At 40.3% G+C, this 137,904-nt stretch overlaps 2 protein-coding genes, 1 long non-coding RNA gene and 2 other non-coding genes across 8 annotated transcripts; 3 read left to right on the top strand and 2 right to left on the bottom strand.

The window, feature by feature from the left end:
- Positions 1-827: 827 nt before the first annotated feature.
- Positions 828-34,829, bottom strand: LOC135942704 (uncharacterized). Of its 2 annotated transcripts, none has more exons than XR_010575121.1 (3): positions 34,642-34,829; positions 20,273-20,404; positions 828-1,502 (listed from the first exon to the last, which is right to left on the bottom strand). It is a non-coding gene; the product is annotated as an uncharacterized LOC135942704 (long non-coding RNA). The 2 variants fall into 2 exon arrangements; XR_010575120.1 differs by lacking the exon at positions 34,642-34,829 and adding an exon at positions 20,594-27,275.
- Positions 34,830-36,814: 1,985 nt separating this feature from the next.
- LOC135941650 (uncharacterized) lies at positions 36,815-82,316 on the top strand. 3 transcript variants are annotated; one of them, XM_065487242.1, is made up of 7 exons: positions 36,815-36,982; positions 39,410-40,770; positions 40,826-41,172; positions 63,990-64,145; positions 66,411-66,712; positions 81,317-81,585; positions 81,648-82,316. In XM_065487242.1, exons 2-6 carry the CDS (start codon positions 40,562-40,564, stop codon positions 81,323-81,325), a joined length of 1,023 nt encoding a protein of 340 aa, XP_065343314.1. In that variant the 5' UTR covers positions 36,815-36,982; positions 39,410-40,561; the 3' UTR covers positions 81,326-81,585; positions 81,648-82,316. The 3 variants fall into 3 exon arrangements, with proteins under 3 accessions (XP_065343314.1, XP_065343313.1, XP_065343315.1); XM_065487241.1 differs by lacking the exons at positions 36,815-36,982; positions 39,410-40,770; positions 40,826-41,172 and adding exons at positions 43,419-43,834; positions 43,890-44,278; XM_065487243.1 differs by lacking the exons at positions 36,815-36,982; positions 39,410-40,770; positions 40,826-41,172 and adding an exon at positions 43,846-44,278.
- A 3,131-nt stretch (positions 82,317-85,447) lies between these two features.
- On the top strand, positions 85,448-94,171 carry LOC135941649 (cysteine sulfinic acid decarboxylase-like). The gene is made up of 7 exons (XM_065487240.1): positions 85,448-85,759; positions 86,314-86,548; positions 86,600-86,819; positions 93,146-93,293; positions 93,421-93,649; positions 93,716-93,916; positions 93,981-94,171. Exons 1-7 carry the CDS (start codon positions 85,485-85,487, stop codon positions 94,152-94,154), a joined length of 1,482 nt encoding a protein of 493 aa, XP_065343312.1. The 5' UTR covers positions 85,448-85,484; the 3' UTR covers positions 94,155-94,171.
- TRNAA-AGC (transfer RNA alanine (anticodon AGC)) lies at positions 87,423-87,495 on the top strand. Its single transcript has one exon. It is a non-coding gene; the product is annotated as a tRNA-Ala (tRNA).
- On the bottom strand, positions 92,995-93,067 carry TRNAA-AGC (transfer RNA alanine (anticodon AGC)). The gene has a single exon. It is a non-coding gene; the product is annotated as a tRNA-Ala (tRNA).
- Positions 94,172-137,904: the final 43,733 nt, after the last annotated feature.

Raw genomic sequence — 137,904 nt, forward strand, 5'->3', positions numbered from 1 at the left:
AGTAAGGTCGACAACACTGTCTCATTAATTAATTAATTAGTCTCTTGGCGCAAAATGGAGTGGAACCTCTGTCGTTGAACCCTTTCAATCATCGTCAGCCGCAATAAGATGCTGTTGGTGGGCCGCCGAGAAAAAGGACGATAGCCAGACCGGACCGCACCCATGTCACCGGTCTCTGCTCGCCATTCTTGCGAGAAAAACGGTCGGCAACTTTTCTTATGTGCGCACTCACACACACACACACGCTCACTTTGATGGATACACGTATATAATATACGAGTGGTGCGTATGAGCAGGCAGTTGTGCACTTTTATTTTGCATTATGCTGTTGCGAAAGCGTGACTTGATGAAAGTTAAATCGGGCAATTTGTCATCGATTCAGCCGGGCGAACAGCGACGTGTCACCTTGTCTCCAACTGATCATTTATCTGTCTCGCAGTCGGCGAGCTGCAGTGAATGTACGAGTTTTTACTCGAGAAGCAGATTAAATGAATAAATATGTACTTGTTTCGAAGGAATTAAATTATACAGTTATGCAACCTGCAGGACAGTGCAATGGAGCGGGTTTGCCTAACTGCAAGTTTGAACTAACGATTAGATTAGACTTCAACTGTGTAAATTGTGAGCTATGCTCATTGTCAGCTCGGCTGGACAGCTGAATATATTATTATTTTCTACTCCTTGAAACAGTTAAAGAATGTGACATGATATTATGCTCTCTGTCTAATAATCGCAGATATTTGTTTTGAGATAAGGGTTGAAGAAAGAAGATGTGTATACGAGTTGTTCGAATTATGTATGTGTGTGGCAATGAAAGTTTTATGACGTATGTATTAAATTCGCACCTTTATTATCTCTTATATTATTATGTTTTGTTGTTGTTGTCGAGTTGCAATCTAATCATACATTTTGTTACGACCATGTGACGCCAACTGGTTTTGATTATAATACATATAGGCTCTTGCCATTTTTTTGCTCATTATTAAAATTATTAAACCTCAAAGTTTTACATTACAAATTGTTGCTGTGCATTCTTCATTTTATTTACAACGAAAATAAAAAAATCATAAGAAAGGGTTTAAACATAAGTTTTTCCTATTAAAATCAGACGAGAATCTGGTTAACAATATTAAAGCAATGAAATTAAAATTTACCAACTTAATTTAGGCTTCTAAGTTTTAGTGGTTTTACTCAAACAAGCTTGCAATCTTTATAAATTAAATACTCATCGGGACTAATTGGGGCCACGCCTTTCACTCATAATTCATGATCACTAAATTACACAGATGGCAGTTATAAAAATTCAAACATGGAACGGTTGTCTCTCTGCAGACCTCTAAGTGTTGCCCAATCGAACTGAACAGCGTGATGAATTTCTCACAAGTAAATGAAGAATATGGAGCCAACCAGAGCGCTGTACAACTTGAATGGCGTCCATTATAGTCAGTTTGGCTCTGAATATTTGATGTTTAGTCTTCAGTGAAGTGTTTGAACTTATTCTTCTGAAACAGAGTTTAATTATACATATTAAATTCAATTGCAGGGAATAAAAAAGGCGATTGAGGAAAACACACATTATTTTAGATTTTTGAAGAGTATTTTGACTTCTGTTATATATTCTAATGGAGGTAGATGCACTCAAGTTCCAGTCGAAATTAAATGCAGTATCTCAATGTTTAAATTTCTGCGTCACTACTGAGAGGCCATTGAACTTAAAGAAGTATGAATAATTTTTCAATTTGCAGCTATCCTCAACCTTCAAAAATTAAAAACTAAAGCGCTGCATTTAATATCAAACTGGAAATATTATTTTGATATTTTATATCGTGGCCATAATTTAGATTTTTTGAAATTTTTTGTAAAATGTGCGTTGCTGCTGCAAAAAAGCTACTTTCATAGAATCTGTTTTGGCTCAGTGGCTCAATGAGTGTATCGTTATTTGTCGTTCTGGGGGCGTAATTTAATTAGCTTTATCATTATATATTATGCATTAACATGCAAATTGAAACTGTTAACATGCGCCTCTGTGCGCAGTTTATTATTAATTTATTTTCAATAATTGCACTTTGCAATATTTTAATTGTTTTTTGCTCTGGTGTATGATATTAAGTTATGTTACTCTCAGTCAGTTCAACCCGATAATTTTCATATCAATGCAGTCGACGATCGTTGCAAAGTCAAACCATCAATGTGGCCCTCGGCAACCATAAATCAAAGTGTCGCCACCACTGCTCTGCTTACTGGTTTTTGCAATCGGCGAATCACATCTCAATTTAGGGAGTAGACGAAAAGTGCACTCGCGGACGATAAAATCGGTCGCGCCCTTGCGGCAATTGAACCGCGGCCGGATTTGGATGTGCCGCCGCAGACTGGTCTCGGAGCGAGTGTACAGAAAGAACACTCGCGTATACTTATTGTTCATGCCGCCAGTTCACAGCCTCTTTGCAATTCGCGATCCACCATTCAATTATTCCGCTTTCTTGCACGCTGGAGCCTCGCTCTATGGAATATCCATATTTATCGCGCAGCTTCATCTCGGCCCGCGATAAATAATGGCATTATTATTCGAGGCCGGACGCTGTATAAACGAGTGTGTCTGCATTATAATTTGTAAGATGGCTTCAAGACAAAGTTGCAGCGTGAGGGGAGAATCCAGCCGTGCCTAAACACGCAATCCTTGCCAAAGGGCAGTGCAAAGATTTTATAATAAGAAGAAAAGGGTTTAGCCGATGGAGATAAAAAAATGGAATTAATTACCGACATGAAGTTTATTATTTTGACTAGTTGCATATGTTTAAAATGACTTAGCAAAGACACGAGGTGCAAAAAGTTTTACAGTTGGCAATAACCAGCGGGGGCCAGATTCGTGCGACGCGCAGTAATGGCGTCCGGTGGAGTATGGCGCAAAAAACGTTCACGTTAAAATGCGCAAAAAGAACCGAGTTTTCATCAATACTGTGACATAATTTGCATTACTTGTATTAATTGTGTCTTTTGGATCGTAAAAACAAACTCTTGACACTCGTACGGCAATCCAAAGAGAGCTTTTTGCTTCCCACATTCAGACGCCATCTTGGATCTGCGCAGTACGAACCAATTTTATCGCACATCTTGCCCCCGCTGGCAATAACAATTTTAATTTTTGCTCCTATAATTCCCATAGAAAAAGAAATAAGGAAACTTGAATAATTTGCAAAAAAAATAATAGTGTGCTGTACAGTCCAAAACAAAATGTATCCCATTTCTATAAAATAAATGACCCCGTAAGGTTTTTTCCCATTTTACAAGTAAGTTTATTTAATTAAAAATGTTGTAAAATTACAAAGAAGTCGATCAGTAAATTACTAGCCAAGAGCGTACACACTGGAAAATATGAAAGGGAATGATGGGTGGATCTCAATAATTAACAAATTGTGTGTGTATTTGAATCAATATTGAAAGCAGTCAATTTGCGTTCACCAGACGGTGAGGCAATGTTAAAATTTTTGCAACGTTAATAAAGATTATCTTTCTCTTCAAATTAAAGACTTTTAACACCCTTTTTGATTAAAAATCAAACCAAATTAAACTACTGTAATATATTTGTTCTATTTATTTTAATGAATAACGTATGTCTGTATTCTAATTGTTAAGACATTGAAGGAGTTTGTATGATGATTTATTTATAAACCGTTCTGTTGCAAAACTTAAATTGCAAATTCTTTTCTGTTGCATTCATGTATGAAGTGGAGTCTCTTTTGTCGCGTTAGCAACACACATATGTCTTTTTGTAGCACTTCCCCAGCCGCCATGAGCTCGGCGTCTGCTTTATTCGGTTCACCACCAAGTACACAGACAAATTGCACGTGCAAAGAATCCAAGGTCACGCCGGGTAAATAGACCCAAATGCAGGGAGGCAGCGTCTCGTTTATCTGTCACTCACTCACTCGGCGCGTTTCATGGGAACAGACGGGCAAAAGAGAAAAAAGCGGCTCATCTCGCCGAAAAGACGGGCCATTCTCCATCTTAATTGCACGAGATTATTAGCTTGTAATTTGTAATTTAACGCGCGATAGTAAAGAGAGAGACTCCGCCGGCGCAATGGGAGATAACGAACCACACGAAACAGACGCACGCATCACAACGCTGGCACATTATATTATTTAGCCGGCTGTGTGCTTCTTTTTAATGTGATCGAGGTAATTTATTGCCAGTGGACCTGCAGACGCAGCTGCTGTGCCTTCATTTAAGCAAATTATGAGGCTCGTTTTTAAATATTGTGCAATGATCGGTTTTAATGTTTTCTGCGGAAGGTAGCATTAAATAAAAATCCCTTCGCCGGGGGAACAAAATCGTGTAGCAATTCTTATTTTAAAATTCGATACGTACCCATCCATTAAACCGACCTCTAAACTTTCACGAAGGACAAAAAAAATGGAATAAGTCAGCACACGTGAACATAATGGCAATAATAATACAGGACAATAAATAAGGCACTTGTTTCCTAGAGTGACGTGAAAAAAGAATACAAAGTAATTACAGGCTGCTGCACCGCACAAATGAACTCGAGAACAATCTGTGCAGCCTTCATTAGGCTAATTGCGCATTATCTCGCGCGCTCCAACAAGAGGAGGCGAATAAGAAAGGTGCAATTTGAATTCAGGGCGTTGCCTGGTGAGTTATGATTTTTTAATCGCGCGCTGCACACTGCGTCGATCCGCAGCAGCGAAAATATGACGTATGGCAGCCTTTTTTGGTCGCACTCGCATATCAAGCAGCGCTGTTTGTCCCGGCCGCACACAAAGCCTGCCTTTATTTCATCTATAAATGCGTGCATTTAATTTAAGCCCGTCTTCTCGCTCGGCAAAGCTATGAATGAGGGTCGCCAATTATTGCTTATTTCCCATAAAGATCCAGAGGCAGCAAGACAACAAAAAAGTCGAGAAAATATCGCTTAATCCTTGAAGACAGAGCAACTGGTTGTTTAAATCTCGCAAGAAGCTCACAGAGAGGAATTTCAAAGGCTTCTTCATTTATTCACCGCGTAAAAATATATTTTTTTCAATGCAGAAAATTTTCACTTGAAACTTGACAAAGTGGTTCATAAATTTAAACACAACACTCAGTTTCTCTTGTGTGGAATCACTTAATTCTGTGAGTTTCTCACAAGTAGTGTTTCTTGGCTCAACTAAACCAGCAGGTTCACAAATTCGTCGAGTTGAGCGGGACGAGCCAGCACCGAGGTGATGCAATTTATCGCCGCGCCGAATGCAATTATGCTCAATTATTGCATGAACGCCTGGCTTGCCCGCTTGTAGCAGAAAGTAATTATTTACAACTTGTTTGTTTCTTTTGTAATATTGCAGCTAGTGAGCGAGCGAGAGAGCGCAGATGGAAGAGGCGGTCGAATTCAAACTAATCATTTTAAACGCCAATTTAGCATTATTTATGTTTTAATCAGAACCCGCGTTCAAGCACGACCACCTTTATATTGTTTATGGGCTGCAACCTTCACGTTTTTCACGAGGAGCATTGAAAGCAATTTTCAATCATCTTAGTGTTTTCCCCGTTGTGAGATGAAATTACACTTGTAAAACACACAATCTTGCGTGTTTTATGAGAACAGAACTAATTTCAAATGAGTCATACCAAAACTGTGAAAATACAGAAACGATCTCTCGAGGCGCAGACACTATTTTTATATTTAAATTCATATTTAGGGAGCTTTTAAACTTAAAAATTTTATAAAACGATGAAAAATGTTATCACTGTTTAATGATTGGATTGACAATTTTCAAGAATCAGTTGTTCGAACAAGAGATGGATCAGAAATGTGGAATCAATCGATACAACGCAGTTCGCGAGTTACGGAGCTCCTTAATATGGGAAATCATTCAAAATTGAATTTCGACACCAGTTTTTATTCAATCATGATAATATTTTCAAGATTGACAAGTTGTATCGATCGATGGCGGTTAATTTTTTATTTTCTTGAAAAATATACCTTTTAGATTTTAAACGTTAGACAGGAAATTTGCAAATAATAATAATAATCCATTAACTGAACTATATTATCTTGTTTTAAAAATTTCTAAGCTGACTACCAGATCCTAAAGCTTTCATTTCAATAATTTGAGATAATTAATTTTAACCTTTAAATTAGCTTAATTTTTTCGGCAGTAAAAACATAATGCAAGAAAGATTTGGTGTAAATGTAAAAAAAAGGAATATCATCAGATTTCAGAGTATAATCAGTTTTTTTATCTACGATTACGATTAACCATTAAAAATTTACGTAGCCTGGAACTAATCCTTGGGGAAGTTTTATTATATTTTCGGTTCACATCAGGAAAGGCTACATGAATTCAATAGTTTCGCCAAAAACTGAAAGACCCGGAAACATCAAAGTTTAAGAGTATTCTTGTTCAACCAGAAAGACGACCCTGATTACGAAAATAAAGAAGATGATGCACTGACCGACAAGACTTTAAGCAAAAAAAAAAATATATATTTGATCATATACGGTGTCCAATCGAAGCGTAAAACTTAATTTTTTATACAGAGAACAGTTCGTAATGGATGTTGCATCTCTTATTCGAAGGATTAAGTTTCCTTAACTTGTTTATATCTAGATTTTTCTGTACAAAGATGATCAAATTGCGTCTGGGAGCAACTTTAAACAAGTAAAAAATAATTTATCCTTGTTTTTCACTGATTTTAACGCGACACAGCATTCCGCACTTGTGCGCGAAGGTGTCCGTTTTCGCGGCTCATTAATTTGCACGAGGGACAAATAAAATTAATAAAGATGAGCGTCTGTGTAAAAGTCCGGAAACGGCTTTTTGCAGTCACACGCATTTGAGCGAACACTCAAGCAAAGCTCATTTATCACGGCGGTGACACCAAGTGAATAATATGATGCAATTCGTAATATAGCGGGGCGCGAGCATCAAAATTGATACGCGGACAAGACGCGTCGCGATGTTGTGAAATTTAATTGACTTCAAAGCAGAGCGAACATAACAATGTCAAGCAGAAATCGAGCACAAGAGTGCTGCAGCCATATTTGGTTGACACGTCGATGAGATAAACACGCTCGCTGCCTTTCAGACACGTCTCGTTTGCTGCAAAATGAGAAAACTCAATTCCATTATATGTAAATTTTAGCCCCTGGCTCGGAAAAGTACAAGTGCGACTGATGCACTTGATCAGAAATAATCTCCATATTTCAATTACTAATCGATGCATTTTCCAGCGTTTTCGCGTGCAGTCATTCGTGCAAACGAAGGTAGTTAGTAGGAAATTTCTTATTGTTAGTTTGGATGATTTTCCACTTTGTTCCGTGAAGTGCAATAAATAACATATTTTAATTATTTTGAATTGCTTGCAAATTTGTTAACCGTTAATTTATTTTTTTACAGATTCGGTGGGATATTTTTTCATTTAATTCGATTCATAATTGAAGCATAAATTTGCTGCAACAACTAGCCATTTTCAAAGTTTTAAATCTTTGGTTAAGCTTCAAATAAATTACAGGGGCAAAAATATTTTAACAAATTAAAATTAACCCATAGTTCTCATTGTCAGTGAGTGATCATAAAGCTTTCAAAGTGTGCTTCTTGGAACCCCACGAACAAATCCCTAAACCTATTTTTAAATGCATATAGCGCACTATGGGGGCAAACTGTTTCTTCGCTCGCACATCTGCTCACGCGTTGCTCACTGAGAGCTTTGAAGATTTTTCTATCTTTAAATAATTGCTTTGTGTGAGTGTAGTTAGTACGTCACACTAAATTTACAATGTTCATGCATACAGTCATGTGCACAGCACGATTGCACGAGTGTAGTTAAGCTAATTAAATATGGACTGCCTTTCACAGCCACGTGTGCAATGAAATTATTTTGCAGACGCTTCGTCACTCGATATCGTCCTGGTGGCGTAAAAATCGCGCATGTGTTCTTGGTGTACCCGTAAAAAGCGCGCACGTGTTCTTGGTGTAACCGTAAAAAGCGCGCATGTATTCTTGGTGTACCCGTAAAATTTGCGCATAGCTCCAAATCTCAATTTTACAGGAGAGAGAAAAAACTGTTTCCCCACTACAATGCATGGAGCACATCGAAGCTGTTGCTGTATTTGAATGCTGTTATTAGATGCAAAAATGGTGGCTTACAATTTTTATCAAAAATTCACGAAGCAAAGCCCAAGTTCCCACTTTTCAAATAGGCTTTCTTCCGAGACCTGCATGTTTTAATAAGAAATTTCATGATTTTTCTTCAAACCTAGTGCCTAATTATATACTTTCCAACATTAGCTTGTACTTTAATCATGAGCGATTAATTTTTAGTTTTCGGAGATTTTGCATTTCAAAAAAACATGACATTTTTTAGGTCAAATGTCGTTGTCATTAAAATAGATTTTTTAATCTGAACTCAAATTTGAGAATGAATATGTCGACATTTTTAATTTTTTTCATATCCATTTTGTAGAGCACAAAAATTTAAGTTAAAAACGTAAAAATTTAGAATGGCATTTTGTATCATTTTTTTTTATTAAAAAATGAGAACTTCGAAAAAACTTGTTTTTCGAGGTTAGTAAAAAACGATGATCGACCAAATCTCGACTTCTAATCATCCGAATTTCAAAAACCACATACCGTTAGACTCGTCTTGACATCCCTAAGTGCAATAAAGTGGTATGATTCCTACCAACCCCCAACCCCCATTTAACCCCCTTAATAACGTGAAATTTAGCATTTTTTCGGCCTTTTCAACACCTTAGCACAACGTTGACGAGTAATTGTCTTCTTCAAACCAATTTAGTTACTTAGTTCACTTCAATACGAGTCAAACGATACTTAATTTTTGAAAATAGGACCACTACAACCTGATATTTGGGTGGCACAAAGACGCGGATGCATTAAAATGCTCGATGAGCACCAAATCTCGAACTAAACACAAAAAGGTGGTCCTATTTACAAAAATTAAGTACCGTTTGACTCGTATTGAAGTGAACTAAGTAACTAAATTGATTTGAAGAAGACAATTACAAGTCAACGTCGTGCTAAGGTGTTGAAACGGACGAATAATGCTAAATTTCAGGTAATTAAGGGGTTAAAAGGGGGTTGGGGGTTGGTGGGTACTATACCCCTTTAGTGCACTTGGGGACGTTAAAACAAGTCTAACGGTATTCGGTTTTTTTCAAAATCGGATGATTGCAAGTCGAGATTTCATCGATCATCGATTTTTAGCAACCTCAGAAAACAAGATTTTTCGAAATTTTCATTTTTTATTAAAAAAATGAGGAAAAACGCCATTCCAAATTTTGTCGTTTGCAGCTTAATTTTTTGTGCTCTACAAAATGGCTATGAAAAAAATAAAAAATTTCAATATATTCATTTTCAAATTTGAGTTTAAAATCCAAAAGTTAATTTTTATGACCTGATCTTTGACCTACCACTTTGAGGTAAACATAAAAGCTGTTAGCCATGTTGAAACGAGTTAAACGTTTATTAAATTTTTGTTATAGTACACCCCTGAGCAAAAAGCTTTGAAGTATGCTCAAATAATTCCCAAGATTGTGACCTTTGAACATCCGCGTTGAGTTTTTGGATTGATTATACCCCCAAATCTCAGGTTCGAACCAACAGAATTAAAAAATAACCACCGCTAAATTCCAACAGTGGTTAGTTTTTTCAATTCTAATGGTTAAAACCCGAGATTTGGAGTTGCAAAACTATCTCAGTTTTGTCATCATGCGCGTGTATGTGGGCATTCTGCAAGAAGTAGTTTTCCTTTCTTTGTTTCTCATCATCCTTACAAGCTGCTCTAACAGAAGTATTGGTATTGCATTTTATTTTACTAGTTTTCATGTATTATACCTTTAACATACTTCATTCACATTACCAACGAAATTATAAACAAAATGAATCTTATGAGAGGTGCATGAGAGGTATGCATGTTTACGCGGCTGCCGGCTACTATCCTTACTTATTGGCGTTGTCACTAGATGATGTTCCTGCTGTCAGAGGAGCATAATATTTGGAGGGCATGTAATAGGCGCCAAAAATTTAAAATTTAAAAAAAAATGTGTTTGGTAACCCACTGTTACTTACGCACTTTTTCAGATGCGCAACTTTACACATGCGCGCTTTTTACGGGTACACCAAAAACACATACGCGCTTTTTACGGGTACACCAAGAACACATGCGCGATTTTTACGGCACCAAGACGATATGCTTTATACAGTTACTTTGCAGATCGCACAAGAGATGGATTAGAAATGTGGAATCAATCGATTGCCACTTCAAGGAAGGGCCGTGAAATCGATTACTTGATGCTTTGATGGCAAAGGAAACCTAATGGAACGGCTTATACGTATTCTCTGTGTTTGCGTCGTTAAATTAAATATGCATAAATTTCCCATTCGTTGACGCAACGGCCGCGCGCTCGGTGCTCAAGCCAACAGTGTTTTGAATGAATATATGAACATTATCTAGCACAATATCCTCTCGCGATATGGTCATCGCGTGGAGACCTTTGCCATTGTGCGCGCATTGGAAATTTGTTATTCCTTTTATAAAGGCAAGAAAGGTGTGTTTATTATGGCACCTCGTATAAAGGTGGCTTGATTATGATGATCACCTTGGATTTGCAAATAATGTTACTGCATGCGTACATGCGTGCATATAACTATATTGTGTAAATGAAACTGACTTTGAAGCATTTAGCTGAATGGATGTGAATAAATTAAACTGCAACACATGTCATGAAATATTGCCAAACCTATGCATAAAGCAATTCATTGCATAATTCAAGACTGGGGACATTTCTAACAATATGACTATAAATTCAAATGCTTCAGTGTTTTGATACAGAGCAGCAACGGAACATTATATTATAATTGTTGTGCGCTCGAAGATTTCTGGCGCCTCAAGAAATTCTACGATGCCAATAAATTTATTATGTTTATTGTAAGGCAATAATAATTACTACCCTGTTATTTTATTTTTTTAAAGAGGAATGATACTGGAAAAGCCTGGAAAATGCTTGTTGCCAATGCATAAACTTGTCCCTTAGGATTCAGTTAAAGCCTAAATTGACCTAAGAAGCACTGTAATTTTTTGAGAAATTTGGCTGGAAAGTTACCGTGCTTTTCAAATGGTAATGGCTGTCTCCTTACTTGAAATCCAATTTAATTTCAAAACCAAGAGTTTCCCCAATAAGTGGCATACACAATTGGACAGATCTCGACGAGAGGAATCGAAATATGCCAAGAAAATATGTTCAAGCACTGTAAATTTTGGAGAAAATTGGCGAAATTTGAATTTTTACTGTAGGAAGGTCCATTTTTTATTATTGCAAATTGTTGAAAAAATTGTTAATCGATCAATTGTTTATGGCATCCAACAATTTAAATATTTTTAATTGTTGTCCAGTATCATTCCACTTTAATAGTATTAGTTATTGCAAATGAATAGGATAAATCGGGCGCAAATAATTCTTATTATGTATTACCATGTCATAAATCATTGCAGTTAATCAAATAAGCAGATAACAGCACATGACCATAAATATTCTAAGGAGATTTCTATTCCTCTCCTCGAGATCTTCAATGGTGTATGCCTCTCTTAGGGTAATCTCTTTTTTAGAACCTCTGCTCATTGTCAGCTATGAGTTCACCTCAATGACATGCATGGGGCACGAGTGACAGCGTAGGAACTTGGGCCCAATCTTTTTGATTCCCCTCACCGAGATCTTGATTCAAAATTTAAACGCCAGACAATTGTGTCCCAAAAACTGCTGGAAAAGTGCGAAAACCAGCGATTGGCGTCTCCGTTGAGCTATTTGAGCATTACCTGTCTCTAATTTAACCACCTTTTGACATCTTTGGCATTGGGCATCCCAGAAATGGTTAAATAACTTTTATTGTGATGATTGAAAGAAAGTCTTAACTTTAAGCGAGCCAACGGACTGATATCGAAAAATTTCTGTCGTCCAAATAAACTCTTTGTTGTGAAATAAAAAAGATTTCAGGTAGAAAGAAAGTAAACACCATTTGAAAATCATGCCAACTTTATGTAAAAAATTTAAGCAAATTGTGTCCCACTGTTTTGCAGTAACAATCCTCTTTAAGCCACACACTGCTGCACTGCTCAACAGTTCTAATCAAATTTTAAGTGCGTAAATAAGCGAGATTAAATCACGCCGTTTTAAAGTAGGGCTATTTAAGGAGAAATTGAATAGCCTGATTGTCCCTAAGGGTCAATTTATGAACAACGGTTTTCGAGTTGACTCTTTGACTTTGTTTCAATTGCCAATTGACCCGTCTGTCAGCGCCAAGGTCGGTATCTCGCGAATCAGTGAGCAAAAAACGGGTTACGACTCGCGAGATACGCCTTGAGGGGCGTCCGTTGGGAAAGGAAAGCGCCGGTCACGCTGACTGAGAGTAAAAATGATGAAGTTAACGACCCACTCTGGTTTGGCGGTCGCGGATCCGGCGTCTGCCGTCACCGCGAGCTGCCAATTATCCTCCTGACCTAGAGCACTAGAAAAAAGTTGGGCTGGCCCGCCAGTGAGTGATTCAAACAGTTTCCTATCCAATTTATTAATTAAATGAGAGAGTATAGCCACCCAGATTTAAAGCATTTTGTAGTAGAAATATGGCACATATGTTCACAATCTTTGCGGCCGCAACGTGCAGCGGCAGCGCAGCAATAATTATTCCTGGTGCTCTTTACGACCTTCTTTTACATTATGGAAAAGCTGTATTTAATAATTTACGAGCCGCCGCAGCAAGGGATTATATTTTATGGCGCAGTTTCAAATCGCTTTTCTTCTTCTTCTGCGACTTCGCAAAGAAGTCTGTCAGTCCGCTCGTCTCCGAGAATACCCGCCGAGTGAAAATGAAATATGTAAAAATGGGCTCGTAAAAAATTGCAATTCCAACTTCCTGCTCTTTGGTGCGCGCTTCAAAGAATCGGAATGAATGCTTCTTATTTGCTTATTTTGCATAACAAGAAGGGCAAAAGTAAGCTGCAAAGGTGTACTGACTGAACAGAAACAAGAAATGTCAACTCTGAGAACAACATCGAATGAAATAAAAATTTTACTGTTTTTCCATTCTTCACCTATTTCAAGAAAGGTGACCCCCAGAGAGTGAACAACTCTCGAAAACTCACCTCCAATTAACATCCAATGGGCGAACGGGCCTCTTTGGAGGAAGCCAGCCACGAGAAAGGACCAGTTAAGTAGCTCGTGTGACTGCCCCGCACCGTGTTCTTTAAATTGAAACGCAAGACATTCGTCCCGAGATATTAATTCACGCCTGCTGGAAAGGTAAAACCAGTAAGTAGAGAGTCTGAAAGCTTTCACAACCTTCCCAAATCCGTCTCCTCATTGCAACTCAAGAGAGTCACATGTAGGCGCAAATCAGACCAAACTCGACCCCCGAACATCGCTCGGATTCTTTTATTGCTACGTGCACGCAAAGCACTGCGCTCAACAAAGCGAGCCAACGGCATGGTCAACAATAGATTCGAAATTATTCACTTACATGCAAAAGAGAGGGAAATTGTAATAGAGGTACTTGTGCAACAGCCGCCATTACGATTGTGTGCTCAAGATAGAACTTAATGGCAAACAATTTTCCGCATTTAGAGCAGAGCTGAACCTCCGCGGGCACAACTTCTTAATGAATTCACAGCCACAGCGTTGCACAAAATCAACCAACGTCTGCTAATTTTACGAGCGGCGGCGTGTAATTACATCCCGAGAAGGAGCAGACGAAATAAAACTGTGCGCGCAGCGTAAAAATAAACCGCTCGCAGACGTAATTGTTTCAAAATCGTAAAAAGATTTAACGACAATTGTGTTGCAGACGAGGCCAATTGTGTTCGTGTGTGCTCACTTAATAATCATAAATAAAAAGGGTACAATAATAGCAAGGTGCGAGAGAAAATTCACAGAAGAGTTAAAATGAAGTGCGAGCGAGGCGGAGGGGATTCGACTCGATCCGCAGCCAATGCCGCTCGAGCAGGGGAAATTATTTTATCAACCCGATAGATTATGATAAATAACACGCGCTGTTGAAATCACCGCAGTCTGGTCTCAGGAAAAATGCACGGTCGTCGTTGTCGCCAGCCATCGCCTGGTTTGCTCGCGGATGCCAGCGTTGATATGCAGAGGGTCGCGCGCAGATTATCGTCGTGCCATCGGTAGGCAATTTACACACCTCTGTGAACCGACTTTATAATAAAGTTTTCGCTTCACTCGTCGACTCGTGAAAACGGCCTCACACATAGCGATCGCGCTTCTTGCATCGAATAATAAGCAGGCCTGCCTGTCGGACGACACTTATGCTCGATTTTGCTCGTCAAAGTTGACATATTATTCATGTGAAAACAGCTCTCGCCAGTTTTAAAGAAGCAGTTGTGGAGAAATCGTGCCCAAATTACTCAATTCCCCTTGCGCAATCCTTTTTACCGTAATTTGCGGCCGCAACATTGTTAGTTTGGGATCTATCTGTTTGGTATTATTGCAATTGTGTACTTTACATTTTTTTTAATTTACTCTGTGATCATCTTCAATTTTTACAGGATCGATGAGCATTATTTAGTCAATGACCGACAAGAAAAATCGATTAATTTAATATAAAAATCAATATATTACTCGAAAGCATGCTCCAAACGTGATGGTTCTCGAGAGTATTATTTGCTTTCACAAAGCCGATAGTGAGTATGTATTGATATAAACATGTTTTCCACAAGTGGCAATGAGAAGTCGCAATTGCTTCAAAATACAATATTCTCCACAGCACAGTTCAGACGTTTTATTAGCAGAGAGTGCACACACAACGAAGATGATTGATTGAGCCCGAGTCGCTCTCGCAGCAATTTATAACAAGAGTCGCGATGCATTGCTCAATGTCACTTTGTACTCACTCTCTTCTCCGGTTGAAGCAAAGTCGAGCGAGGCAGATAAGAAACTTGGCTCGCAGCTTCTCGGCCGCCGCGATCAATCGGCGTCGATCGCGCGCGACACTCAAACAAAAGGCCGTCGTTGCGCGCTCGCTCATTATCCGTCCGCCCGCGCGGCCGAGACGAGAAATCGCGCGAGATAAACCGCCTCTGATACTTTGTTCGAATGCAACACATGTATGCAATCACCGGCCGCATCTCTGCCGTATGCTTTTTGCCCGGTTGCGCCGCCTCATGCAAAGCGCATCCATTACTCGCGTGCATCGTCGTTTCAAACAAATTGTTCGCCACACACACACACACTCTAGACTTTCGCATTTTCGCTTTTGATAAACGGCCGCGAGCAGGCTACCGCGCGTCTCTCAGCCCTTTTGTTGTTGCCTGTGCCTCAACAGTGCGTATTACGTGCATATTTTAGCCGCGCAATAAATCTGGCAATCAAGAAGCAATTACCGCCAGCCTCCAATCACGCTGAGTTATGGCGCTTCGCGTTACATGCGGCTCCACGGCGCGGGAACGACTGCCCTGTAATCAAGGCGACTCGGCCACGCAGCATCCTTCGAGGTGCGATGCATTAAATCTAATTTGTGTGTTCCACGGCAAAATTAAATTAACCACTCTTTGTACTCACTCGCGATCGTCTTGTCGAGCACTACGCGTTTTTTGTTGCGCAAGTCTGGCCAAATTGGCTTAATTTCGTTAAATTGCTGCTTTGTATAGACCTTTCAAGAACCGGCTGTTACAAGCTTTTTACTTAAAAACGCTCAATGTTTAATGCATGACCACGAATTTTTCTTGGGTCAATATTTTATGTTTAGGTTGTTTGGTTTTCACCGAAAAATCAAAAGTTTCAGCGTCATTTTTTTTAAATGTGCAAAAACGATCCCCGCGTTTTTAGAATGGTGATCAACATGTCCTCTCCTTAATTTGAACTCGTCTAGCTGTCTGGCTTGTCTAATTTAGCCGCAAAATATTTCAGACTTGGCTATTATCCCATTATTTTAAATGAAATTCACACTCTGCCCTTCAAAAGCACAATAATTTGGCAGCGCAATTTTGACGAGGGGTCTAATCGCACTGATCACACGTTGCCGGGAGGAAGCACGTTGGTTGCAAACGCGCTGAGCTATGTCATAAAGAGCAATTACAACGAATGTTGCTAATTAAAAAATAACTCAATGCAGTGCGACGGCTCGGCGGTGGAAAACGAGACGGATTTTACGACGCAGGCCAAGCAGCGAACCGCGTTGAATCGACAGGCCCTTTCCTCAGGCGGCGGCCGGTTTGCAGCGCCGGCCCAGCCCGGCGAATATTATGTATTTATGCTTTATAGCTGCTTGGATGATTTGCGATGTGCCGAGAATGGTTTGCTGCCCGCCCTGAGATGCCGGTGGGCTGTGTAATCAAGCGGCCGACTGAGAAAGATTCGAATCAAACCGGTCTGCGCGAAAATTGTGTTTGCCATGGCGGCGGTGGCGGCGTCGAGGAATTGATTTCGAAACACGCACGCGTTCATTTCACGTGCGGTGGCTGCCCTTGCGAAAAATAGTATTGTGTCTGGCGAAGGGCTGCCTGTTGCAACAAAGTGGCTGTCCAACCTCTATTGACTATGAGAGGGTGAAAAGTGAAAAGGATTAACACAACCACCGGTCCAGTTTATGCCAACTTTCTATTTCAGAGTCGCTTTTCATCCGGTTTGAAATTTGCCCGATATATGTAGCAATATTAAGGTCCTGCATGAATTAGATTTTTGAAGCAAATTAGGCATACCGTCCAACAATCTGCAACCTGAGATATATGCAAAAAGGCCTTAAATAATTTAATTTTAGTACTTTATCGTGATTCAATATCAAAACTCATCTGAAATTAGCTCACTGAAGCTAATTTTAAATTGTTTATTCGTTCCCTCGGGTATTAATTGTAGCAGGAGCACGACACATTTCACAGGTGTGATTTATTAGAGGGCTGTGGATGACGTGAGACACCGTCGTTTTATGGATCTTTCCAACTTCTAGTCAGCGCGTGAATTATCGGCGGTGACCTAGGCCAAAAGGGAATAACTTGGGCTCTCACTTTTCTCGCGAGTCACGACGGACGCCGATTTCATCACCTGATGTTGAGCGCGGGGCATAGCACTGATTGTCTGCTTATTTCAGTCATGTGCCGGCGGCCCTTTTTTCCTTTGCGAACGATCTATCGTGATCATCGCAGCACCGCGAGTATCGCCCCTCGTGCAATAATAAATACATAATATCTACCTCAAATAATGCAAGCTTATTTGTCATTTTAATCCGTTTTGTAAGAACGTTTGCAAGCATGAGTGCCAATCCGCATGTCAGGCGTGCTTATCTTATTGTTTAAGGTACAAGAAATGGATAAATTTGTTGCAACATGACGAGGAAAATTAATTGTCGATTCCAAACAATTTTTGAAATAGGCGACCACTCGAGGTTGTGTTCATGACAATTTATATTTTATTGATTTTAATTGTTTACTCATGATTAGGACGTCAAAACTATAGTCGAGAAATTAAAACGACAATTTTGCAACGAGGATGAAGCCTGGTTTAATTTATTTCCATTATTCCAAACAAATTGTATGTACCATTATATTTGTCTAATGTTTTTGTCATTTGAATTATTACACTTTTATTAAAAAAAAATGTCTTACAGAATTTTGGACTAACATCATACTTGGTGGATGATGGCGTGGAGTTCGAGCCTTGTTTGATTAAAGTCAGGTCTCGTGCAACTAGTGAAATTGTCATGGATGGAAGCTAAAAATTGAAAGGACTGTTATGTTTACGTTGACTCAAGGAGTTGATAAATTAGCAGATGTTGTCATTGCAATTGTGTATCAGTGGTAAAATGAAGGTTGTGCTCAGCGGGTGGCAACTGCAATTATTATCTTATGTACGCATCTGAGGTAGCATAAATCGCGTCCCACTCTTTGGTGCCTCAAGCAAGGGATAGCTAAATTGATTGTCCACGTGGCAAATCTAAGCTTCTCGAATTTCTTAGAAATGTTTAATATTTTAAATTGCTCTGTAAAAAATGTTGATACCCCGTTTAAACCAAAATTTTATGTTAATTTATCCGTGTATTCTTGAGCTTTTTCAGCAGCGTTGAAAACAAGCTTGACTTACAATGGAGTATTATTTACGACTTTTTAAGTACCGCCGATGATTATCTTAATGTCTACTTTAATGTAAAATACAACATCGCCGCTCATTATTTGATTATATGCCTTCATGTTCCCCGCTCAAATTGCTGCCGTCGCCGTGGCAATTTCCTCCACCCAAGCGCAGCGGCGTCTGAGGAATAATTTACGTTGCTCGTGCGATCATAAGTCATCATGCTCAGCAAACGGACTAACTAAAGACATTTTTAATACGATTAACGCAAAACCTCTTGATTTGCTGAATTGATCAGGTTCCAAGATGGCAAAATACAAAGTCGGCAAACTGGATCATGCATGAATGTTCAATTAAGCGTGCCAAAATGATCTTTCGGGGTGTGGCGCTGCCTTGAGATAAAATATACTCGATATCTGGCCGAAAGGCTGGCGGTCTGCCACTTTTGAGCTCCGCCAATAAAGCTGCAAAGCGACGATAATTTAATGGACCGGCCGGAGTAAATCTGCAATAAGATCTCGGTGGCTGCTTTTATGGACTTGCGACTTTGCTGCACGCTCCGTCGCTCGAGAACAGAGCAATGGCTCACTCTCGCACTCTTAAGTTTTAATTATTTGTCTATCTCCGTGCCCCTGTTCTCAAGAGAACACTCTGGGCACGATGTGATTTTGCACAAACAACCTTTTTTATTTACGTTCAAATTTTTCTCTCCCGAAAGTCAATTGGGCACACTGTCAAGTTGTTCGTGCAAATATGGCGTTGGCCAAGCAACGAAGCAGTAAATTCGCAAGCAACAATAATTCCTTCCTTGGCACACCCCACTTTCGCACACTTTGAAGACCAGTCCACCGCAAGCTTCGTTGAGCGGCAAAAGGGGCCACTTTTTTTAACCGCGGCTCAGTGAACTGTAGCGTTAGTTGTTTCTCTCGGCATGTGGTGCTCCCTCATTGTGCTCAAATTGAAACAAAATAATTGAGCCGCAAGAGTCGAGAGCACATAAATAAAACAAGAGCATAGCGTGTCCGAGAGTGCGGTGCTCGCGGACGATTATTTTTAAATCAAAACCCTCTCTAGGCAGCCAATTCTATTATTGCATCACTGTGTACTTTGAACAGCAATCCCGCACTTGATGTATCAACCACACGTCTGACGAGCCAATGCCACTAATGTAACTGCTTAAATTTATGCTATGACCATAATTTATTTGTCACCACTCAAAATCTGTCCATTTGTACTCATTTCTTAGGGGTTCAAAATAAAAACAAAGTTCCTGTCGCTTTGCTCGAATTAAAAATTAATTAGGTTAACCAAAAAAATAAATGAATGAATGAATTTATTATTAAACGCATATATGCGTGCGACACTAATCCTATACAATCAATTCTTACAAGTCTTTGCTGCTGTTCTTAAACTAATTCTTTTTACTACACATTTCAAAATATGATATTTTTCACACTGTTCTCCACAAAAAAAATAAACAAAGCAGTTTTTCAGTCTCTTAAAGTTTTGATTCTTTTTCCCACCACTATACAGTAAGTAATAAAATTCATACACATTTAAGACGAAAAAAAAATTCTTATTTTCTCACATTTCACTGATGAGAACCAGGCATCGTTTCGAAACGCTGAACACACGACGAGTCACAATCACGCATAATTTAACATCAATCAAGGCAGATTATGTTCAATCGCGATTGATATTACAAGCGAATTGCACACGCGATCAGAATTTTCCGAGCTGAACAAAGAAAAAATTTCTTAATCAACTGCGTTGGCTAATAATTCCGCTCGCAGTAATCTATTAATAATGGTCGTGAAACAATTCAATCATGCGCTGCTCAATAAAATCATAAATGTGTATCCGAGGTGTGCATAATCGGCGGAGAAACATGAGGATGCAATTTAATTCTGATATTGGATCGTGAGTTTTCTCCGTTTATTAACTGAAGGACGATTTTGCAAAGTTAATGTAAAATATTTTTTTCGCACATATATGCCATTAAAAAGACACCTACGCCGATAAATTATCTGTCGCACAAAGGCGGGGACAGGTTGTTTTCCTTGAGTTCGGTATTTCTTTTGTCTCTTGAAGACATATGAGTGAGGGATTGATCGTAAAGGTTTTTTAGACGTGATAACGTTCCAAATAGACCGCCTTTTTAGGCAAAATAATATACCAACTCACTTCGTTAAAAGTCTAAAGATTTCATGACGGATAAATTTGAGTCAGTTAACATGTTGCTGAATATAAAGTATTCCTTGGCTATTCCAACGTTTCGTCCCGGTTAATACAATTCCTCAGGTCCAGGTGATGATTCTGCAAAACACAATACGACAAAATATCAATTTTAGTAGAAAATTTTATTTTACATGTATCATGACTTGTTTTGAAGTGATTTATCGAATTCGACATAAAAATTGTGTATGGTTAATTGATTAAACGAGTTAATTGATTAAACAATGAAAGTTTTGTAACTAAAAGGGGGTCTAAATTTATTATAATTACCTCATAAATAATTTGAACTGTTCCGAATCAATGCGGGAATGAAACAAAAATCATTATATACATCATGTCATGTCTTTCATCTCATTAACTTACTGTAAATAAATTTTATCCAAAAATAACGATGCGGTCAACGAGTTTGAAATAATATTATGCTTCGACTGGCGCTTCCTTGACAAAGCCATCATAACAGCCAGTTTCTGTTCTCTGAAGAAACTCACTTTTGTGCGTTTTCTGCCAACGCGCAAATGTAATTTCCGTTTCATTCATATTCTAATCGAGTTTAGGCCACGCTAATGGGCACATTGCTTTGGCAAAAGCTTTTTTTCTGGACAGATGACCTCATACATAAGAGTAAGTGCTTATTTACAAAAGAGGGAATGTGAGTCCTATTGTGCGTCTGAGTATGCAGATTACTTGGCAAAAACACGTGACGATCCATCTCTGACAGAACATCTGACAACTAACTAGAACTCGGGTCACTTTGCCGTATTCAAATTTTTTTCCGATGCTATTAAGGGCTGCATTAAATCTTCTGGAAAAGAAAATATTTAATCGAGAGACAGCAATTTTCTCAATTCATTTTACTGAATTCTTAAGTTGAGAGCAATAAATTTGTCAATTGATCTGATGGTTATTTTCTATAGCAGCAGCGCACAATCTTTCACCCTTCCAAAGCAAACTATTTTCTGAATCGTAATAACAAAAGTATCAGAGGCTATTTCCTAGATATCAAATTTAATGAAAAACGTTTTCCAACTCAGCGAGTTTATATGCTGCAAACCTTAGGTGTTTCAAAATTGCCACCCGTGATATTTTGCAAAAATGGTTTTCTATTCTACATTTTCTAATTTGTTGATATTATATGCGTATTCATCAAATTGATATGAAACTGAAAAGCAAAATAAGAATACATAATAATAAATGTTAAAGCTCATTATTTGTGTTATAAATTTGAAAGAAGATACGATCGGACAAATGCATCAGCGCGCCAGAGCGTTTCTCCATTTATCTGATTGTAAGAGACGATAAAATGTCGAGAATTTCTAATTTATGCATATTCGCACGACAACTACTCCTCGGCGCAGAGTGTCACAATAAATAAAGAGTGCACTTTTTTGAGCCAGGCAGCCAACAACAAACAATTCATTAACTCAGGCAAATTAATTCGCGTCCCACGCACTGCACATTGTACACACACGGTCAATCGAGCAGGCAATTAATATCGGCGCCGGCCGCATCTTCGCTTTGCCGCAACACTCAGATCTAGCGAGTGGCTATTTTCACTGTGTTTTAATCAAATGTCAGCCGCGCAAATTGCTTCACTCTCCGTACTCTGTGTCGACCGTCGGTGCCACACTCGGTGCTCTCGCGGTGTCCATTTACGTGATGCAACTTCCACGCCGTTTTATTTCGGTCCGGCGCGGGGAGTATTCATTTTTCCGCGCTTGGCTAATGCCAATGTTGTGATCCGCCACTTGTGTGTCTCTCCAGCCATATTTTGAGATAAAATCCAGGCCAGCTGTGAGAGTGTCTGTTTCTTGATATATTATATTGAGTTACTATAATTAGAATGGATTACTCGGACGTTGTTGTAAACATGTAGAGACTTTATATAGACTATAAATTAAAATACATTTCAAATTCTTGCTCACTTAGTTTTCGTGTCAACTTCTACATGTGCGTCACAAAACCATGCCTCTAAAAAACATGTGGCGCAGTTGGTTTTTAGCCAGTGATGATATTATGCACTCGATTAATACAAAACGATACATTTTTGTAAAAAACAATTAGCACTAATGTTGCCACGGCCAACTTGTTTAATTAATTTGTAATTAATAATAAGCAAGATTATCATCACGTGCAGCTGTCGCATAATGGTCTTACGACGAGCTTGACAACCTTGCTCGCAATTAAAGAAAAATTCCAGCCTTTTTCAGCGCTGCAATGTCGGCGCAACAGCCACACAGACCTGAACAATGTATCAGAATTGTTTCAATTGCAGCAACCTCAAGATCACACTCCAGTGCAACAGCGGCGGAAAACAATAACCAACAAGAAATGAAATCCATTCGCAATGCGTGTTGGCGGTGGTTTTCCATCGCCACATCAAGAGTACTAGCTTCTTTTTGCCTCTCGCCGAAGCAGGTGCACACGCTTGTTAATTATGGTGCATTGTTTTATACGAGTGCACAAAAAGAAGCAGCACTTGCGAGCAATAAAATTCCAAAACACGTCTGAAAGTGGGAATGTAAACTGAACGACTTATTTTTGTTATTGAACAAATAATGCGGGCAAGGTGTAACTTATGAGTAGTGGTTGTTGTTGTTGTTAACCTTGGATTCTCTACTTCTCTGGAAAAATGCCATTATTTAGCCAACTTACTTGTGAGTCTAGCACCCATAGCCATCTTAAGCAATATTCAATTTGCCGGCTTGGCATCTTTGTGTGAAAATAAATTTCTCACTCTAGTGAGCAGGGTTGCAAAATACCCACATTTTTTTTAAATGGAAGCGCAGTGGTACAAGCGTTTTTTTTCTTTTTTTTACCAGTTTCCTGCAGGCCATGTTTGCATCTCAGTTTTCAATAATTTTCTAATTATTAGCTCTTTGAAAAATTGTCAGAGAGACATTTTTGGAGAAATTGGAGCAGCAAATGGTAATTTAAAAGAAGAAATCTGCACAGTAGAGGAAATTTTGACCACTTTAACCGCAAATTTTAGATTTTCACAGGGGAAATTGGTAAAAATTGAGGGGTAAAACCCGTTAAATACCAGTGGTAGTGGGCAAATGCCACCATGCTGGTGAGACCTTCGATCTTCAAGAACGATACCCGCGACGATTACAGTCTACATAGGCACATTATACTTTATCTGTAAATTTAAAAATACTGTGCTGATCTTTGCTTAAACTAAAGAATTTAATTCAATATTCATTAAAGCACCATTATTGAGCATTGAGTGCAACCGTTTCCGTTCTCTCTAGATTTTTTTTTAAATTCATGCGTTTCTTGATGAAAAAACAGTACTTAACAAAATCAATCAGCTGGATCAAAGAAAAAACATCAAAGACTAAATATAGGTAGCTTTGCCCTTTTCTGATAACCAAACAGCGATATTACGCAATACTTTGAATTAAATGTGATTAAAAATGATAATGACTTATCATTGAGACTTTGTCAAGGGCCAAAGGTTCACGTAAAAAGCATAACCTCTAAAAGGATCATCATCCGGTTCAAGTGCAAAATTGTAAACTAATTTATGCACAATCAGCATGAAATGAGGCAGCTATCTACATACAGTTGCGCCATCCAGGGGTGGGCGAGGTCATGTTCGAAAGATATAAGCACGTAGACAACACGATATAAAAAGAGCATGACAGGTGTAACTCCAAACAATGAACTCTCGCCAGAAGCCAGCAACATGTATATTGCTTTATTCGCTCCTTCTCATTGAGGTGCTAAAACAGTGCAGGTTTGTTAGAGCTAATTGTAAGATTGTGTTTATGTATGTTTGTTCACTCGAATCAACTGTCGCGGCGGAGCGCATTTATTCGCCTTTTCACTTGTAAAACCGAGCGACAAGGTCAGTTCCCTGTGGTAGAGCTCAATTTACAATTCAAATCAAACAATTAGTCGTGATCCGAGCTTACGGGGAATTATTTTCTGCTTGATTGATCGCATGGATCGCTGCGAGCGCATGTGCTCCCTGACTGATGTTTGTATTGCACTTTCTTGACAATATCGGAGTCTTGTACTTCAGAGAAAATTCAACAATGGTGAACTAATTTGGTATTAGACCTATTGTTAGTGAGGAAGAATGCGTAAAAACAATAGGAAAATTATTTTTAAAGACGAGATAAAAATCACAAAAATATTTACAAAGATCAGAGTGTTTGAATTTAATTTATTTTACTGTATTTGACTCGAGCTAGAATAAACAAAAATAATTGAGCATGGAAGGTCTTTAATAAACATGTCAGTCACACTTTCTTGACGAAGCAATCGATCATCCCATCAGTCGGGGGTTCATTATTTGTTTGTCGCGTCCGCAGTTGGGTCTCAACACGAAAAGCCTTGTGCGCGTTGCCTCTAAATTAATGAAAACTTGATTGTTTCCCGTGCGACATGCTTGCTGAATGAGCAAATAGCGTAAAAGCACGCCCAGCGCGACTCTGGGTGGTCTTGCAACTCATATTTTATGCACACTCAAAGTAATTGTAAACGAGCGGGTGACGAGAGAAGGAGAAAAACACGGGAAACCAACACAAACTGCATACACGTCTGAGTAAATTTCTGCGTCGCAGAGAAAACGACCGCCGCACGGCAATCAGAAAAGACAAACAGCGGCAGCCGCGGACCCGATTTGGCTCAACCTCAACTCGCAATCAGAGGTGCACATTAAACGCACTAACCAGCCGCGACATTTATTAATTCTTTGTCTCGTGACACTTGCATTTTGTTCAAGACCGATCGAATTTTGAAATTGAAATATATTTCTACGGTTAAAAGCGCGGACAGGGCAGAGAAGGAACGCGGAGAGGAGCTGCAGTTGGCTCATCCTCAATTCCATGCACGCGCAATCCACTCAGCACTCGCGGGGCGACAATTTTATGAAATTTCGCTGATGAATATGAGTGCTTGGTGTCGTGATTAACGAGACCTCAACGCACATTTTAAATAAACATTATTCCACGCCGCTGTTTGTATGCACACGGAGGAAGAATGTGCGCGAGAAGAGGATTAGAATTACTGGCACAGCCATCGTGATAAACACACGCGAAAGGCATTAACCTTCTAGCCGTGACGCTGTATGCGCGATGCGATGCACCACTTAATAAGTGATCGCTAAAATAGCCGCGCTGGTCGGGCGCGTGCGATTTGTTTCCAACCCCGGCCGGCTTCTTCACTGAAAGAGATATTACTTTTTGCATTAGGCAAACACTCCATCACGCAGCCCGAGCATAAATATTACCGCGAGTGAGCAACAAACTCATTCACGGATCGGACGGTGGACGCTGGAAATAGCGACGGCAACAACACCCTCCTCGGTAACTCTATATTTATATTTTGCAAAGGCAGTCGAGCATTGAAACGTCCTGTAACTTGCGGCACGAATGTTTTTGTGTTGCATATTTCAGCGCGAGAGGAAAATATATCACGTCTTCAGCCCAGGGATTCAACTCTACTCAGCATTTTAACACTATACATACATACATATTCTTGTCGTTTCTAAACAGTTGGGTATATATACTCATCTCTCAGAGATTTCCTATTTTAATAATATGAATGGCAACGTGTCATGTTATGTTTGTTAAATTCCATAATTTATCACAAAGACATTTTTTTAATTTGAGGATATTCAAACTCTTGATACCTATGTCACGCCAGGTGTCTCAATCTTTTTTTGACAAATGCTCAAATTTATAATAAAAAAATAATGCACCCCTTGTGTAATTTGTGAAATAGTAATCACAGCAATTTATAACGAAGCCATTTAAATTCTATTAGAGTTCCCAATCAGCTTAGAGAATATCAATTTACTGTGCACCATCTGATTGGCAAGGTGTCGAGTGAACCGTCAATGAAACTTTACGCGCCAGAGAAAGTGGGTGCGTCCGACGTTCGCACCAAAGTAACTGAGTTTTAATATCCGAGACAGAAATTATTTAGGAAAAATGAACATGTTCACGCTTGTTGAAACTATTCTGAAAATTTGTATGACAATTAGAAACTTTGTTTTTCCTCTAGCTTTGATTTGTGTTGATTCGTCATGCGTTTCCTAGGATAGGTGTGATATTTCATGCTTGTTTTGCAGATCAGAACAATAACAGAAAATATTTTGCTATAAAATAAGCGCCTAGCACGCGTTCCTCTCGACCAAGTGGATTAAATTATGCACTTCCCGCACACTCTTTCGCAAGCCACGGTCAGTAATGTGTTGCACTTTGCTCGTCGCGACATCTTGCCTGCCTTTCATTATTATTTTGTATCAGCGGTCGTTGTAAGGCCGATAAGACGACGCCGACGCGCAATTGCGTGCATTTGGCTCCGCCGCAGTCATTACGGAGGCCAATAATTGGCCGCAATTGATGCTCGATATATGCACTGTGACAACGTCCGTTGACCGGTTGACCTCTGACTTCAATGGCACTCGCAAATATGCCGCACAAGAACAATCTGATACTTTGAAGGCCTTTCAAAATCGAAGCAGCCTCATTTGCAAGCTGTTTCAAAAAATAAAAATAAAATCCGCAGTGTCAGGCCGGAACTGGGCTCGATGGGGCAATCAGGGGGAGTTTTTCATATATCGATTGCAAAATTGCAGTCGGCTTTGCGAGTTGACAGAGAGTTGGATACATAGTAAGGTCTGGTGGGAAGCTGATCACGTGCTATGGATGACGTATGTATGTGCTGCTGCAACTTCAGTCGAGGTCGAATTAATTTAAATGGAGTGTCATTATAAGCAGATACAGAATATATACATATACAGTCCTCAATGTATTTAAATTTTGGGTTGCCAAAATATTCTTTTAAATTAAATTTCTGAGATACGATGAATGTATGTTGATTAAGATTGAACATTATTGTCTTATAACGTTTGAATTATGCAGTATTATCAATTTGATATTGGAAACATTTTTTGCACCGTAATGGTGCATGTGGTGCGCAGACGAATTCGTCAGAATAAATGTCCCATGAAATTGTCATTGCTGAATTGATATTCACAAAGCATCTATGAACGATTCTGGGACCACGCATATATAAGGCGAATCTAGAAACTATTCAGAAATAAATAAATGGGACCAACAAGTGTGTTACATTGTTGGCCAGCTATCGCATGCCATGCTTAAGAGTCAAATAAAAGAAATGAAAATGAACGAATTCTTCTTGCAACATTATACTTAAAAAGTAAGCTTGCTTTAAAGGACTTTTGTATTGTTTGATTGCACCGAACTGGAATAACGAGTTTTATATAAATACAATCGTGTCACACATGCATTACTTTTATTCGTCTTTCTCTCTCTCTCTCTCTCTCTCACGAACTAGCATTTTTCTCGCTTGGCTGGTATAATAATGGACTTTGCGCTTAAAATCAGCAGAATCAAGTCGTAAAAATACACTTATTTTGAAATAATGTAAATTTCCAGTGGCTAGTTCATTTCGGCGATAGCCTGCTCAAACTCGTCCCAAGTTTTGTTCAATAATAAGTACATGGTGACAAATTGAAAGTCAAATTGTAATAATTGGACTAGCAAGACTAGTAGTGTTGTTTCGTTGCAAAAGAAATACTGTACCGTTCAACTCAATCTACAATAAGGAAAATCAAAAGAATGCAATGCAGAGCGAAATCAATATTTTTCCTTTGTTTGTCTGGTTTTTAAAACTGATTTTAATCCTAATCTAGTAGAACATAAATAAAAATTTAGAGAAAAAATCGTAGTGGATTTCGGATAAATTTAGAATGTTGCTGGGACCCAACTAGCTGTTAGCATGTTACATTTTAAAAGAATTTGGGCTAAGACCATAAAGAATTAGTTGACAGCGAACTCGATAGAGTAATCCTTGACATCTTTTGACTATAGGTCGTGATGTCCTCTTGAGCGAATAATTTAGGAAGACAGGCACGTTTTTCATCATCAATAGCCACCGACCTACTCATGCAGATTTAAGGATCGAATAAATCGGGCCAGCGTCTCCAGCCGACACTGAAAGGCAACAATGTGTCGGTCGCGCCGGCAAATTGACGCACGTGGCTTACTAAGTCAGTGGCTCTGGCTCGTCGTCTAGCGGGTTTGCAAATTCAGGACGCTACAAAGATATTGGAAGCCATACTGTTCATGAATATTTTAAGGTGCCTGAAAGATTGAAAAAAGGTTTATCTGGATTAAGGACATGGATAAATTAAAGGTGTTAACAATAATGATTGAATTTGTAATAAAATATAAATTTAAAATTTTAGCAAGCAATGGGATTGAGCTGAATACATACCCGTTACTTATATAGTAAAAGCTCAAGTGAATAATTGTTAGGCGCAGACTTGCAAAAAGCAAAGAGGCATACAAGAATCTGTTGCCAAGTGTTTCGTCTGCTCTCAATACCCGCTAGCTGCGATCTTCCTTTTTTGCAACTTTAAAAATTGTTTTTTTTATCAAACTAGCATTCATCTGCACCAAAGAACATATTTTCCGTTGTAAGCAGAGAGAAACAAAATGCTATAGTGAGAAAAAATATTCAAATTTGGTAAAAAAAACATCAAACTTTTTTATTCCTAGAAATCGCTGAAAATAAAAATCAACAATCTCCTTTGCAAAGAACTTTTAAACCGTCGCTGATTTAAGAGCTGCGAAAACGCTTTCGAGGCGTTTTAAAATTTGACACTCAAGCTATCTGAGAATGTCGCAAACCGAGCTGTTTTCGTCGGTATTAAATTATTTGCGCCCAACGTAAACAAGATTTAATGGCTCTCGGCAAGCGCAAATTACCAAGTCGTTTGGCACCTGCCATTGTCGTTTGTGTCGGCGGCGTTTCTAAATTTTCTGCTGCAACAAAGTGTTTCTTTTCGCAACGCCTTCGTGGCCTCCACTCGCGTGCGCCCGGCGACGCCGCCGCTGCCGCAAAAGTGGAGCAAAATTTATGGAGTGATGGTTGGCGTAAGCGCCATAAATATTATCGCCAATTTGCACACCTAGGGGTTTAATATACGGGGCGGCTGGCGGTGCACCAACCAGATAATTAACGCAAAAGAAAACAGCGCAGGGGCAGATTTTGATCTCGGCCGCGGCCGATGACAAATTAGACCGGCCTGCTTGATGAAGAGATTCGAGAGGAGGCTTTTAATGTGCGGTCGTCTCTGAAAATTCATCAGTGTCGCGACGGGGCAGATATTATTTGACGCGGATTCGGCCCAGCAGCTGCACCGGCGGCTAGCCGCAATTAAAGAAACAAATTTTGCTATTCTGCGGGCACAGCTGACGTGAATAAAACGAAAACACCATCGGTTGGTATTTTCACTGTTTATTTTGTACTCGCAGCCATCCGTGTGACATTTAACTTGTTTTGCAGTAGTAAATAGGTAACTTTTCATTCTATAGATGATTTGCAGTAGAGTATTAGTTAATTGTTCTCATTAATATTCTCTTTTCGGACTTTCTTCCTCGTTGTATAATGTATGTATCTTATTGAATTTAATGATATAAAAATGTACTATCAAGAACATCATGTTTGCCTTCATTTTGTCAGGTAGACGCTTTTATAAGGTACGCTAACTCCTGAATGATTATGATGAGAGAAATTCAGGGTTAAATCTGAGATTCCAAAATGCTTTTAATATTTTTGCTAAATCAAGCAGTTAAGATACCCTCCTGGATCTTTTCTAGGTTGGGTTGATTTCTCTTTGCAATGGCAAGTGTGATCTTCAGTACAATAGCATTTATTGGAGAACCTTTTCAGAATCACAAAAATCAAAGTACTAATTAATTAATCCCCTAAAAATTACACTTTTATGTGCACAGCTAACAACTATATATAACTATTCTAGATACGGGGATGTAGTTGAAAATTAACTATGCTTAACTCGAATGAGGTTCTCACGAGCTCTCGAGAATTAAAGCATAATTTTATTTGAGATATTTTTGGTTGGACACTTTTAATTTATGTATCAAATTGCTGAAAAAGATTGTTTAGCTAACACAGAAACGTAAACTGCTTCAAACGACAGCGTAAGTGGCCATTATAAATTGCAGACATAGTTAATTATTGCGTAATGCAAAGCAAAACAGGTGGAATGTTAAATCCAAAGAGACAATTTCACGGCAGCTGCTTGGACGACAAACAAGTAGGATTGGTTGGCTCTGAATATTGCGTTCACACGTATGTTTTTGAATATTTGCGGTGCATTAAAATACATCTTCAAAGAGACTAAAGCACATTCTCGTCAAGTGTAAGAAACACAAAGCAAGATTTAATTTTAACTTGTGCGTATAAAAGAGCAAGCTTTGTCAATTGTTGTGGTGTTTCTATCCAATTCTCTGCCACGTGCTTACTCTCTACTGACGTCGCCAGACAATTTATCTATTTATTTAGAACCTCTGCTCTACAAATCCTGTGGGCTTTGAGCTCACATGGGGTACGCAAAGGAGCCTGGGTCCAATGTTCCCATCTTGTCACCTCCCCGCACCAAAGTCTTTAATTGAAACGTCAGATATTGGTTCCTTAAGCAGCTGGAAAGGCGGGAAAACCAGCTAGTGGCGCCTCCTACCAGCACCTTGAGCTATCTGAGCATTCGAGTCTCTAAATTAACCACCCATTGGAAGCCAGATATAAAAGCTAAAAAATCTTCAATTACTTTGACACTCGGATTGGTTCAAATTCTAAATTGAAAATCATTTCAACCGAAATTGGAAGTAAATCATTGCTACCAATAAAATATCAAATTTAAATCGGAAACTTGAATCCAGTCCTGGCGCCCTTCTAATTTTGCTCTGCTGGCGCTCGGTTGGGGCGCGTTTCAGTCTAGCCGCTCAATTTGCATCCTCCGCGTTTGATTTTTGTGCCATTGCACGCTGCGCGCTTATCGGTGGCGGTCTCCACGCGTGGATATACGGCTGGATCACTTCCTCCCCGGCGACTGCGCTCGTGCATTCGGCACAGCCATTCATGTGCGGCTCAAACGAACGCACGGGAAGTCTGTCTGTCTGTCTCGCAGCACAATATCGCTGTGCACGCTGTGCACTCACTTTTACACATTATGTTTGCTCAGCAAGTTTTGATTTGCATTGCCGAGACGTTTAATGGCCTGGCAGAAAGGTTGCTTTCAAAGAAAACTGCACACGTGAAATGTGCTTGGCGCGGCGCGACTCACTTAGTTGTGCAGTGATCTTTTTTTTTATTTTCTCTCTGCACGGATGAAAATTAAGCTTGAGGAGTGAATGGTATTGTTTTGCAGAACCTGCACAATTCTTTGGTAACGAAAAAGCAAAGAACAATTTTACTATTTTCCAGGAAAAATTTTATGACAGCTGAAAACAAAATAATTTATTTACAATTTAATGACTTGCCAATATTTCTGGACAATTTGATTCAAGTAGTTACAATTTATTGACATCCATCAGCTGAAAATTTTAAAAGAACACTGAATTAAAACCATATTTGTATTTCAATCAAAACAAAGTCTAATTTTATTCCAAACTGCGATATCTGATATTCACGGCGGATGCATCGCCATTATTTATGTACAGCCACACTGGTTGCATTCAATGCTTTTTGTTCATCGTGCGGTTTGAATGAAATGCCTTCACTGCTCACCAACACCATTATGACAGGCAAAAGACCGTATTCGAGCCCCGCCTGCGGTCTTTTCGCTTTCGTCGAGCTGTCCAGCTCGTCAAAATAGAGTAGGCACGCCTGCTGTGCGAAATAATTTTCTCACATTATTTGTATTTTCTCAATGGACATGCACGCCAGGCTGCGACCGGGGGCATATATTTACAACTGATATGGAGCTCAACAGGTGTTTTCCGAGCAACAAGCTGTTGTTTGGACCGCTACGCATATGCTCGCGAAATGTGCGACAACATTGTTCTCATACATTAATATAGAAGAAAATTGCATGTTTTGGTTCAAGCAATACTTAGTGCATGACATTGATTTGAAAGCGCCAGTGTTTAATTTTTCCGAGTCCAGTTAGGATTTTTTTAGGACGTTTCAAGACATTTTCATCCAGTCCACCAATAAAAAATTAGAATTGATTTAATCCTTCACATAAATAAGCACTTAGCGTCATTGACACGATTTATTTCTTGCACAATGTTTCTCAGTTAAGCAAAAACTCATATATATACATTTAGCCGCAAGGAGTGAGAATCATTAAGATATCAAATTACCCAGCCGCCTGGTCGGCGAGAGCGAAAAATGGCTCTGGAGCGCTCGTTATTATAAATTTCAAAATCACTCAACGGTTGAAAGATGCTGATTAGCCCTCTGCTCATGGCGAGAAGAGATTTTGCGGCGGCTCTGGTGATTTAATGTGTACGTACATGCACGCACAGCCTGCCAACTCCATTAGCGGCGACACGAGCACTTCATTTGCACCGAAACTGAACAAATTCAAGGTCTCGTTTCAGGACAGTTTTGAAAATGGCTTCAACGTTCTTTTAAGTACACAAGGTCGAGTAAAATGGAAGGCCTGCAAAAATATAGAATCCTCTGAAGCTGAAAACTACACGATGACCTGCTCAGTGGAATACTGCGATAAACTATATAGGAGAAAAACATCATGGTAGAAATTAATCACGCATGATCCAAGGCCAAAGAGAGAAGATGGATTTACTTGCATTACTTCTTGCTTCCACACATCAAGTTTCTCCGAGAAGAACGAGAGATAAATGTATCTCTCAAGTTTGCAAAATGCGATACGCGACAGACGTATGAGGCTCAATTTAATTTTACGCACATTTAGTTTCAGAAAGTGCTCTTTCAATCATTCTGTCTTTTGGTTTTGGTATCAGAAAAGGGAGATGGCTGGTTTGATGCAGTCGTTGCACAGTCGCCGGCTCTGCTCTTTTCGCAACAATGACACTGATTAAATACTTGGCACTTTGTTGGCAAGCGTTTCAAAGGGCAGGCTTATTATTAGCCACGCACGAGTTGCCCACATGAAGTGTATACACTAACTCGTATCTTGCGATTGCAATGGCTGTTGTAAATTTTGTAGTAAGCATCCAAAGCGTTCATTTGATGGAAAAATTTAAAAGAGAGTAAATATATAAATGAAGTTGGTGGCTGCAAGGGAATAAAAGGCCTTGTTTGGATTTCTTTAATTAAATTAGAATTTAATAAATGTCTTTGAGGCGAAAATGTGTTCCAATTGTGCTAAATGTTTTTCAATTTAAATCATTAATCTATCTATGACCCAGATAAATCACTGACGGAGATACTCATGAATATTAATTAAATTTCCGCTCCAAATGCTCGCAAGGATTAACCGGCGATGAAACTCATCATCGCGTGCTCGCAACTGTGCATATTTTGCGGCCGGTCGACGCCAAAGATAGGGCCGTGAGGCAAACCGTGACCATGGCTAACGCAAACACTATTGCGAAGTTAGATTCGAGGTGGCGGCCGCAGACAGTCGAAAATTGAAAAGCCGCCGCAGACTAAGAGAGTGGGATCATCTTTCTACACCGTTTATTATTATCACTTGCGGCGTCGAGTTGATCGGCTCAGCGCGGCAGACAGCGCCCTTAATCACCGCAGGGGCCAAGCGCGTCTGCGTGCCCTCGAAAATTCGGAGAACCGGTTTTTGTCCGACAGACTCCCAGTCCGCAACTCCGAGTCAATGTGACAAATGCTTTTTTATTCCATCGTGATTCCCAGGCTACTTATTCGTTAAGGAATCGCGCGCAAGGAATTCGAAGAAGGCTATAAATTATACTGGTTGCGAAATATGCGCCACCGCCGCGCTCGGATAAACTAACCCACGTTGGTCGTGTCTCTCTCTCGGACTTTGTATTTTCTGCATGAGTAGTTGCGGGCACACTATGTGTCGCTTTGTTTCAAAGAGTGGTTCTTAATCACCGGCTTCGACCGTGGCAAACAATTGTGATAAATGTTTCAAATAATGAGGCATCGTGACAATTAGTATTCCAAACGGTGTGGAACAAGATCCGCCATTCTCGGAAGCAATCGGACCTGAAGCAAGAAAGTGTGCAAACTGTTGTCCCAACTTGTAAGGAAACCTGATGCCGTCGCAGACACGCGCAAGGGTTGGCTCGAAGTGGCGAGTTAAAGGAAATAAGGGGAATTACAAATCATCCACCAGAAAAAAAATTATCCGCAGTAGCATGGCAAGGAACGAGAAAAGCAAAAGAAATTATATCATTTATGCACTCGATTATTTTGTTGAAAATTGAAATGTCTTCCCGATGAGACAAATCAGTGCTATCAAGATCGTCTGGAGAGGACTGAATAATAAAATCTATGTCATTATTTAATATTTTCTGTTAAAATTCTATTGAAAACAATCTTTTGCGAATGAGAGTCTTGATACAAACCTGACTCACACTCCCTCAATTTTCTTGTTTCTCTTGATGCTAAATTTTATTAACATCAAATATAGGGTATCCTTTTAAGAACTAAAACTAAGCACATTCCTCAGAACTGAAAAAACATAATTTCCGATTTTTGTATTCACAAACACACTTGTAGCACACTAAAATCACAAGCTAGTTCGCTCCGCCGAAAGACAGAGCTGTACTAAAATTGAATATTAAAGTCGTATAAAAGCATGCGAGGGGCAACAAAGTTGCAGAGAAGATCTCCCACTCTGCAACACTGTTGCAAACTCCGCAGTGGCGTATTGGGAACAAAAGCTATGTTGAGGACTCCAGTAACTTATTTTGATAGACACCATTGATTATAATCTTAATTTGGCAATTAAAATTGCAAAAAAATATCGAAAATAGAAATAAAAAAAGCAAAAAATAGTACATAAACATAAAAAGTGAAAACAATAGGGGAATGTTGTTCTTCAGGGTGCAAATATTTTTTTTCAAGCCATCAAAATTTTGTATTTGACACACACTTGACGGTGAATTTGTACCTTTTCCAGGGGAATTAAAACAGAAAATCGGTGTGTTAAGTTAGTGAGTATTTATAGTTGTTAGTTCCAAACTATTCACTTTCATATTTCACGTTAAATTCTTAATAATTGACTCTCAAAATTCATAGTAGTATTAAATAAAACCATTTTTTTTAGTTAGTCTCTATCGTGTCCAATGAATTTCAAATTCCTGGTCGTACAACCTTGGGGAAATATCTGATAACGAATTATTTATCAACACCTTAAAATTACATTTCCGGCCTAAGCTTTATTCCAAAAATTTCCCTGCAGTTAAAACTGAAATTTCTCGGTTGAAAAATATTGAAATTATAACATCAGCCCTTTTGGAACCTTATGTCTGACTTGAATGCGAGCACACACTACCTTATTTGCGTGACCTTGCTATCAGCTCGACTGACTGGTAATTCTGCTGCTTAAACTTTTGTCCTAACTTAAAAGCTGCTTAAAAGCAAGTAGCAGTGTAACTGATCACTCCTGGCTCAGTTCACGTCCATACATGTACAGTTTTTCATCAAAGAGAATTCAAAGAGCTTCTCGTGCACACTTTTAATGGTGAAAAATTTGATATTCACATTCTGCAGTAAATTATACATAGTATATCCAGTTGAACTAAATTAGAAGAATTCGATTTAAAATTTTCTTGGGTCATTTTTCTCGCATGGCCCTCTTTTTTACCGACGCGGTCATTAATTTACATTGAATTTTTGCTGAAATATTTAATCGAACAGTAATAGCTCTAAAAAGGAAATAAACGTGCTAGCTTATTAGAACCATCTCGCAATCTTCGTCTAAATATGTTGTAAAAAGGCAGTCCGAAAATCAACTTTTTTTTCATGCCAACTGCGGACCTTTAAGGAGCCGGATTTTTTGTTCTCCTCGCATTCACCTCTGAGATGCTGCCCTTGAGAGTGCCTTCTAAACTCGAGATTTTTTTCAAAACACACATGAAGCCAGCGAAGATTGTAAAATACATGGACATGTTTGAACGCTGTGTGAAGTGAAACGATGGGAAGGTATACCACCCGCACTGAATGACTGCTCGGCGGCACAGTTTCAAATTCTGTTTAAGGCGAATGGCATTATTACTAATTTTTTGTGTGATCATGCATCCGCTGATTAATTAGGGCACATCGCTTATTTTGGCCTTTACTGAACTCTAATATTATTTTCCAGGATGGTAATCCCGTTTGTTTTCAGAGATGAATGATGAAAAAATAAAATTTCCAGCAAGTTTTTGAAAAAAAAACAGTTGTGTATTTTTGCGTATTGCAAAATTGGCGAGCCCAGCAAATAATCGTCCCAAAAACGCTTTTCCAGCAATTTATTGTAATGAGTCCTAAAATACCTAAATATTTGTGAAACTAGAAACAAAAATATGTGTATTTTGAAGGGCGTCCCACCAGAATAAATCTTATCCAGTATTTAACTACCTTCATTAATTTAAAAATTGTATGCTATATAAATAGTAATGTTACCCCCCGGTACGCCACTGCACAAACGGTAACACTTCTTGCAACAGTGTTGCAGAGTGGGAGATCTCCACTACAACTTTGTTGCCCCTCTCAGCTCAGAATTTTCTTAGTCCTATATTCAATAGCAGTTCAGCTCGGGGTTGTCCGCAGTGTAGTTGACAAGTAATTCAAGAAGCTATAGTGCAATAAGTGCAGTTTAATGTGCAGATCTGGTCAAATTCGCCTTTGACGCTGAAAAATTCGTTGCAGTGGAAATTTTTTGGATTACCTATTTACCAAGATTGGATTGAAAAGAGGAAGGTAAGAAAATTCTGTCAACTTTTGTGTTACTCATTTACGTACAAAAGGGTTTCATTGAAATTTTCCCACTTATTACTATTAAGATGAAAATGGACTGGGCTGCGCGTTTATTTTTTTAAATATTTGTCTGGAAAATGCAACAAAGAAAATTGTTGCTGTCATTTTTTTTATTTTGGTCAAACCAAAGGCTCGCCTAGTTTTTCCGTGCCCTGCTGCTCCAAAAATATTTATTAAAAAGAAAGAGGTTCTAAAATTGATCTAGAATATATAATAGGGTAGATTTTATTTAAAAAAATTAATCATTTCAATCATTCATTCTTCCATTTCATCGACTGGTCCCTGTGGTCATCTGAATACTTCTTGCAACTTTACACTTGAAGGGCGAGGAGCAGTCGAGTTCGAAGGGGATGACATCTGACGAGAACGCATCATGAAATTGAAGCCAGTGTCTAAATCAACTATTTAACACAAAATTAGCTAACTCTCCTGGAGATATTTTTGCCTTTTCCGCTCCAATATTGTCACTCTGTTAAAAATTTAACAAGTTTATATTAATTATATGATAATGAGGAATATTTAACGGGCGCATCGCGACGACTACGGTCTGTTTTATCGATTTCGGTAGCGTTGTTGCCTTTTTTCATCTGTACATAACCTGACCGACCGATGGATTTAATATGTTTTATATACTGACTTAGATGAAAATAAACAAATATGATTTGATGTTTGTAAGGCAAATGATATGATTTCTTTCCTCTGTGTTGCGTTTTGGACATTGCAAAAATATAAGTAGATTGTATCCAGGCAAATGTAATAAAATGTCATTATTCAATTAAGTATAATTAGCCGCGCAGTTTAAGGCGGCGGCTGGCTGAACTGGCTGCAGCTGAAATTTTGGCCAACAACATTTTAAAAGTTTTATAGTAAGTGCTTTAACGGTACAAAGGGTAAAACGCCACTTTTTTCCCATGCAGTTTTTTTTATCTTCAATTTTTTACACCAGCGGCTTGCGCGGTGCAGCGTGGCTTGCTGAGAACTCTAATTATTGTATTTATTTAACAATGGCAAAAAGTACAACTTTTTGACGAAAACGCGTTTCTTAAAAACCAGACACGTTGAATGAAAATTATTCAACATTTTTATCTCGAACAGAAGATTGTTTTTTTGTTTTAAATTGTTTGCTTCCTCAGAGATCTTTGGAGTGTTCGTCAATCTTGAACCCTTTCATTAAAGAATTGATATTGTACCCAGATTGGAGTTAATAAAAACTGTTGCTTCTAATGATTGTATAATAATTTATTTTATAAGTATGGAGTAAAAGCGTCAATGATTTGGTTCTATAATAATCTATTCTTGCTGGTCAACCGCATCCACACTGCAGTTTTATCTAATATAAATCTAGAGCAACAATACCCATTTTATTATGAAAAGAGAAAAGGGAACTCGACCAGAAACCGAGACTAGCTAAGCAGGACAATGGCGAAGAAATACTGAAAACAGCTGGCAACACACTTAAAATTCATCGGACAAATAGTGAATTACGGCCAATTAAAGGTGGTTGAAGTTTTCAGTCGCATGGATTTTAGGTAGAGTTCATTTTGGATTTAAGACATTATTCCAGATAAAGTCCTACATTTTAGTCCAGTAAAATCAAACAGACAGTTTTAGTCCGTTAACAAGCATTCTGCAGTGACGAGCTATAAATTCAGACTGCAGTTTGCGTGGCACACACACTGTGCACGTCCGCCTGTCTGAATTCTGTCTGAATTGCTGCTGCGACATAGACGCCGAGCATAGGGCAGACGCAGGAGCCAGTTTGTGTAAGTAATAAATAAGTACTGGTTGAAATTCAATGAGACCCTTTTGTGCGTTGGATCAAACGAAAGAAAATGGTAAAAAGAACGTGCATTGAAAGAGCTGAAAAGTAATTAGCATGGGCATTAACCGCATTTGTGCGCTGAAAAAACAATGAAGTGCCGCAAATCACGAGAAATCCGCATATGCAGCGCCGATCCAATTTGACATGTCTCTTACTCTCAATACTCTATACCGGCGTCCTTTTCAATTGAAAAACGTAAAACAATTTACCAACATGAAGCCCCCAAATCGGTTCTCATGGCTATCTTTCTCTTTTTCGAGACCTGTCTGCTCTTTGCTATACGCGTGCGTTTCTTTTAGGTTAGGATGAAGCGACACAAACAAATGAAAAGCACAAATTGCTCGGTATAATTTTCAAATAACGAAACAAAGAGCACAAAAAATTATTAGTCTGGCTTGATTCAATATTCACTCTCAGTTTATTTTTCAAACTCTTTAAACATAAAAAAAAGGTACAACAATATTACAACAGCTTTTGGCATGCTGTATTTTTTTGATCGGAAAGAAATTTAGAAAACAAAAGAAAAATCGTGCCAACTGGTGTTTCAGAAATGATAATGGCAGAGTCATTCACCAATTCGCAACCTAGAAGATCTTCAGCAAGCCAATATCAGCAACATGCGATAACAAGCAGTTCAAAGGATAGAAGCTACGGAAACACTGCCAACTACGAGAGGCTGAAAAATAGACCACCTGATGAATGTTCACATAGCACCACAGAGTATTGTAGAAACTGCAAAAGCTGCTGCGATATTGATAGAAGACGACAGAAATGTTATGAGCAAGCGCGAGGAAATTGGCATGAAATTTCGGATAGAAATCACGGCATTGGAAGTAGAAACGAAAATGGAGCAGCGATGAATTGGCAGAAATCAAATGAAGAGATGTTTGGAAATCATAAGCGAAGTGGAGGGAACAATCAATCAGAGTCTAAACGATTTAAATTCTACTGAGTACCAGCGCCAGGAAGTTTAATTTGGAGAGCAATGTTTTAGTATTAATTAAAACGATAAATGGCAAAAGATTAGTGCGATTTGGCAAGCTTATTGTTTTCTAGATGAATACAAATACTGTGCATCGATTTAGTACTAATTGTAACAAAATGATTAGAAAAATAAAATTATGCAGCGGTTCAGGAGCGCGGTCCTGCCCTTTTTGTTGTAAGCCAACAATTGTTGGAGGTTTGAAATATTGCAATTTTGCATTATTGTTAAACAGCAAAAGATGGTTTCAAAAATAAGAATTCGACCACGCGGGTCGTTTATTTGTGCAGCACCCAATTCAAAGGGGTTTGTCCAACCATTAATTAATTATTGTAAAAAAACAATTCAAGTTCTGGTGTTTGATTAGTGTCCGATCGGATTTCAACTGTAAATGTAAACTATTCCATCAACAAAATTCTTCGTTGGAATTTATCAGTTTTCATTGTTTCCTTCTCAAATATTTTGTGGCAAGTGCATTATTATTTAATTCAATATTGAGTTATTTGCAGAGTTCGCCATTTATCCTTTACTTAGAATTTGTTCCCTTAACGCAGCGAAAGCTTGCAACGCCAGCTATTCGCACGAGCACTCTACATAACTCGCAGGTTCCCCTCTTTACCCCACTCAACTCCTAAGCGTGTGAGTCTGTGAGGCTGTTATATGTGGCGGCGTTTGCTTCAACAGACACATTGAAACAATCTTGCAGTAGGCTGGCTCAATGGAGAGTGAGATCAATGTTAACACGGGCAGCGATTCGCGGCCGAATCCGCCGGTCTTATCATCAGCCAAGCATAAGAAAAGGGCTCTGTCCTCTAAAAGTTCGCTACTCGAAACATCAACCGGACCGTCTGGTGGCACGAGAACACCGCCTAAGTGCGCTAGATGTAAGAATCACTCGGTAATTGCACCCCTGCGAGGACACAAACGGTAATTAATTTCAAACCATTAATTTTGCTCTTATGCTATTGATGAAATTCGCCAGATATTGCAAGCATAAATCGTGCGAATGCGCCAAATGCGTATTGGTAGCCAAACGGCAAAAGGTGATGGCTCAACAAACGGCCCTCCGACGCGCCCAGGCCCAGGACGAAGAACTCTTCGGCAGCCAGGGCATCAACCCACTAAGCCCGTCGCACATGCCAGACTCGCCTCCCTCGGAATCGCGCTCGCTGACTTCACCCTCAGCGAGGACGTCACCCCCTGATGCAACCACCAACGACAAACCCAAAAACTACTCCATTGCCCATCTCCTCGCCAGCAGCTCGAATGACGCCTCACCTGACGAAAGAAGGACTCGAATCCTGCAAAACGGACGTCCCTCATCGTCAGGTAAAAAACGTTGTTAATTATTATTCGCTATGTACTTGTTAATATGACACCGCATGCAATAATTATTTAACAAAAAGTAAACAAAAACTATGAACATGACAATTATATAATTTTTTGGTTTATTAAAGTAGCAGAAAACAGTAATATGAATTAGCAACATGCGTTTTATGTAAAAATTCTCAGGAATTATTTTAATAGTCAGCAAAGGAGACATTTCCCCTATTATTCTGCACGCACCCACATTATTTCGTGCATGCGAGATACAAGCCCACTTATTTTTATCTGATTTAATCACGATCGCCAGTCAAAGGATGCAGCCGGTGAAACAAAGCTCGCAACTACCCATGCAGAAAATACAAAGTCCGAGCCGTAGGTTGGTTTCTGCGTGCGCTGCGGTGGCGCATATTTTGCAACCAGTAATTTATATACTCCTTCGAGTTCTTTGCGCGCGATTCCCCAACAAAGTAGTAGTCTGCCGCGCAGGAATAAAAAAGCATTTGTCACATTGACTCGGTGGAGTTGCGGACTCTGGGAGTCTGTCTCCGACAAAAACCGGTTCTCTGAATTTTCGAGGGACTGCAGACGCACGGGGCCCCTGCGGTGATTAAGGGCGCTGTCTGCCTCGTTGAGCCGATCAACTCGACGCCGAGCCGAACGCAAGTGATAATATACGGTTAAGAAAGATGATCCCACTCTCTAACAGAAGTAGGCGGGCGGCTCTTCAATTTTCGACTGTCTGGCCGCCACCTCGAATCTAACTACGCAATAGTTTTTGCGTTAGCCATGGTCACGGTTTGCCTCACGGCCCTATCTTTGGCGTCGACCGGCCGCAAAATATATATGCACAGTAGCGAGCACGCGATGATGAGGTTCGTCGCCGCCGATTAATCCTTGCGAACATTTGGAGCGGAAATGCCGCGTATTTTGATTAAAGCTCACGATTTATCAGCGACTACGTCATTGTTGATATCACAGCACAATATATAAACTGTATTAATAATTGTACAGTTTCGAGTAATACAGGGAGAAGCAGAATTCAACGTTAAAAAAGAACTGTAGACCCCGAAAAGTGTTTGGTGTGGGATCAAAATTGCAATGGCGCGTGGAAGTTTTTTTGGTGAAATTTTCTACCTTTTCGGACGAGCGGTTTCGTCGCTGCAAAGTGTTTTCTAGACCAAAATTTTCGCTGATTCCGAATTTGAGGTAAGTTTTTTGTTCCGGTGGTCGTAAGGGGTTGTTTTGGTGGGCAGGGTTGCTTGACATACAGGGGATGACAATCAAAATCAAAGTTTGCAAAAATTGTCACGTTTTCGGGGTGAAATTTTCCGCAAATACCTATTTTAGGTTGAAAACCTGATATTTTTCGGAATATTTAAGAAAATTCGACCAAAATCCCAACATTTTGCTACCCAACAGAGGACCATATATTTTGTAGGCGGTCGAATGTCATAAATCTCGACACAAAAACATGGCATTCAATATGTGGGCAAAAAACTGCTGAGCAAGAAAAATTTTGGTTTTTGAAAATCAGACCAAAATTGTCCATTTTTATAAGGGGTCCGAGTTTGACCTTGCAGCTCAGCAACTATGGGTCTAAGAGAAAAAATAAGAACAGATTCTGACAGCTGATAAAAATTTCCAATATTTTTCATGTGGAAAAATATTTTCCAGCCCCTTAGAATTTTCCGGAAAACTCCTGTAAAATTCACTTATGTTTATTAGGAGGGGAAAAATATCGAAAAAATGTTTTCAAGATAGTCAAAATTTGGCTGTGGTCTACGTTAACATCTCATGAAGAAATAAAAACATTCACGAAAGCCGTTACCGTGTTGCGCGTGATTTTCCAAGTATCCGCCTGGAAAAACTGAAAATATCGAATGTCTCCAAAAATGATCAATTTGCACATTTTTGAACTCGTCATAAAGTGCTGATTCCAAAAATGTTTGATTTTTTTTTAAATCCGAGTTTCTTTCAAAAATAAACACCATTTTTAAAAGTTAAAGTTTTAAATATTTCTCAAATGTTTCAAAGGTTCAGGAGCGTGGTCCTGCCCTTTGTTGTGAGTTGTGAGCCAGCAATTGTCGGCGGTTTGGATTATTGTTATTTTGCATCATAAATAAACAGCAAAATAAATATGATTAAAAAAAAACAGCCTTACCGTGCTTATTTATTAAGAAGTTTTTAAAATGTCGGGAGTGCATCATTTTTTTTATTTGATATGAGTGCAGTTCCATTGAATAAATAATTAATGGCAGAGTTTACAAAATTATCGTTCGCTTACAATTTGTGCCTTTAACACAACGAAAGCTTGCTACGCCAGCTACTCGCACGAGCACTCTACTACTCGCAGGTTCCCCTCTTTACCCCACTCAACTCTTCAGCGTGTGTGTCTGTGTGTGTGTGGCTGTGACGGCGTTTTCTCCACAACAGACACATTCTTACTGTAGGTCTCAATGGAGAGTGAGATCAATGTTATTACGGGCGGCGATTCGCGGTCGAATTCGCCGGTCGTATCATCGGCCAAGCATAAGAAAGCGGCTCTGCTCTCTAAAAGTTCGCGACCTGAATCATCAGCCGGATCATCTGGTGGCACGAGAACACCGCCGAGGTGCGCTAGATGTAGGAATCACTCGATAAAGGTGCCCCTGCGAGGACACAAAAGGCAATTAATTTTAAACTTTTAATTTTACGTGTATGCTAACGATGAAATTCGCCAGATATTGCGTGTATCGTTCGTGCAAATGCCCGAAATGCAAATTGACGGCCGAGAGGCAAAAGGTGATGGCCCAACAGACGGCCCTCCGACGCGCCCAGACTCAGGACGAACTCTTCGGCCGCCAGGGCATCAACCCAATAGGCTTGAACTTACAAGACCCTTACATGCCAGACTCGCCTCCCTCGAAATCACGCTCCCCGATGAGCGAGGCGACTTCACCCTCAGCACGGACGTCGACGAGCAGTGTAATTGTCGCACCACCTGACGCTACCACCGACGTCAAACCCAAAAATCACTCCATAGGCCATCTCCTCGCCAGCAGCTCAAATGACGCCTCGCCTGACGAAGGAACCACTCGAATACTGCAAAACGGACGTCCCTCATCGTCAGGTAAAAAAGCTGTAATTTTTAAATTTAAAAGAATATAATTAAATTATTTAAATTACTTCGCAATTTATTTTTACTGGTTAATTTAACACCGCGTGCTAAAATTATGGAAATCTCTTGGAGCCCCTATATACAATTTGATTTATTACTATTACAGTACAGAAACATTTTTAAAATAATATGCAGCCACTGCTTACAAAAGTGAATAAAATCATGCAGACAGAAATATATATTAGCAATTATAATTCAACATGCATTTTATGTAAAAATGCTCGGGAATTATTTTAATGGTCAGCAAGGGAGACATTTTTCCCTATAATTCTGCACGCACCAACATTATTTCGTGCATACGAGATAGGAGCCCACTTATTTTTATCTGATCTAATCACGATCGCCAGCTTGAGGATGCAGCCGGTGATTAAGAACCGCTCTTTGAAACAAAGCAACACATAGTGTGCTCGCAACTGCTCATGCAGAAAATACAAAGTCCGAGAGAAATACACGAGCGGCGTGGGTTGGTTTCTCCGTGCGCGGCGGTGGCGGATATTTCGCAACCAGTAATTTATAGCCTCCTTCGAATTCTTTGCGCGCGATTCCCCAACAAAGTAGTAGCCTGCCGCGCAGGAATAAAAAAGCATTTGTCACATTGACTCGGTGAAGTTGCGGACTGCTGGGAGTCTGTCCGACAAAAACCGGTTCTCTGAATTTTCGAGGGCACGCAGACGCGCGGGGCCCCTGCGGTCTTTTAGGGCGCTGTCTGCCTCGCTGATCCGATCAAATCGACGCCGAGCCGGCCGCAAGTAAAGAAAGATGATCCCACTCTTTAAAAGTAGTAGGAGGCTCTTCAATTTTCGACTGTCTTGCCGCCACCTCGAATCTAACTTCGCAATAGTTTTTGCGTTAGCCATGGTCACGGTTTTGCCTCACGGCCCTATCTTTGGCGTCGACCAGCCGCAAAATATATATGCACAGAAGCGAGCACGCGATGATGAGTTTCGTCGACGCCGATTAATCCTTGCGAGCATTTGGAGCGGAAACGCTGCCTATTTTGATTTATCAGCGGCTCCGTCATTGTTGATCTCTCAGCATTACTGTGTTATAATTTTATTGTTTCCTTTCGACACATTTTGCGATCTAGAAGTTTCTTATCATATAAATTTACTCTCAGTTTCTATTTGTCTTTACAAAGAGCATCAATTACTTTTTAAACGCTTATATGCTTGCTTTGCTTGCTTTCCGATATACGTTCAGATCGCGGGTACGTGCACACTTTTGCGCCAGTCATGGCGGGCCAATAATAGTCCTGTCCTTATATGTAACGCTCGCCAACAAAGTGCCAAGAATTCAATCGGTGTCATTGTTGTGAAAAGAGTATGCATAAGCAACGACTCTACTATTTCGATTCCGTCAGTGTTGTTGAAAAAAATATCTGTTTAAAGTGGAATGATACTGGGCAACAATTGAAAATTTTTTGAATTGTTGGATGCCATAGGCAATTGATCGATAAACAATTTGTTTAACAATTTGCAATAATAAAACAATGACCTTCCTACAGTAAAAATCCAAATTTTGCCAATTTTCTCCAAAATTTACAGTGCTCGAACATATTTTCTTGGCATATTCCGATTCCTCTCGTCGAGATCTGTCCAACGGTGTATGCCACTTATTGGGGAAACTCTTGGTTTTGAAATTAAATCGGATTTCAAGTAAGGAGACAGCCATTACCATTTGAAAAGCACGGTAACTTTGCAGCCAATTTTCTCAAAAAATTACAGTGCTCCTTAGGTCCTAAGGGACGAGTTTATGCATTAGCAACAAGCATTTTCCAGGCTTTTCCAGTATCATTCCTCTTTAATTAAACATTCTGATATTGAAATGCCTTTCAAGCGTTTAATAATTATACATAGTTTGTTGTTAAGACATGGAATAAGAATGTGGGTATGTTTATCGCCCTTGAAAGAGCAACGTAGAAACTTTGCGGAGTTGCAAGAAGGAAGCAGTTTCTTTGGCTAGAAATTACTCTCAGTTAACGCTTCATTAGTTGTATAAAAACGTGTTATAGAGTAAATCGCTTTCCCGCGTTTGCTAATTCTCCTGCTTATACCGTACGTGTTGGATCTTGCAATTAATTAAATTAAAAACTTGATTAATTTGGATTTATATGGAATAATTTTGAAGAGGCTCGCTCCACTAAACCATTAAACAAAAAGTAAGAAACCTTCTTCGCAACTAAATCTCTTAATATGTTTCATTAGTATCTTTCTCATGATGAGTGATTTTTAAATTAGTAAAATAAAGCTCTCCAGATCCATTTTTTTCTCGTTAATATAATTCTCAAATTTCGTAGAAAATTTATTGATTCTTTATAGATTTTTTGAAATGACAGTACTTTCTTTCCATTTGATATTTTGTACTAAATTAGTAGTATTTAATTATATAACTTCAAGTATTAACAAATGCACACAAATCCTAACTTTTATATAGTTAAAATTGATTCTTAAATGAATATGATTTTTTTGCAGTTTAAATAAGTTAATAGTTCAAATATTACAGCTATTAATTTTCATATTTCACGCCTTCATTCCATCTTCGTAAACAAAAAAACTAATTAACGAGAGCAGCATTTCCTGATTGATGCCATGCAAAACAGTAACAGTTTCTCAGCGCAACCTAAATACATACTTATTATTCACTTCTCGCCGAGCTAACTGTGAGTGACGTGCACGCAAGTGGCAAAATCTTCTAGTCGGCGTTGCAATTTTCTCAAAGGAATAATCATTAAGGAACTCATCGCTCATTCACTTGTAATTAGGTGGGTGGAAACACATTATTTATTTTCCCAAGCATATGCGAAATGTTTTGCAGCAACATGTTGCTCGGAAAACACCTGTTGAGCTCCATATCAGTTGTAAATATATGCCCCCGGTCGCAGCCTGGCGTGCATGTCCATTGAGAAAATACAAATAATGTGAGAAAATTTCGCACAGCAGGCGTGCCTACTCTATTTTGACGAGCTGGACAGCTCGACGAAAGCGAAAAGACCGCAGGCGGGGCTCGAATACGGTCTTTTGCATGTCATAATGGTGTTGGTGCGCAGTGAGAGAGCTGCCATGAAGGCATTTCATTCATATCACACCACGAACAAAAAGCAGTGAATGCAACCAGTGTGGCTGTACATAAATAATGACGGTGCATCCGTCTTGAATATCAGATATCGCAGCTTGAAAGAAAAAAATTAGTCTCGGATATGATTGAAGTATGAATATGATGTAATGCAATATACACCTTCACACTTAAGCTGCATGTGCGCTACTCTGTGAATAAAGTGTAAGCACAGTTGAGCACAATTTGGGTGCTTCGTTTTCTTCGCAAGAAGATAAAAAATTAAAATACTTTCCAGAATTTAAATTTGACCAATCCTCTTAATCGTTTTACCTTTGATCTAGAAAAATTGTTAACAAATATTAGACAAAAATTACAATAAATTTAAACAGTAAAGCCACACGTCATTCTATCGGTGGGTAGAGTTGACTAAAATTATTTAATTCACCAGTTGCATAAACCCTTAGTGTTCGAAGCCGCCAACAGATGGCGCCACCGTATACTTTCGTAATAAATTTAATTTGAAGGCACTTCCATTGCGATTTCAGACTCAATCTAGCTAACGTGCATTTGTCATTTAATATGCTTACTTTTGACGTGCTGAAAACCAAAATCAGTCCAGCTATTCACCGTAGAAACATTGAAAAAGATTTTTTATTTTAAAAAAAATAGTTTTCACGATTCTACGGCGATTGGCTGCAGCGATTTTTATTTTCAGCACGTCAAATAAAAGCAAATTAATTGAAGAATGCACAGTAGCTAGATTGAGTCTGAAATCGCAGCGGAAGTGCCTTAAAATCGAAAGTCTACGGTGGCGCCATCTGTTGGTGGCTTCGAACACTTTATGCAGCTGGTCAATTTAATTTTATTTTCATATTTATGTTAAAAAATGAGAAACTGCAACCACACGAGGTGTTCTCACTCTACTTGTTGCGTAAACTCGGTGACAGTTAAATTTAAATTCGATGAATATTAACTTTTGATGCCTTATTTTTAACAGCATCCAATTGCTTATCTTAAAAATCTGGTTTCCCAGTTGATACTGAAAAAAATATTGCGGGACACACAAGAGAATTTCACTGCGACAAGCACATTTCTTTGACAGCAACCTTTCTGCCAGGCGATTAAACGTCTAGGCAATGCAAATCAAACTTGCTGAGCAAACATAATGTGTAAAAGTGAGTGCACAGCGTGCACACGATATTGTGCTTGCGAGACAGACAGACAGACTTCCCGTGCGTTCGTTTAAGCCGCACATGAATGGGCTGTGCCGAATGCACGAGCGCAGTCGCCGGGGAGGAAGTGATCCAGCCGTATATCCACGCGTGGAGACCGCCGCCGTAAGCGCGCCGCGTGCAATATGGCACAAAAATCAAACGCGGAGGATGCAAATTGAGCGGCGAGACTGAAACGCGCCCCCAACCGAGCGCCAGCAAGGCAAATTCATTACTGCTGTACGAATGCTAAATAATTGAACACAAAAATGTGCATAACAGACACGTGAATTTAGCTCTCGGTGAATTTAAACGTTTAAAATATAATTTAAGATGGCCTTTTATACAAATAATTCCTTTAGTGTTTTTATATAATTCATTTAGCCAGGGTTTGAAACAAAAACATTGGTTTGTGATGAATGTACTGCAATTTCCTGAGACGTTGTACGTATAATTAATTTAGATGCCCAAAATTTAAAAATATTTGGCGTGGATCAATATTTCCATCAGCACTTCAATTCGAAAATTTACCTTAGTGCTGCGCAGAAAGGATGTTTTAAAGGTTATTAAGGGACGGAATCAATGCCACACTGTCCTAGAAATGCACTTAAAATTCTAGCCAGTTCTCAATATATTCGCGTCCTTCCGTCAAACCAAATCTGTAATTCAAACAGCACTGATCCCATTTCTATGAAAATTTGTCTATGTGTCCTATGTTAAACGCCTGATTTTATGCATTCGTTCCAACAAAATTAACTTACGCTGGGGCATCTTTTATGTCATCTCTGTTGGCCAAAGGGGCCATCCAGCTGCTGTAAAAATGTCTCAGCAGATTGAATTTCTCACCTGTTCTACTGCATTAGGCGCATTAATAACTCTGGGTAATTTTTAGTGTCTCGCTACACTGGCGTCTGATTCGTTTTATGATGCTGTGTACGTTATTCTTCAACTAGCACACTCCGTCTTGAACTTTTTATTTAGCCCTTCTCTACATTCAGGAATTTATGCGTGGCCCACAATAGCATTTGTTTTGTCTCTTTCAAAATTACAATTTCAAGCTAAATTAAATACTCCTTTTTTATTGTCATTGTAATCATGAATTTTTAGAAGTGGTTTAATTTTAATATGATGTGTAAAGGACAGGCGTATATCTTACTAAATAACGTTACACTTTGTCCCAGGTCAAGAGATAAGAATGGGCGGCTGTCTTTTATATTTATATTATTTGCCAGACTGGAAACATTCAACTGAATTTCACGTTACGCTCCACAGAAATAAAACCAGATCTTTTATACGACTTGCTCAGAAAAAAATAATCACATCCTCGACAAAATCCAAGCCGCACGTTTAACTTAATTAGCGCACATTTTTCATCGCGTGTATTTTTACGATGCAATGTGATTCCCTCTGGGAAAATCAGCCTTGATGTTGGATATGCCGCGCCCACATTTTCGACTCTAAAGTGCCTTGATGGAACCAGGGCGTCAACGCCTCGCGATTAATTATGTTGATAGCTCTGAGAGCTGTCCACTGAGTTCTAGTGTACGCTAGGTCAGGCTTTTTATTTCAGGCGGCCTAATTTAAGTTCGTTCAACTTGTGGTTTTGAGATATATATGTATATTTATCAGAGCAAGCTCTTATCGTATTCGTCTGGTGCTGATAAGTTTGACACCAAGTACGCATTTTGCTCAAGGCCAATCGTTAATATATTCAAATATTATTTTAGCATACAGAGCATACGCTTTTGGATTTAAAATTTCGTTGCGAATTCCTATTAATGCAATTTTTAATTTTGTCACAATCATGGCAGATAGGTTAATTAAATAATGCTTTTTTTATCCAACGAGGGCCTCTTTCCTATAACTCCACACTGTTTATTTCTTTCCAAATTACCAAGATGAACGAGAAAACTGCAACAGGCAACAATATTTCACCACATCAATTATCATTTCAGAGTGCAGTATACAATACATGTTATCAATTTGCTCTGACAAATAAGAGCAGAAGAGTAAAGAGATGATAATTTCAAGCTGCCTTCTACAATGTACAAACGAAAACCTTGAACCTCTTTTATCAGATAACAACAACTATATTGCCCGGCAAACAAAGTCCGCTGCTGTTTCCTTTTGGTCGGAAAAAAAACGCAGCTCGTGTATAATCCTAACCGCACCAGTGTCAGCTCTTGCTCTGCTTAATTGAGTCTTTGATCTAATTGTTTTAATTGCCACGCAAATCAAAGTTAATTAGCACAAGACCGAGCTAGCAAGTAGGTTTCTCGATCTTGGCGCTTTGAGCTTGATTTGAGCTTCCTTCAGCTATTTGCCTCTGGCAGAGTTGATTTTGCAACGCAACGCAACTGCAATCGTACTATTTGCACTTTCCCGATGGCATATGTACATAAGCGAGTGGTATTTCTGCACTTGACGATTTAAATTGTAAACAAGAGCAACACATTCTTGCCAAGCGTTGCTCACTCACTCAGTGTGCTGAACTACTTGCACTTTATTGCGCATTACACATCATGCTAGTGATCAAATAGGCTTTTTCTTAAGAAATAGTTTAAAAATATTTGCACTCTGAAAACAGCATAAAGATTAAATAAATCAATTCCAATAAAAATGTAAAGGAAACCAAATATTTCTGTTAGCTCAGCACAAAGTTATTCAGTTCAGTCAAAAAGAATAAGAATATTTCATAGGTTTATTTTAAAATTGCTCGAGTGTATTAATAACTTAAAAGACGCGAAGCTAAGACTTAGAGATCGTGCTTTTCGTCTTAAGAATTGTGAGTCAAAGTTGAAGCGTTCATAAAAACAAGTGTACCAGCTGAGAAAACAAGTGAAATGTCGCGCAGACGGACCGCGAGTGCAAAATAAACAGTGAAAATTCCAACCAGCGTTTTTGTTGTTAGTCACGTCGGTTGCGTCTGCAGAATGGCAAAATTTGTTTCTTTAATTGCGGCGAGCCGCCGGTGCAGCTGCTGGGCCGAATCCGCGTCAAATAATATCTGCCCCGTCGCGACACTGATGAATTTTCAGAGACGACCGCACATTAAAAGCCTCCTCTCGAATCTCTTCATCAAGCAGGCCGGTCTAATTTGTCATCGGCCGCGGCCGAGATCAAAATCTGCCCCTGCGCTGTTTTCTTTTGCGTTAATTATCTGGTTGGTGCACCGCCAGCCGCCCCGTATATTAAACCCCTAGGTGTGCAAATTGGCGATAATATTTATGGCGCTTACGCCAACCATCACTCCATAAATTTTGCTCCACTTTTGCGGCAGCGGCGGCGTCGCCGGGCGCACGCGAGTGGAGGCCACGAAGGCGTTGCGAAAAGAAACACTTTGTTGCAGCAGAAAATTTAGAAACGCCGCCGACACAAACGACAATGGCAGAGGTGCCAAACGACTTGGTAATTTGCGCTTGCCGAGAGCCATTAAATCTTGTTTACGTTGGGCGCAAATAATTTAATCCCGGTGAAAACAGCTCAGTTTGCGACATTCTCAGACCGCTTGGGTGTCAAATTTTTAAACGTCTCGAAAGCGTTTTCGCAGCTCTTAAATCAGCAACGGTTTACTGCTAAAGTCTGCTTAACTTGCAAAAGGGGACTATCTAGTTACACTTCTTATTGAAGAGTTCTCTTTCGCAACTATGAGGTCAGCACATTTATTTCATAACATAGTTTTGATCTGCCTTAGTTTGTAAAATTTGCTTCATCTGTGGTCTCTCTGTGTCGGCTTGTTGCATGTGATCTATCATCGCACATGCGGTTTATTTTAAGAGTTCCATGTGTGCTGCTGACTCTTCAATTTTTGTGTCGCAACTACTTGCTGTCTGCAAAGTCATGAATTTTTTAAAAGAGAAAATCTAGAGTTCCTAAAAAAATTGTCGTTCAAAATGTCAAAATCCAAATTAAATTTTGTGCCAAGAATTTTCACGAAACGCATGATGTTACAAATGATTGCTTTTGCTATTTCATAGGAATTTGTCCCAATTTTGTCACTGTTCTATTTAAACGAGTGTTGCAATTATAAATTTTCAAAGTTGCACCAAAATACGCACGATCCGCCAACGGGCACAGAGAGCAAGCAGCACTTGGCAACAAACTCTGAGGCGGCTCTTTGCCAGCCGCGTTACTTTTTGTGAGTCGTCTGATTATTCATTTGAACCTATATTAAGGGCATCTAGAGCATGCACATCACTAGCTAAATTCTCTCTCGCTAGTTTAATTTGTTGATTTTAATTTTACTCCGTACGTTAAACGAAAGAAATAAAAAGAAAAGTTCTTTTAAAATATTTGGCACGCAAAAATTCTACAAAAATAATATTTGCTGCGAGATTAATTTAATAAAAAAATTTATCTGAAACTCGGCCTGTTCTTGAGAGCTGATTCTGCAAAACCGGCTAGGCTATAGCGATCCCGTCGCGGAATTTTTGAGACACGTGTGCCGTCGAGGCAGACTGCTACAATGTTGCCTTGTGGTGTCTGGTGGTTCACGATTTATTCGCTCCTTAAAATTCGCCACGACGAGTGGGCCGGCAATTTTCGAAGAGAAGAACTTCTTGCCTCCCTAAATTATACACTTCAAGGGACGTCGCGTCACGGCTGCCCTATGATCAAGAGAAGCCAAGGAATGCTTTTTGCGCCCGCTGCCGGTTTATTTTGTGCGCCCTGCGCCCGACCTCTTTTTAAAATGTAAGCCGCTCAGAGTAAAACGACGCACCAGTGTGTGAAGACGGCTGAAATTTGACTCTCTTGCAATCTAGACTTAAGTATAAAGTAATATTTAAATGCTTATAGGGAACATAATTTAATTTTTCTCCTTCTCGGGGACTAAAAGAAACTTATTTTTTTCAATTCAAGTTTAAAAAACCAGTTGACGTGAATTCTTCCCCAAAATGGACATGGATATTTTTTTAACAACAAAAGCCGCATGGTATTATTTGTAGTTTTTGCTTTCGATATAAATCAAGCAGTTGAGCGTTGGCTTGCAACCACTTACCTGCACGCCTGCGTGCGCCATTTTAAGCAACAATGAAACACAAATGGAACGCTTATCTGCATTAAATGCTTGTTATTCCGCAAACTGTGCTCGTAAATCGAGCTTCGACTCGTACACTTTCAATTTATTACCCACGAATGCTGGCGGTGTGTATAGAGCTTGGAATAAAAAGCCATAACCCAAGGCGGTGGGTTTGGGTAGACTTTGGACCAAGTGAAGCTGTCACTGAAATTTCAGCTAAGATATTCACTAGACTGACAAAATTTACGCTTTATTAAACCGCTGCTTTTTGGAGATTTTGCGCGCCAGAGCATCCGAGCAAGAAAAGCAGTACTCCGTGAGAGAGAAAGAAGGTTAACTTATGTAGTCTCGCATGTGTGACACATTTATATATAAAACTCGTTATTCCAGTACGGTGGCAATCAAATAATACGGAACTCCTCTCGCCACGCGCTGACTTTTTGAGCAAAATGTTGCAAGCAAGTGGAAATGTACTGTTTTAAAATTCCTTTCCCTTGTAAATTGGTGCTGATGCAGAGGCAGATTCCCTGCAAATTGAAATAGAGTGCATTTTAATTTGAAAAAAATTGATTATTCGCCTCTTCTTGATTTTTATAATTTTAAAAAACTGCATTAACATTCTATCTAATAGGGGAATTAAGATATACTACAATGTTAGACTTGCAAAACAAAATACCGTTTCATCAATATATTTAAATTGAAGGCCAATTCACAAGGTCAAGTTAAACCAACAACCTATTTTCAGAAATATTCCATACACATTTTATAATCAATTCGGGTTTGCTTCTCCAAAACAAGTCGTAATATTTATAAATCAAGAAATCACAGAAGGAGAAACTGTCGTTCAGATCGAAACAATATTCAGCATTGATGCTCGTCATAAAGGCAATTGATTTAAATTAATGTATTCTGACCACGAACGCTACATTGTCGGACGGAGACGGTGAGAGCGGGAGAGAAGTCGGCAAATAACAGGCCCAGCTCTAGAAGGGAATACTTTGTATGTAGCATTTCAGCCGCGGCATACGCTGGCAATCGCACATACTGTATCTACTTATAATGACACTCCATTTAAATTAATTCGACCTCGACTGAAGTTGCAGCAGCACGTACATACGTCATCCATAGCACGTGATCAGCTTCCCACCAGACCTTACTATGTATCCAACTCTCTGTCAACTCGCAAAGCCGACTGCAATTTTGCAATCGATATATGAAAAACTCCCCCTGATTGCCCCATCGAGCCCAGTTCCGCCCTGACACTGCGGATTTTATTTTTTTATTTTTGAAACAGCTTGCAAATGAGGCTGCTTCGATTTTGAAAGGCCTTCAAAGTATCAGATTGTTCTTGTGCGGCATATTTGCGAGTGCCATTGAAGTCAGAGGTCAACCGGTCAACGGACGTTGTCACAGTGCATATATCGAGCATCAATTGCGGCCAATTATTGGCCTCCGTAATGACTGCGGCGGAGCCAAATGCACGCAATTGCGCGTCGGCGTCGTCTTATCGGCCTTACAACGACCGCTGATACAAAATAATAATGAAAGGCAGGCAAGATGTCGCGACGAGCAAAGTGCAACACATTACTGACCGTGGCTTGCGAAAGAGTGTACGGGAAGTGCATAATTTAAACCGCTTGCTTTCCATTAACACTGCACGGACGGACGCGTGTCAGACGCTTATTAAATGAGAAAATCGTTTACGGAGTTAACAGTGTAAATTGAGAGCCGTAAAAAAGTTTGACGGTTCACTCGACACTTTGCCAAGATTGTGCGCGGCGTAAATTGATATGCTCTGAGCCGATTGGAAACTTCAATGGAATATTGATAGCTTTTGTAAATGTAAATATCATCACGCTTCATTTTATGCTGCCTAACGCAATGCTCATAGTATTGAAAGCAACCACAAATAAATTTTAATCATTAATTTTCATTTTATTTTTAAAATCGGATTACTCATGGAAACCATTGGACGAAATCTAGGAGAAGATACAAATTTCTGGAAAATTCGTTCAAAAATAGCAACAAGAATATAGCGTTAAAATCCAGAAAGGAGCTTAGTCCCAGGGATGAAGACGTGATATATTTTCCTCTCGCGCTGAAATATGCAACACAAAAACATACGTGCCGCAAGTTACAGGACGTTTCAATGCTCGACTGCCTTTGCAAAATATAAATATAGAGTTACCGAGGAGGGTGTTGTTGCCGTCGCTATTTCCAGCGTCCGCCGTCCGATCCGTGAATGAGTTTGTTGCTCACTCGCGGTAATATTTATGCTCGAGCTGCGTGATGGAGTGTTTGCCTAATGCAAAAAGTAATATCTCTTTCAGTGAAGAAGCCGGCCGGGGTTGGAAACAAATCGCACGCGCCCGACCAGCGCGGCTATTTTAGCGATCACTTATTAAGTGGTGCATCGCATCGCGCATACAGCGTCACGGCTAGAAGGTTAATGCCTTTCGCGTGTGTTTATCACGATGGCTGTGCCAGTAATTCTAATCCTCTTCTCGCGCACATTCTTCCTCCGTGTGCATACAAACAGCGGCGTGGAATAATGTTTATTTAAAATGTGCGTTGAGGTCTCGTTAATCACGACACCAAGCACTCATATTCATCAGCGAAATTTCATAAAATTGTCGCCCCGCGAGTGCTGAGTGCATTGCGCGTGCATGGAATTGAGGATGAGCCAACTGCAGCTCCTCTCCGCGTTCCTTCTCTGCCCTGTCCGCGCTTTTAACCGTAGAAATATATTTCAATTTCAAAATTCGATCGGTCTTTAACAAAACGCAAGTGTCACGAGACAAAGAATTAATAAATGTCGCGGCTGGTTAGTGCGTTTAATGTGCACCTCTGAATTCGAGTTGAGGTTGAGCCAAATCGGGTCCGCGGCTGCCGCTGTTTGTCTTTTCTGATTGCCGTGTGGCGGTCGTTTTCTCTTCGACGCAGAAATTTACTCAGACGTGTATGCAGTTTGTGTTGGTTTCCCGTGTTTTTCTCTTTCTCTCGTCACCCGCTCGTTTACAATTACTTTGAGTGTGCATAAAATATGAGTTGCAAGACCACCCAGAGTCGCGCTGGGCGTGCTTTTACGCTATTTGCTCATTCAGCGAGCATGTCGCACGGGAAACAATCAAGTTTTCATTAATTTAGAGGCAACGCGCACAAGGCTTTTCGTGTTGAGACCCAACTGCGGACGCGACAGACAAATAATGAACCCCCGACTGATGGGATGATCGATTGCTTCGTCAAGAAAGTGTGACTGACATGTTTATTAATGATACGCGCTTGGAATGAGTTTCAGAAAAAGGATGGGAACGCCAATTAATTCATTCACATCTTCAAATTTTCAATCGTAACCCTAAATCAGAAAATGTCAAATCTGATCTATTCGATTAAACAATCATTGCGTTTTACAGTATTACGCTCATAGTGACCCGAGCGATCGACCAGGCAAGGAGAATAATTATACTAACTAAGAAAACCCCCCAGTAGGCTTTGATCACGACTAATTGTTTGATTTGAATTGTAAATTGAGCTCAGCCACAGGGAATCAACCTTGGTTGTCTCTTGGTTTTACAAGCTAAAGGGCAAAATGCGTGCGACAGTTAATTCAATTGAGCAAACAAACCGATTTATAAATAATACAAACTTACAATTAGCATCAGCTGCCTCCACAGCTGATCGAGAAGGAAGGATCACAATAAAGTTGATTCCAGTTGCGAGTTTTCATTGTGCGAGGATCAACAGTCAACACCTGCCACAGCTCACATGATTGAATGTGTGAATAATTTATGTACAGGGCCACTCCCATCCTTGCTGAATGTTGTTGCTACTGTGAATGATTTGGCTGTTTGATAAGTTTCCTCGAATCATTTATTATAAGAGGCTAAAACATAATATTTATTGCGGATCAGCAGAAGGCAAAGTGGTACATTATGTGCCAAATTCAGCACAGTTAATTTTTCAATGTCTAGAATATATTTCAACAACGCGAATTTAATTCATAGAATTTTACAAGTTTCATCACATATTTTACTATGATAATTTATTTATTATAAAGCAAAATGCTGCTTTACGTGGGTCTAAGCTTGTCATGTTTTTCCGGCATTTTTACTGCTTACCTTTTGAAGTGATTAGATCAGTTTATGATTGATTTGCAGGTTTGCACGTCTGTGATATGTTTCTGAAACGGCTTTTCCTTCATGGTCAGCTCAAGTTCTGCATTTGTATATGTCGTAAATATGCAGGCCTCTACATAAGAAAATGTGTAACCTTTGCAGTCTCGTTAGAATAATAATCTGCCGCTCGGTGTGCTAATAGAGGTGAAAAACAGTTACCAACTATATACTTGTGTCATTGCTTCAGTTCTGTTATATATATATGCTGGTGTCTGCTACTCAATTAATTTGCTTCAACTAAATATCCTTAATTTCAATAATTTATACGAAGCGCGCTCGTATGAGCGAATTTAATCAACTTATCTAGATCTTTTCTCATTAAAATAGCCCGTTACATATCCAGTTGAATAGAACTGTGGCATTTTCCTACGAACCGTCGTTTTTATGCTTTGGATGCTTTCGCGACGTGCGCATTTTACATTTGTCTTCACTGACACGATTTGCAGAAGGTGAGAAAAACGTGATTGGAAAATGATTTTTATGACGCACGTGCGTGCTATGAACATCGAGAGGGGATTATATCGCTAATAGGTTTCAAAGGAAATTCAATTACAGAACTCATTTGCAGAATAATGAATTTTGAACATAAAGAAAAAAGATATAGGAAACTATGTTTTACTTTTAGAAGAGTTCGTGATTTTTCATAAAATTTCATACTGAAAATTTTGCTCTGGGAAAATCGAATGCAGAAGTTTAACGGTTTGCGGTAGAGTTTTAATATTTTTCCCCAGTTAGTTTTTATATAATCAAACTTAATTTTGGCCATTTCAATTTTGTTTTGTCCTGGTGAGTTTGAATCAACTTTTTAAACGGCTTTCCCGGGAAATGAGGCATAAGAAAATATTCAAAATATTTCTAATTTTATCAGATTTACGATTTTAATAAGATTTTTGCAGCCGAATTATAAGGCTAAACTCGTAATTCGTTAGTGTATTTTAAAATGTATATTTTATATCTCGATATAGATACAAATTCCTAGATTTTTCTTTTCAACCAACAGCTGTTACATCCGTAGAAAGTATTCAAAAATCGAGATTTCAATTACTGGAAAACCGCAAATAACGGAAAGTTTTCCTTTGACATCTCAATTTAACCTTTGTATGATGGTAATAAAAAAAATCGGATCAATAGGTGTGTCAGTTGCTGTCTGAGTCCAAGATCACTGATAAATATTCATAATTAACACCATACTCGTAAGCCAAGTGGTGCACATTTTCGTTCGTTACTTTTTTATAACAAAAGCCGCACCGTAGTTTTTCATTCATATTCTTACTTTTTTAAGTGCAGCACGTGTGTTTCAGAATTTTATCGCTCGCGAACGTTGCATCTTTTTTGTGCACTCGGAACAATGCACCATAATTAACCAGCGTGTGCACCTGCGTCAACGAGAGGCAATAAAAAAGTGCCCTCGATGCCGCTGCGATGGAAAACCACCGTCAGCTTGCCGCGATTATGTTTCATTCTTGGTCATTGTTTTCCGCTATACGCTGCCGCTCTGGAGTGTGATCTTCAGGTTGCTGCGCATAATCTGAAACAATTCTGTACATTGTCCGTTTCTGTGTTGAGCTTATTGAGACGACAATTTAGCACCACTTGTTAGATACACAGCGCAGCGCAAGATAAGCCCAGGCATAATTCTGTAATTGCTTAGGAGCGATACAGAACAGCTGCTGCTTGAGATGATCAACTTTCTTATAAAATATTTTGATAAGTTGGTCGTGACAAGAAAGCGCTGATTGTTTACAAAGTTGATTGTAAATTAAGTGATTATTACTAAAAGCTATTAAATGAGCATTTATCACGTTCATTTAAGGTGCGCATTACAGTTTTTTGCCCTCATTCAGCACGCAATATTCCACCACACTCACAATGTAATTATTTGGATTGCTTTCATGGAAATAATCGTCATGAAACAAACATTAAAAGATCTTCCTTTCTTGTTAAAAAAAATTCCCTCGTGTGAGTGAATTAAAGACTCTGGATTGAATCTCAAAATATGGCTGGAGAGACACACAAGTGGCGGATCATAGCATTGGCATTAGCCAAGCGCGGAAAAATGAGTAATCCCGGTGCCAGACCGAAATAAAACGGCGTGGAAGTTGCATCACGTAAATGGACACCGCGAGAGCGCCGAGTGTGGCACCGACGGTCGACACAGAGTACGGAGAGTGAAGCAATTTGCGCGGCTGACATTTGATTAAAACACAGTGAAAATAGCCACTCGCTAGATCTGAGTGTTGCGGCAAAGCGAAGATGCGGCCGGCGCCGATATTAATTGCCTGCTCGATTGACCGTGTGTGTACAATGTGCAGTGCGTGGGACGCGAATTAATTTGCCTGAGTTAATGAATTGTTTGTTGTTGGCTGCCTGGCTCAAAAAAGTGCACTCTTTATTTATTGTGACACACTGCGCCGAGGAGTAGTTGTCGTGCGAATATGCATAAATTAGAAATTCTCGGCATTTAATCGTCTCTTACAATCAGATAAACGGCGAAACGCTCTGGCGCGTGCACTGTATGATTTTATCTTCTTTCAAATTTATATTCTGAGTGAGTGTTCAAACTGTTTGGGACAGTTGAATAAATAGGTCAGATGTGTGAATAGGAAAAGCGTTAGCTAAAATTATTGAAGTGTCGAGAGAGCTCAAGCCTTGAGTTTTCTTGAGCCCTCTGCACCTCAGAAGCCTCAGGGCCTTCCAATTATATGCATTTTGCTTAATTATTCTTACTTAGATGCCGTACATACAATAAAAAATTGCTTGCAAGAAGAAGCAATTAAAGCAAATTAAAAACCACGGTTCATAAAAGTATTAATTTGCCTCTCACCGTTCGAGAGTCGAGTTATTTTTTAACCAAATAAATAGCCTCAAGAGAGCAGGTATTTATTGTATAGGTCGTGCGAAAGGTTTTTGTTTTTTAAGTGCATCTTGCATAATCCAAACAAATAAATTAAGTCAAATTATTCTTATTTTATGCTGCATGCGTGACCAACTCACAATACAGTTGCAAACCCCCAGCCTGCACCTGCCATTTTAACATTTTAATGGCTAAACTCACTTACTCAGGTCAACGCGACAAGGCTTGCGTGATTCACACTCAACTTTGAAGCTTCTTATTAAACGCGAGGTTTATTGGGCGATAAAGAGTTCTTAAAAAAGCTGCCGAGGCTGCAATAACAAAAATAGATAAAAATTTTACGACGCGCAATCCCTTGTCAACTCGCAAAACCACGCTTTCTGCCACCAGCAGCGTGTATAAAACAGCGGGGTGCCAGTTTCAGCGAAAATGCAGAGGTGTTACACTGCTACTTATAAAACTGCTTGGAATTGCTAATCATTTTTATAATATACGTGCATGCATAATGTGAGCAGCGCTACAGATGTAGAATTTTTATTGGTTACACTGCGGTTCGCCAAATCAAAAGACAATGAAGGGTGAAAATGCAGTCTCAAGTGAAATTTATATTTAAAAAATAAATCAATCACATTTTTTACATTCAAGAAACATAGTCTTCTTCTCGCACGTTAATTTATTTCTTGGATGAAAACCGTTTTTTAGTCACTTTATTTAGATTTGCCTCATTGGAGATTGATTTTTTTCTCCCTTACGATGTTTTTTATGTTTGTTGGACACTCTGACTGGCCTGCGCCCAAATCTCAGCTCTCTGGGCGGCGTCTTGAAGCGGTCTCCGCACTAAACCAAGGAATGCCTTTAATTGTTTGTGTATTTAATTAACAATGAATGAAGCAATTTTATTTCTCACGGGACGTTCTGCGCCGGCGTGTGGTGCATGAAGAGCAATATCGCCAATTCTGTAAATTAAGTGGTTCTTGATACGGGCGCCTGGTCATGGCGCCTCTAAGGTCAATAACAGGCCAGAGAGTGTCACTATACAATGTTCCAAATTGAGATTTAATATTTGTATATCAAGCTCCACAAAAGCATCTCTTGAAGAAAAGGCTTACCAAAGCACTTGTTCTCACAAAACGTCCTGCACGCGCGTTACTTCACAAATATGAAGGGCAAAAAAATCTGGAACTCGAACCATTGCTATAATGAAGCCACTATGACGATTATGAAAGGACTGTGCGTCCTGTTTTTTTGCACTGAGAGTAAACTGATCCCGCATTCCCCGACGCTGGCTAACTACAATGTCTGCGCATTATTGTTCCCATGAGCAGAAATGCCTTATGTTCCCTTGGCTGCTCCTTTACAATAAATAGTTTTTATACTTTTCTTCTTTGCACAGAAATAATTTTTCCGCTTACTTTTAGCAAAGTGCGTTGCTCAAAGTTTAAATTTTACTTATTTTAATTAAAATAAGAGAGAAAAAGACAAAATTGATAATTTTTCTGAATTTTTTTTTGCAGCCACCACGGTGTTTAACGGGCATTTTTGTTATAAATATTTTCTTCGTCAATTAATGAATATTCTAGCAATGGGAAAATAAATATGAGTTTAAATCAGTTCAGTCAGATGCAATTTTTGTGGCCGATTTGCAGGGAAATTATGGCTTTTGAAGTTTGTTAATTTTTCTGCTATTTTTATTTCAGTTAAGATACAGTACGTTATTTCTGAGAAGCCATTTTAAATCTTTAAACCACTTAAAAGTTCCGCCCTAGAAGTTTGAAATTTTATGTGGCTGTTAAAATGTTCCATTTTAAAATCATGAGTTGTTATTATTATTCTGCCGAGTTTACGATCCAGTCTGGCTGACTTGGTCTTCACTGTGATAGAAAGATGCGGTCGTAAAGCGGCGGGATTTCAGCTCTTCCGAGCGGAAAATGGATTCACTGCACTTATTTAATGTTATGAGAGAAACACACACACAGAGAAACTTTTAATGCGGCAGTTTAACCCCGTGTGCAGTTGTTATTATAAATGCAGACTCCTCCCCGACCATCCTTTGTGTCCAATCAACAATCAGTCCTTGAATGCAACAATCCAAGCGTATAACTCGTGACCTCGCGTAATATTATGTTATTGGTTTGGATTCACAAAGGGCTCAAGCGAAAGATTGTGCGCTGCAAGCGAGATTGAATGCACTCGACCGTCCACAGACCGTCTTCAATACAATTTATCCTTGATGACAAGGGCTGCAGGCATGATATATTCAACTGAAGAAAATCATTGCGTAATTCAAAGGGCGGATGGGTATTGACTTTGTTATGTATGAGAGAAAATTTGTATCTCACGAATTTTTAAGTTCAGATCTGAACAGGGTTGCAGAAAAAACGGATTTTGTTTAAAAAAAATGCAGTGCAGTGGTAAAAAACGTTTTTTCCATTTTAAATGTTTTCGCCTTGCTGTTCAATAATTTTATAATTATTTATTTATAACCTTGACTTGAAAATTTGTCAGAGATAAATTTTTTGGAGAAATTGAGGCAGCAAGATGCCAATTTAAAAGAAAATATCTGCACAGTGGAGGAAATTTTGAGCACTTTGACCAAAATTTTAGATTTTTACATAAGAAAAATGGAATAAATTCATTTCTTGCAATTCTTGTGCAAGAAATCGGTAAAAAGTGAGTGGTAAAAACCGTTAAAAAACAGTGGTGAAAAAACCGGGTGGTAAGCAAATGCAACCCTGGATATAGAGAATAATGTTTGGTGTTCAGTTTAGTTTTTTTCTCAGTTCATACACCACGGTTTAAAAATGCAAACTGACAAAAATCGTTATCAACTAAAAAAGTAATTTTTTTAACATTTAAAAGTAAGGAAATATGATGATCGATTCTCGACATTTTACTGTACTTTTTGCTACATAGTTATGCCAGGCTGCTATATTCAGAAGACGGATAATAAACTGGTAAAGTGACCGGAATCCGGTTCGTGGTCAAATATTCTCATCACCACACCACTGTCAGAGATAAATCGGCTCGCGTTTTTGCTAAGTAATCTGCATACCCGGCCACACAATAGGACTCACATTTCCTCTTTTGCGTCTCCTTTTGGTAAAGGAGCACTCACTCAACAGCTCTTCATCGTCTGTCAAGAAAAAAGCTTTCGCCAAAGCAATTTGCCCACTAATCCTGCTCAAACTCGTTTTGAATAAAAAAAGCAATCTCATTTCAGACAAGGGACGTAATTGTTACGCTTAAAAAGAACGTGTTTGTGCGCGATGTGTTATTATTTTATTTGCTAATATTTTGTGAATACATCCTTTTCATGTAAATATTAATTTTTGTTTGTATTTTCTTGCAGAGCCGTCGTGCGAGGAACTGCAACAGGCACTACAAAAAGCATTACTGGAATGCCACATCCCTCCACCATGGAATCACTGCCAATTGGGCCTAATGTTTTGTCTGCTGAAACTGCACCGTTGGAATATTGAAAGAGCCAAGGAATACTACATGAATGGTATACATATATTTCGATATTAAATTCTCTTTAACATAAAAGGTCAGGTTTCTTCAAGTAATGCAAGGAAAATGCAATTTATTTTGTCTATAAGTTTCAATTTAAATATTATAAGTTGGCTTTGTGTGAAAAAGACAAAGTTTACTCAAGTCATGGATTTTCAATTAATGGCAAAACCGTGTCAAACCCACCAAGCCGCGTGAAAATTTATTTAATATTTTTTTAACAAACATTGCGCTTCAATCGACCTTCAGAAGGCAAAATATCACGAATATAATTCATTACTAAATTGCATCCTCATGTTTATGCACACCTCGGATACACATTTATGATTTTATTGAGCAGCGCATGATTGAATTGTTTCACGACCATTATTAATAGATTACTGCGAGCGGAATTATTAGCCGACGCAGTTGATTAAGAAATTTTTTCTTTGTTCAGCTCGGAAAATTCTGATCGCGTGTGCAATTCGCTTGTAATATCAATCGCGATTGAACATGATCTGCCTTGATTGATGCTAAATTATGCGTGATTGCTGTGACTCGTCGGGTGTTCAGTGTTTCGAAACGATTCCAATTGGAAGATTCACATCAGTGCGGATAGTGAGAAAATTAATGGTTTTACCCGCTCACATATAACGTTAAAAGCTCGTCACCAATAAATAAGACACTATATTTGTCGTCACTTTGAAAATGATGGGAAAAAGCAGCATGCCATTTTATTTATAAGAATTCTTGACGTGAGAATTATAAAAGAAAAAAAATCTTGGCTTCGTGAGTGTCAATTCCACTGCCCATCAGATAACCGGCCCTTCTGGAAATATGCTGAATTGGATCAAGCGTTATTTATTTATTTCAAAATAGATGTCAAGTAACGATTGGCTAAACAGTCAATGAGAAAATTTTGAAATGCGGAACATTGAACCATTAAACATGATGGATTGGTTTAGAAGAGGCAACAGCAATTAGCAAAGAATTAGATCTCAAAGAGACCGGAGAAAAATAAACGAGAAACGAAAGTGGCCGCGACGCGTGTGAAGTTTGGCCGAGGAAATTGAACAGCGTCTTGGCAGTTTCATTAGCGGCATTGGCTCACCATGCGTTTGAAGAGAGCCAACTCGGTAGATACATCCAGTACGGGTTTACTTCTGAAAGTACACAGTGATGCAATAGAATCGGCTGCCGAGAGAGGGTTTGATTTAAAAATAATCTTTCGCGAGCACCGTACTCTGCTGCTCTCGACTCTTGCGGCGTTGCGGCTCAAATATTTTGTTTCATTTTGAGTACAATGAGCGAGAGGAACAGCAAACCCGCGTGGTCTGAAAATTGGCGATATTTTTCTGCTTAACGAGGCTTGCGGTGGACTGCTCATTTTGTCAGTTAAGAAAAAAGCGTAACCGTCCCTTAGGAAAGTCAAAATATGAACCAACGCATCGTGCTCCACGTGAAAACAGGGATACGCAGAGGTAGACACAATAAAACTCAAGTGCGAGAGTGAGCCATTGCTCTGTTCTCGAGCGACGGAGCGTGCAACGCGCGGGAAGCAGCAAAGTCGCAAGTCCATAAAGCAGCCACCAAGATCATATTGCAGATTTACTCCGGCCGGTCCATTAAATTACCGTCGCTTTGCAGCTTTATTGGCGGAGCTCAAAAGTGGCAGACCGCCAGCCTTTCGGCCAGATATCGAGTATATTTTATCTCAAGGCAGCGCCACACCCCGAAAGATCATTTCGGCACGCTTAATTGAGCATTCGTGCATGATCCAGTTTGCCGACTTTGTATTTTGCCTGGCCAAAATGCAGCATTGATGGTCATATTTGATCCGATTCGTGATGACTTACGATTACTGGAACTGCGTAAATTATTACGCAGACGGAGCTGCGCTTGGGCGGAGGAAATCGCCATGGCGTAGCAGCAAATTAAGCGGGAAACACGAAGGCGTATAATCAAATAATGAGCGACGATGTTGTGTATTTTATACTACAGTAGACATTAAGATAATCATCGGTGGTACTTAAAAAGCCGTAAATATTACTCCGATTACTGCATTGTGTGCGAAGCCTGGCTTCAACACGGCTGGAAATGCGAATCATTGTGTTGCGGTGTATTTATTCCAAATAATCTCCTGCCAACGACCACCTTAATCTGCCACCGATATATGAAATTCACTAGTAATTTTCTTTTTCATCCTTTAAATCCGCTGTTTGCTTGTTTTTTGTTATAGAGTTTTTTTCTATAATTGATTGCTGAAATATTACTGTTGCAGGGATTCAAGATTTGGACGAAATTTATAAGTCTGTGATCTCAGATGCGCGTCTCACGATGCCTGCCATACGAAGACAACTGTCGCCATCAACTGCAGACTTCTGCACTGCCACAATGCACGCCCCCTACCCTTTCATGCAGGCGCACCCAACTCACCTGACGAGACTGTGCGACATGAGTGGCATTCCGCCTTCATTTCAGTTTCAGCCACCCTTCTGGAATCCCAGTTTGCTGCAAGCACATGACTTGAGCAGACAACGAGACTCCTACCCTCCAGCAAAGTGGAAACCTTCAAAACCTGAGGTGCGTGCTGAAATATGATAATGTTTTAAAGGTGTACAAAAAATTCATTGTTGTCCATGAAGTTTGGGAATTATAAAACTTAGACACAGTGGAATTATAGGACATTTATGAAGTAAAATATAATTTTACTTTCAAGATGTGTTATTGCACGAAAAGCGAGATGCATTTCTTTGTTTTGTGAAATACAAATACAATTTAATATTAGTTAAAATGTCATCACTTGAGGTTGGAAATGTCAAACATTATTATGTATTTGCTTAAAGCAGAAGTAATATATAGATTACTTGACAAACTAGTTCATTGTCTTTATTTATTTCTCAAATGTCATAGCACAAAAATAGAAAATAAGCCACTGTCGGCGGAAATGACGATCAAACGTAACTGCGCCATTTAACCGACGCTGCACATTACCCATGCAAGTTTTCAAAGGGAACGATGTTGCACGTGGGAATCTATTATTACTTGGCAGAGGTCAAATCAACAGTTGTCCCGTGCAAGCGAGCGAGCGATGCTTGCGGTGCTGCAAGGGATCACGAGGGATCCTTCTCGCAAAGGAAAAAAGGGCCGGCGGCACATGACTGAAATAAGACAATCGGTGCTAAGCCCCGCGCTCAACGTCAGGTGATGAAATCGGCGCCCGGTCGTGACTCGCGGGAAAAGTGAGAGCCCAAGTTATTCCCTTTTGGCCTAGGTCACCGCCGATAATTCACGCGCTGACTAGAAGTTGGAACGATCCATAAAACGACGGCGTCTCACGTCATCCGTAGCCCTATAATAAATCACACCTGTGAAACGTAGATTATGTTGTGCTCCAGCCACAATTAATACCTACCGTATCTGCCAGTTACCAGCGGGAACGAATAAACAATTTTAAACACGCTTTCGTGAGCTAATTGCAGACGTGTCTTGAATTATTGCTCACCGCCTCCTCAATTTTGATCTCGATAAGTAGTAATTAATAATTATACATCTTATCTCGGTGCTTTCTACATCTCCTGAGGCGTTGTGATCAAGTACAAAACTTGAGAGAAGAAACATTATTATTTATCGGTTGAGATAATCAATTTAAATTTATGATATTACCGCGATGATTTAAGAGTTAACTATTTTACTGGCGAATTTTGTCGACCCGAGAAACTTTCTTTCTTGGCTGATTTCAAGAGTTTATTCAACCTGACGCTCAAGAGGAAACCGCATATAAGAAATTTATGTCTAATTACTTTGTGGGAAAGCTGGAGCAGGGTAGATTAACGCCAAGTTCTCGATTTATACTTTTAAAGTTAACCTCAAACCACTTATTTCTTCGGCTCCGGGCTTGTGTAGTGAGCGCACATTATTTGTTACCAGTCTTTGTGTGAGAACTTAGCGACATTACACTCATTTATCTTAAAAAATGTTGCACCGACCACGATGATTAACACCAAGAGAGAGAGAAACAAGTTCTTGCTTTGAAACTCGAGTGCATAAATGAAATCAATATTGCAAGTAATTATTTTTGAAAATGAAACTAGCAACCGCAGGAGAAATCTTAAGATCTCGAGTGCGGTGAGACTTCAGACCTGCTAAGTTGTCTGGGAACAAATTAATTTAGAGCTCGAGACGTACATCAGCTTATATTGTTGCAAAGTTATGTGTCTTCTGCAAAGTGTATTCACGAGTCTAAAGTAAACAAAAAGAGTTTTGTTACATTGTCGTTCATTTCAGTTATTTAAAAATATGTACAACGTAACTATAAACACGTCTGCATATTATTTTCTTTGCCGTTACGCCCTTTCGCAGTCCGAATAGCCGCTTTGTTGCCCTTTGCGAGACACAATGCTATTCGCAAGGGCAGCCGCCGCACGTGAAATGAACGCGTGCGTGTTTCGAAATCAATTCCTCGCCGCCGCCGCCGTGGCAAACATAATTTTCGCGCAGACCGGTTTGATTCGAATCTTTCTCAGTCGGCCGCTTGATTACACAGCCCACCGGCATCTCAGGGCGGGCAGCAAACCATTCTCGGCACATCGCAAATCATCCAAGCAGCTATAAAGCATAAATACATAATATTGGCCGGGCTGGGCCGGCGCTGCAAACCGGCCGCCGCCTGAGGAAAGGGCCTGTCGATTCAACGCGGTTCGCTGCTTGGCCTGCGTCGTAAAATCCGTCTCGTTTTCCACCGCCGAGCCGTCGCACTGCATTGAGTTATTTTTTAATTAGCAACATTCGTTGTAATTGCTCTTTATGACATACTCGGCGCGTTTGCAACCAACGTGCTTCCTCCCGGCAAGGTAAGATCAGTGCGTTTTGACCCCTCTTCAAAATTGCGCTGCCAAATTATCGTGCTTTTGAAGGGCAGAGAGTGAATTTTATTTAAAATAATGGGATAATAGCCAAGTCTGAAATATTTTGCGGCTAAATTAGACAAACCAGGCAGCTAGACGAGTTAAAATTAAGGAGAGGACATGTTGATCACCATTCTAAAAATGCGGGGATCGTTTTTGCACATTTTTAAAAAAAATGACGTTGAAACTTTATATTTTTCGGTGAAAACCAAACAACCTAAACATAAAACATTGACCCAAGAAAAATTCGTGGTCATGCATTAAACATTGAGCGTTTTTAAGTAAAAAGCTTGTAACAGCCGGTTCTTGAAAGGTCTATACAAAGCAGCAATTTAACGAAATTAAGCCAATTTGGCCAGACTTGCGCAACAAAAAACGCGTAGTGCCCGACAAGACGATCGCGAGTGAGTACAAAGAGTCGTTAATTTAATTTTGCCGTGGAACACACAAATTAGATTTAATGCATCGCACCTCGAAGGATGCTGCGTGGCCGAGTCGCCTTGATTACAGGGCAGTCGTTCCCGCGCCGTGGAGCCGCATGTAACGCGAAGCGCCATAACTCAGCGTGATTGGAGGCTGGCGGTAATTGCTTCTTGATTGCCAGATTTATTGCGCGGCTAAAATATGCACGTAATACGCACTGTTGAGGCACAGGCAACAACAAAAGGGCTGAGAGACGCGCGGTAGCCTGCTCGCGGCCGTTTATCAAAAGCGAAAATGCGAAAGTCTAGAGTGTGTGTGTGTGGCGAACAATTTGTTTCGAACGACGATGCACGCGAGTAATGGATGCGCTTTGCATGAGGCGGCGCAACCGGGCAAAAAGCATACGGCAGAGATGCTGCCGGTGATTGCATACATGTGTTGCATTCCAACAAAGTATCAGAGGCGGTTTATCTCGCGCGATTTCTCGTCTCGGCCGCGCGGGCGGGCGGATAATGAGCGAGCGCGCAACGACGGCCTTTTGTTTGAATGTCGCGCGATCGACGCCGATTGATCGCGGCTGCCGAGAAGCAGCGAGCCAAGTTTCTTATCTGCCTCGCTCGACTTTGCTTCAACCGGAGAAGAGAGTGAGTACAAAGTGACATTGAGCAATGCATCGCGACTCTTGTTATAAATTGCTGCGAGAGCGACTCGGGCTCAATCAATCATCTTCGTTGTGTGTGCACTCTCTGCTAATAAAACGTCTGAACTGTGCTGTGGAGAATTGTATTTTGAAGCAATTGCGACTTCTCATTGCCACTTGTGGAAAACATGTTTATGTATATCAATACATACTCACTATCGGCTTTGTGAAAGCAAATAATACTCTCGAGAACTATCACGTTTGGAGCATGCTTTCGAGTAATGTTGATTTTTATAATAAATTAATCGATTTTTCTTGTCAGTCATTGACTGAATAATGCTCATCGATCCTGTAAAAATATTTTAATGGGTAAGGAATAAATTGAAGATAATCACAGAGTAAATTAAAACAATTTAAAATACACAATTGCAAAAATACCAAACCGATAGATCCCAAACTAACAATGTTGCGGCCACAAATTACGGTAAAAAGGATTGCGCAAGGGGAATTAAGTAATTTCGGCACGATTTCTCCACAACTGCTTCTTTAAAACTGGCGAGAGCTGTTTTCACATGAATAATATGTCAACTTTGACGAGCAAAATCGAGCATAAGTGTCGTCCGACAGGCAGGCCTGCTTATTATTCGATGCAAGAAGCGCGATCGCTATGTGTGAGGCCGTTTTCACGAGTCGACGAGTGAAGCGAAAACTTTATTATAAAGTCGGTTCACAGAGGTGTGTAAATTGCCTACCGATGGCACGACGATAATCTGCGCGCGACCCTCTGCATATCAACGCTGGCATCCGCGAGCAAACCAGGCGATGGCTGGCGACAACGACGACCGTGCATTTTTCCTGAGACCAGGCTGGTGATTTCAAAAGCGCGTGTTAGTTATTTATCATAATCTATCGGGTTGATAAAATAATTTCCCCTGCTCGAGCGGCATTGGCTGCGGATCGAGTCGAATCCCCTCCGCCTCGCTCTCGCACTTCATTTTAACTCTTCTGTGAATTTTCTCTCGCACCTTGCTATTATTGTACCCTTTTTATTTATGATTATTAAGTGAGCACACACGAACACAATTGGCCTCGTCTGCAACACAATTGTCGTTAAATCTTTTTACGATTTTGAAACAATTACGTCTGCGAGCGGTTTATTTTTACGCTGCGCGCACAGTTTTATTTCGTCTGCTCCTTCTCGGGATGTAATTACACGCCGCCGCTCGTAAAATTAGCAGACGTTGGTTGATTTTGTGCAACGCTGTGGCTGTGAATTCATTAAGAAGTTGTGCCCGCGGAGGTTCAGCTCTGCTCTAAATGCGGAAAATTGTTTGCCATTAAGTTCTATCTTGAGCACACAATCGTAATGGCGGCTGTTGCACAAGTACCTCTATTACAATTTCCCTCTATTTTGCATGTAAGTGAATAATTTCGAATTTATTTCATAATTGACCAAGCCGTTGGGTCGCATTGTTGAGCGCATGCTTTGCGTGCACGTTTGCAATGACGTTTCCATTCGGATTTGGAGATTGCGAAAACTTTCCGACTCACTACTTGCTGGTTTGCAAATATCAAGTATGCGTGGAATAATTTCACTGAACGAATATCTAGCGTTTGAATAAAAGACCCTAGTGCGGGAGCAGTATGGCACACCTGCTGGTTCGTTTCTGGACTCGGCTTCCTCCAACGAGGCCCGTTCGCCCATTAAATGTTATTTGGAGGCGAGTTTTCGAGAATTATTCACTATCAAAGCGTTGCCTATCTTTTGAAATAGGCGAAGAAAGCAAAAAATATTCACATATTATTTTTCTATTTAATTTGTTCCCAGAGTTGACATTTCTTGTTCCTGTTTAGTCAGTACACCTTTGCAGCTTACTTTTGCCTTTCTTGTTATGCAAAATATGCAAATAAGAAGCGTTCAGTCCGATTCTTTGAAGCGCGCGCCAAAGAGCAGGAAGTTGGAATTGCAATTTTTTACGAGCCCATTTTTACATATTTCATTTTCACTCGGCGGGTATTCTCAGAGACGAGTGGACTGACAGACTTCTTTGCGAAGTCGCAGAAGAAGAAGAAAAGCGATTTGAAACTGCGCCATAAAATATTATCCCTTGCTGCGGCGGCTCGTAAATTATTAAATACAGCTTTTCCATAATGTAAAAGAAGGTCGTAAAGAGCACCAGGAATAATTATTGCTGCGCTGCCGCTGCACGTTGCGGCCGCAAAGATTGTGAACATATGTGCCATATTTCTACTACAAAATGCTTTAAATCTGGGCGGCTATACTCTCTCATTTAATTAATAAATTGGATAGGAAACTGTTTGAATCACTCACTGGCGGGCCAGCCCAACTTTTTTCTAGTGCTCTAGGTCAGGAGGATAATTGGCAGCTCGCGGTGACGGCAGACGCCGGATCCGCGACCGCCAAACCAGAGTGGGTCGTTAACTTCATCATTTTTACTCTCAGTCAGCGTGACCGGCGCTTTCCTTTCCCAACGGACGCCCCTCAAGGCGTATCTCGCGAGCCGTAACCCGTTTTTTGCTCACTGATTCGCGAGATACCGACCTTGGCGCCGATAGACGGGTCAATTGTCATTTGAAACAAAGTCAAAGAGTCAACTATGAACCCATCTTCATCCTCACAAAGAGACCTTTGAGGATATTAAGCTGTTCTCAATCCATGGTGATTTATAAATTGGAGCAATTTTTGTTATGTAAGATTTATTAATATAATTTAGTTGGATTCAGGCATTAAAGATTGCAAGGGGGCATAAGAATTGGCTCTTTTAGAGGTTCACATTGCGTTAATTTTGTTAGGCGCATAAAGTTGATGCCCAGCAACGTTTGCAAACTCAAGGTGATCATCATAATCGAAATGCAGCCGCTTTTTATGAATTGCTTTAATTCCTTTCATAATAAGAATGACTAATTCCCAATGTGCACAATGGTAGAGGTCTCCGCGCAGTCACCATAGATTGTGCTGGATTAAGTACATATTCATTCAAATATACTGTTGGCTTGAGAACCGAGCGCGGCAGTTGCGTCAACGAATGGGAAATTCATGCATATTTAACTTAACGACGCAAACGCATTAGTTTCCTTCCTTGAGTTGCGATCAAACCGACAAATGCCTACCTTGAAAGCTCAAACGAATGATTTCACACGTCCACTCCATTTTTACTACACGAACTGCAACCTTGCTGTAAAAGATTGCGTTTGACGTGTACGCAAAATCTGTGTATGAACTGCACGTGCTGAGGTTAGTTGCCATATTTAATTAGCTTAATTACCTACGCGCACATGACTGCACGAGTCATATTGTAAATTTACTATGTCGTTCTTTCAACCTGCTTGCCCACAAAGCAATCTTTTGTAAAAAAAATATCTTCAAAGCTGTGTTACACATTGCTAAACCAACGCGACGACAGACGTTGGAGAACAAAATCTAGTGGTCCCGTGTGACATCTTTTAAAAAAAATATATCTTGTTCACGTAGTTCCAAGAAGTCTTTTTTAAAGTCACACTAACCGGAAATTTAAGGGATAAACCCTTAGAGCTTTTTCAGTTAATCTTTCTCTCGTTATCCAGTTAATTAATAAAATGATTTAATGAATCCAACATGCTGTGATTTACAGTAGTATAAATGATTAGACTGGAATCCAAAATTTTGAGCACCGAAATAGAATGCAATATATTTTGCACTATGAATATGCTAGAGCTGTTTACCATATTTGCAAGCGAGAGAGGAAATAAAACCTATATACATAATACATATGATTATTGCGACAGTACTTTGAATACTGTGAGACATTATTCAAACGATAAGCAAGATCTTGGAGTTTTATGTTTGCACGAGTGACTGCGCGCGAAAACGACTGGAAAATGCATCGGTTAGTATTTGAAATATGGAGATTTTTTCTGATCAGATGCACCGGTCGCGCTTGTACTTTTCCGAGCCAGGGGTCGATTTACATATAATGGAATTGAGTTTTCTCATTTTGCAGCAAACGAGACGTGTCTGAAAGGCAGCGAGCGTGTTTATCTCATCGACGTGTCAACCAAATATGGCTGCAGCACTCTTGTGTTCGATTTCTGCTTGACATTGTTATGTTCGCTCTGCTTTGAAGTCAATTAAATTTCACAACATCGCGACGCGTCTTGTCCGCGTATCAATTTTGATGCTCGCGCCCCGCTATATTATGAATTGCATCATATTATTCACCTTGTGTCACCGCCGTGATAAATGAGCATCGCTCGCGTGTTCGCTCAAATGCGTGTGACTGCAAAAAGCCGTTTCCAGACTTCTCCACAGCCGCTCGCCTTAATAAATATCATTTGTCGCGCATGCAAATTAATGAGCCGCGAAAACGGACGCCTTCACGCAGAAGTGGAATGTTGTGTCGCGTTCAAGTTAAGTGAAAGCCGAGATAAATCATTTTTAACTTAAAATAATTTGAACATTTCCAAGAAATTTAATTTATTTTCATGCGGTTAAAATTAAAACAAATAGACACATTTTAAAGAATAAAATCAAATCTGAGCCTGATGAATATAAATCAAATTCTTATTCTCTATAAATCTAGTTTGCAACGCTCTAACAGAGTTTCCATTTCAGGAAGCATAAAATAGAAATCACGCGTAACATGTGTAGTTGTGGTGGCGTAACGTATTCTATCCCGCAAAAGTTAATTTTACTGCTTTTTAATGACATCATCGCCACAAAATGTTATTTGCAAGTTATTTGCGGCTTTTTCACGGTCATAAGATAATGTGCTCTGCGTTTTGCGTCACTGAGAGTGAGATGATTTGATTGCTAGCTTCATTGTTTTTTTATATATAATCATAAGCTTCATAATCTCGATTCACAAAGCGTGTTGAAAAACGCGAGGTCACAGCTCGTAAACAATATAAAGGTGGTTGTGCTTGAACGCGGGTTCTGATTAAAACATAAATAATGCTAAATTGGCGTTTAAAATGATTAGTTTGAATTCGACCGCCTCTTCCATCTGCGCTCTCTCGCTCGCTCACTCGCTGCAATATTACAAAAGAAACAAACAAGTTGTAAATAATTACTTTCTGCTACAAGCGGGCAAGCCAGGCGTTCATGCATTTAATTGAGCATAATTGCATTCGGCGCGGCGATAAATTGCATCACCTCGGCGCTGGCTCGTCCCGCTCAACGACGAATCTGTGAACCTGCTGGTTTAGTTGAGCCAAGAAACACTACTTGTGAGAAACTCACAGAATTAAGTGATTCCACACAAGAGAAACTGAGTGCTGCGCTTAAATTTATGAACCAACTTTGTCAAGTTTCAAGTGTAATTTTTCTGCATTGAAAAAAATATATTTTTACGCGGTGAATAAATGAAGAAGCCTTTGAAATTCCTCTCTGTGAGCTTCTTGCGAGATTTAAACAACCAGTTGCTCTGTCTTCAAGAATTAAGCGATATTTTCTCGACTTTTTTGTTGTCTTGCTGCCTCTGAATCTTTATGGGAAATAAGCAATAATTGGTGACCCTCATTCATAACTTTGCCGAGCGAGAAGACGGGCTTAAATTAAATGCACGCATTTATAGATGAAATAAAGGCAGGCTTTGTGTGCGGCCGGGACAAACAGCGCTGCTTGATATGCGAGTGCGACCAAAAAAGGCTGCCATACGTCATATTTTCGCTGCTGCGGATCGACGCAGTGTGCAGCGCGCGATTAAAAAATCATAACTCACCAGGCAACGCCCTGAATTCAAATTGCACCTTTCTTATTCGCCTCCTCTTGTTCGAGCGCGCGAGATAATGCGCAATTAGCCTAATGAAGGCTGCACAGATTGTTCTCGAGTTCATTTGTGCGGTGCAGCAGCCTGTAATTACTTTGTATTCTTTTTCGTTAAGGGAAACAAGTGCCTTATTTACTGTCATCCTATTATTGTCATTATATTACAAAGAATTATGTGCACGTGCAGGCATGTTTATGAGCTAAATTTGCATTTGTTGTCCTTTGCGAATGTGTCGAGGAGAAAAAAACAACGGTTTGAATGGATTTGTTTTATTTGAAATGACCAGATGGCTTTTTAATCTGTAAAATTTTGGTTTTATTTTCATTGCAATTAAATTTAGTTTTTATCGCTACATTACCGGAAGCTAAGTAAACGCCCCAAGGAAAGTAAATTGCACTGCAATATGCTGATAAGCTCAAGGAAATCCTGTTTTATATGCATTCGTTCCTGGAATGCATATAATTTATCTCGAGATTGCACCCAAGTGTAGCCTCATTGAAATATTTTTATTTTAACCGGAAGACTGGTTCTCAGTTGGATTTTACTGCAAACTACAAATTTCCTCAAAATGCGCACATCATGTGAATGGATCGAAATGTGGCGACGAGAGGGATCGAAATCAGACGAAAAAATCATTTAAAATCTAAGAAATTTGGCAGAGTGTGAAACTTAACTTTCCTTAGTCCTGATTTAATTATTGCATAGATAAACTGTTACTAAATTTCGCAAACATTTACTACTTGCTGATATAGCGAACAATGCAATATTTTATAATTGTTCGCGTGTAAAGTATTCAAGCAGATCCAGAAAATAACACTCTAAAAATTCATTACAAAGTAACTAATCGCAGTCCTTCATTTTTGTACTGTAAATTTTCGATACTACTGTAAAAGTCGTCTCTGGACTTCTGGAGGTCCACTAACAATAAATTATATTTTTTTATCGGTTCACCTCCTTCAAGTTGATAGAGAAAACTCCACGTCTCAAAAAGATCGCGAACGAACATCATCGGAGGAAGCACAATCCAGGATCTTGAGTTCATCTAAATTATGGCCATCCTCGTTTGTGTCTTTAAATCATCAGGAGTTGAATAAATATATTTCGAGTGAATAATCCTAGACATTCTCTATCGCTGCACGATTAAAGGCCATATCTTCGACGAGATGAGCCGCTTTTTTCTCTTTTGCCCAGCTGCTCCCATGAAACGCGCCGAGTAAGTGAGTGACAGATAAACGAGACGCTGCCTCCCTGCATTTGGGTCTATTTACCCGGCGTGACCTTGGATTCTTTGCACGTGCAATTTGTCTAAGCGTCTGTGTACTCGCTGTTGGTGAGCAGAATAAAACAGACGCCGCCGCACGTGAAAGGCGAGCTCACAGAGACTGGGGCAGTGCTGAAAAAAGATTAAATTAGCGTGAGTTCATTTAAGAAAATACCTGACATCCATGGAGAGCCGAAGAGCAGTCATAAATAATACATATATGTCGCTTCGGGGTCACAAAATTTGGTCTTTGGGGACGAGTAATAAGTCGTCTTTATGAATTAACAATTTATTCGCCAACTGAACAGTAACGAACACTTAAAAATCAAATTAAAATCACATCAATTCATTTGAAATTATAATAACTTATAGACTTACCTAGGGATTCAGGTTGATTAATATTAATATCGGCGAATTTTGTTAAGATCAAAGGCGATGACAATGTAATAATGTTAGATTTGAAATATGCATGCGCAAAAATTAGGAATACAATAATCAGACCAAACGAAACGAATAAATGCATCAATCACGCACAAACGGTGGAGCCGCGTGCATCACCGCTATAATGCATGTATGGGAAAACAAAGATATTTTAATTTGTTTTAATCCATATTCATTGGCTCTTGAGCTAGATGCCATTCAACATGGATGGTTTGTTTGAATATTTCATTTAAAATTCAGTGAGCTAGAGATGCCGTTGCGATAAAAATGAAAAGTTGGCTGCAAGTAATTAATTCAACTATTTAGCTCTTAATCTTTTAAAGATTTAGAGCCACAACAATTGTACGAAGAAAAAAACGACGCAAAAATCACAACAACATTTCACTGAGAATGCGGAAATATTGTTTGAAGAGCTTACGCGGGGCGGGAATAATGCTTTCATCAGTTACTTGAATCTTAAATGACCATAATAAAATACCAAGACAAACGGAACAATGTGTGTTATCTTTTAAAGCCTTTGAGCCAGTAAATTACCGACCTGACAGGACAAAAGAGTTTGGTTTTCTCATGAATCTAGATAATAAATTATAGCGTCAACTTGGACGATGCTAAAGCGAAATGGTCACTGTTGCGAATTATCTGGTGCGTCAGATTTAATTGAAATGTGTTGTATACGATTCTATGACTCTAATTTTGCACTGCCCTTTGGTAAAAGATCGCGGTTATAGCTAGAAATCTCCCCCTCGCACTGCAACTTTGTCTTTACAGCCGTCTTACAAATTATAATATAATGCAGACACACTCTTTTATATACAGCGTCCGGCCTCGAATAATAATATCATTATTTATCACCGCTTGAGATGAGGCTGCACGATAAATATGGATATTCCACAGCGGTTCCAGCGTGCAAGTAAGCGGAATAATTGAATAGTGAATTGCGAATGCAAAACCGGCGGAATTAAGTACGCGAATAAGCTGTCTGGAGTACACATACACACACACACCCGCTCCGAGACCAGTCTGCGGCGGCAAATCCAAATCCGGCGGCCGCGATCATTCAGTTGCTGCAAAAGGGCGCGACCGATTTTATCGTCCACGAGTGCACTTTTCGTCTGCTCCCTAAATTGAGATGTGATTCGTCGATTGCAAAAACCAGTAAAGAGGCCACTGGTGGTGACACACTGATTTATGATTTCCAAAGGCCACGCCGATGTGCTTCACACAATGGTTGCTTCCTCCAATACAGTCCAACTTTTTGCTAATTAATATTTTCTCGTTTCATTGGATGATTAAAAGGGGCATGGCCACTACGCGGAATATTTTTAAAGTTAATTAAAATTAGATACAAATTGATGACTCAAGGGTCACGGACACGGACACCAGCACTGACCAGGATTTTGATGGTGGTCGATGGCAGTTAAACTGCGATATCTGTAGATTGGTCGACGTGTTGACAGTTCCATATAAATCAACATTTTATACTCATCAAATTTTGTATCATAAGCATAAAAATTAAGCAGATGAAATGGGCAATTAGACTAGCGGAAACCCGATAAATCATGGCAAAGTCATTTTCCTGCTCCAGAAATATATTTAAAAACACAGAAAATGTTGTGTTAAACTGTTAGATAGAAGCTATGAAATGTTTTAAAAGGTGCTTTGAGCTAATTTGTTGATGCAAACCTGAAACAAAACTCACTTCGTGTTTGTGCAGCTTTTTTAAAACGTTTTGTTTTTCGTTAAATTTTTATTTTTATTTATTTATAGGCCCCCTGATAGCAAACACTTCGCGAAAACTTTCGTACTAATAACATTAATCGGTGGAAATTCCTCATTGGAAGAAAACCAGTTCGGAAAAAGACCAACTCATGTAACTGCCCCAGGACCGAGGTCTTTTATTGAAATTCTAGACATTCTCTTCCATTGAAATTCATTCACGCGTGCTGCAAACGTGCAAACCAGTAAGTAGTTAGTCGGAAAGCTCTCGTAATCCTCCAAAATCCTAATGGAAACGTCATTGCAATGCAGGAGAATAAAATGTATAGGCGCAAATCAGCCCGCACGCGACCCCAAACATCGCTTTGATTCCAGGGTTGCATTTGTTTACCACCCGGTTTTTTTCACCACTGGTTTTTAATGGTTTTTACCACACAATTTTTACCAATTTCTTGCGCAAGAAATGCAAGAAATAAATTTATTCCATTTTTCTCCTGTCAAGTCTAAAATTTGCGGTCGGAGTATCAAAATTTCCTTTACTGTGCAGATTTGTTCTTTTAAATTGCCATTTGCTGCCTCAAGTTCTCAAAATATTTATCTCTGAAAAATTTTCATGTCCAGATTATAAGCTAATAGTTAGAAAATTATTGAAAAATAAGGTAAAACCATTGCCTGTAAAGAAAATGGTAAAAATTAAAAAAAACACTTCACTGCATTTTTTTTTAAAAAAAATGCGGGTGTTTTGCAACACCCTGTTTGGTTCTCACATTGCAACGAGCGGCCGCGCAAAAAATGCGAGCAAACGGCTTGGTTCGTTATGAACAATCGAACAAGTCTCATAGTTTTCTGCAAAATTAAACTATTGTATTTTATGTACATCTCCTCAAAAAATCAGAAACCTAGATCACTTTTGCTCTAAAAACATATATTTACCTAAAATGGCAAAATATAAAAAAAAATGCTTTGCTATAACTGACATGGGATGATTCAATCACAGCCATTAATTAGCAAGTTGAAACACAAATTCGCTCATAATATGTAATCGTGTATCGCGGTTTGAATTCGTTTCACAGTCGTATATCAATGACGTCAGCGGCAACATAAAAATATGCAGCAACATATTTGCCGGTGCCAAGCGGAATGCTAATGCGAAATCCCGTCCCGTAGTCGGGCTGCTGCAGCATAAATTTTCATAGGTGCAAAGCGGACGGACAGACACGGTAGCATAAATCCATGGGCACGAGTCGGAAAAGGCGTGGTCTTGGCCGGCCAAAATAAAAGCGGCTGTGCCCTTTGGCTTGAATAAGCGCCACCCTATTCTCCATCCGGTCACACCCTTTGGGCTGCAGCCCTAGCCCTCTTCGCACACCTATCTACCCAGCTGCACACCCTGCTCTGAAGGTTCCAAACTAACTGAAATTTTCGCGAGGGGATGGTGGTCCGCGCCAGCTGCCCGCATTAATTTCCTCTCACTCGCGCGCTCAGCCCTATTGATTTATTTTGCGCGCTGTGTGCAATTGCACATGACTTCATGTGCCCCGCATGCTCTCGCCGCCGCTCTCAGTACCTCCCCATTCAAACTTTTTCACAAAGTCCACAATAAGTTAGCCCAGGGGAAATGAAATGTGCTTGCGAGGGCCTCACTCCTCCAGCTCTGTATGTGTGTATGTAATGTACTCCACAATGGCAAATTGTATGTACGTCTGTGTGTGTGCTGTGTATTCACATTGTGCCCTCCCGCAGCCTGTTTGCTCTCGTGGCGGCTAAATATTTTTATCAATAAGGGCCCGGCCTTCTGCCAGAATTCGGTGAAAGAACGAACTTGCTCGCCTTGTCCGCCTCTGAGTCTGAGCACAATAAATGCGTTAATAAAAAGACGCTGATATTAAAAAATTATCATAATAAATTCCTGCATCGTGACCGTGGAAGAAGGATCAGAAATTTTCGTGCAATAAAATAAAATTTAGGCTCGGTTAGGAATTTTTTGTTTGTGCTTAATTTAATATATTTATTTTAAATCTTTTGTTTCAGGAGAATTAGCTTTCTTGCTGAAAGCGAAGCGAAAACAAGAATAATGGCTCTCATAAGGAACAAAAAGAAGTGGATGGCCTTTCGGTTGTATCTCGCAGAAAAGAGCTCGTGGCTGAAGACACGCTCTCACTCCTAGTTGGCTCTCCACTCTTCACCGCCCCATTATTGGTCACATTTTCTGCAAAATTCAGCGCTTTTGTGAAATGCATATTGGACAACGTACTGACTGAGTAATGCTATCCGACAAGCATGGAGGACCTTTTCTCTCTGTAAAACTTTCTTCTCGGCCCTTTGTTTCAATTTCTAACCGAGGCTCTCTTTCTTTTTGCAGATTTTATATGATGCTCGTGAATGGAAAATGCTCTGTGAAAAACGCGACGCCTGGCTGTGTAATGCTTGTGCCAATATGACTCGTTTGCTGACGTCAAATTATTTTTAAACTGCATCCGAATGAATCTCGAATTTTTGATCAGTCGTATTGTTGGAAGTTCATGGATTGTGAACAAGAATGGTGATATAGTGATTCTATAAGACAAGAAAAAAACAATTTTGACTTCGAAGCTCACTTAAATTCAAGAGACTGATATTTTGGGGACGATGATGTTTAAGCTCACTGTGAGAGGACAAAAATTTTGTTTGTGATGAGATGTTACGTCACTCAAAAATATTGAATGTGGTGATAATATCTTTTGATAAGTACGCTAAGTCACAAGAGGAGTTTTCGATAGAAATAATATAAATAAATGAACTTGTTCCTGTCAGAGGCGTGAAATGGTTTCTAATATTGTAAATATAATAGACTTTGAGTCAAAGTCATAATATGTACAGAGAGATGCAACAAAAATCAAAAACTCATTCGACAGTTTGCCAGTAGTTAATGCATGTGTAGGCTGACGTGCCAACGACAATTAATTTCTGTTAATGTGTGTAAAAAAACGCTACACGGAGCAAATAAACTGCTTTTTAAACATAAAAGGAGCCAACAAGTGCAAAAATTTAACCATCAACACTTTTATTTCTTCTGCAACCTCGAGGCGAGTTAATTATCTGGAGGCACTGGTGCTGCGAGGGTGCAAAAGAGGCGAAGTGAGCCTCTGAATGCATCTCATTACACTGCACTTTCAAGCCGTACGGAAGCGGGCAAAAGGGGCTGCTTCAGAGCAAACACGCGGGGGCGGCTGGCTGCATTTGGATTGTTGGAGAGCGGCGGCGGCGGCATAGGCCTATAAAGTTGAAAAGCCTCTTTTGCTCTGAGCCTGTTTTAATTTGCAGCGGCAGGAAAACCTCTCATCTCGCATCCAATTTGATCCCTTCATCTTACGATGAATAAGCTGCGGATATTACTTTTCGAAATTAGCAATCAAGTTGATCATCCATCTCGGTTCATGGTTTTATTTTTTAACGAGAATTTTTCCTTGTTCCATAAACGACTTTTTTGAATTATTAAATAAATAATAATTTGAATGATGCGTGAAGAAATGGCTCAATCAGAATGAAATGAACGTGCTGACGTAATAAAGTATGATAGTTAAGAAAATATCAGCATTTAAAAGGAGAAGAGAGCATTGCGCTGTTGTTATCGCGCTGCTAAAAATGTGACGAACGGTTGACATTTTGCTTGTTCCTTGAGGGTGACAGAGTGGAACTGACGATCAGCCAAGATTAAAAACGCAGCCGAGGGAGACAATGGAATAAGGAAAGGACAAAGCAGTTTAATATGTGCGCTTGGAAAGGAAATGCCAATCTGCAAGACTGCTTGGCCCGATGTACTTGCGCGCTATATTTTTGTTTATAAATTTTGCACGGCTGCCCCTCTCAAAAATGTCATGCCGTGCTTTTTCCGACATGAGTGCGCTGCTTGCTGTAATTTGTCGAAAATTTCTTTTGGCTTTTTCAAAACTAAAACCTACCAGAAATAAAGAGACAGCCTTAATCCATGGTTTTTGTTTAAATAAAGCTCTCATGCGAGTATAAATGATTTTTAATTATTTTAAATAAATGTGCTTTTTCTTCACACCTCCACCAATGGCTTCAAGAAATATCATTCGGAAATTTTTATAGTAAAAGTTCTGTAAAATTTAAACATAATTAATGGTCGAAAATAAACTTCCCTACAAACACTGCGAGCAGGCCGATTTCGATTATGCTGAAGCAAGTCAGCTGGGGGACGAGAACGTGACTCTTCACTGGATAAACCACCCCAATGACTGGTCATTTGCTGCGAAAAGGGAGAGACGTGAACCACCGCCGCTCTCACTCAGCACATACAAATTTTTAAGCACGCTCGGCCGCCGACACACAACGAGAGCTAATTTTCTGCCGACGGGAGTTACTCGACCGATAAGTTGTTCAAATAAATATGCAGCATAAGGTTTAATAAAAATAATACTCGTCAGTCGTTCGGAGCATGGCCGCATCGCCGATTGAGTAGTTATTGATTTCACATAGGCTTATTACAAAAGAGAATCTGCCAGCCTATCACGAGATGGAGCCTGGTCTCAAGAGCTGCTGTGGACGATCCTGATTGCTGCCCGTGTGCAATATTGAGGGCATATATACCTGGCCAGATGGGAGGATGAGAGGATGGTTTGCGTTCATTACATCTCTATAGGTAATCTCAACCGAATGCAGCTACAAAATTGATCGTTAGTCATCATATTTGTTCTACACTATTGCATAATATTATTTAAAACGGTAAACTTCGTCTGTTTTCCTGGTTCTGCCAAAGGAATTAATTTTACAGCTCTAAAATAACAATATTTATTTCCTTGAATGAAGGAAAGTTTAGCAATTTGCGGCTCATTTTCAGGGTTGCGAGAGATTACATTTTTATTTGTCGTTTGCATTGATTTAATCAAGAATTAAATAAAATTATAAAAAGTAGCGTTCCATTTATACTACAAATTAAATTGAAGTTTTTCTCATGCTGATTTAGAATACTAGCCAGAAAAGTTCCTGGATTTGTCATGTAAAGATTTTTAAAAGATTTAACTGTTCCCAAACGAACGTCATAATTAACAAGACTTCTTGATCCTGACTTTGTGAAGTGTAGCAAGAAAATAAGTGATATAACCCTATATATTTGCTGGAATTTTTTTACTGCTATACGGCTAGCGTGTTGAGCTTTAGCGGTACAGAGACATTACCTAATAGGATCTGACGGTCATGACTTTTCAGCGGCTCGATATTTTAATAGGATCATTTTCAATTTCTCTAATTAGCCTGCTGCCCAAACAGGATTACAGTTATATATCATATATGAGATGAGCTTTCATGTCCCTCTCGCTGCTGCTTCCGATCGTAATCCCCCCGGTGAGGGGTGCTGCGCGTACATGCATGCACTGAGTGAGCGCACACGACATGAACATGATGCAAGTGCACCCATCATGCGTATGTTGCGTATTTGGAGAGTGGATCACATTTTTTGCATCATCAGTAAAATAAAAAAGTAGTGGGTTTTGTAACTTGTAATGGCCTCTGGATACTAGGGGCAAAAATTATTAAATCATTAAATTACTCAAAGTAGCGCTATTCAGCATTTAAAAAATGCAATACTGTTGATTTACATAGATGATCGCTCATTTCTGATTTAATATGATGTAACTTAAATTGTGATAGTGATATATTATGATTTGTGCTAGCATGGTTAGAATAATAATCGCTGGATGTCCTCAAATGCGCTAAATTTGTGCAGAAACACCTTCAGAAGTTTATTTGGCATGATGAGATGATAATTAATCACTGATATTATACGAGAAGTAGACAAGAACTCCAATTTAAAGCTCAATATATGTGTCCAAAGCCCTGATCTGATGATCCCTAGAGTGTTCGTATTTCTCATTACTGAACAAACCTCTCTATTATAATTTGCAACATATTTATTTTTGACGTGGACAAGTATGGAGCAAAGTTGTTGACCTGCTGGCCAATAACAATAAACAAAATTGAACCTAATCTTTAATTTCCAGTGGTTCAACTGATATAAAGACGCAAACATTGTATTGCATTGTTGACGTGCAAAGAGCAGCTGGGCCGCCTCACCCTGTCAATTGGCGAGCTGTCAGTCAGCAGTTCATCGGCAGGCAATAGAACTGCTCAATTGATTCGTTTCCTGTTGTTGCAATAAAAGCAAATGCCCAAGTAGCGTCGACCCACTAGCTGCTGAATCATGGAGTGGTTCCGCAGCATCCCGGACGAAACGCACCATGGGCCGTTTTTAAAGGACGTTCTCACCCTGGTGCTGGACGAGGCCGTCTTCAAGGCCAACCGCCGTGGCGAGCCCGTTATCAGGTGGCGGCTGCCCCAGGAGCTGCTCTCCCTCATCGACGTGCAGACCAGGGATCAGCCCGCCTCTCACGAAGAACTGCTGGCTGCAATCAAAGCCACCATCGACTTCAGCGTCAAGACGGGACACCCGATGTTCATCAACCAGCTCTATTCAGGGTACGCTGAAATTTAAGTCTTTGAAATAATACCTAATATGGGAGCTGAAAATTTTTAAATTGACTAAATTCAAAGGCAAAATAAATTTAACAAAATAAGGCAAAATAAATAACAAAGTGAACTTCAGCGCAGCGGGGGCCAGATTCGTGCGATGCGCAGATGGCGTCCGGTGGAGTTTGGCGCAAAAAATTTCACGTGAAAATGTGCGAAAAGAACCAAGTTTTCGTCAATGTTGTGACATATAATTTGCATTACTTGTTAATTGTGTCTTTTGGATCGTAAAAACAAACTCTTGACGTTCGTACGAGAATCCAAAGAGAGCTTTTTGCTTCCCAAATTCAGACGCCATCTTGGATCTGCGCAGTGGGAACCAATTTTATCGCATATCTGGACCCCGCTGCTTTAGCGTATTAAATAGAACTTAGTTAACTCGCGTCGCACTGAAGTTCAGCCGGTTGCATAACTAAACTAAAACGTTGCTGCATCTATTTATTGCAAGTTAAATGCAGGATGAACCTTTAAGATCACGCACAATTTGTGACGAAATATTATAGGCTAGACCCTTACGGCCTGGCAGGACAGTGGGTGACCGATGCCCTGAATCCGAGCTCATACACCTACGAGGTTTCACCCGTTTTCACCACGATGGAGGAAGCGGTGCTGCAAAACATGCGAGCTCTTCTTGGCTACCCTGATGGTCGCGGGGATGGAATTTTCTGCCCTGGGGGCTCCCTGGCCAATGGCTGTGCCATGAATCTGGCCAGGTTCAAAGCTTTTCCTTCTGTCAAGGTACAAAGAATAAAAAAATCGGCGGTGCCAAGTAATATTTTTTTTCGAAAGACTGAAGGTTTGCACGGTCTTCCTCGCTTAGTGCTATTTGCGTCTGAGGACGCACACTATTCGATTCACAAGATGGCAGCCCTCGAAGGACTGGGTGAGGCTGCAGTCAGGTCAGTCACATGCGATTCTCAGGGTAGGATGGACCTGAAGGCCCTGGAGGCGGAGATCCAGGTGGCAAAACGAGACGGCGTTCATCCTTTCATGGTGGTTGCCACAGCTGGTGAGTTGCGCCATTTTTTTCTCTCTGTAGGTGTCTGGTTTCAAAATTATTAATATTTTATAGCTTCGCCGCGATTTACGAGCATTTTATGACTATGACACACACACACACTCTGTAAAATCTCTTCAAATGCTTCTTTATTACCACGCTCTGACAATGAAATTTATCTTCAGATTGCGATGTATTCAAATGTATGCACTGCCTCTCCATTGAACAAGAAAGCTAATTTATTGCCGTGTCTAATGTATGCCCGTGAGTTCCCCGCTTTTTGCTCGTCGCACTAATGCAGACATTTATTACCGAGAAAATGTGTTACAAAAAGAAATTAAACGAGATGCGAGAACTTGCTTGTATTTCGGTGTTTTATCAACCATCAAACGCAGTTTAACTCTTATTTTATCACTTGCATACTGACAGGCTGAGAAGCAAGAGAAAGGTATACTATTTCCTGAGGGCCCACACCTGAGACGTGGTCGGTAGGGGGGACACGCCTCATTCATGGGAAATTTCTATTCCCTATTCTTGTCTTGGGAGGGGACTTAATTATACCAAGTGACCCAGATTTGCAAAATCAGTAACACTGCGATGTTAGCGAATTTCAACGGGGGCGTAGCTCAGATGGTAGAGCGCTCGCTTAGCATGCGAGAGGTACCGGGATCGATACCCGGCGCCTCCAAATCCCTTTTTTGTCTTGAACAAAAGGTGAAGGAAGTATTTCTTTTCATTTAGCGGTAGGACCTGACCATGGTGTATGTAAGCAAGAATTTATTATTTAATTTCAAACAATTTTTGATTACCGAGTTAAAATTATTAATCTAACCTCGCGAGGAGTCGTTTGAATAGCGCTATAATTTATTTTAATCACAAGGAAGAAAATTTATTCCCCTCGCGTGAAATTCTCAAGTCCTTGACATTTTCTTCAGCTTGAATATAAAATTGTTGATCATTTATCCAGTTTGCATCTTGCAGTTAAGTTGCGAAATCTGCTCGCAAGTCAGAAAACAGCTCTTCAACTTAGTGTCACTTACGCGGCAGAAAGCACAGTTTTAATATCAGTGTTGAAACTGCATTCCTGCGTGCTCTGCACACTCGCAGTAATATTAAATATATAATAAATAAGATTCCATTAGTATCGCATTATATGCGTGGTCAGAGAGCTGCAGAACCCGTCTTGGGTCATTACAAAGTTGCCTACACTCAAGGCTGCAGCGGGTCACGACCCTCATTAAAATAACACACACACGGCAGAGGCAGAGGTGTGCGCGCGGCAGTGAATGCAAGCGCGATTATTACTGTGCATATGAATTCTATCCGCCTCCCCGATTACGTACGCGATTTATTAAGCTGACACACAAACACACGCCGAGGAGAAATAAATAAAAACTCCGTCCATCAGCGCGGAGATTTACGAGTGAGCGAGAAGTGGGCCCGCGCGCGATATCCCATATACTCGCAGTGCGCGCGGTCATTTTGAATAAGTATGACCTCATTCGCGTGTGTCAGAGATTTATTTCTTCGTCTTTTAATAATTTTCAAACTCGTGCAGCTGGTGAGTCTCTGCCTGGGTGCGGATTAAATCGCACTGTGGCTGCGTGGAGGGACAAAGAGCGTGTGTGCAAAGGCGTCTAAGTGCGCAACCGACGGTGGGAATCGCGACAGCGGGAAAATCGTTGAAGTTGCGCAGCAATCGGGATATTTTCGGGCGAAAATCGCTTCGTTCTTGCCTCTTTGCACCGAAATAATAAACTTTTTTCGGTCGTTCGGCGAGTATTTAGTCGCGAATCGACCTTTGATCGTCAGCGGACCGCCTTGGAGACGCGATTCGTGCGTTTTTTTAGTGTTAACGCGTGAAAACTGATTCTGTGGGTAGCGCGAATCGCCGTCCCGTGAACATCCATTTGACGTTCGACAGCGCATATTCAGTGCCAGGTTTGCAGGAAAGCGCAGGAGGTATTTGCAACGAAAACTGGCTCGCGTTTTCTGCTCGACCTCCTCCCCCTCGTAATAAAGCAGCGACGGCGCCATTGCGGCTTGGTGAATTGGAAAGATGATATTTTCGCCGCGTGTTTAAAGGTCGCCCGCCGACGGGCCTGCCTGCCTGCCACTTTTGGAAAACGGTGTGAAAAAATTGCGGGTGATTGAAGGCTGATCATTTCTCCTATGGCAAGCCGCTTTCTGCAAACAAAATGGTTGATTGAGTTGTTCAGCAGCATGCTGTGATTGGACGATTGTTTTAACTATATCGTTAATTAATTGTTTAACACAGTGTTGAGATGTTTACTTGATTAAATTAGTTTTATAAATAATTTAAGTAGGTTTTTTTTTGTGTAGCACCAAATCAATGACTAATAAATAAACCAGCACACGGAAAAAGAGAGCTTTAAGTTTTTCAAAATTTTAAATTAATTTTAAATGTTTAAAGAAGAAAACAAGACTGCAAGCAATTAATTCCTGGACCCCGCATCAACAAATAGATAGATTTTATTCACACATACACAACTTTTTGTTCAAATTGTAAGATTCCCCTGGCGCAAATCGCATAGAGTTCAAAGACGCGGTGTGCGCAGCGCAACTCTTTGGGCTCTAATCACGAATTTCATCCTGCAAAAGCGCTAATATTATCAGGCTTGCAGAAACCATTAGCGGAGCATTCGAGCCACTTGTCCGTCGAGCAGCGCCGCCATGTAGCCTCGGGGAATGCGGGAAACCAGGTTTTCAACGTTCACTCGGTAGATAGCGCCACCAATATTGGCCAGACGGTCGTCTGCGTACTACGATCGACACAGACATACCTCCTCACGAAGCATGCACGCCTGTCATACGCGGAAATTTTTCAGTCCTCGCATTGCTGTGGTTGAAAAAGCCACCGCCTAGGTACATTTCCTGTTCCTGGCCAAATTTTGTTCCGATCGGTCACTGAAAGCCTTTTCTATCGCAGAAATTCTAAGAATGATTTTAAATGCTAAATAAAATAGTTGCATTTAACGCCAACTCTAAGAACCGTACTACTTTGACGCTTAAATTCCTTCTAAAGTTTGAAAAATCGCAATCACACATGCAAATTCAATTAATATCGACTAGAGAACGGAAGTTCCGGCTTTCTCTGGGCGTGGTTCCTTCGTTTTTCAGCCCAGATTCTTTCCACCGGTCCCAAATTTTCAACTCCAGGCCGATTACGCCCAGAATTCAAATTTCAGTTGTTCAGGTTAATGAGTTTGGGGCGTGTTTCGGTGTGTGTATATGCATCAAGCATCCTCGCGGCGATCATCATTTTTGCCGGCGCCAAACATGGCCTCCGTAATCGGCGTCGACGGTACCTCCTGGTGCCGCATGCAGTTCTGTCAGCTCTAAGGTTTCGCGGGATACTTCGCGGCCGTCTTGCGGATGTTTGCCATGCTGCTGACACGGCCCTTTTAATATATTAACAATAATCGCACGCCGGCCTAACAGCAAGCACTGCGAGTGGGGTGAACTCGCTGGCGATTTGCATTTCTTAGCAATTAATTAATTCCGCTCCGCACTGATGGGGATGGATGTATTCGCGATGGCTGTCATTATTGCGAGTGTGGGTGGGTGAGTGAGAGGGAGAGACAGAAAACGCCGCCCCGTTCGGAATTTGTTGCGCACTCGCGTTTTGCCAGATGATCAATAAAAAGTCCATAACTCGCATACTCCAATTACTGTTTTAGCCGATCAGACCCGCGTGCCGATGCTTCATTGATTTGCAGATTAAAATTTGGGTATAAACGGGAATTGTTGAGAGCTTTATAGGAGATATGATATTAAAATTATCATTGTTTCCCGGTTTGAAAATTCAAATTATTTTATAATGATAGTTCAGAAAAGCCAGTTTCCGAGGAGGAATAGAAATCCAAAGCAACAATTTCCATAATTGGAATCCACTCGGTAACGGTATTAATTTAATATAATTAAATTAGCCACTCGACTCTGAATAATCAATCACCCCGCATTTATCACCCTGGATTTAACTATTCCGTTTCCCGCTTGCCCAACGATTGCAATATGCAAATTATTCAGCAACCTATGCATTTGATGAATTCTATATCCGCAAATGCAATGTACTAACTAACTCGCGTTGCAAAGCCACTTTTGAATTAATTGTAATCGAGTCTCTAATGAAATAGACGAGCGCTCGACTCGATGACGACTCTCATTAGCAACATTGCAGACCAATTGAGAGCGTTTGCTGATGTGAAATTCCATTCCAGGCATCCCACGCAGTCTTCTGTCCTGCATTGGCGTTTCACTTATGCCCCGCGGTACTCTATGCCTTATGTCGAAGCCATAGCGTTCCTAATGACAGGCTTGCATGCGACGCAGCAATGCGAAAACGCAGTCTTTGTTTCGCAGAAAACAGGGAAAATAATTATGCTCCACAGTTTATATAAACTTTCCGTTGTTTTCGCTGTGCACAAAAGCATATAAAAAATTAAATCAAAACACTTCACGCTTGTAAAATGCTTCTTGGCTCTCTCGGCTAAAAAAATAAATAAATAAAGAAGGGTTCGATTTTTAAAACGTTGAGAGGCTTTGTTCTGCAGCCTTCACACTTCGATGTTTCCCTTTAAATTAAATTGGAAATATTGCTCTCTAAGCTCTCTCTAAGAAGAAACATATATTTATGATATTTGTTGTTTTTTTGAAACAGTGATTTTTTACAAATTGAATAGAACAAACAGAACAGAGCGTTCCTTGATTTCACGTTTAACAATACAGCTATTTTCTTAGTTTATAAATTTTGAGGATTTTTTAAAAAAAACCTTAAATGGCTTTTTAAACAGCCTAACTAAGCAATTTATCCTTCAAAACTAATTAAAGTTCCAACGTTAAATCGCAGCGGTCCGTGAAGCTCTACAGTATATATAATAATTGCGAGATAAAAAATCGCACAGACTCGATCAATCTTGCTTGAGCGGAGGCAGTGTCTGCCATTGCCATTGCACTCGGCGCACAGCGAATTCGCAACGCTGATCTCTCTTGGACCCGCCTTTACTCGCCGGGCGCCGCGCTACCTCCTGCCAGCGCATGAAACCCGGCGCCGAGGAAATCTGCACAGCTCACTAAGCAGTTCTCACGCAACACACCCGTTTGTTTGGCTCTCTCTAAGCTTATTTTATTTATTTAGCTCGCTCTCTCCGTGGGAAAAAATCGTAGCGAGTGGGCCGCCGCCAATTCTGTCTGTCTCTCTCTCGCTCTCTGCCGTGTTCCTTATGACGAGGCTTACGTCAGCGCAGTCACAGGATCGCATGCTGCTCTAAATGGTGCTATATTGTGCCGCACAGGTGATATACCACCCCGGTCCAACCCCTTTTATATACTGACTGCGGCGTGCGGCGTTTGAATCTGAAACGGAGAGAGTTAGTTGATTCATTTTGATGCTAGTGCGGTTTAATCTGCGATGCACGTGAGAGGCTGTTTGTTGAGAATGTTGGTTTATTTCTAATTACTTTGAAGAGTAACTCGTTCTCTATCGAATAATTTGCATTCGTTGAAGTTTCCGGAAATTCGTGGAATATTAATTATATAAATAATGTAGTAATCCATAATAAGCTCCTGACACCATTATTTATATTTCATACAACTATTTATTTTCGGTTTCAATCGGTTTTCAATACAGGCCAACAATTAAGAACATTTTGAATTAATTGTTGACGGTATAGCAAGTAGTTCATTGCGTTTAATGTTTGTGAAATTTACAATTAGCAACATCTTACCTTTTAGCTACGTGTGTGCAATGATGAAATAGGGACCAATAAGGAACAGTTGAAATTTCAGACTTTCCAAATATCTCAAAAATTAAGATGATTTTTTTGCTTAGTTTCAATCCCTCTCGTTGCAAATCTATCCAACGGTAAGCGAATTTCGAGGAACAATTTCCTAAATTGTGAAATAAAACGTGATTTTACAGTATAGGGAGACAGTGCTTGATTAGAATGCAAACTTTTGAGCAGATTTTTAACTCTCCTTGTTTATAAATAGCATTTAAACCATAAGTAAAAATGATTTTTCACAAATTTTCTTCAACCCTTTAAGCACACAAATTTTATAATTAAATAGCTGATTGAGATATTTTCGGAGAAAATTAAACAAACCTAAATTGTTGCTTGTCATAAACAAATTTGTTAATCTTGCAAACAAAATTTTAAAAAAGAATTGGAGGCGCCGGGTATCGATCCCGGTACCTCTCGCATGCTAAGCGAGCGCTCTACCATCTGAGCTACGCCCCCTGTGTGTTTTGAGAGGGCGCGAAGATTTGTACCAATTCCGCTTAACTAGGCCAATGTCCAATGTTGCGTTGGCTGCAGGTACGACTGTGCTTGGAGCACTGGACCCTCTCTCTGCGATCGCAGACGTGTGCTCCACCCACGGCCTCTGGCTGCACGTGGACGCCGCCTGGGGCGGAGGACTGCTTTTCTCCAAGGAGCACAGACACCTTCTCGCGGGCATTGAAAGGTGCATTTTTATTTAATTTAAAAAAATATCCAGGGAATATTCATTATTTCCATAATCGAATTAAATTTATTGGAAAGCTTCAAAATGCCATAAAGAAATTATTCCGCTTGCTCTAATATTATTTTAGGGCTGATTCGGTGGCGTGGAACCCGCACAAGCTGCTTGCAGTGCCGCAGCAGTGCTCCACCCTTCTTGTGCGCCACGAGGGCCTGCTGAAGGCTTGCCACGGCAGAGACGCGACATACCTTTTCCAAAAGGACAAGTTTTACGATCACAATCTCGATCCAGGTGACAAGTATATTCAGTGCGGACGGCGAGTGGACGTTTTCAAGTTTTGGCTCATGTGGAAGGGAAAGGTTGGCATTTTAAAGTAGCAGTGCAACGTTTTAAAAGGCCGCGTAAATATATATTATTCTTCGCAGGGTTCGTTGGGTCTCGGAAAGCACGTAGATGCGATAATGGAGCTATCACGATTCCTGATCGAGGAGCTGAAGAAACGCGCTGACAGATTCAAATTAGTTTTAGAGACGCCCAACTTCGTCAATGTCAGTTTCTGGTATCTACCTCAAAGCATCAGAAATCTTGACCCGAGCACCCAAGTCTACAGGAACAAGCTGCAAAGTGTAATCTATGTCGTGCCTACAACAGAATTTAATGTTTTCTAAAGGTCACAATTTCAACCTTTAGGTTGCTCCAAAAATAAAAGAGGGAATGATGAAGGCTGGGACGATGATGCTTGGCTACCAGCCTCTCAGGCACTGGCCGAATTTCTTCCGTTTTGTCACTCAAAATTCAGGGATGACCAGGCAAGACGTTATCTTCATGCTTGATGAGATTGAGAGGCTCGGCGATAATTTATAATGTAATCTATACGTGAAATTAAACAAAAATTAACTGATTATGAGCATATCTCTATAATTAAAATTGCTATTATATGGTTCGTATCTAGAAAACATATTGTTCTAAATAATAAATCATTATTAATTTACAAGAAATAAAATAAAGCCGTCTAATTTAATTGGGGCACCACCTAAACGACATTTTTCAATTCATTTACGTTGGCTTGCATCGTTAAGGGATTTTTCACAGTGTCAAATGTGCGCAATTCTGGAGTCTATATTACTATGGGTTCTCAATGTCAGAGATGGCAAAATTTAGAGACTCGAAATGTTAAAAAAACTGGTGGGAGGCGCCACTTGCTGGTTTTCTCACCTTTCCAGCGGCTTTAAGGACAATTTTCTAGAGTTTCAATAAAATTCCTCGGTGCGGAGAAGCGAAAAGATTGGAACCAAGCTCCTATATAAAGCCGCTCGGCCCTTTGCATGTTATCTGCTCGGCGGGGTTATTGGGGCCCATCATCTCATAGTCCACGGTGGGATGTGCTGACAATGAGCAGAGGTTCTGTAATTAAAAAAATGCGATTGATTTACGGCGTGGTCACACCAAATATAATGTGCTGTGTGCGCGTCGATAAATGATCAATTAATGGGTCGCGATATCTTTTTCGGGGGGGCGCCCCTCTATCGCTTCAGCTGGCAACTAATGATCAGCCGGGAGAGTCATCAGTCAGTGCTGCTCTTCTGCGTCAGGTCCAGCAGCTCTCCTCCCCGGCGCTGTGTGGTGCACGAACACGAACACACGGAGAGTGAGTGCCGCATGCATAATTCAGCCGCAGTTGGTCCGACAGTAATAAAGTTTAATCAATTTGACAGGCGGGCGTAATTTATGCTGGCAATAACAATACTAATCAGCATCGGCGCACAGCGGCAGTTTGCACGGCCATTTTTCTCTCTGCCGCCAGCAGCAGCAGCAGCACTTTTGTGAGGATTTTATATTAAAAAGTTGGCTGGCTCAACGTGAAATATGAAATAACAGCAGCAACGACAGCAGCCCGCGCTCTCGCTCGGCAGTTATGCAATTTTAATAACAGCGCGCGCGGCATTCTCCCGAGAGACAGTCTCTGTCGGTTTTGTTTCGGGAAGAGAAGAAAACTTTCCTCCCTCGAGTCTTAATTTTTAATAATTATAGCCATCCGAAAAGGACAAAACATCGAGAAAGGTGAATTGGCAGTAATTAAATTCGTTCCGAGAGCCCCCCTCGTCGCTTTCCCGCCGGCAGATTTTTTTGTACTGCTGCTGCTGCTCGAAATTCGAGTGCTGCGCTTGCTTTAATTAAATATTCGATAAATCAGCAGAGGGCTGCTGCTGAGGGCCGCTAAAAGAGAGGATGCTGACGTTTGATTAATTTGCATTTCTGCGTTTGAGCCGATTATTCCCTTTCGCATGAGCTTCTCCCGCGCGTTCGCTCTTCTCCCGCTGTATGACTGTATTTATGAATCGGAGCTGCGCGATCTGAAAGGGCGAAACGAGCTTTTTATAAAATCATCGTCATTGATTATTCGCAAAGTTTTCCGCCTCCATAACGAGCGCTGCGGACGATCACGCGGCAGTGCGATGTGCGCGCATCACGATTGAGAGATTTGCCCTGCGTGAGCAGGCAAAAGCGTATTATATAAACGCGGCATTAAGCTGGTTAAGGGTTGAAGGGCTCATTGCATTGCTGATTTTTGGCAAAGTCACTTTGCTCTTTGCACAGCTGCGTTACTATAGCCGAAATTTGCCTATCTTCTCGTTTAGAAATTGAAATTGGATTTAATTTAAATTTGTCCTCTGTACGTAAATTATATATACAGCACGTATATTAATTCTCTTTATCAGTTTTGGATCAAGTGATTTAGAATTGCAAACTCAAATCTGAACTGCAAATTGCAGGACAAATAAACGCATGCTCTGACAGCGTATATGACACAGACGTCATTTTTAAAAGCGTAAACAGTCGTCATCCACTATGCAAGAGAAGTGAATCAATAACGATCCTCAATCATCATTTATTAAAAAGCGACAAGGATCGCTGCTCGTTTATCCCGAGAAAAGTAAGTTTGTTGCCAAGCCCTGTGTTTTCCCAACTTAAATATTGTAAACCTACACATCCAACGCGAGTAAAAAGTTAAGATCGCTCTGGCAGGCAGTTCCGCCTTGGCGTGCGATACAGGATTTGAATTTATATTGAAAATATTCCCCAAGAATAATAAAAGTGCTGGCAGCCAGTGGTATATACACACTGCACAGCTCTAACAAAACCATAATAGCTGGAGCACACACATGCACACACATACACACACGTGCTGGTTTATAGTGTTCACTTTGCTTTTCGCTTCGGGTCCGTTTCCGGGGAGTATTATTTTTTTTATGTCGCCTCAAATACGGCTGGGCAGCACAAAAGTTTATATTTCTTTTTCACATTGCAGTTCTTTTATGAATCAAATGGAATTGTCGAGGATTGCAGACTCTAATCTATAAAAACTCTAGACGGTCACATTGTGTTTGTAGCACGAAGATCTTAATGGGTTTTACTTTGAAAAACGCTATTAGTGCTTACCGTGCTTACAAATCCGCATTTTCATTCTGTTTAATAATGAGGATAACATTTAAAATCGCTAATCAAACAATTTCGCGATAAGAATTAATTATTTCCCAATAAATAAAAATGCACAGTAACGTTGTTATGACTTTACATGCATTTATTTTACAAGTTTCCAGTGATGCAGCGCACTCAATGCAACAATTGCACTCTTTACTTTCGCAATTTTGCAAAATGGAGCTGATTGCAATACTCAGCATTTTCCGATTTTAATCCCATATTGTTCGCTGATGTCAGCCAGATGACATTATATTTTTTCAGCTCTATGCGAGAAAATTGATTGCGACTGAAATTTCTGCTCTTACTGCGAATGGAATAAATTGCAAAATTGCATTTGCATAATTCCGTTAGGAAGCATATAAAAAACAAACTGCTTGCTTCAAACGGATTAATTTTCCACCCTCCTGTCGTAAAAGCCAATTATTCACACCCTCATACCGTGTGTGTGCGCGCGTATTTATAGCGGCGGAGAATGGCGCAATCATGCAGCACCGAAGGACGGAAAACCGGAAAAATCAATCTCCGGAGAGAATTCGAGGCCGTTGCATAAACGCAGTGTGTGTGTTATTTAGTTGTTGCCAATCGACCCGCCGAAGCATGACAAATATCCAACGGGCGGTGTGCGGTTATCAAGGGGTGATTCTGCGAGGGTGGACTGAGGGGGAGGCCAAAGATACACACACACACACGCGCGCGCTCGCACATTCATATATATTAATACCACGGGGGGTGTAACACGTGGCAACACTCAGGGCATTAATTACGACTCTAATAGCTAGCACATGCCGCCCTGGGAGCTGCGGAAAAATGCTCCAAATTCAGTTTTATGGCGTGGAACAATGGGCAAACAGGCGGGGGAGGCTACGAGAGCCGCTTTTGGCGAGCAGCAGCACTTCCAAGGACCGTCGCGCTTTGTTCTTTGATGATGTGGCCAGGAATTTTCTTTTCCCAGTTCGGAGCTCGCCTGCTGACAGCAGTCGCCACGTTTTACCACTAAATGATTTTTCCAAAATCCGGATTTATTTGAATTGTGCATCACGTAGGATGATTTCGAATGTGATCCTTGAAATGTACGTGTTAGGAGTTAGGAGGAAAGGAATGAAACTCAATTCAGGGTTGCAAATAACCCGCATTTTAAAACAAAAAAATTAAGTGCAGTGGAAAAATGCGTTTTTTTCAATTTTTATTTAGTTACTAATTGTTAGCGTATAACCTCGACTTGAAAAACTGTCATGGAAAATATTTTGGAAAAATTCAGGCAGCAAAATGGGAGTTCAAAAGAAAAATATCTGCACAGTGGAGGAAATTTTTAGCACTCCAACCGAAATTTTAGATTTTCGCTGAAGAAAATTGAATAAATTCATTTCTTGCAATTCTTGCGTAACAAGAAATTGGTAAAAATGGAGTGGTAAAAACCAGTGGTGAATAAAACGGGTGGTAAGCAAATGCAACCCTGACTCAGTTTCATGCAAAAGACAAACTAATTTATTTCATGATACGCACTCTCTGCGTGCACATATACCTTGATGAATTTTAGGTATTTAATAACTATCTCCTTTTTTAATTGGGAAAAAATGAATTTGTGAGTGTGTTTATATTAAACACAATATTTATTTTTTTTTAAATTTGGTTCGATTCTTGGAGCAGGTTTTGCTGGCATACCAACAAGCTCAGCTGAGAAAATAACCTAAGCCACAAAAAGGTTAGAGGCCGTATGCATTGCAAGAGGCCAAAGGGCGTCTACTTCCTTTGCTTTTCAGATGAGCTTATCTGGATTTATAAAATCTGTCTTGTGTGTGGAAAATGCACAAAACTGAATATTTGTTCGAGCCCGACGGACATGCTGCGTATACGCTTGTCGCTTTCATTTCTCAATCCTACAAAGCGAACATATTATATTGGTTATGCTGCGATTTTTCCTGTTGCTCTAGAAATTCCCGACGTGGGAGACATTTCGATCATCTTAATCTCACTTTTTGTGGATATATTTTGTTACAAAACAATTCGGGTCTTTGATCATTTCAAATATTTGAACTTGAATGCTTCATCTAAACGAGGTTATAAGATTTAAACGCATTGAGTGGAAATTATTCCAAAATAGGCAGCTGATAACATATAACATAAATGCACCTTCCTGTATTTATGAATCTCCTTCCTGTGCAAGCAAACAGACATTGATTTGTCTTGAATGAACCTGGTTCCAGGATTTTATTGATCCCCGCGCATTTTTGGTTTCTTTGTTTTGGCACAAAGAAGGGCCCCTTTTGCTGCTCACTCACAGATGACGACCATCTCGCCCAAATAAATGAAAAGCGAGAGCGAAAAGATGTGCGCTCTGAGACACACAAAAACGTCCAAGTGGATGTTTATCATTTCGCTGAAAAACGACGCAAATTATATTCGCCGTGCTTGCAGTTGAATGAGAGGCAGAGAAGAGGTTGGAAATTTGAATAATCCTTTGTTTTCTCTGGTGGAACTTGAAATTGTGAGCGAGAGCGCGCGCGTCTCCTTACATATACACTCCGCATAATTTGAATTTTATTCAAATGGAAATGAAATTTCAGGGGGCTTTTAAATGCAAAGTGGGCAATTTCACAATTCCCGGCCCCACTGAACGCGCGCATATGCATCGTATAGAAATTAAAATGCATTTCCTAAGGAGCCGCCGGCACTGCAGTCGACCGGAGCAGGATTTACAATTAGTCACTAGATTGTAAGCGATCCCTTTGATGTCAGCTTGAATGGTGCGCACTTTTTACATCGTGCAAGCACTAAAGTTTGGCACGAAAACCGGTTCTCTTGTCAGTTCTGGTTCAAACACAAACTAAACTAAATCCGCCTTTCTTCGGCAGAGGCTTTATATACAAAGCAAATATAATTCACGTACAAATCCGATTCATTTCCTTGATATATATGCAACGCGTATTACGCAGCAATGCGATGAGTGACTCCAAAGTTTGTATATATTAGGTGGACAAGCTGTCGTCGGCTCGAATTGCGTGCACTTGAAATGTGAGAGCGATGCTTTGGAAAAGAAAGGAAAATCAGTCGGTCCAGTTTATGTTATTGAGAAAAACATTAAAATGTACTAATATTTCGCTCTTCACGAGTTCAGCGAAAATGGTTTGCCATTAATACTCAAAATCAAAATGAGGCACGAGCTGATTGGACCAGCCCTCTGAGGAATTGCTAATGATAAACTTGGTACGCCAGGGTGGTTCTTGCTCATCTTTTCTTGCAATTTTCACATAATATTGGGTACCAGAAGTCGTGTGATTTGCATTTTTCAACAATCAATCTTTACTTCAACACTTAATACTACACACAACAGGTCCGTGAAAATCACAGTTGCAATATTAAAGTGGAATGATAAAGGGCAACAATTGAAAATTGTTTGAATTGTTGGATGCCATGAATAATTGATCGATAAACAATTTGCAATAACAAAAAAGGATCTTCCTACAGTAAAAAATTCAAATTTTGCCAATTTTCTCCAAAATTTAGAGTGCTTGAACATATTTTCTTGGCACATTCCGATTCCTCTCGTCGAGATCTGTCCAACGGTGTATGCCACTTATTGGGGAAACTCTTGCTTTTGAAATTAAATTGGATTTCAAGTAAGGAGACAGCCATTACCATTTGAAAAGCACGGTAACTTTCCAGCCAATTTTCTAAAAAAAAAAATACAGTGCTTCTTAGGTCAATTTAAGGCTTTAACTGAATCCAAATGGACGAGTTTATACATTGGCAACAAGCATTTTCCAGGCTTTTGCAGTATCAATCCTCTTTTAAAATTGGAAAAAATTCCCAAAATAGAAGCAGTAGAAATTTCTCATTCAAACGTTCTAATTTTCTTACATAAATTATCACTTGCTAAAATTAAATATTTTATTTTCCTTCCTAAAGGTATACTTTGTCCAACAGCCATGAATATGCAATAATAATTATACAGGACGAAAAGTTTCGGGAGAACGACACATTTTGAATAACCTGGACAAAGTTACACAATAGCTCTACGTTCTCCACCCTGCTGGAACCTTTGTGAACGTGAAAATTATTTCGTCGACTGAGTCAACAGTTGGCACACAAAGAAAGAGGGCAGACAGCAAAAATTAACGAGGCGCCGCGTGTTTGAATTGAAATTTGGTGCTGTTTTCCTAAGAGGGAGGATAAATAGTGTGCGCGGCGGGCTGTTTGCGAGAATAATTAAAGTTACGTGACCCTTAAACAAAGAGAGACCAAAAGGCAAACAGCCCACGAAAGACGAAGAGCCAACAGCTAACGCATACTCGCACAAACACGCGCAAGGGTGCGCACGCGGACCCACCCAGCGCACTGAGGGCATATTACACACGCACTAACTTCATCATCCACTCCCGTTTCGCCTGCTCGCTTGTTTCTTCAGCTGCATTCACTTAAAATTCGTCAAAGAAAATATGGCCTGAGAGAGGAAACCGCAGGAAACTCGCCCGCCCTCACTTCATAACATAAAGAGGAAATTCGAAACTTGGTACGCTGCGCTCTTCTTGAGTGTTCCTCGTATTCCGCCCCAAACACAAAGATGACAATCCCATTTTCAACGAATTTTTGCTTACACATATTATAGTTAGAATAGCGAATGGTACTTCAAAGCGAAATGTGTAAAAACAGACGCAGTTATTTATGTTCAAAGCTGGGGAAAATAATATTCATCTAATTATAACAGGAATCAGGATGAATGACAAATTTTAATAGAGAGAAAATACGTAGCATGTTAAATTAAATATACCACGCGTTTTGAAGGCAATAATTAGTCAATTATAGCATATTAAATTACAATTTTATGATGAATATGAGGAAAAGTCGAAGTTTATGATTAGTCTGGAAATTGCTTTTGAAAAAAGAGGCACAAGAGGATCTCTTCTGTAAACATCAGATGCTTCCTTTTCTGGCAGCGACGCTTCATTTCATAAATGGACTTTTTTGCTCGTGAGCCCTTTCGAAAAAGAGCTCGTTACGTCTCGCTCGGTGCACAATCGATTCCCTTCCAAGAAACTTCCAATAAAATTGTATTATCCCGCGCGCTTTCGATTCACCTCTGCCGGCCGGAACGTTTCGTGGTCCTAGGGGGCCCAGTGAAGAAACAAAAGCCATTCACTCGAGTCGTCCTCTCGAATTTTGGACAATTTTTTGAGGAACTTATTTATTGTCTATATCTTCTGTATGCTGGTACAAGAGTGGCACTGTAAAACGATAGATCACATAGCAAGCTGTTAAATTCAATTTACATTGAGGAAAACAGCATGACATAATATTTTATGAAACCCTTTTGAAAATTGACAGGAACAAAACTATTCAAAGGAGGTTCAAGAATTGGATAAGAGAGCGTGGAGGATTTCAAAGGAAAAAGGGTTGAGGCTGGTCGCTTTGTTGCTTCAAGGTAAACAGAACAAAAATAAATATTTGCTTCGAGGAAAATTACTAAATTTGTTCTGTGCATTTTTCATTTGGCTCTGTACATGAAAAATCAATATTTTCGATTTTATTTTATTTTTACTGGTCTTGCGAACAGTTTTAAAGAGGAATGATACTGCAAAAGCCTGGAAAATGGTTGTTGGCAATGCATAAACTCGCCCCTTAGGATTCAGTTAAAGCCTAAATTGATCTAAGAAGCACTGTCATTTTTTGAGAAAATTGGCTGGAAAGTTACCGTGCTTTTCAAATGGTAATGGCTGTCTCTTTATTTGAAATCCGATTTAATTTCAAAACCAAGAGTTTCCCCAATTAGTGACATACACCGTTGAACAGATCTCGACGAGAGGAATCGGAATATGCCAAGAAAATATGTTCAAGCAATGTAAGTTTTGGTGAAAATTAGCACAATTTTAATTTTTACTGTAGGAATGTCCTTTTTGACTATTGCAAATTGTTGTAAAAATTGTTTATGGCATCCAACAATTCAAATAATGTTCAATCGTTGCCCTGTATCATTCCAATTTTTACTCAATTTTGAATAGTGATTTATTGGAGAATTCTCGGCCACAAAAAATTGCATGCTACCGAAATATCAATATATCATCAGTCTGAAAAGCAATAATTGAACCACCGTCGACACAGTCACGCAACAATAAGTTCATTTGTGCAACTACATCCGTCCCGAAGCGAAATTTGTGAGCGTTCCCAGCTGCTCGGTCGTGGCTCTCTCGAGAGGGAATTATCCCCAAAAGTAATTCGATTCAGCGTGGCGCGCGGATATTCCATAGTGCGCGTCGGGGGCAATAAAAGCAGCCATGGCAAGGTCTTGCGGGCGAAAATGCTGATGTGCACCGGCTGAAAGGCATGCGCTGCTAAGTCTTTTATTGTGCTGCTCGACGGTATTCCATCAATGAGCGAAAGAAGCACTGCCAATTTCCTTTGGCCTCCGCTGAAATCAATACATGCACGAGCAGGCTGCCCCTGTCCGAATACCAATGAACTAAACATACACGTAAATTTCAAATTCCGCTTGTAGCTTTTTACAGAGGTTACAGAGTGACATGAATTTAATGGGAAAGTCCATGAAATGTAACTAATTTATGAAAAAAATGAAACCAAAATGGTTTGAAAGGCTAAAAAACTATTAATTTGTTTGATTTGGGGCGTCTCATTGAAGATTTTGAACATAACTGACAGTTAATGGCTGTTATTTTGTTTTCGGTTTGTTTGAAATACTATATCAAGAAAAAATCATTTAGAGTGCGTCTCTTTTCCAGTTGTCAGACTACATTTAGGATTAAGAAATAGAATTTAGGATTCGAACTGTGGTATACGCATAGAGTGCAATAATTGTGCGTATGGAAGCTCGTTGAGTGAACCGCCATACTGAACACACAAAGGGACCATTCTTGCGGAACCGCACAGTGGAGAGCAGTGAATTGTCATTTTTCCTCCTTCAATTGCGCCCGCCTTGCCACCAAGCCATACAAACTTTTCCAATTTGGCACAATTATTATTAAGTGTGTTTTTGAAGCCCTGGCAGCGAGCGGCGCGGCGTGCAGTCATGCCCCTTTAGCAAACGGCCGAACGAGACACTCACCCTTTTCAATTATTCGCCCGCCCTCCGCGTGCAGCGTGCTCTCTCTCTTTCCCATGCTGGCAAATATGCACGCACCTCTCTTTATCCAGGATTTTCCGAATCGAAATTTAACTTTTATGCTTGAGAATCGTGTCATGGGATACTCATTTCTTTAATTATTATTTTCGATATGAATAAAATTTAGTTCCGGAAAAGACGGGTTTGTTAACTCTTTAAAACTCGCTTTGTTTTCTATTTTATTTTCATTTTAAACACACTCTAAAGGGGCCTAATATACATATAAAGAACGTCGTTCTAGAATATCATACATTACATTTGGTTTTTCAGTATGCTCTATATCTTTTTAGACTTAATTTTGCGATTTCTTTATGTATATTTTAGATCTTCTCGCAACTCAACTTTGAAGAGGCGTTGGTGCAAAAACTATTTAATGTAGACCTCGTGCGCCTCAAAGAAAGATTTACAAAAAAAAAATTGAGTAGTCTATTAAAGAAAAAGGTTTTGAAAACAAACAAAAATAATGCAGTCATGATGACTTATTTAAAGTAGGGCCTTACAGGCCAATTATTAAGAAAATTTTGCATTGTTCACTTAATAGCAATAAAGTATAGTTCTTTGAGTTTATGTCAAGGTTTTACTTGACGATACTACGATCAAGAATATTTTGTACCGATATGTGACGATGTAAATTTTCAGGCGCCCACAAAGAAGAGCGGAGGGAGAAGATCAGGTATGACAGTCGATAACTAAGTCATTTCGTTGGATATTCACTTGCACGCCCGCTTTCAGAGCAGCTGAGCGTGCGTTTAGCGCAGCTCACGACGAACGTTGCTCTCCTCAGGGTTCAAATCATTTAAACGGCCGGGAGCCTGGAAATTTTTATCTTTTTCCCTCATTTTTAGATAGTAATTCAAGAAAAGGTATAATATATATAAAAAGGATTTTTCACAAATAAAGCTTTACTTTAAAATTCGGCATATACGTACATACAGAAAACATGAGCTTCATTTGAACAATATCCAAAGTAAAAATGATGCAACTGTGGTGCCAACAATGAGAATAAAACGAATCGATTGAACCGTAGCACATTATAACATATATCACAATGCAGCATGAGAGAAACCAGTCGCGTATTTCACATGTCCGCATAGGCTGCAATTGTGTGCACTAAATTTTCACGGCCAGCATTTTAGCAATTTGTTGTTATTCCAAACGCGGCCGGCCCTGCTCTGAATTGGCAACTAACTACACACAATTTTTTTCCACGAACGACAGAGCAATTGCCGCGGCGCTTTTGTCCGAGTATGCTACGGGAAAAGAGGGTGCAGGTGTTGCGAGCGCCGAGCTGCGGGCAAAAAAGCAGCGAGAAAGAACTGCCAGGTGACACTTTTTGTGTCTCGCAAGCACATTCAGCACCGAGTATTAAAAGAGGTAAAGTACAATAAGACAGCGTGTGTGTTCTGTGCATTTCTGCGCATATATATACGTGCTCGCACAATCGCGTCTGAACACATTTTCCTCCTCATTGTGTATAGCACATGCAGCAAAAGACCGATGGGAACGACGCTGTTCTCCGGAGATATTGCATTTGCAGTGCAACCCGAACAACAACACACATTCATAACAATGATATTTCGCCTGATCCATATTAAAATATGAATCGTTCGGCTGCACTGCGCCGCGCGGATCGGCTTTTTTATATGGCTGGGAGCTGTATGTGTGTTGTCGTGTACTTATTCGTGCTGCAGGGCTTGAGCATATGTGACACACAAATCTCTTTTATCTTTTCTGCGCTCGCCAGGACAGCGGCAATTCTTGAATATCAAACACACGCCCAGCTTTTGGCCCTCACTCAATTGCTCATGGCCTGAAAAGTTCAAATTGCATAGTCGAGACAGAAAAAAGATAAATTTCGCTCAAGGAAAAGCTTTTATGGATTTTAATTTAAAAGTGTCCTTTTGAAAAATATCATTCTGCGGAACTGTTAAAATATTTACCCAAGTTAGGCGAGTTTTATTTGTAATAATGTGATAAAGTTTCTAGCTTGCTGAACTCTATACAGCTACGTGCAATTGACATTTGCTTATCTTTTGAACAGAAACTCTGAAAGCATTAAACTGATAACTTGGCTAAACTCGACAAAATAGCTGCTGCTGCTGCGAGACATTGAAGAAGTTGAATTTTGTGTCTCTCGCGCACCGCTCCCTTTAGCGCAAATGTTTCTTTTTACGCAATAAAGATATCGCCTTGTGCAATCTTAACTGCTCTTCTTAATTCACTTTTGAGCAGTTAAGCAAGTTCCACTGTGCCGACTTTAAAAAGTCCAAGAGAGAAGTTTGGCAGGCGGCAAGAAGTGCTGCTCTATACTTTATGTACAGCCTGTGTATATGCGTATACTGATCCAATTTTCAGCTCGCTGTCGAGCCGTTTTTTACTGCAGCTTTGGGAAATGTCTTTGGCTCTCTCTTCCTCTCTCTCTCTGTCTGCAAGTGGCATTGGCGAGAGAGGCGGAATTAGCCACCCGTGCGCTTCGAGACTTAGAGAGAGTTATAAATGTATATATGCGCGCAGGGCCGCCGAGAGGGCGCGGGAGCTGGGGAGTTTAATAAACACACACACAGCACAGCACGGCGGTAATGCCGGCAAAAGCTCATAAAACGCCGGCTGCCCATATAGATGCAGGCGAAAGATGTGAAAGCCGTGAAGGGAAAAGCAGCAGCCAATATCCGACCATTATATTAATCGAAGTTAGAATTCTCACGCAGTGCCGGGATGTTATTATTGAAATAAGGCATATGTGGGACGTGCTTGCAGAAATGCGTTCTCTTTTTTTTGTCTTTTAAGGGCAATAAAGTTTACTTAATACTGTGAGCTCCAAAACGTTGTGGCGCCTTCTCGCCACTACTGTCCTACTACTTTGCATTTAACCTGTATCGCCAGGTGGCAGTACAAAGGTGTGCGACAAGCAGTGCACCCTTTTACTGCACCTTCTCCCCCACTGCACCTTAAGCCTCGCACGACAGCAGTCGCAACACAATATTCTCTCTCCAGCTAGGATGAGTTTTCGTGCGAGGATGTTCTAGAAACTTTGATCTCGAATTAATTAGACCCGAACTACGGGGTAAGTGTCATAATTGTTTGTATTTGAATGTGATGTTTTTATTGTTATGATCATTTATTGTATTTGTGATTTTTTATTATTTTTGTAATTTCACAGTCCTGATCTTGGTCTTGATCTTAATTACTAAACCACGAGACATGAATAAAAGACGAATTACTACAGTGAAGAATACCCATTTCTGTCAACGCTTCCACCTACCACGTTTACCCTTAAATTTGAGACAAATATTGGAAGGCTATTTTTGAGGGAATGAGGAGACATTTTAAAACATCGAGACAACTTCGCTCCAGGTTGGGATTTTGTTTCGATCTATAAAAGTATCCCAACTTCAAACAAATTTGTGCACTGTCAAAATTTTGGTCGATCAGTATTTTAATTATTTAATTTCATTTGTTTAAAAATACACCACCTCAGATTTTTGCATGAAATGAGGTAAAATGTAGCCCTGAGAGAGCTGAATTAAATGGTGAGGAGGTGGTGGGATATTTGAACTAGTAAAAAGTACAAAAATGCTGATTTTTTGGATATTTAAATTTTTGCAAAAATTACACTGCAAAATCTCGACTTCTAACTGTCAGAACTGCAAAGAACGAACTTCATGACGAACTTCCTGACTAACTGAAAAGTTAAGGGATTGCTTACCCAACCCCCTTGATAACGATGAATTGTTGATATGGAGAATGATTATTGGCATTTAAAAGTAAAATGAGAAAATATCATGAATTTTTCATCATTTTTCCAACTATGTCAATATTATTTTTTATTGACCCTGATTTTTATTACCCTAATAATGACCCTTTTTATCCAGACAATGCAATAGAAAAAATTTGGATTGGTGAAATTATATTAAATAGAGACATTATAATGGTGGATTAATCACCCCTTAAACCCTTTAGCTGGTCAGGGGAGGTCAGGACGAGTAAAACGATGTATGGTTTTTCAATTCTGATGGCTAGGAGCCGAGATTTGGCGCTTTAAATATTTGCAGAAATCGAAGAATCAGGGCATAGAAGAGCTGTCGTTCGTCAATGCCATGAAGTTAAATAATTTTTAGTTGTGGTTCAAACATTCATTTTAGCTATGGAAACACGTTCCTATACTCATTCTGAATTGTTGAAAACAGTTTCCTTTGTGCCTTACTTTGGGAGGGTATAGGGCGCATTCATAGGTTGTCAGTATGCGCTGCTTTTCCAATAGAAATATTGGTTTTTGGAATTTTGGCTGTATACGCATTGGCTCTGTAAGAGCCTTCCCCCAAGAAATACTAATGGAGGTGAAAAATGGAGGAATTTATACCGTTTAAAGCATATTTCCAACAACTAGTACTATCCTCCCTGGGTAAAAGTCTTTGACAATTTAAAAAAAAAATGAAATAATGCTAAACAAAGGTCGTCTGCGCTGTTTAAATTAAGAAAGTATGTTTTTTTAAATAAAGCGAACTTTATTTTTGCACTCAACAAAGACCTGCTGTGTCAGTTTGATTCAGTAAAAGCAGTTATGCGGCTTACAAAGAGGAACGCACTTTGTGCATTGATGCTTGCGCGTTTCTCTCGCATAGCGTATTGTGAATTATTGTGAACACGAGTCTCTAGATAGGAAAGGGCGTACGTATTATTTGCAGGATGGAAGCCGCTTACGCTCGCGTTGCTCGCTGTGCATGCGTTTTTCTTGCTTGCGTGCCGCGGCAGCCTCACTTCGTTCGCTTTTGCCGGATTCCTAAGTATCGCCGACAGCAAATCCCCAGCAGCAGAAAGAAAATAGTAATAATGTGCTTCCTTTTCTCTCTGCGCCGCTGGTGCGCGCTGCATCAATAACAATTTTAGTAATTCCTCTCCATTCAACTCCATTATGGTGCTTTTATTGCATGGGAACCCAAGTTGGGTTCTATTCGCTCGATTCCAGCCGGAATGCCACCACTGCGCTGCTGCTTTTAGTGTTAAATCTCTGGTGGATGCTCACTCCTCGCTTTGCTTCAGCTTTATTTCAAAATCGTTTTACTATTATGGTTATTGGCTGTTGCCCAATTTTGGTACACGACCAATCGCCAGGCACTTCCTTTGCATGCTTTGTCGGCCTCGATCGATTGTTAGCACCAAGTTCTAGTTTTAAATGCGCAGAGGAAACTCACGAGTTAATATTGGTATCGATAGGTCATTCTAAAATTTAAATTGCTTTGGTGCAGGTGCGGCTCCCACCAGGCCAGAGAATTAAGATCTGCATGCACGTCATTTTTAACAAGCACCAGCTACACCGCAAAATTACGGTTTGATTTAACGTCTTAACTTTTGGCTTTTATTGGTCATGAAATAAAATACAGGCCTTTCGCGCTTAATAAACCTATAATCGTTTTTAAAATAAATAAAAGACCAATAATTGGTGGAGTAAAATTATAAAAAAATTGATTGTGATCTTCAATTGTATTTTAAATTCAAGTATTCATCAGTTGGATATAAACCCTCAGTGTTCGAAGCCGCCAAGAGATGGCGCCACTGTATAATATCGTAATAAATTTAATTGAAGGCACTTCCGCTGCGATTTTTGGCTCAACCCTGCTTCTATATGCATTCTCCACTTAATATGCTTTCTTTTAACGTGCTGAAAACCAATATCGGTTAAGCCAATCGCCGTGAATCGTGGAAAGCTATTTTTTAAATACAAAATCTGTTCCAACGTTTCTACGTCGAATGGCTGAACTGATTTTGGTTTTAAGCACGTCAAAAGAAAGCATATTTAGTGAAGAATGCACAGAAGCAGGCTTGAGTTTAAAGTCTCAGCGGAAGTGCCTTAAATTAAATTTATTTCTAAAGTATACGGTGGCACCATCTGTTGACGGCTTTGAACACTGAGGATTTATGCAACTGGTGAATTGCGATGTCTTTACGGTCTAATTAGTCGGGTTTCCTCTAGTTTTGTAGCTTTTTCTCATCGGAATTTTTTTTCTTTGGCCATGTCCCACCCATCTACTTTGATTTGGATTAAAATTAACAACAATAACTGTATGAAGTATTCACTGGAATAGCTCCAGTTCGTAAAACTAACTGAAGAAATTGAATTGAATGAATTACAAAATTAAGCAGCCAAGTGCTTTAATTATTTCAGCCAAATTTATTGAAATTCCTAGCACACAATTTTTATCCGGGCTGCGTTTACATATTACGATTCCACCATTCTTGATTATGAATGTATGCGCTGGCACAAAGGTCCCCTCGTAGAAATTCAAACGCAGCTCTTGTGCCTGCAAAGATCAAAATCATGCGACGTGTGCAGCGAATGCATAAAAAGGTAATCAAATTTCCTCCATGCATCCGCTGCTGCTTTTGACTCAGCGCTGCATTTGGCCGCCGATCGATTCTACAGAGCGAATTTGTTTACTCTTATGCCTCGAAGATGCCTTCCACGACTGCCAGCAGGGTAATATTTTGTATTATTTCCAACGCATAAAAACAAGAGCCGGAATAAGAGGCAGGGCGCGAGAATGAGACGCGCATAGAGGCAAAAGGACGTGCGCTGAGCCGCGTGTTTTACGACTGCGAAATATTTTACGGCACCATAAAACAAAATTATTTAATTTTATTACACCGGCGCGCGGAATGAGCAGCTAGAGCGAGTGCTGTGTGAGAAAATTTTCTTCGCATAATACGCGAGCAAACCTACATTGGGGCACATGCTGTCACTCGAGCCAATCAATGGGGCAGCAGCTGAGCCGCTATAAATGGGGAGTGTGTGTATGCGGGATTAAACTCCTTCTTTGAAGCCCCAGCCCGCTCCTTCATTATTCATTCATTCATTCTATGTATAGCTGGCTGGCTGGCCCCATAAAAAGCGGCCTGTTTTGCACTCTTGATTCATTATTTGATGTACCGAGCGAGCGAGCGCGCTGCATATTTCATTTCATACTTGATCGAACGCCGACAATGCATCCACTGTAGGATTTATTTGACTTTATTCTTTTACAGCCGCTCATGCTTTGCGTGCTTCGCTCTGCTAAAATCGTAATCTCGGCCACCGACCAGTGTAGAACATTTCCGGAGACACGATAGAGACCGCGACGCGACTGCTGATTTTTTTTTTCAGCACACTCCAATGGCTGCTTCGACTGCATTTGATTGGTTTTCGATTGATGTGCTGACGGCACAACTGTGTGTAATTTTGGCCGATGCTGGCGCAAATAAAGCTTCCACTATTTATATGTTCTGGGTATAGGTTGGATATTGCTGCAGGCACGCTAAAAGGGTCAACAGAATTTATTGCCCTGCTGGAAAACTCATTTTTATTGAAAGAACTTTAACAGTTCCCTTGACATATTGCTATATTCACGCTGGTTATTTTGTAAATCATTTTTTAGTGTAAAATAAACATTGAATATTGTTGCAGCAAAATCAAATTCATCTTGCTAACTAGTGAAGCGTTCCACGATTTTATTCCACTCTTGAGGAAAACGTTGACTGACATAACTTATACTGACGTCAATAATTCCTTTTTCAATTGGGAAACAATCTTTGCATTCGTCATGAAGCACAAGACGAAGAACAGCTGAAACAAAACATCCTAAAATGAAAATAAAAGGAAATTGATAAATAATTCTTACTTTTAATTGTATCCAAAATGATGTCGTGCTGCTTGTCGCATTGAGAATCATTTATCAAGCACTTCAATAGTGAGCAAGTGAAGCAGTCATCATCGATGAGCCTCACAAGTACTGCATCGTTTGTATACTTGAACTTCAAGACATATTATATATTAGTTGTAAGACTAGTTACAGCGCAATACTTACCAGAAGCTCCTTAGTTTTGTTTTTGAAAATTAAGTCTGATGAGTCGTTCTTGAGAGTGTTCGAAACTTCGTTAGTAAAGGCAATGCTGAATATCATGGCAAAATGTACGAAATATATCCTCCACATTTTCCTAAAATGGATTGAAAGGAAAGACGCGTGTTCTATTGAAGTGAGAAAGAGAATAGAATGGAATATTGTTTCGGTCATCCTTGTTGCATCGTGGTTTTAATCCAGGATGTGGTGGAAATGCAATCTCACGTGAGAGTTACATACGAACATCCTGGCACGTCAGCAGAAAAAAAACATTACGATAGAAAAATTATTTTATGAGTTTTTACTGACACAAAATAATTTACAACTAGTACAAAAGGGGGTTGAAAAACTGTCCAGCTCACCAGGGGAAGTCAAGCCAAGTCGAACGGTGTGCAGTTTTTGCATTTCTGACGCTTAGAACCCGAGATTAGACGCTTACAACACTTGCAGAAATTGAAAATTTTGAGTTTTTCGAAATTCAAAATTGAATTTCTCGAAAACGAAGTCGAACACCACCTTGTAATTATCAAGCAAGTTCACACGTACCCTGCTGCTGGTTTCAAAAATCCGAAAATACACCCTGAAATGTTCTAAAATGACATTTGACCTTTACTGATGACCTCAAATTTGGTTTTCATTCGATCGGGCTTGACGAGAAGAGTTCTACGTGTATCTTAACTCAAAAAATGATTTTCTATTCTTAAAAATGTCCCTTAAAACCAGTAAAAATTATTTTGGATAATTTTATTCTTTGATGGTGTGAATTTCGTCGGTTTACTTGATTACCGCCAAAAATCATCCTGCGGCCCGTGACTAAAACTAATTAAAACTGTCTATTTTACAATCAGTAACGATTTTCCTGTGAAAATAATGCCACGAGCTATATAGTTCGTTAATTTTTATGAGAATATTTTATTGTTGATTCAGGCTAAAACAGGAGGGCCGCGAGAGAGAACAGCGCATTCCCAGCAGCTTGATTGATAATCCGGCCGCATGCACGCGGATTTCGTGAACGATTTCCTAAACGTGTGCACTGGGAGAGTGTGTGTGAGTGTTGTGTATATGTGATTGGTTATCTACTGCGGGGGGAATCAAAATTTATCTCTCACTCGCCAGCTGATGCGATTCCGTGCCGCTGATTTCGCATCTCATTTCCCAACTCACCTGGGGCGGCGGCCTCCGCCTCATCCTCTCTGCTCGCCGGTTTATCTCCTGCAATTTCCTCACGCCAAACTCGCACGAAATATAAAAATGGTTCGCCTGCTCTAAAGTTTAATTGCCACCGACGAGCACGATAATCTTTTTTCCCTCTCTGCGCGGCTCTCGTGGTGAATTTTTGGCCCGACCCGCCGCTTGTCGCTTTAATCATCTTTCGCCCTGCGCGCTGATGGCTTATTATGCAAATTGAAAAATTGCACGCGCGGAATGCGGCTCAATTAGACACGCTGTGCGTGCAGGCCAAGAGTTATAATTGTGCGGTTGCTTGATTTGGTTGTTTAGTAATTTTTGCCCCTGCAGCTGCGTTGTTCTTTTTTTATTATTAGTGCTCAGGAAATTTCCTGCTCTTGCCTATCTGCGCGAGATTGATTTTAGTATCTCTATTGTCCGAGAAATAAACAGAAAAAGGGTCGGAACTTTATGGAGGAGTTTGGGCAAAGTTTGTCCGGCGGCGTGCCCAATTCAGCGCGCTGTTTGCTTTAATGGCCACCCATTCATATTTAAAGTACGGCATTTTCGCCTCCACCACCGCTCGGAATTGAGCAAAAGTTGGCGCATTATTTTATGACGGGCTAAGTGCGCATGGAGTTTTTCGTGGGCACAAATCGACACGTATCGATTTGTGCCGGCAGAGTTCCATAGTGCAACTTTTTTCAACGCTCAAACTTTTCTCTACATATAATGAGCCGTCTTTTAAGACTTTTTATAGAGCAGACAACAAATTTGCATCCAGCGCAAAGTTTGCGCTCGGGAATAACAAACTTGGCGCTGAGCTTGCAATCTGCTCTGTCAGCCTTTGTTGCTGCAAGAATAAAGCTAAACTTGCGATTATTCACACAGCGTGTGTGCTTGTTTGAAGATGGTTTTGGAACAGCCTTTGCTGGTTTTCCACCACGAAATGGTGAATGGTTTTTATATTAAAGCTTTGCTGAGAATTTAAAAAAAATCATTTTTGTCTATACTGAATTAATATTCTAAAAACTAAGAAAAAAATTTCCCTGATCAAGCATTGCATTTCTACTGTAAAATCATAATTTAATTCACAACTGAGGGAATGTTTCCTTAAAATTTGCACACCATTGGATAGATCGCCACGAGAGGGATCGAAATCAAGAGAAAAATCATTGAGATATTACGCAAAATCATAAATTTAAAGTGGAATGATACAAGGCAACAATTTAAAATTATTTGAAATGTTGTATGGCATAAATAATTGATCGATAAACAATTTGTTCAACAATTTGCAATAATCAAAAAGGACCTTCCTACAGTAAAAATTCAAATTTTGCCAATTTTCTCCAAAATTTGCAGTGCTTGAACATATTTTCTTGGCATATTTCGATTCCTCTCGTCGAGATCTGTCCAAAAGTGTATGCCAATTATTGGGGAAATTCTTGGTTTTGAAATTAAATCGCATTTCAAGTAAGGAGACAGCCATTACCACTTGAAAAGCACGGTAACTTTCCAGCCAATTTTCTCACAAAATTACAGTGCTTCTTAGGTCAATTTAGGCTTTAATTAAATCCTAAGGGATGAGTTTATGCATTGGCAACAAGCATTTTCCAGGCTTTTGCAGTATAATTCCTCTTTAATTGTTCCTCGTTCCTGATTGCACATTTTAGAGATAAACACTGTTGCTAAAATTGACAAAAATGCCACAGTTAACAATGCAAAATGCTCTTAATTGTTGACGTGTAAAGCTCTCTATTTAATGTACGAATCCCCATTTTCACTGGGCGTGCCCCACCCCATTGTCAATTCGAAATGCACACACAAAAAAGCCATTTTTGCGTGTCAGCCTCCCTTGCCATCCATTTGAATGGGCCATTGTTGTGCTAGACGCATGCAATGCACACGCAGCCGGAATAATTTCCTTATCAAACGCACAATCTGTCAGGTCTCTTCCTGACGTCGGAGAGAAAGTTGGGAAAATGTTTAATTTCGCCCGCTCCCCTCCCCTCCCCGTGCAGAGCCGTAACCTAATACAATATATACAATGTACACCCCTTTGAGGCGACAGGAAATTCATTTCGCATCGCATCGCAGGCTGCTGTCACCGGCGCGGCGACCAACTTCTCCGCTTTATTTATAAGTTCCTTGCCGAGGGCCAACCTGTTCCTCGGCCGCAGCTCAATATATTGATCGTGCCGTGCGCGCCGTGGGTAAATAGCAACTCAATATTGACACATCCTGTTAACGCTCGGCCATATTTGGGCCTGTCAGGAGATACGATACACACGTCTGTCATTCTGCCGTGCGCGGCGCAAATAGTGCATTCATTCCGAATGGAAAACTTGAGCCACTCGAACACGCAATATATATTTTTTTTGATGTATTTTTCCTTCCTGCGCGCATTGTCACAAGCGATGTCGTAATTGAATCGGGTCACGGGCCACTCGCGTTTGCGCCGTTTCCTGGAAAACTTCCAAGCGCGCCGCGCTTTTCCGACCAACTCCGCAGCAGCTTCCCGGAAAAGGTATTTGTTAGAGTGGAAGCGGTTTCAGAGTACACACACTCACACACGAAAACATCCAGCAGGAGATTTATACGCCGAACTTGCCTACAATGTCGGATAATAGCAGAACACTCTGCGCCGCTGCCGCCTCTGGGATGTTATTAAAGGAAATCGCATATAATTGCGCATTTATACTTGCTGCAATCTCGCGGGAATAATTGGATTTGCTTCACTCGCGCGCGCACCGTGCGCATCCTCTCCGAGAAATAATTTGCTGGAAAGTGCGCGCCCGTTTTCCGCTTTATTTAGCCAGCAAAATTCTAGAGCTTCTCTTTGCACCAACGGCGGTGTTTGGTGCTTAGTATAATGGTCTGGCTGAATAAATTTTCAAACAACAAGAGAAGAGAGAAACCACGCGAGAGTCTACTTTGATATTTGAATTTTGATCCAAACTCAGCAATAGAGAATAAATTATTTAAATTGTGTTTATTCACTGATTTAAATCCATTGTCCTATTCTAACTGTGGTTTTAGGTCAATTCAATCGATTTAGAAACAAATGGATTTTTAGGATCCGCACTAATTAGTTGGTTTGAACATGGAGATTAGTTTTTTTATGTTTACCCACAGTTTGAAAGGAAACGCAAAAACCACATGTGCGCGACAGCTTAGCAAACTTGGGGCAAGGGCCGAGATAAAAGCGGCACTTCCTGAGACCGAGGTTCTGGTAAAATTCTCACAAAACCTAGTAGAGCCGGAGTAATCGCAATTTCCACACTGCTCGCCGGTTAATCTGGAGCCCACGCCGTTTTCTAATTACCAAGTGCGATAGTGGGCCATCGGCAGGCCTCGCCAATCAAACTTCCGTTTCCCTCTTCCGCACTGGCTGATCCAGTTTCCAGTTGGCGCCCGAGCCGAGTTATGCACCACGCCGAGGCTGGGAGTTGGGCGAGTGGCCTAACCTGCTTGAGCCGCGCGGCAGAAGGCAGATGGCTCGCGGAGAAAAGCAGCGACCTCCCGCTCGCACCTGCTCTCGCGTGTATGTGTGTGTATATCAGTTTTCCATCAGTCGGGTGGCATGCGGGCCGCGAACACATGTCACTTGCGCCGCATACTGCATAGCAATCACGCAGGCTGCTCCATTACGCATGCAGGCCGACCGGCAGCAGCAGCAGCAGCAGCGGCGGCGGTTTCATCTCCGTAAATAAATAATAATGCGTTCGATGCAGATTGCACATGCAGCGCGTTGGTTGGCCGATAAGTCGATTAGAGTTCGTGCACTGCGGCCTGGCAAATGCAGTTAGGCCACTGACTCGTCTGCTAACAAGATGGATTCGACATCAAAGGGTTATCTTGGCCTGCATAGTTGATGTTTATCCTGAGTTCTTGCTCGCTCGCCCGCCTCGCATGCCGTGCTATAATATTGCGCTCTACTTCAACATAAACAAACACGGTGATAAGAAGTTCGTAAATATTTCAATCCACCTGACAACTTTCAATCCTCCCATAAATAAATAGCTGTGGGCTGTGAAATTAAACACTGTTTATTAGTAAAGAGGAGGTTCAAAACAAACATAATTTTATAGATAAAAGAATTATTCAAACTGCGTGCTAAAATTGGCTCGATGCATATAAAGTCTTGCTGAACTGCTTTAAAAATTAATTAATAAATATTCTAACCGTTTCAAAGGGTGCTCTTGATTGTATTACTTGATTTTAGGCAGCGTTAATTGGATTTAGGGCTTACAGAGAATAAAGGACAATTTTTTAATTCATAATTTAATTAGCTTTGAGGATTTTACGATTTTCTCATTTTAATCAACGCGACATTCCTTCGAGGAATCCAATCCGCTCAGCTGTGATGTGTTTTCAGTCAATTAAAACTTCTTGCGCTCGATGGGAGGTGCGGTGTCAACTCAATAGCCGAGTTCTCATTACGATTACCAGAGACTGGCGTAATTTGACTGCGCGATAGGCACGCTTGACGCACATATTAGCGCAGTCCGTATATATAAATCGGAATACGAGTTCGTATATATACATACATTTACATGCGCTCGCGGAGGCGCGCGTGTTCAGCATCGAGCGGGGTGCATGGCCTTGCGCGTTCCGCACGCACTCCCGCACTTCGCCAAAGACGGGTAATCAAAGGGATTACGGCGTGTAGATAGCAAGCAAGTCAATTTTCCAGGAAAGTTGCCTGTCTCGGGAGAAATAGTTAGCACTATACACACGCCTTCGCTGCTGGCTCAGCGGGGAATGTAATTTAGAGGAGCGCGCATTTCCTTTCGCAGTAATGCGAAAGTTTCATATGGAACTAGGGAATCTTGAGGAAGTCCAATAGAACATGGGGGAAGTCCCCCGGATTGGGAAAACATGAAGTCAAATTTGGAAATTTATCTGTTGTAAATTGAAACGGATATTAAGACAAATCCGCTTAATAAACAAATTTGTTTTTATTGCTCAAGTTTTTTTTTTTTAATTTAAAAAGAGATGTTGGGCAATTAAATTCCAAGCTTATCCGTTCCTAGACAGTAAAAATTTGAAATAATAGTAAAAATAAAACAATTTATCACCTATATGTGCCGCATGCTAGGAAATTTAAATAAAATTGGAAGAAATGCATCTGAAAATTTGTCCGATTACTAAATATCTTTATAGGTCTTCACATTTTTCACTTAATAGCCGTGTGTTTGCACCACTAGATTTCCTCAAAGATTGTCTCTTCACTCAGCAGAAGAGTATTAGTTCACCTCCGTGCAAAAATAATGAACAACTTTGTGTTTATATGTTTACAATTAGATGCGTTGGAGTTTAATTACATCTTATATGCACTTCCAGGCTAGCAGTCAATTAAAATTAATTAAAATTCTAAATTCATGACTCGAACTAATATGAAGCGTGCAATGGTGTTTTGCTTTTTGTCAAGGAAGTGGACAAAAAGACAAAGCGGCAGAGGACAATTTCCCGAGTAGTAATTACGTCCGGCAGCAGGGAGCTGTTTTTCCAGCCGCCGCCGCCGCCTCCAGCCCTGAATAAATGCACGCAGGTTGAATAATTCAGCGTGCACTTATTCAGCGCATGACAGCGAGTGGCCAATTCATTCACCTGCCCGCCGGGGCTCGATAAAACGCCCATGCATCCATGCACAACTTACACAGTTGCGCGGATATGTGTTTGGTCCGATGGGAATATTTGCGCCGAGAGAGAAAGAAAGAAAGAAAGAAAAAATGTTTCACGCCGCGTCGTGCGACGGGAAAGAATAGAAATTTTCCGCTCCTTGCGACATCCTGCTTTCCGGAAATTTCAGTCGCCACCAAATAAAAGGAATGGGATGGATAAAAATAACGCTTTTGAAATTAATATGGTTGCACCCTCAATGCCATGCCTTTTTCGTTTTAATGTTACCTAAGCGTTTTATTCTGTGGCAAAATTATCAGATTAAGTTAATGGAAAAAAAATTGTGTTGTTCGATGTTGATAAAAGACTTAACAAATGTTGTTAACACTCAGTCAGAGAACAACATTTCAGGTCATGTTGCTTCAAGAAAACCAGATTGTTTCATTATTGAAGTATGAAAAAATAAAAATGCTGGAAATATTAAAGAACCGAAAGAACTTTTGTCGTTTAACAACTTTTCAAAAAAATATATATCTCTCCTTTGAAATGTTTTACTACTTTTCACGTCCCTCGAGTGTTGTGTGTGTGTCGTTTCTTTTTATACTCTCGCACTATCTGCTGCAGTTCCGCCCGCCTGCTGAATTCATTACGCAATAATAAAAGAATTCGAGTACAAACACAACACAGAGATGAAACACGTTATTATTTTTATATGAGAAATTCTCGGGATTACTGCGCCATCCTCACAAGATGATATGCCAGCAGGCTCTCTCTCTCTCTCTCTCTCTCTCTCTCTCTCTCTCGTTTCCCTTCTTGAAACTTTTTATCTCTCTCTTTCTCTTTCGCTTACTTATTCTCTTTCCTGCGCTGCTCCACCCCATCGCAGCAGCCTGCTCGACAACGAAGAGGAGAAACTTGAGTCAATAAAGCTGCATTATTTGCTTGGAATATCAATTGCCACAGGAGAGCATGGATTTTCTTTCTCATACTCTCCGGCAAGCAAGCAAGTTCGTCTAGCTCTGCGCGCCGATCATTATTGCATTTTCCACGGCCGCCTGCGCACTCACCGCAGGTATATAATACGCCGTGCAGGAGGCTCATAACTTTCAAGTGGAACTTTTGAGAAGGCCGTCCCGAAGGGAAGAGAGTGACTTTGCAAAGGAAATACCTTAATATGATAAAGCCCCTCGAAAATCATCTTGTATGATGTTTCATTTTTGCTTTATCTTAAATCTCGTTTGATTTTCCATTCTCCAATTTAAAAACTAACTCTCTTCGCTCAGCTATATGCTGGTTTTAAAAGACCATTCATAAAGACCGCAGACTATCATGATTCTTATAGCTGCAGCCGTCACTTTTCAGTGCTTCTATGTGCAGGCTGCTTTTTTTAGAATTCCAGTTGGGTTGACTGTATAATAATGCATCATCGAAGGGCAGCTTGTATTAAAAGATAACACTGGACGGCTTTTTCCACAGCTTTACGCATCGTCTCACACACGGCGGACCGAAAATATAGCATTTTTTGTCCGCGGAGTGCACCTCGAGGCTTTCCAAGCGAGGCAATCAATTCCCGATCAAAAGCAATCTCCGCAGCAAGCCAATGGGAAAAGGAATACATTTCGGACACCTGCGTCAGCGCATGAAGAGCGTATTGAAAAACAAAATAAGAGCATGCACACAAAGCTTTTTCGTCGTGAAATTGAGCTGAATTATTTATGAGACGAAATTTAAATCTAGCGTTCAATGTCAAACGGTGAAGCATAGTCATTTGCGTCCCGATTGCTATTTAAATATCACTCGTGAGTTGGTTGATATTATTGAATACGTGTGTGGCATCGGAGTCTTCATAAATAAGTTATGGTTTACCATTATTCCGATGTTGAGCCACACACGAGCTTTTTACATAATTACACAGAGTGATGTGTACGTCCGATGCAAATGATAAGACTTAATCCACTCACAATGGACATATGTCTCGACAGAATAAATAGGATTTGGCTCACAATCAGGACATCAGGAGGCTGTATACCAACGAGATGAAATTTAATATTCACTCATTTTAAGTAAGAAAAAATTAATGTATCAACTTCAGTTTGTATGAGATGTTAATTTTATTTTGATTTCAAAATAAAACAAAATACAAAAACATGGCGAATAAATTCATTTTCATGCAGCAGGTTAAACACAGGTTTCGGCAATTTTGAAGTGCCTCTCTGCATTTCGATCATATTGAATGTCCTCAGTTGATATATGCACGAAGAGAAAAAAATTAAACAAGGTCCTCGAAAGTCACACTGCAATACCCTCTTCGTCCAAACCAAATGTATACGAATGCTCACGAATTCATCATCCAGCCAGCTATATAGCATACGTGTGAGCGCGTGCGTTTCCCTGCGGAAGCCTCCTTAACACAGTCGACTGTTAGCTCTCATTTATACATAATTTAACGAGGCAATATCCATTTGTTACATCCAAGCACGGTGCGAGCGCGCATATAACCCCAAACCTCATCAGAGTCATCATTAATCTCGCCGCAGCTCTTGCTTCCCTGCTCCCTGCCTGCCTGCGCGCACAGTTCTTCCTGTGCGCGGGCGAGTCATGAATTCGCAAGCACAATACTTTCGCCAATTTCCTCTTCGGCCTTAAATGCACACACAAACGGGATGGATTATTTTGTTTCCTATTATATGATATTATATCGTTTTCTAGCTGCTTCCGTATCGTATAATTACGTCTGCGCAGATTGTTTACAGAGAGAGTCGCAGTCTCGTCGGGACAATCGCCCAACTTTGATCTCAAGTTGCACGCAAGCTGGTTAAGAACAGAATAACCAACTTATCTGCGCAAACCACATTTCATTCACATTGGAAGCAGATGCAAACGGCTGAGGCTATAAAAATGGCCTGCAACCGCACAAGAACGGAGCAGCAGCTTAATGAAAGAGCCAAGGGCCCATTTCGCAGCAGCAGCGACGAGGACGACGACGACAACTGCTGCTGCGATGAAGAGGAGGGCTGCAGACATGAAATAATAATGATAATGAGTGCAGAGAGTGTGCGGCGCGGTATATATACGTGTGTGTGTGTGCCGAGTATGATTATACATATATATAAAAGAGAGGAGCTGTGTGTGACCCTCTATGGAGCCGCGATGGCTGCGACGGCAAAGCGGCTCACACTCGTGCGGCTGCTGGCCGATTCAATGCAATGCTACATTTCAACATCCTCATTTAACTTTACAATGCTGGTGAGATGATTTCCGTTGACCTTTATCAATAGGCGCTTAGCTGCCTTTGAAACGCAGCACTTGTGAGTGAGTGGAGTGGAGAGTGTGTTTTCGGGGCGGCAGAATTGTCATTACGCGCGCAAGGAGGGGGCCTTCAGCCAGGCACTCGTTTAGCATCGCTTTTTACTGCCAAAAGTTACTTTTTATGTTTGCCAAGAGTGTGTGCTGTGTTTTCCTGACCGCCATGCAGCGAGGCGAAGAATGAAGAAGCAACTCTCTGGCTTTTTTAGAACTCCCTGAAGAGTTGCTCCGCTGTCGTTTCCCCTCTCGACTGCTGCTGTCAGCTGAAAGCAAACATTTCCATATTACACAGCACCAGCAGCAGCTCGAAATATTATTTTGTTTTGTTTGCAGAGTACAGTGCAGGCCAACCCTTTCCGCTACCAACAGACGACGGCCTTTATTTAAAATAATTTTAAATTTGTGGTCACCAGTTGTGCTAACAGAGGCGAGTCCGTGCGCTGTGCTGACTCACTCACTCACTCACTCACTCACACACTCACTCAGTGCCGCAAGTGAACAGCGGAAAATCTTTCATTAGGGCCGGCGAAATATTTTCAGAGTAAATATTTGATTGGCCGCGCAGCCGTCGTCGGGAATTTCGAGATGTAATTTTCTAATTTCGCAGCGCTCATATTTGACCAGCCAAGTAAATTGTGAGAGAAGCTAATTGACGTGCCCCGCTGATGGCATTTCTTGCTGCGCTCCGCAGATCAAAGAAGTTTTAATGCGCGCGCCCAAAGGCGCTCGGTTTCGTATAAACAGAGCCACTTTATGAATTCCTAAACGAACAGCCCACTGCTTGGAATTGAAATGATCGGAAATTTAGATGCGTGTTAGATTTTGCGCTTTAAAAGCTCCAAAATTTATTAAAAGAAATTATCAGCCTTAAATTATACGAGAAAATTATCACAGAAAGTCCTGGTTGGCATTTTCCCTCAAAATCACGATTACTATTTATTATAAACAATTTAAAGAATTTATATAATTCGCTTACATGCCATGTGGCGTTGACAGGTGCTAAATAATGTTGAAGGTTGACGCGCTAGAGTAACCTGCTGCCTGTAAAGGTGAAGTGCGCATGCAACAAAGTGTAGCGTGTAGCGGTTCAGGAGCTTGGTCCCTTCCTTTTTGTACCAGCAATTGTCTGCGGTTTGAATTCTTGCTTAACAGCAAAAGATTATTTTAAAAATAGGAATTCACCCACATGGTGCTGACGTGGGTCGTTTATTTGTACAAAGGGGTGAGTCCAAAAGCTAGTTAGCAAAAGAATTTGTTATTTATTATTGTAAAAAAATGTCAGTTCTGGTATTTGATTAGACTTTAGAGTCCGATCGGGTTTCAACTGTAAATCAAAACATCAAAAATATTTTTCATTGTAATTCATCATCTGTCCCCAAAAAAAGTATATCTGATTAGAGTTTAATACGGAGGCGTATGTCCAAGTCGATGCTGGTAGGAAATAACAATTTACTGTATTTCTCTCTATATTTTCCGCTTGCTGGAGATTTCCCGGATGTTAAGAATGACTCTCCCTCGTAAAAACTACTGTTTCAAATTTACTTTAATCAAATTCACGGGTAAAAGATACTTATTAATTTATTCTCATAGTTCCTATGCAATTCATTTACCGAAAAAAAATGGAGCCAAAGTTGAGTGCGCGTAGTAGTAGATATATACTTCAGCAATATGGCTTCAATATTCCACATGATTGGATGTTAAAAAATCACAATAGCGCAGAGGAGGCTCCGTTTTTATGGTTGAACCGACCAATCGCATAAGGGTTACCAGGGTAAAGTGACAAAATATAAATTTATGTGAAGTAAAAAGCTTCCAGTTTTATTTTCTGCTTTTAGCGATTGGGAAACAAAATGAAACAATATTGCCACCCTTTAAAAATATTTACAAGGGATCTTGCGGAATCAGACAGGTGTTTTGTAATCCATCTATAGATGAAGAATTGCATGGGCTCTTTATGGAGAAGAAAACCCAAGCCGTATGTGAGATTCCCCTGACCTTGCAAGACCATTTAGATCTCTGCAGCATTAAAGTACAATGGTGGCCATTCATCAAGAAGGAGGCGGCCTCAGTTCTTTTCGCTGGGTGATCTGGCAGGCGATGCAATGCACAAGATAGACTGGCTGTCGGGTCGGATGAGAGCACAATGTATCCCATCAGCCTCAGCATCAGCCAGCGACAGGGTCAGTCATCATTTCCCATGGCGAGAGAGGGTGTTTTCAAAAATTTAATTTCGTGACTCAGCACAAGGGCGGACAACAAAGGCTGGAATAATGCATCCATTGGTGCGTCCAACAAAGCGTTTATTTATACACATGCACGCACGCACGGCTGTACACCGCAGTCGAAAGAAAATCTCTGTGCTGTGAAATGAAAAGCGGCTGGAAAAGGGATTAATTCGACGGGAAAAATTCACGGTCCGAAACGAACGAGCGACTGCTAGGCCTTTTAGTTTATAGTGTTAATATACTCTTTTCTTTTATCTGCCTTTCGAGGCCAATTATTCCACAGGATTTGAATTATGCTCGGTAGACAGTGAATTTCCCGGGAAAGCCGAGAGAGAAAGAGAATGTGAGCCGAGAAAAGCAGTGGGCCGCTCGTAGCTTTTTATGGTCGCTGTAAGTTTGATAAAGGCACTTTTAAGTATGCACGGCGCAGTTATAATCTCTCGGCCTCCGGTTTATCAGTCGGCTATAGACTTAAATTTTATGGAAGCACTCTCATGTAGCCCGAGCACTTAAAAGCAGCAGCAAGCAAGCAACCAACCCTCGATTCTGTGCAGCATGCTCTCTCTCTCTCTCTCTCTCTCTCTACACAGCCAGGGGTAAAAAAACGAGAAGCATTTTATTATTATTCTGCGCACAGCATCTCTCCTTAGCCGGCGAGCGGGCTGATGTGCGTGATGCAACTACAATTTCATTAATTTTGTTACTGCCTGTCTCTCTCGCTCCAGCTCTGCTGCTGCGCTCGTTGCTCAACTCGGCACCGAGCTGCAGGAATTCCGCGCGGGCCCCGCAGGAAAATGGATTAATATTTATACATATTACGAGAGAGAGAGAGAGCAGTTTCCTCGAGTCTTCTGGGGCGAAAACTGCGGGCTGTTTTCGCAGCGGCAAAAAGGGGTTCTCGCTCGAAATGCGCGCGTAATGCTTTTTTAATTTGTGGAAAACGCCGCCGAGCGACCGGGGGAAATTTTTGTAAGCAGAATACAAAAAAAACATGCGCTCGAAATGCGCCGCATGCCGGGCCAAATTAATCCCTGCTGTAAATTGGATAGTTAAATTAGTCAGCATGACTCATAATGTAATTGAACACAATGATAGTCAACATCGTGCTGCCGAGGCAAAATTTCAAAGAGCCCCAATGGCGGGATGACAGCCAGTTTAATTTAATCACTAGCTAGAGGCATTCATTACAAAAGATGAAAAGCAACGCAATTTTTCACAAAAATAAAATGGAGAAATTGAAATTGGCTACTGTCACTATAAATTTGATTTTGAGAAAAGAGGCAGGTAAATTCCTCAAGCACACGCACAATCATTAATCTTTTATTACATTGCTTACAGCAAAAACTTGCTCATTTCATTTCAGATTTTTCGGAGCCAGGTTGCTTGCCGCTATGCACCACGCGAAGGAAACTCCCAACACAAAGGCCGTCTGATAAAAAAGCTTTGACACGAGTGAAAGAGCCGGCCGGCCGGCGTTGCTCTTCAAAAGGGGGAGATATTCATATAATGACAGCCCCCAAGCGCGCTCAAAATTCAGAAGAGCCCTCCGCCTCTCGTCGTCGCTGCTTTCGCTGCAAGAAAAAGGTGTAGATTTGCGCTGCTACGATGAATAGTGCACGGCATGCAAGAACAAAAGGGCGAAAGCTGCGTACACGAACGCCGCTCGAATCAAGGCTCGCAGGGGAGTCGTGAATTTGAATTAAAAAGCTCAAATTAGAGCGCGAAAAAGTGGCTTTCATAGAGGAGCCGGTCGCGTCTCTTCGCAACGCCGCGCGATGTTATTTCAGTCTCGGCACAGCACTTTAATTTCCTGCCCTGCTAAGACGAGAGCAGGCCCGCGCTGCTCGTCTTTGATGGAATATCAAATCATCGTCTGGCTGAATCAGACGCGAGCAGCGGAAAAGCGGGCGAGCGAGCGAGCGAGAGAGAACGCGGGCCTAGCCAGCCAGCCAGCCAGCATGCACACTGAATTAAATTTTCCGTTCCATTTGCCATATCTTTTTATTTTGATGGGCCCCTCTCTTTCCAGCATCAGCAGCAGCAGTCGATATTGGTGCTGCCAACTGCTGCAGCGAAAACACACACGCCCATCCATCCATTTATTCCCTCTTGGATCATAAGTTTTAAATGCAGCGCCTGTGCCCATTGTCATTGAGGCATTGTCTTTTTTATTGGAAAATGTCACACAATGAACGAGAGGGAGTAGTATTTGTGCTCATCTCTCTTTTGCACTCGCTGCTGCTGCTGCTGATGCTGCGCCGTTACACACATTTATTTTTGACGGCTTATGTGGTATTACCGCGCTGCCGCTGTAATAATGTAATGACTCTTTTTGCACATACGGCACCAGCAGCACAAACTGATGCTCGGCGTATTATTCATTAGAATAAAATATTCATTACATTTGCAATGCTGCTTTTGTGGATGCGCCCCCCAAAAATGCGCACTTAATCGATCGATTTCATTCGGGTGAAGAATTACATTCACTTTTTGTTTCGTTAATTTTGATGAAATGCGTATCGATTCATTCAAATATTTTCGAACTTAATTGGTTTGAAATGTTAGATAAAAAAACAAGCAACAAGAAGCTTTTGTTCTGAACTTAATTAAGATATCCTGCTAATAAATGCAGCCTTAAGGTGTGGCTCTGCGCGGTATGTGTAGATTCTTTGGGATTGACTACCTGACTATAATTATTCTGGGCGTGCTTTCTAAAAAAAACTCTGTTTATCACTTTTTATGATGAAAAGAAGCATAATATAACATGGGATCATCTTCCCCGTCGTATATAATAGGCCTAAAGTTCTCAACCCCGGCGGTGTTGAAACGTGTGCATATATAAACTTGGTGCTGCTGCCTTCATGAATTGGCCTGGCTTTTGGTTAGTGTAAACAATGGCTTTATTCATTATTTAATCTCGTAATTTGCTGGCGAGCGGCGAAATGTCATTAAAATGTCAATAATACAGCAAGGACGTGCCATTTTCGCTTTAGAATCCAGCGCTGCGGAATGCCAAACAAAAAACGGTGCAATATAAATTCCTAATCTGCACACAGTCAAATCTGCTATTTAAAATTAAAGAGGAATGCGAAACATTCGCACATGTGAGGCTTAGCAGATAGTGTTGTGTGACGCATTTTTCTCATTTTGTGGCTCGCATACGACCGTCTCTCTAGAGACCCATGAGAGTCTGGCAATTTCCATAACCCTTTCGCACAATGTATTTACGACTAAAAGGGCTCCGGCAAAGAGATATTTCAAGCTGTGCAAAGGAAATGAAACGGATAAATCTTAATTTACTAAAACCAAGAAGAAATACTGGTTATGTAAAATTTTTAACTTGCCAAACTGTTTAAAATCAAAGAAATGAATTAAAAACTTTCATAATTGACCCTAGGTTTAAAGGATTAGGTTGCTTTCTGCTACTGAACACCTCATTTCCTAGATTTGGCCTGGCATATGCAATTCGAATTCGATGCGAGTGTTTTCACGACTTTTCTTACTTGCTAATGTCATCAAAAAGCCGTAGGACGGGTCTAAAATTACAATAAACTTCTTTCAGCTCACATTCTCGCTTCCTCTATCTGGAAATGAGTTTAGCTCTTTTATCCGTGGTATGCATATGTAATGAGAAATGCCAGGCTCACATGTTTCTCAAAGGGGATCAGGAGTTGAGTGCGCCGAGCTATCAAATTCGGATTATGATCAGCGGCAGCATAACTTGCTCGCAGCACCCTGTTATTACCATAGCAAAGCCAGCTCCAACTTTTCCCATCTATTACGGCGTCCATTGTCCTGCATTTTTAATTAGCTGCTCGCTCCATTATTCAGACCGACCTGATGTTATAATGTTTAAAAACGAACGCAATCTGCCGTTCAACCCACGGCGACGGGGGTTTCAAACCAAATTAAAGGCACCCCTGGAAATCATTAATTTCGACGCCCTCTACACTCGGTCCGAAAAGCAATTTTTCCGAAACCCTTTAGCACTACACACAAACACAATACATCATCATTTTCATTTGTGAGCACACAGGACGGGCTCATTAAATTGTCATCCGCAGGATAGAGGAGAGAGAAGTTGCAGCATCACATGCGCGCGGCGGCAACAATAGCCATGAGTCGTCGCTCGCTGCTCAATAGATCAAGCAGCAGCGCGAGGGGAGCGGACCAAAGTCGTCGACGTCGTCTTCGGAGTTATATATCATTAAAGTGCTGATTCCAAATGGAACTCGCGGGCCTGCTCAGGAGCAGATATACACAAGCGTGCGATCGAACAATGAAATTATCCTATAGCCAAGCAGATGAAATATTGTTTCAAGCCAACTCTCTCTCTCGCGCCGAATCCAGTGCTCTTCTGGGCGCTCTCGGATCGGGTTTCACAAAAGGTGGATGGATTGCAACTACTACACCGGCAGAGTACACACAGAGCTTGAATTTCGGTTTGCTGTGACGTTTTCGAGAGTTCTCTATTAATATACAACAATGTGCATGTAGTATAGAATTTATATAGGAATACGAAACGCGACGCGTCTGTCCCATCCAGCGCCCTCGTTCAAATTCATGCATGCGATCAGCGGCGGTTGTTGAGAGTCATTCATAATATGCGTCTGCAGCTGAAATTACACCTCGCATTTTGTGTTTGAAAAAGTATCACACAACGCACCCCCAACTGATGTCGATTGGACCGATTTTGTAGCCATGTTATACACTCCACCGCAGCTGAGGAAAAATTGAAAAAAAAACACAGGCAGCTTAACCAGAAACTACACGTAATATTTTTTATTTATTTTTTCTTGCAATGGTCATACAATAAATACATTAAATAGAAAAAATAAAGCTAAAACGATCCTTTACAAAGTAATATCACGTCGCACTGAGCCGCTATTTATTTAATTTATTTATTTTGTTCTTTTTATCCCTGTTCGAGGACCGGGGAGGGCGCGCACTGCACTAGCACAAATGCCGAAACCCGGGTCCCAATAACATGGGCGCACCAGGCCGCACAGGGACCCAGCCCACTCAAGGGCCACTTGCCTCCGCACCGAGGACTGCATTGAAACGCTAGACATTCGTCCCGTGAAGCCAAATCACGCATGCTGGAAAGGTGCAAACCAGCAAGTAGCGAGTCGCCTCCCAGCCCGTTGAGCAATTTGAGCAATTCGAGTCACTAAACTAACCCCTTCTTGGCATCTCTGATATTGGGTAGCCAGTATTAGATCTCCGAACTGCTCAAATATCAGAGAAATGCAATTTTTGATGTAAGAGTAAAATGTTGTGAATATATAAACAAGTCAGTTTGATAAAAAAAAAGTTAATATCAGGTTTGTGGAATGCAATAATGCGCTGTCCCGAGGATCCTATGCGAAAACCGCAAATGTGTTTGAACCTTTGTGAATTAATCATATTGTAGAAAGCCATTCAATATTGCATGATATATTTGCCTCATTAATTTTAGATATAGATATTCAAATATATATCTGTTAGTACCAAAACGCAGCGCGTACCTTTATCAGATACACACAGCTGGTCCGCAATCAAAATTCGAGCATGCGAAGCACATCCGGCATGGAGCTTATTTAGTCCAATTTCGCACTGGTCGCAACTCCGCCCGCTGCAACATCATCATAACCGACCGCAATAATGTAAAAGCCGAGAGCCAGCTCATTTTGCCGCCGTCGGGTATTCGTAGCAACGAGCGAACGTTTGCAATGGCAGCAGCAGCTCGCCGGCCTCTAATCCCTTAATGTTATTTTGCATAAATCCACATTTATATTCCTCTCTTGCTGCCTCCCATAATCCGACGGACATAAGCTGATATACTGCTGTTTGTACTCGGCTGCTAACATAATTTCATTTTTAGTCTCCGCTAAATAAAATAAGAGATGAGGGATTTTTTTACGCTCTCTCTCTCGCCCTTTTTCGAGAATGCTGGCTGGTCCTCTCCGATTGCTCTCTCTGTTTGCAGATAAGTGCGGATGCGGGGCCGCCCCTAATTGGACACCTAATCCCTCTATTGATTAAAATAACAAAATCGCACGTGACTCGATTTTCCTCGGCCTTTTCAAACACGAGAGCATTCATTATCTCCAGTCCTTATTCTGCCAGCAGTCTGCAATTAAATTATGAATCAATTTCCACGAATGGAAAAGCAGACCATTTGCATCTGGATTAAGGAAAGGAGATTTTTTTATATTTAAATTATTTCGGGTCTTGGGCGTAACATAAATAAAAAAGAAATTAAACTGTAATTTAAATTATTCATTTGAAAAATTTTCCTAATATAAATTTTAGAGATAAGTTAGATTGCTTAAAACTCGCGATTTCCTCATACGCATAATTTACACGGTCGTCTCATACATATATTTTCCCGATGGCACTTGTGCATGACTATGACACACACACATATATATTCGGCGTTGCCATGCCAACCCCCGTGTACCTCACGTCTCGCCGCGTATATTTCACACTCCTTAATACGTGATGACGTACCGCCAGTCACTTTATATACGCGTGTGAGAGAATATTGCACGTACGAATTTCTGGAAAGCCGCCGACGCCACCGCCACTACACCACCACCCGAGAGGGGCTGCTGCTTAAAACGTCATTCCCATGCTCTCAGCAGCGTTCTTATTTTGCACTCGTTTCCGTTTCTCGCCCCAACACATTTGCAACTACTACACAGTATGTGCGTTTGCCTTTCTCGGTTTACGTGACTAAACTGGAAACTTTTTTATGCACAAACTCATTTTAAAAGGTGGATATGCTGATATTCTAGAAATATATGGGTGAAATTTAGTTTTTTTAAACGAATTAGTGATCAGGAACGGCTTAAATAAAAAATATGATTTTTTTACTAACCATTTTTTGTAGAATATGATACGATTTATCAAGATTATTTGAGCTACCGATATTTTTATTTTTCCTCTTTTTATATAAAAGGTGTTTATGCACAATACCGTTTCTATAAGCAAGAGTGGAGATAAAAAGTAGCGCATTAGAACAATGTTTTTCGGAAAAAATAGCTCTGTAGAAAAACAAAAAGCAGTAGACCGAGGGAAAACGGAGAACAGACAGGCAGTTTAATCAGCAAAAAAGGTCGTGTTTGCATGTTCAAAGGGATCCTCAGGTAATATTAAGTCCGCGTGGTTGGATTGTGCCAGCAGCAGTTTCGGTGTTTTATTCTTTGAATCTGAGCGCGCGAGCTTTTCACGAGAGCATGCATATATCCGAGGAAATTTCGCAATTCCCACGGCACGGCAGCTGCATGCATGTGTGTGCTGCTGTGTTTTTAAGTGCTTTTCTAAATTGTGGCTCTTGATAATACACACACACACAACAGCAGGAGCTCATTTGTGAGGGAGAATTCCCCCAACTCCTCGAGTAATTAAAGCCAACTTGCTTGAAATATTAAACCGTCTCTCTCTCTGCAACGCGTTTGCTCCTTCTCAAAGTCGCGCCAGCCACTCTGCTCGCATTTTTCAGGAGGAAAAGGGAAAATAATTGAGGACCATGCATCAAGAGAGTTTCTCTTTTCATATTTTTATTTCTTCTGGCTCCCTTCTGTGAGTGGCGGGCGCACAGCGTGGCTTTTCATCCCTTGAGAGGGATGATTTTTTTTCTCCTTTGAGGAGACGTGTTCTCAAGTCTCAGTTGGAAATTTTAAGTGAAAAATTAACGACTTGGCGCTGCTTTTCTTCACTCTAACGAGAGAGGATTCTTTCATTTCCTCACGCAGGAATAAAAAGTATATACAGCGCTTTTTTTCCCAAGCATGAGTACCTGGCTCTCACGAGGAAACATTTAAGTATTGTTTTAACGCCTTTATTAGTATTTGTTGTGATTACTATATGATATTACGACATTTTAAAAATATTATTGATGTTGCTTAATTGATGAAGTAAAGAGTTGTTTTTTTTTAAACAAAATTTCCAAGAATGTTGTGCTTTATTGAAATTTTTAAACAATTCCCAAACTTCTTTGTACTAACTTTAGAGTTGTGTAAAATCTAGATGAATAATTTTGGAGTGGTTACAGGGATTTGATAAATTATATTGAGTAAAAATACGCTTACACGATGTTCAAAAAATGTTATTTACGATATAATTCGTCCCTTTCCTCATTTATGCTATCTCAAAACGGTTTATGTAGCTTTAAAATGGCTTTCGAAACAGTTGGTATAAGTATCAAGATTATTAAATTATTTTTAAAGTTTTTTACAATATTTCTTAATTTTTTAAGGGAATTAACCTTTGTCACAATTTAATTATGACTCTGCTGGCTCTAAACTATATAGCTGTCGGTCGAATTACTCCCAAATTTCGAGATAAGAGTCATTCAATTCTGTCCGGCGCCGTTATCGGCGGCTGTGCTTTCTCCCAGTCGCATCTGCATCACGGAGCCATTCATCCATTCATCCGCCGCCTCGTTCGCTTCGGAGAATGCATGATGCCCCCCATGCCAATCGGCGCCGCGGGCCACGCCAAGTCATGAATATTGAGCCACAGCGTGCCAGGAGCTCATGCCGCGCTAGGGGTGTGCGCGCGTGGCGCATCCCTTTTTTTATACCTGCATAGCGGTTCCCCTTTCTGGAGGTATGCGCCTGCTGCGTCAGCCTCGCGAGAGAATAAAAAGAAACGGAAAGGGGAGATTTGACAAATCTGCGGCCACCCGCCGCAACAGATGACTGAAAGGCCGTTTAAATCGTCGGAGCACGGATTCCCAGCCCCTGGCAACGAACTCAGTCGGTGGAAAGCGTAATAAACAAGTGGAAACAAATGTGCGGGGAAAATTAAATAAATTCGCAGCAGTCTGGCTTCGTACACCTCGCCCACTCGCGTGAGAAATTAAATTTGAAAAACTCGCAGCTTGGCTGAATGGGAGGATTAAAACGCAGAAGAGCTGTTCCTGCTGAATACAGCATCATTACTGCCGCTGGAAAAACTCATCGCTGCGCGAAAATAAATTTTAGATTAATGCAGCAACAGCAGCAGCTCAGCGACGGCGGCAGCCGTTGTGCGCACATTTATGTGCGAAAAGCCGTGTTCGAAAACGAACGGCAGGCATTCCCCTCAGTGACTTTGCGCAACTGCTTGATGATAATGACTGCTTAATCACCTCTCTTGTGTGTGTATATGTGCGTGTGCGTTTGAGCGCGAGCAGCGAATTCATGCATTGTGTGCGCGTTCCGTGCTGTGCGAGTTGGAAGTGGCGGAAGATCAATGTGAAGCGAAAATTAATTTCGGAACAATCAGATTCATAATACACGGTATCTGAATTTAATAATCACCAAAATTTAACCAGACTTTGCTTTAGAAAATTAATTTATAATTTCGTTTTAATGTGAAATTACTCAAAACAAACGCATTAAGCGAATAAATCATATAATACGTCGAGATATTGGGGAAAATATCAAATTTAACTGTGTTTTAGTCCTGATTGCAGAGGTAAAATGTTGCTAAAATTCACTAATAATAAAATCAATGAACAACTTTGCTATATAGCCAATAATTAAAGAGGAATGATACTGCAAAAGCGTGGAAAATGCTTGTTGCCAATGCATAAAGTCAGTTTAAGCCTAAATTGACCTAAGAAGCACTGTAATTTTTCGAGAAAATTGGCTGGAAAGTTAGCGTGCTTTTCAAATGGGAATGGCTGTCTCCTTACTTGAAATCCGATTTAATTTAAAAACCAAGAGTTTCCCCAATAAGTGGAATACACCGTTGGACAGATCTCGACGATAGGAATCGGAATATGCCAAGAAAATATGTTCAAGCGCTGTAAATTTTGGAGAAAATTGGCAAAATTTGAATTTTTACTGTAGGAAGGTCCTTTTTTATTATTGCAAATTGTTGAACAAATTGTTTATCGATCAATTGTTTATGGAATCCAATAATTAAAATAATTTTCAATTGTTGTCCTGCATCATTCCACTTTAAAATGTACTTAATTGTAAAGCTCTATAAATTTGAATCTCTACTGCCCACAATCCACATTATTTATGAAATATAACGAAGAGCCAACAATTAACGCTTTTATCATAGAGTTTATTTCACCGCAGCATTATTACAATTATATTGTTGTTAATGAAAAATGAAGAGCTTGAATTCGTTTTGAAGCAAAACTGGTTTGCGCAAAACATTCAACGTGAGCACGACGGCAAATTGTGTGGTTATTCAAGCTGCGCTAGCTATTAGCTTTGTAGAAAACGTATAACATTTTGAACGTGACGAATTAAAAAGGCATATTCATCACGCTGTTGCGAATGCTCTACCCATACATAACAAGCACAACACAAACGTATACGTCTGCCTGTTTCTGCTGATGGTATCAGTGCGGTTGTGCACAAATTTAATTGTTTCATTAGAAGAGGAAATGGAACACACACGCTATTCAACCCGCCCGCCCGCCGGCGACAGCAGCCACAACTTTTCGACGATGCCAAACAGAACAGCATAATTTTTTATAGTGTTCCTCTTTTCATGACGTGTGTTTATGTGCGCGAGAGAGGACGGAGCTGCCCTTATTATGTGTGTACATGCGTGTGTGCATTATTTAAAGTCATCATCGTGCGCAGGAGGCTGAATTGTGGATGCGAGTGTTCGTATTGAGCGCATTCGTACAATGTGACATTGTTATGCAAGCCGCGGCATTTGCGCAAATTCATTGTGTGCTGAATTATAAACAAAGCGTTCATTGTTATTGATTGGCCCTGTTGTGTGTCTACCTGCGAGCGAGCCCGCTTCCTCCGTCACTCGTGTGTGTACTTCTGGCGAAAAAAACGCTCTTATTTCGCGAAATCAGCGCTTTTCCCTCGTCATAATGCGCTGAGAGAGCAAGACGAGAGCAGGCCTGCAGCGATTTATTTTTTTCCGCCAGAACAAAGCGGCCGGTTTCGATCTAATGCTGTTTATCTATACATATGTCGTTGAGCTGTGTGTGACTGATGCGCATGGAAAAGCTCTTTGCTTTGATCACATTTGACATGCACTGCCATGATATCGACAGAGCTGGAGGAGAATTCGAATAAGCGGAGCTGCTCTCGTAGTTGAAGCAAAAAATTCATGGTGTATAGAATTGAGTACTCGGCATGGGTAATAGAAGAAGACCTTGCGCAATGCTACAGCACAAATAAAGATATTAAATGGTATAATATTATCCTCCTACTTTGTTTCGAGTTCGTCAGCGCAGAGGCGGATGTATGTATACACCCTCCAGCAGAGCTCTATCGGATTTTTTTTAAAAAAATCCTGAGATGGGATTCTCAGATACTTCTCATATGGATTGCCAGAAATTCATTTTATATGACGAAAATTACAACCAGTTGGATTCCGTGTTTGTTATAAATTGTGGGAACATGGCAATATTAAAATGATTAATTTATTTATGAAACATGAGCTCAAATAGAGCAATAAAATTTTTATTAACGTGCGCGCGTAATCAAACCATAAAATCACATGGGTCTAGCGAGACTGATAAAAATCTCTATTAAGTTTGCATTACTCTTACGCTCTGGAGCAGAACAAAATGAAAAAAAACCTCTATTTTGCCTAGCGCGTAATTTTATTGCCGAAACTACTGGGAATATATACAACACGCAGCGTCTAATAAAATGCGAAACTCGTAAAAATTATTCAAAATTCAATTGCCATTTAACTTTCAGCGCTTCTGGCGGTCTTAGTATTATTTTATGGTTGTTAGAGGTTTTTTATCATCAAAAAAGACAAATATACATATTCAGCGATTGGAATGAGATTTGTAGGCTAAACTTTTTGTTGATCTCTCCACCTTTGATGCCCTCAAATACAAAATTATATTATAACTTTTTCACCCTAACGGAATAAAATTTTTCTCCTCAGGAACGAAATAAATAAATTATTCCACCAATCAATTATCAGACAGTAAAATATATGATTGAACAGCCAAGCAGTATTTTTCTTTGATGAGGCTGGGAATATGTAAATTGTCTAATAAAAATATTAAACTGCGCGAAACCAATAAAATTTATTCAAATTTCAATTGCCATGTTTTGCTTCCAGCGGCAACAGCTCTCTGCATATTATTATGACCTTGGGCTCCTCCGCGCGCACACACAAAAATTGCGTGCCTGTTGCTAGTGCTGTCCGCGAAATGAAGCAATAAAAATTACACACACATGTATATAATGGCAGTGAAATAGCGGCTGGTCGAGCGCGCACGTCTGATTATAACTAACCGGCGAAAACAAAAGGCTGCTTTGCTTTCCCTGGCGCTGAAACACGAAAGGAACGTGTGTATGGTACACCGGCGCAGATGCACGCATCCCAAATTGCAAGGCAGTTTTATTATTATATTGCGGCTAATGGCGGCGGAAAGAAAAGAAAAATAATACGTGTAAGACAATTGTAGGAACGTGGTGTGCATAGAGGGGTTCGGAATTTTAGTCAGAAATTCTCAAAAACATTTTAAGAAGGCCTCCATTTCGTCTTGAAAGTTTTTTGTACACGTACGCAATAAATTTGTGTCTGTAGAGCTATATTTCTTCCCAATTATAATTTGGGAAAATACAGAGCCATAATTTTTTAATTGCGTGGAAACTAAATGAGCTGGCTATAATCATCCGTCACTGCAGATTAAAATTCCCGACCCTGGGCGGTTAGAGTCTGACAGGGCAGTATTATTACAAAAATTGTTTCGGCCGAGATCAGTGCTGCGTATCGAAAAAGCTAAAAGGCATTAATCGAGTTTGGAAAGCACTGACTCACGCTGATATTGTTTTTGCAGCTCGCTGCGAGCCGCCTTGAGGCTAAGGTTAATTAAAAAGGGTTGCGTTCAGCTGTTATGTGCGCGCACGAAACAACAAAAAGTCGGCGTCCTCCGCCGCCGCCGCGCTGCTCCATCGTGCTTATCAGCATCAGCCATGTTTCCCATGGATTAGTTACAACTGGCATCACGATTTGGCATGGCCTTTAGGCGTAACACCCCCATATATAGTGTGTCAGGAACAGACGCCCCTTCGGCTGCATGCATGCATGCCTGCCTGCCTGCCTGCCTGGCTGATAGTGCGCGTTTTCGAGCGAGGGCGGCTTCGCCCGCCAGCCTGCGAGCTGGCATTATCAACTGCGAACATAAAATATTAACAACATCCTCATCCAATATGGAATGGCTCACTCAATCACTGCCTGCTGATGCTGATGCTCTCGCTCGCTCTCGCTGGCGCAGTGAAAAACACGCGGCAGCATGGGGTCAAACGCTCTGCTCTCCTGCGCGCTGCACAGACTCCCTGCTCGAGATTTATTTATTTTCCTTGCAAGCCAGCCAGCGTTCCCTAAGGTTATATCCAGAGAAGAATCAGTGCCCTGCTGTTCTGGCTGGGATTATTTCATGCCTCCGTCGGCGATTTCCAGGCCAGACGGCGTATAAAATCGATGGAAAATCGTCCTCTCGCCGTGAACGTTCGCGCCGAATTTCAACGCCGCGGCGGCGATCCGATCTGCTCGAAATTCGCGGAACGCGTTCGTCTCACAGGAGATGGATGCGTGCGTGCAGGGGAAGGATGTGCATGTGTGAATGTATGAATGCTGATGGCTATGTGATTTAGAATGCGTGCGTGTCTCTCTGCTCTCCTCGCGCGCTGTGGGAGAAAAAAGAAGGAACACGACGACACGAGGGGTTTTAAAGGCACTCCCCATAGCTAATTTGTTATTATCTCGAAAACGAAATAAAAACGATAGCTTATAATCTTCTCTAATTACACCTATCCCATCTTAACCTAAATCGTAAATTGTGATTAAAAAATAATCACGAGCTTAATTAACATAATTAAAACTTTCTTCAGTGATTTTAA

The sequence above is a fragment of the Cloeon dipterum genome, chromosome 4 (genome assembly GCF_949628265.1).
Source record: "Cloeon dipterum chromosome 4, ieCloDipt1.1, whole genome shotgun sequence".
Taxonomy (NCBI): domain Eukaryota; kingdom Metazoa; phylum Arthropoda; class Insecta; order Ephemeroptera; family Baetidae; genus Cloeon; species Cloeon dipterum.

Excerpts from the sequence above, each read along its gene's own strand:
- LOC135941650 (XM_065487241.1), top strand. The coding sequence starts at position 43,626 with ATGGAGAGTGAGATCAATGTTATTACGGGCGGCGATTCGCGGTCGAAT. Across the intron at positions 43,835-43,889 it reads CCCCTGCGAGGACACAAAAG|ATATTGCGTGTATCGTTCGT; the intron begins GCAATTAATTTT and ends GAAATTCGCCAG. Across the intron at positions 64,146-66,410 it reads CAAGGAATACTACATGAATG|GGATTCAAGATTTGGACGAA; the intron begins GTATACATATAT and ends TTACTGTTGCAG.
- LOC135941649 (XM_065487240.1), top strand. The coding sequence starts at position 85,485 with ATGGAGTGGTTCCGCAGCATCCCGGACGAAACGCACCATGGGCCGTTT. Across the intron at positions 93,650-93,715 it reads GGCTCATGTGGAAGGGAAAG|GGTTCGTTGGGTCTCGGAAA; the intron begins GTTGGCATTTTA and ends TATTCTTCGCAG. Across the intron at positions 93,917-93,980 it reads ACAGGAACAAGCTGCAAAGT|GTTGCTCCAAAAATAAAAGA; the intron begins GTAATCTATGTC and ends TTCAACCTTTAG.